Source organism: Trachypithecus francoisi, unplaced genomic scaffold (assembly GCF_009764315.1).
Source record: "Trachypithecus francoisi isolate TF-2019V2 unplaced genomic scaffold, Tfra_2.0 Lachesis_group13, whole genome shotgun sequence".
Lineage (NCBI taxonomy): Eukaryota > Metazoa > Chordata > Mammalia > Primates > Cercopithecidae > Trachypithecus > Trachypithecus francoisi.
The window spans coordinates 10,102,809-10,246,987 of record NW_022681458.1 but is presented as its reverse complement, the minus strand read 5'-3'; the positions used below and the strand labels follow the sequence as shown (position 1 = coordinate 10,246,987).

At 42.6% G+C, this 144,179-nt stretch overlaps 1 protein-coding gene and 1 non-coding gene across 5 annotated transcripts; both read left to right on the top strand.

The window, feature by feature from the left end:
- The first annotated feature begins 26,424 nt into the window (after positions 1-26,424).
- On the top strand, positions 26,425-135,334 carry CAB39 (calcium binding protein 39). Of its 4 annotated transcripts, none has more exons than XM_033229889.1 (9): positions 26,425-26,814; positions 71,957-72,113; positions 104,422-104,586; positions 107,058-107,176; positions 112,548-112,716; positions 124,546-124,605; positions 128,296-128,361; positions 132,029-132,172; positions 132,788-135,334. In XM_033229889.1, the coding sequence occupies exons 2-9, from the start codon at positions 72,000-72,002 to the stop codon at positions 132,974-132,976; spliced, it is 1,026 nt and encodes a 341-aa protein (XP_033085780.1). In that variant the 5' UTR covers positions 26,425-26,814; positions 71,957-71,999; the 3' UTR covers positions 132,977-135,334. The 4 variants fall into 4 exon arrangements, with proteins under 4 accessions (XP_033085780.1, XP_033085783.1, XP_033085781.1 ...); XM_033229890.1 differs by lacking the exon at positions 26,425-26,814 and adding an exon at positions 27,132-27,386; XM_033229891.1 differs by lacking the exons at positions 26,425-26,814; positions 71,957-72,113 and adding exons at positions 81,399-81,412; positions 85,373-85,386 and having other exon boundaries at positions 132,788-135,112.
- Positions 63,482-63,588, top strand: LOC117095576. Its single transcript, XR_004442093.1, has one exon. It is a non-coding gene; the product is annotated as a U6 spliceosomal RNA (small nuclear RNA).
- Positions 135,335-144,179: the final 8,845 nt, after the last annotated feature.

The window sequence follows — 144,179 nt, the reverse complement described above, 5'->3', positions numbered from 1 at the left end:
CCAAGCCTGAGAAAAGGGTAAAGTGATCCAGCCTCACAGATGACTTAGCCAGGAGCAAAGAGGACATTCAGAAGAAGATATAAATATTCCTTAGCCTCAGAGAAGCAGAGACCTGAAAGAATTGATAACTCAGGAATCTTGACTATTGTAAACTTGGAAGTTGTACATGTAAAACGTTTTCTTTTTCCATTGGAAAGATAGAGACTGTCATTTGGTGCAAATCTCTCTACTGATTTTTAAAGAAAGAAAGGAATACTGTCTAGGAAAGAATGCCTAGATTTATCTTGGGGCTTAGAATCCAGCCTCTTCCCCTCTTACTTTCCTCCTCCCCGCTTCCACCACAGGTGATTGGTTCCATTTTAATTGCACCCATTTGAATTTCACAAAACGTATTAAAATTTTGTTAGGGCATGAATATCTGGGTATGTGTACTTGAGTTTAATATTTGAAGGCTTAATTTGCTTTTTGAAATGCTTATTATAAAAGTATTTTGTTACTTAATGAAGTGAAGTAATTTTTAAAAGTAAAATCAAGGTCCAATCTGTATTGATCTGGAGAAGTTCTGCTGTATATCAAATGTTTATGATTTTGCAGGTCCCAATTACAAGAATCAGAAGGGCATCAAAAACAAAAAGATAAAAAATGTTATGCAGAGATGGTGTAAGTAGTGACTCAGGGTATTCATTATTTTATGGGAAAGGAATTATTAATAAATTACTTCGGGGTAGAATGGCCAATTTTATGTCACTTTTATGACAAAATAAATCAAATGTGCAAATGCTCAGTTTTGTATGTATTCAGCATATGCTTGTTTATGTGTGGCCAATTCTGCTAAGTATAAAGTCCCATGAGAGTTTTATTCAGCAAATACAAATAATACAAAAATGCAGAACTAATTTTTTGGTCCCAAGATAGTTTGGCAAATAGCCAAATGTTTATAAATATTTTTTGTGACATAATTTGTCCTACGATGTAATCAAGATGTCTTTAGAGATAATATTTGTTAAAGTAGTCAGTGATAGAACTTAGCCCATTTATGCCTAGTGTTCCATTATTGGAAAGCTAAGTATGTGGGAGTTATTTGTATCCTACTGCTCAAGGTCATCACCAAGGTCTGATTGCAAAAATTTTAAAAATTGCAACCTCAGGCAAAAATGGGTGAATCTGAAATGCCAGTTACAAATTGGGCTGTTTCCACCCCTGCCTCCACCCTCCAAACTTTGCCTGTTCCACTAACCTGGGCGGGTGGCAGGTGAGGTGTCAGGCTGCTGGCATCTCTTCGAGGGTGGAACACTACCCCGACCATGGGCATCCACCCCGATAAAAGCAATTCCAACATTAAAATAATAAAAAATAAATAAAAATAAAATTAAGGAAATTGGGCTGTGGGGGTTGATTGTTTGTTTGTTTGTTTGTTTTGATGGAGTCCCCCTCTATTGCCCAGGCTGGAGTGCAGTGGTGGGATCTTGGCTCACTGCAGCCTCTGCCTCCCAGGTAGCTGGTTCAACCACTTGAACCTGTGAGGTTCAAGTGATTGTCCTGCCTCAGCCTCCCATGTAGCTGGGATTACAGGTGCCCGTCATCATGCCTCACTAATTTTTTTAGTTTTAGTAGAGACAGGTTTCTCCATGTTGGCCAGGCTGGTCTCGAACTCCTGACCTCAAGTGATCCGCCCCACTTCAGCCTCCCAAAGTGCTGGGATTATAGGTGTGAGCCACTGCACCCAGCCTGGGTTGTTTTAATGTAATTTTTATTTCTTTTCTTTTCTTTGTTTTTGTTTTTTTGTTTTTTGAAACAGAGTCTTGCTCTGTCACCCAGGCTGGAGTGCAGTGGCACGATCTTGGTTCACTGCAATCCCCGCCTCCCAGGTTCCAGCAATTCTCCTGCCTCGGCCTCCCAAGAAGATGGGATTACAGGCATGTGACACTGTGCCCAATTAATTTTTGAATTTTTAGTAGAGACGAGGTTTCACCATGTTGGCCAGGTTGGTCTCAAACTCCTGGCCTCAAGTGATCCACCTGCCTTGGCCTCCCAAAGCACTGGAATCACAGGCATGAGCCACCACACCTGGCCTGTTTCAGTATAAATTTAATTAGAAACATTCCATGGTGATAGAGTTAATTTGCTTGGTAATTTTACCCAGGGGCATGCAAATGATTGTTGAATTCAATAGGATTTTATGTCATTAGAGGTATCTCATCCACCAATAATGTAGCCTTGTGCTTTGGGGTGTGGGGTGGTTTGTGGTATAAACACTGTAAAATAGGCCTGGGCCACTGAACGCAAATAGTCAACTCAGATATGCAGACTACAGACACATTTAATAAATGTTACATTGTTGGTACTTTACACATTGTGAAAGTAATATTTGTCTCTTTTAATCTGTCATTTGTTTGTTCCATAGTCAGTCTCTATCCTTGGACTGAGTCCAGAAATGGCCAGAAATGTATTTTAATGATCCTGGAGGTGGCTAGTAGCATGTGCTGTGGGTGTGGAATTGCTATGACTGGATGCACCGGGGTCTGCAGAAGCTGCACCAAGATTGTGACTGTACACAGAGATCTTCAGCCTGAAAGAAATCAAGTTTCAGTTTGATGACTCTGATCTGGGCCATCTCCAACACACTTTATGTACCTTATGTACTGTGATGTACTGTTCCTCAGACACTGTGGCAATCTTCTGCATTGGTCCTAAAATAGCTGGAGATATCACAGCTCCTTCTTGGGAGCCCTGCTGGCAAATGGAGGCCAGTTGCCAAGCCCATCAGCTGCATCGTAGCTGCACCGGTCCAGGCATGGTCACCCAGACCATGCCTGGACCAGAAAGAGCCCATCTTCTGCATCACTCCAGGAGCAGCTGGACAATTCCCTCTGGAAGCAGTGGGACCAAACCAAGTCGTTGGCAGCTTCCCCGCGCTCTCTTCCACTGTTGCAGAATCTTGAGAAGGCTGGCTTCCAGCCACGGCTGCTGCTTGAGTGTACGGGTCTGGTGCCTCCATCCCATTTCCTGCATGGCTCTGACCCCTGGATCCTTCTTATTCGAGAAGGTGAGCCAGTGGACACGCTGGCAGAGGTCACTGGTCGTCCTTCACTGGGGGGTCAGGTGTGTCTGTATTGGTGTTGGTCCCACCTGGCAGACTCAGCCCACTTTTCTTTCTTTTTTTTTTTAATCAGTAGATGAACAGGGCAGAAGATGCCAGGTTAATAGGGCTCTACCTCTTCTTGACTTCCTGACCAGCCCAGCCAGCAGGCACTGCCTGGGGCTCCCCCACATCTACACAGCATACCCACTCATACACACCCACACATTCACCTGTGTGCACCTCTCCCCAACACACATACTCACCAGTTAAATGGGCAAATCACAGAAGGGAACCACAGCACATTCCTCTGCTTAATAGATGCTCCTTTCCTATTCCCCTCCCAACCATCAAGAATGACATCATCCACCAGGAATCCAAACTCAATCCTCTGCCCTAAGACCTAGGGCAGAAAGAATCTGGCTACCTGTGGAACTGTGAGTTACTGTAATGCTTGTCACATCAGATTACAGGATGTCAGGGAGTCTTCTGAACTCAGGGACACACCAGTATGGACAGACAGCACAGATGAGTCCCTGCTTCTAGGGTGCCCCTTTGGTGCCAAGAGCATACCCACAGAGGTCCTTGACTGCTCCTTGTAACCCTTGCTGGACACCCCACTGCTCCTGGCCCCTCTCACTGGAAGCCTTTGGTTTCGTCCTCCCTTAGGTGGTTGGACACAGAGCTTCATCCAGCTTCTTGCAACCAACGCTATCCTAGGTAGGTGTCCTTCATCCAGATTATACCAGAAGCACAGCTAAATGGTTATGTTCTTCTTTCGAAGTGCAGGTCTTCCATCCAGAACAATCTGGAAGATACTCACTATGGGAGTTAGCTGGTATTTGATCACACTCACCAGGGACTGATGTCTTCGTAAAGAAGGAAAACAGGGAACTCATGTTAAAACAGGACTGCCCAGAATCAGGCAGGGGCCAGCAAGACAAGAGAAGTCCGGAAGAGGAACTAGGATCCGCCTGTGTTTCATATCCATGCAAATCCCATGTGAATACTTTTAGTCATCCAACATGCACCCCTACTTTTTCTTGCCAAGGCCCAGATTTTGTCTTGGTGGCCCTAATCACAGTCATCACTAGAGACCTTCACTCACTTCTGATCATTTTCAACTCACAGAGCCAGCTCAGAGGAGCTGGTGTCCTGACTCATGGTTCTTTCCTGCACCCTGTCTTTAGCACACACGGGGACTAGTGCCTCACCCATCCTTTGCCCAATATACATATTCAAAATACATGAGGTTGGGGCTGGGTGCAGTGGCTCATGCCTATAATCCCAGCACTTTGGGAAGTCGAGGTGGGCAGATCATTTGAGGCCAGGAGTTCGAGACCAGCCTGGCCAACAGGGTGAAACCCCATCTCTACTAAAAATACAAAAAAGTAGCCAGGTGTAGTGGCACACACCTATAGTCCCAGCTACTCAGGAGGCTGAGGCACAAGAATCACTTAAACTGGGGAGGCGGAGGTTGCAGCGAGCTGAGATCACACCACTGCATTCCAGCCTGGACGACGGAGAGATACTGTCTTGAAAATAGACAAACAAAAAAACAAAAAACAACAACAAAATATGTGAGGTTGACTTGGCGAGGTATCTACAGTCAAGTAGCAAACCTTTATAGTGCCAGGAAGAATCACCCTTCTGTAGTCACCATAAATACTCAACAATGTACTTTTCCATCATGGCCTTGTCAACGGGCCTCCTCAAAATAGAAGGAATACACTTTGGACCCCAAAGTGAGCAAAAAATTCCCAGGAAACCAAGGACCTGCTCTCTTTTGCCCTCTTCCAAGCCTACCCTAACCCAGCTCACCCATGCCTGCTGACTTGGGAACCTCTCAGCCATGCATATGGGGCCATGATATTGCTAGAGGACTTTTATTCTTCTGCTTATTTTTCAAAGACCAGTCCTGTTCAAAGTCAATCCCCAGAACATGAATTACATAAAAGTAGGCTTTAAGGCTTAGAAAGATGAAACTTGGCATCAGAGGTCCCTGAGGGATGGCCACTGCAGCTTGACACCACTTTGAGCCAGGAAAACTTAGTCTTGGCCACTTAGATTAGGCACTTAACTTTGAATGACTGGAGTTTTCAAACAACCAGGTTCTAGGCAACCACTTGGTTAAAACCTTGTTACACAAGCCCAAATAACAGGAGTCAGCCAAGCCACCTTGACTTGAAAAAGATCCTCCATCCTGAAACAGTTATCGCTGAGCTCTCTTAAAACTCACCAACATAACAAGATACCAGCTGCAAGCCAATGCCTACCACAGCGGTTCCTAGACAAGGTCCCACATCCATTCTGCAGGGATTCCAAAAGTGCAGAGAATGGTGGGGGGGGGCTAGCTCTGCCATTTTGACCCCTCCAGCATGTTCCTTGGGGAAAAGGTCAGAATATGGGTGTGTATTCTGCCATGACATCAATGTAGAGGGACCCAGATGTCAGGTCTTCTGGCAAGACATGCTGAGGTCAAGGTCAGGCCTAGGAAGACAATGAAGGCTCCTTTACTCATTTCTGATGCCAGAGCCTCTGAAAAACTGGACTCTGTAATACTCTTGGTCCCTTGAAATGCTGGTGTTACAGATGACATAAACAAGAAAATTCACTCCGTTTCTTGTACCAGAGCGCCACTTCCAGCCATCAGAGCCCTGTTCATCAAGGTTGAGTCCTAACTCCATGGGTTACCCACTGGCCACAGTATGCATCCCAATTCTGGAGACATAGTACGAAGCCTAATGTATGTCAATCCATCGCTCTATCCCCCATCTTTGTTAAAAGTGTGGCCGGACGCAGTGGTTCACACATGTAATCCCAGCACTTTGGTATGCCGAGGTGGGTAGATCACTTGAGGTCAGGAGTTCTAGACCAGTCTGGCCAACATGGTAAAGCCCTGCTTCTACAAAAATGCAAAAATTAACCCTGTGCGGTGGCAGGCACCTGCAGTGCCAGCTACTTAGGAGGCTGAGGCAGGACAACAGGAGAATCACGTGAACCCGGGGGGCAGAGGTTGCAGTGAACTGAGATTGAGCCACTGCACTCCAGCCTGGGCAACAGAGTGAGACTTCACCTCAAAAAAAAGAAAAAAAAACAGTAAGTGGGCCAGTCCTCAGAGGCATCCTACCATTGCTATACTTACTGAATAATTTTAACATCACCCCTGGCTACATGCCATACAGTCAGCATAACTCATTCTCCTATCTTGCTTCTGATGAGTTTTTCTACTTTGTTTTTTTTTTTTTTTTTTTTTTTTTTTTGAGACAGAGTCTCACTCTGTCACCCAGGCTGGAGTGCAGTGGCATGGTCTTGGTTCACTGCAACCTCCACTTCCCAAGTTCAAGCGATTTCCATGCCTCAGCCTCCGAGTAACTGGGATTACAGGCATGCACCACCACGCCTGGCTAATTTTTGTATTTTTAGTAGAGGTGGGATTTCACCGTGTTGCCCAGACTGGTCTTGAACTCCTGGCCTCAAGTGCTCCGCCTGCCTCGGCCTCCCAAAGTGCTGGGATTACAGGTGTGAGCCACTGTGCCCGGCTTACTTTGTTATTCTTTACATGGCCCAGAACACACTTTGTGCAGTAAGTACAGATTCTCAAGCACCATGAATTACCTCCTCAGTACAGGCACTAGGCAAGGCCTGGGAACACCACAGAGAATACCCAAAGTCCCTAGGAATTCTCAGGGGCTCCCTGGTTATCACTAGCCCTGAGGACCTCACCACTGACAGGCTTGCTTTATCAAGCTAAAGCAGGTATCTGACACATCAGAAGAAAATCAACTATGGACCATGGAGCCTCAGGCAGCAAAAGAGATGATTACAGAATGGAGACACCATCTGGGTCTCCTCACCCTTCTTGTCACATGTCCTTGCTGAAATCAGGAAGTCCACCTTTCAATTCCTGTGAAGTTGCAGAAATGGCAAGTCCTGTCACTTGCTGCCTTCAAACACCCTGACTACACACTCAATCTGGTGGAGCCATCACTGCCTGCCCTGCTCCCCCACCAAGAGGGGGAATGAGATGAGGGCAGATTGGTTAAAAATGTGCACACCTTTTATTTTTTTGGCCTCCCCTCTCCCCAGATTGTAGGATTTCCCCTTGGAAGTTTTTTTTTTTTTTTTCCAGACAGAGTTTCGCTCCTGTTGCCCAGGCTGGAGTGCAATGGCATGATCTCGGCTCACTGCAACCTCTGCCTCCCAGATTCGAGTGATTCTCCTGCCTCAGCCTCGCAAGTAGCTGAGATTACAGGTGTGCGCCACCACGCCGGGCTAATTTTGTATTTTTAGTAGAGACCGGATTTCATCATGTTGGTGAGGCTGGTCTCAAATTTCTGACCTCAGGTGATCCACCTGTTTCGATCTCCCAAAGTGCTGGGATTACAGGCGTGAGCCACCATGTCCAGTCTCCCCTTGGCACTTTTAACTTCCAGGCTTACCCTTGGCCTTCATACTGGTCACTGAGCCAGCTCCAAGACCTGAGTGGCACCTGCTCCAGTGCAGCTCTGCCTTGGCCTGGCTTCTGCCCAATGCCTGTCCATGGTGGGACCTAAGCTTCCTGGATATTATTTCCTCTTTCTTATAAAGACATACCTGGGTGTGTTTACCACTGTCGCAGCTCAGAAGCATCTCAGACCAATTCCTTTCTCTTTCACTCAAGACAGAATGTGGGAGTTCCCCTCCACAGCTGCACCACTGCCTAAGGTGTCTAGGGCCACACTTCCTTCTCTGAACTTGCTCATAACTGAGATGTTGAAAGGGTGGCTGTCCACAGGGGTGAGCCACAGGAGGACTGCAAAGAGGCTCAGTACAGATGGTTGTCACTCCAGCAGGACAGTTAGGGGCAATATGCTGGCTGCCCTTATGGGAGTTCGTCGCTGGCACTGTGACAGACGAAATTCACTTGATGATTAAGGAGATGGTTTTATTCAAGCTAGTGCCACGAGGAGAATGCTCATTAATGAGGAACCTCTCAAAGAAAAGGAAGGGGGCCTGGGGTTTTACAGAGGAAGGTAAAAGAGGGAGGCATCGGCCAGGCGCCGTGGCTCACGCCTGTAATCCCAACACTTTGGGAGGCTGAGGCGGGCGGATCACCTAAGGTCAGGAGTTCGAAACTAGCCTGGCCAACATGGTAAAATCTCATCTCTACTAAAAATAGAAAAAAAATTAGCGGGGCATGGTGGTGCATGCCTATAATCCCAGCTACTGGGGAGGCTGAGGCAGGAGAATCACTTGAACCCAGGAGGCAGAGTTTGCAGTGAGCTGAGATCATGCCACTGCACTCCAGCCTGCATGACAGAGCGAGACTCCGTCTCAAAAAAAAAAAAAAAAAAAAAAAAAGAGAGAGGGAGGCATCCCGGAGTCTATGGGAGTCACGAGGCAGGACGAAGACTGGTCTTTTGGAAGAAGTTGTGAGGGCAGTGTGGCCTTTTGTGGTCATCTGGTTTGCCATTTCTGAAACACAAAAAGGTAGAGCCATTTCTTAATCACCACTGCTGAGTTAGCACACGGCTCAGATAAAGTTCAATACTGGCCGGGCATGGTGCCTCACGCCTGTAATCCCAGCACTTTGGGAGGCCAAGGCGGGTACATCACTTGAGGTCAAGAGTTCAAAGACCAGCCTGGCCAACATGGTGAAATCCCATCTCTACTAAAAAAATACGAAAATTAGCCGGGTGTGGTGGCAGGTGCCTGTAATCCCAGCTACTTAGGAGGCTGAAGCAGGAGAATCACTTGAACCCGTGAGGCAGAGGCTGCAGTGAGCTACGATCATAAGATTGTGCCAGTGTACTCCAGCCTGGGCAGCAGACTGAGATTCTGTCTCAAAAAAAAGAAAAAAGTTCAGTATTGTCAGTCCCAGCTCTTGTTCAAGATGAATATTCCTCATCACTGAAGAATTCAGACTGAAGAATGCAGGCACCACCTGAGTGGGGTGAAGCAGGGCCCTCTTGCATTCTTGTTGGTGCTGTTCCTGTGAAACCAGTTCAACCATCTGTTAAGAGGTGAGTTGTTTTAGGGTCCAGGAGAACAGGCATCTTTTTATTTCATTATTATACTTAAATTCTATGGTACATGTGCACAATGTGCAAGTTTGTTACATAGGTATACATGTGCCATGTTGGTTTGCTGCACCCATCAACTCATCATTTACATTATGTATTTCTCCTAATGCTATCCCTCCCCTAGCCCCCCTCCCCACAGACATCTTGAAAGAGGGATGTCTAAGCATGGTGAAATCCTGTCTCTACTAAAACTACAAAAATTAGCCAGGTGTGGTGGTAGGCGACTGTAGTCCCAGCTACTCGGGAGGCTGAGGCAGGAGAATTGTTTGAACCCAGGAGGCAGAGGCTACAGTGGGCTGAGATCATGCCACTGTACTCCAGCCTGGATGACACAGCAAGACTCCATCTCAAAAAATAATAATAATAATAATAATTAAAAATACATGTATATATAGATATATATATATAGGGATGTCTAAAATAATGAAATAATAATATAAAAGTTATATTAAAGTAAAAGCCAGTAGTTGAATCTGAGAATTAGTTGGGTCAGTGAATTCCAAGAGGTCAGCAGAAGAAAATCTTCCAGCACCAGTTTTTGAATTTCTTGAAGCTGTCAACGTTCTTGTGATATTGTCCACAATCTTGGCACCTGTCATACCAGGGCATACATGGTCTGAGCATTTTGCTGGGTTTCCTTAGTGGACCAGGCAGCAGCCTGTCCAGGGAGAATTCCTGCCTGTGCATGGCATGCTGAGGGGCTGAGTCTTTCAAGGTTTATGCCAAATTACTAAGCCTCAGCTTGTAGAACTCCTTCAGATTCTGGGAGAAAAGGCCAGCCGCAAGGCAACCCACAGTCCTGAAAAGGATTTGGGCAGTCAGGTGTAAATTCTTGGTGATGCCAATTCAGGCTTGAGGAAGAAAAAATGGTGAAAGTTAGTTTGGTGGACTGTAGTCAGATATTGAAGAAAACTGGAGAAATTGAAAACTTGGTAAGGACTGACAATTTGGGCAAGGCAACAGGATCTAATCAAATTTAAAGGTGGGTTCCCAAACTGGTTTTTCTATGAGGAGTAGGGGAAGGCAGCCAATTAAATCTCATCAGACAAGACAGAGTTTGCATAGTCATCAGCTACCTGCAGTGTGTAAAGAGGTCCAAGAAGAGTCAAAGGCAATGCATAGGGCTGGAGTCTGATAACCGGAAGGGTGTGCTATATATTGAAACATAAAATTTCTCATTTTAGACACCTGTCTTTTGACAACGATAATCTCAAAGAAATATTTTTCATCATCACAAAATAAGGCTGGCCTTATTAGATTTAGTCTCACTATTTACACAGGAGCAGCAAGAACGGTAATTTAACAGATAGGCCTCCTTAAACTTGCTTTGCTGGAAGCTTTAATAAGTTATCTCAGATTGGACATTTGAAAGCCTCTTGAAACTAGAAAGCCACACCAAGAACTTGCCATCCAAATTACTTCTGGTACCTACAAATCTGAGCAAATTCCTCTCTTCTCAAGGACCCCTCAATATCCTACCGTTCACAGGCTTTCAAGGAAGTGACCTTCCTAACTTACCTGTAAGGCTGACAACTCCATAAGCCAGAGGGCTGGCAAGCATTGGCTCCATAAAGTCAATCCTAGTTACTTTAACATGTCAGGCAATTTCTGATTAAATGAACATTGTTCTCAAACACGATATTTCAGGCAAAGTTTTGGGGGCATAATCAATGTTTCCAATTATGTCCTGTTAATAAGGAAGGCAGATTCTCATTGAACCTACGCAAATAATCATATTGCCATAAAATTAGGGGGAGCGGGGAGGGATAGCATTAGGAGATATACCTAATGTAAATGACGAGCAGCACACCAACATGGCACATGTATACATATGTAACAAACCTGCACATTGAGCACATGTACCCTAGAACTTAAAGTATAATAATAATAATAATAATAATAATAATAAAGAATACTCAATGCGAGTTTCTGAATTTTGGAGAGGTCAGGGAGGGAGAATAAGATATTTAAAAATGGTTTGTTTCTGGTTACCAAAGTCGACCAAACTTATGAGTCATAGAGAGCTTAAGAGAAAAGAGAAGGGGGTTCCTTACATATGTAGAAAATAGAACATTAAAACCACATCGAAAACATTGCAAACAAAACCCACCATCATTCCTTATCAGTTCATTTAGTCTTAGGTAATAAATTCTTGTTCCACTGGATTTTGAGTTAGTCATCTCATGAACTAACCAGCGTCTCAACTAGAGTTCTAGAAATCCTGACTCAGTCCACTCGTGTGCTCTCAAAGCTGTTTGAATGATGCCACCAGAAGCTTGCACTTAAAGTCCCTTGCATAGTCCTTTACTACATGTCTCCGACAGTCCTTGTTTGTTGACGATGAAGCAGTGTGGTCTGCAGCTGATTACAAGAGCTTTCAGGGAAGCATCAGAGTAAAATAAAAAACCCTATCCGTAGATGACAAAATAAAATGGCTGTGCTTAGGCTGGGCGCGGTGGCTCACGCCTGTAATCCCAACACTTTGGGAGGCTGAGGAGGGCAGATCACAAGATCAGGAGTTCGAGACCAGCCTGGCCAACATGGTGAAACCCTATCTCTACTAAAAATGTGAAAATTAGCCAGGCACGGTGGTGCACGCCTGTAATCCCAGCTAGTCAGGAGGCTAAGGCACAAGAATCACTTGAACCCAGGAGGTGGAGGTTGCAGTGTGCTGAGGTTGCACCACTGTACTCCAGTCTGGGTGACAGAGTGAGACTCTGTCTGGAAGGAAGGAAGGAAGGAAGGAAGGAAGGAAGGAAGGAAGGGAAGAAAAGAAGGAAGGAAGGAAAAAAAAGAAAACTGCTGGTATAGGAGATGCTATATTCAAATTAAACAAGTTATGGCGCTGGGTGCAGTGTCTTAAGCCTGTAATCCCAGCACTTTGGGAGTCTGAGGTGGGAGGACTGCTTGAGTCCAGGAGTTCAGGACCAGACTGGGCAACATAGTAAATCCCTGTCTCTACAAAAAATACAAAAATTAGCTGGGTGTGGTGGTGCTCACCTATAGTTCCAGCTACTTGGGAGGCTGAGGTAGGAGGATTGCTTGAACCCGGGAAGCAGAGGTTGCAGTGAGCTGAGATCAAGCCACTACACTCCAGGCTGGGTGACAGAGCAAGACCCTGTCTCAAAAATGTAAAAATAAATAAAAATTTAAAAAACCAACAAATTACATAAGTTATGATTGAGTTATCACCTTAAGAGATAGCTGAAATTATGACTGATAACAATATTCTGTGGTTGTCTAACAGCAGATAAAGCAGCACCAAGAAACATATCATGGACAATAAAGGCATTGATGGATCTCTAGGCATTTTCCACATAGCACACAATTCCTGAAATATCTGTATTTAATAACAGTTTGCGATACAAATTTAACCTGGACAAGACTAAGTATTTCTTCTGATTTGAGGACTCTTTCCATGCAACTCATCAATAATATATCAAATAAACCTAATTATTTCTAGCACTTCTCTTTTTACAAGGAGAAAAAAAAAATCATTTGCGGTCTTTTTCTCTGGGAAATCTCAAAGATAGTTTTGGGTGTAGAAGATAATATTTAGGATTAATTTAGGGAAGGGAAAATATTAAAAGTTATCAGGAGACTTTAACACCTCATTAAGGTAGGATCATGAGTTACTGTGAAACAATTCTTGACTACTTAAAGTGACAACAAAAATTTTTAAAAATAAACATCGGAGGTAGCACGATTATAAAGAATCTTACTTTTTCCTAAGTGAGAAAACTTTGCTGTCTTAAATAATCAAGGATACCAGCCTGACTAACATGGTGCAACCCCGTCTCTATTAAAAATACAGTATTAGCCAAGCGTGGTGGTACGTGCCTGTAATCCCAGCTAGTTGGGAGACCGAGGCAGAATTGCTTGAACCCAGGAGGTGGAGGTTGCAGTGAGCTGAGACCATGCCACTGCACTCCAGCCTGGGCGACAGAGCAAGACTCTGTCTCAAAAAATAATAATAAAAAAACAAGGACATCTTAAAGTCAACATAAACCAGAGAAGGTTCTTCTGGTAAAACACAGAATCTTTGTTCCCAAGCAAACTACACAGAAGGTGAAGAATACTCTTTCACAGTCTTGTATTCATTTCCTTTTGCTGTGCCAACACATTACCACACACTTAATGGGTTAAAATAACACACATTCTTGTCTTACAGTTCTGGAGATCAGAAGTCGCAAATCAGTCTCACTGGACTAAAAGTTAAGGCGTCAGCAAAACTGGTTCCTTCTGGAGTCTTTAGGAAGAGAACTCATTTCCTTGCCTTTTTCAGCTTCTAGGGCTCCTTTCATTCCGGGCTCAGGGCCCCTCCTCTATCTCAAAGCCAGCAGCAGAGGGTCTTCCGATCTCTTTCCCACCATGTCCCTTCCCACATCGCCTGTTCCTCATTCTGACTCTCCTGCCTCCTCCTTATAAGCACTGTTCTGATTACACTGAGCCCACCAGAGGAACCTGGATAATTTCCCCACCTCAAGGATCTTAATCACATCTGCAAAGGTCCCTTTACCACCTGAGGTCACATATTCACAGGTTCCAGGGGTTAGGATGTGGACATCTTGGGGGTGGAGGAGGGGCATTGTTCAGTCTACCACATACTACTTAATAAGGACAGACCAATACTTTTCTCATTTTAACAGAGAAAAATTCTAGTTTTGTATCAGTATATTTGATAGTAAAACTCTTTTTAAAAATCTTATAAATAAGTCCATCAAATCTTAATAAGCTTTGACCATGACAAAACTCTTTTCTAGAACCTTCTGTAGCTTTCCGATGTAGGTGTTTATAGCTATAAACTTTCCTCTTAGTATTGTCTTTGCTGTATCCCTTAAGTTTTTTTTTTTTGAGACGGAGTCTTGCTCTGTCGCCGGGGCTGGAGTGCAGTGGCCGGATCTCAGCTCACTGCAAGCTCCGCCTCCCGGGTTCACGCCATTCTCCTGCCTCAGCCTCCCGAGTAGCTGGGACTACAGACGCCCGCCACCTCGCCCGGCTAGTTTTTTGTATTTTTTAGTAGAGACAGGGTTTCACAGTGTTCGCCAGGATGGTCTCCATCTCCTGACCTCGTGATCCGCCCGTCTCGGCCTCCCAAAGTGCTGGGATTACAGGCTTGAGCCACCGCGCCCGGCCTCCTTAAGTTTTTTATATTGTGTTTCCATTTTCATTTGTTTCAATAAATTTTTCACTTTCCTTCTGAATTGCTTCATTGACCCACTGGTCACTCAGTAGCATACTGTTTAATTTTCCTGTATTTGTATAGTTTCCAAAATTCCTATTATTATTGATTTCTAGTTTTATTTCATTATGGTCAGAGAAGGTAACTTGACATTATTTCAATTTTTTAATTTTTTTTCTTTTTTTTTTTCTGAGATAGAGTCTTGCTCTGTCACCCAGGCTGGAGTGCAGTGGCACAATCTCAGCCCACTGTAACCTCCACCTCCCAGGTTCAAGTGATTCTCCTGCCTCAGCCTCCCTTGTAGCTGGGACTACAGGCATGCACCACCTCGCCCAGCTAATTTTTGTATTTTTAGTAGAGGCAGGTTTTCACCATGTTGACCAGGCTGGTCTTGAACTTCTGACCTCAAGTGATCTGCCTGCCTCAGCCTCCCAAAGTGCTGGGATTACAGGCATGAGCCACCACGCCCGGCCTCCTTCAGCACTTTAAATATGTCATTCCACTCTCTCCTGGCCTGTAAAGAAGACTTGGAAGTCGGCTGCCAGGCATATTGGAGCTCCGTTGTATATTATTTGTCTTTTTTCTGTTGGTGCTTTTGGGATCGTTTCTTTATCCTTGACCTTTGGGAGTTTTATTATTAAATGTTTTGAGGTAGTCTTATTCGGGTTAAATCTGCTTGGTGTTCCATAACCATCTTGTACTGGAATATTGATATCTTTCTCTACATTTGAGAAGTTCTCTGTTATCATCCCTTTCAATAAACCTTCCATTTTTAACTGTCTCTCTACCTCCTCTTTAAGGCCAATAACTCTTAGATTTGTCCTTTGTCATTATTTTCTAGATCCTGTAGGCATCCTTCATTTTTTTTTTTTTTTTTTGAGGTGGAGTTTTTGCTCTTGTTGCCCAGGCTGGAGTGCAGTGGTGTGATCTCGGTTCATTGCAACTTCTGCCTCCCGGGTTCAAGTGATTCTCCAGCCTCAGCCTTCCAAGTAGCTGGGATTACAGGCATGCACCACCACGCCTGGCTAATTTTTTTTTGTTGGTATTTTTAGTAGAGACGGGGTTTCTCCATGTTGGTCAGGCTGATCTCCAATTCCTGACCTCAGGTGATCCACCCACCTTAGCTTCCCAAAGTGCTGGGTTTACAGGCGTGACCCACTGCGTCCAGCCAGCATGCTTCATTCTTTTTAATTCTTTTTCTTTTGTCTCCTCTACTTTCAATTCACCTGTCTTCAAGCTCACTAATTCTTTCTTCTGCTTGATCAATTCTGCTGGTAGGAGACTCTGATGTATCCTTCAGCATGTCAGTTGTGTTTTTCAACTCCAGAATTTCTGCTTGATTCTTTTTGATGATTGCAATCTCTTTGTTAAATTTATCTGATAGTACTCTGAATTCCTTCTCTGCGTTATCTTGAATTTTATTGAGTTTCCTCAAAATAGCTATTTTGAATTGTCTGTCTGAAAGTTCCCATATCTCTGTCTCTCCAGGACTGGCCCCTGGTGTCTTATTTAGTTCGTTTGATGAGATGTTTTCCTGGATGGCCTTGATGCTTATTGATATTTTCTGGTTTCTGGGCATTGAAGAGTTAGATATTTATTGCAGTCTTTGCAGTCTGGGTTTGTTTGTACCCATCCCTTTTGGGAAAATTTCCAGGTATTTGAAGGGACTTGGGTGTTGTAATCTAAGTTTTTGGTCACTGTTACCGTGTCTGTATCAGGGGCACCCCAAACCCAGCAATGCTACAACTCATGTAGACTCATAGAGGTACCGCCTTGGTGGTCTTGGATAGATCTGGAAGAATTATCTGAATTACTAGGCAGAGAATCTTGTTCTCTTCCTTTTCTTTCTCCCTTTCTTTCTTTCTCCTTTTTTTTTTTTTTTTCTTCCAGATGGAGTCTCACTCTGTTGCCCAGGCTGGAGTACAGTGGGGTGATCTCGGCTCACCGCAACCTCTACCTCCTGGGTTCAAGCGATTCTCAGGCCTCAGCCTCCCAAGTAGCTGGGATTACAAGCAAGAGCCACCAGGCCAGGCTAATTTGTGTATGTTTTGTAGAGATAGGGTTTTGCTATGTTGCCCAGGCTGGTCTTGAACTCCTGGGCTCAAGTGATCCTCTCTCCTCAGACTCCCAAAGTGCTGGGATCACAGGTGTGAGCCACTGTGCTGGGCCCCTTTACTTTCTTTCAAACAGAGCCTCTTTCTCTCTCTGCTTGGAACTGGGGGAGGGATGACACAAAGCACCACTGTGGCCACCACCTCTGGCACTGTGCTGGGTCAGACCTGAAGCCTGCACAGCACTGGGTCATGCCCAAGACTCACAGTAACCATTGCCTGGCTACCACCTACGTTCCCTCAAGGCCCTAGGGTTCTACAATCATCAGGTGGTAAAATAGCCAGGCACATGTCCTTCCCTTGAGGGTAGCGAGATCCCCCTGGTCCCAAAGAGGTCCAGAGAGGCCATCCGGGAGGCAGGGCCTGAAGTAGGAAATCTTAGGAGTCTATCTGATGCTCTATTCCACCGTGGCCCACAGTAAGTACTGCCTGGCCACTGCCAATGTTCATTCAAGGCCCAATGGCTCTTCAATCAGCTTAGCATGAATGCTGCCAGGCTTAGGACTCACATTTCAGGGCAGTGGACTCCCCTCCAGTCCAGGGCAGGTCCAGAAATGCCATCCAAGAACCATGGCCTGGAATCAGGGACCCTAAGAGCCTGTTTGATGCTCTGCTCCCCTGAGGCTGAGCTGACACCTAAGTTGCCAGACAAAGTCCCCTTTACTCTTCCCTCTCCTTTCCTCAAGCAGATGGTTCTCTCCCCATAGCCACCACAGCTGGAAATGCAAAATCCCACAATCACTGTTCTCTCCCTCACCCAAGAGTACAGATTCTCTTTGTGCCCCATGGTTGCTGCCAGGAGATGGGAGATGGGGATATCAGCAATTCAAGACTGTCTTTCCTATCCTCTTCAGTGTCTCTTTCAGTGATATGAAGTTAAAACCAGGTACTATGATCGATCTCTTGCTTGATTTTTGGTTCTCAGGAAGGTGCTTTTTTGTGGGGATAGTTGCTCAATTTGGTGTTTCTGCAGGGAGGACGATCACTGGAAGCTTTTTTTTTTTTTTGAGATGTCTTGCTCTGTCTTCAGGCTGGAGTGCAGTGGCACGATCTCAGCTCACTGCAACATCCGTCTCTGGAGTTCAAGCGATTCTCCTGCCTCAGCTTCCTGAGTAGCTGGGACCACAGGTGCCCACCACACCCAACTAGTTTTTGTATTTTTCATAGAGACAAGGCTTCACTATGTTGGCCTGGATGGTCTCGATCTTCTGACCTCATGATCCTCCCATCTTGGCCTCCCAAAGTGCTGGGATTACGGGCATGAGCCACCGCGCCTGGCCTGGTTTTCTTTTTTTCCTTTCTTTATTTTTTTTAGATGAAGTTTCACTCTTGTTGCCCAGGCTGGAGTAAAATGGCGTGATCTCAGCTCACTGCAATCTCTGGCTCCTGGATTCAAGTGATTCTTCTGCCTCAGCATCCCAAGTAGCTGGGATTACAAGCACATGCCACCACACATGGCTAATTTTGTATTTTTAGTAGAGATGGGGTTTCACCATGTTGATCAGGCTGGTCTCAAACTCCTGACCTCAGGTGATCCACCTGCCTCAGCCTCCCAAAGTGCGGGGATTGCAGGCGTGAGCCACTGTGCCTGGCAAAGCCTGGTTTTCATCCTTGACTTCTTCTTTTTTTTTTTTCTTTGAGAAGGAGTCTCACTCTGTTGTCCAGGCTGGAGTGCAATGGTGTGATCTTGGCTCACCGCAACCTCTGCCTCCTGGGTTCAACCGATTCACCTGCCTCAGCCTCCCAAGTATGACAGGTGTGTGCCACCACACCCAGCAAATTTTTGTATTTTTAGTAGAGACGGGGTTTCACCATGTTGGTTGGCCATGTTGGTCTCGAACTCCTGACCTCACATCCTAGACTTTTACATCCATCAGAACACCAAGTACTTACCTCCTAAATTTTTTTTTTCTAATGGATTCACTTTTACCTATGCCCATTGCTGCAATCCTAGCTCAGGCCCTCATTACCCCTTCCCAAAATGAGAACAGCTCCCTGCTGGTCTCACAGTCTTCAGTCTGGCCTTCCTCTCAGTCACAGCACACACCAGGATCAGAGTGGTGTTTCCAAATCTATAGTACACATTTGAGTGTGTCACTCAATGGCTTAAAGTTTCAATGCCCACCTACCTAACCCACTCCCACTATCTTCATGTTGAAACCCAAGCTCCTTAATATGGATGATATGGCTCTTCAAGACTGGCCCTTTGCTTATTGCTCCAACTTTATCGGTGCCAATTCCCTTCCTCAAACTCTAAGCTCTATATAATTAACTACTCATATAAAGTTCCCTAAGTTCACCATGCTTTTGGTGTTATTTGCATGATTTTCCTTGAACATTTACCCCCATCTTCACTTGTCTAAATCTTATTCATGTTTCCTATCTCACTCTTTTGTAGTTGCTTATTTTCTTGTGTGTCTTTCCTGGACTATAAACTCACTGAGAGCAAGGACCACATACTGTTCAATGTCTCATTCTCACTGTTTGTGCTCAGTAATTATTTACTCTCAATAAGTATTTCTTGAATAAACAAAGTTTCATTGAGATTTACAGCAGGTTTGGTGAGTCTGAGGGTGTGGGTAGGGTAGGACGATGGGAAGAGGAAGAGATAACTACAGTTCACGCTTCGAAGGTAGAGTCCTTCTGGCGCAGTATCCAGGGTGGGGCTAAACAAGTGGTTTTTGAAGTGGAGTGGAAGTGAAGGTCACTGAGGCAGAGAATACAAGGGAACTATGACCCCATAGATGGCATGAGTGGCACTTGTGTTGCCCAGGAGAAGTCAGGTCAGGCACCAGGTGGGGAGGGGAGGGAAGCTGTGAGTCAGCCTCCAAAGTCCTTTCATAGATGATCTGATCAAGGCAGGGAGGTGCCTTCATCCTACCTCCAAGTTGCAGGGGGAGAGGAAGGGAAATGAAAGTGATGGAAGGTTCACAGAGAGCCAGCATTGACTCAAGGAGAATCATGGCACTGCCTTATAACCCTGAGATCTGTGGGCCCTCATTAGAGAATGAAGGGCCTCTGTTCAAAAGGGTTTCATGATGAACAGGTGGGAGAATTTTCTAGAAAGTGGTTGTGCCTACAGAGAAGTATTTTAATAGAAAGGTCTTCCCAATAGAAGGGTTTAGAAGATGTCTCCCAGTGTACATTCAAGTGGCCAAATGGCATGATTCCTTCCAGTTTGGTTTCGGAGTTTGTTACAAACCCGTGTATCAGGAATGTCTACTGTCTTGCTGCTACAATTCTCAGCTGTTTCTCCCAGTTAAGGCATTAATGTGGAATCTTACTGTGACCCTTTAAGCAAAGCAATTGAAAGCCTGTATAATGGGATTATCCATCCCAGTGCACTTTTTTTTCTATGGGAAATTGGGTCCACACTTGTTTTTGTGGAGTGTCAGGACAGTAAAAGCCTCTCTTTGGGACTGCAGTTACAAAGAATTCTCATCTTAAAAATTAAAAAAAAGTCCTAATGAACAAAATTTCAAAATTCGACATCACTTGCAGTCTCATGTGTGAGGGCTGGTCACCTTCCTTCCACCCTTCCTCGGTTAGCAAAGAGAAACCGAGGGACATCAGCAAACTTGCACCTCCTCACTTCCAGAGCGGTAAGATGTTTCCTCAGCTGATCTCTCTCTGAGTCCAGCCCCACAGCCCCTGTGGGCCTCCTTCTCAGCGAGAACGGCTGGTTTTTCTAACAGCGTCCAATATGCTTGAGATAAACTGTGCTTGGTTGGGATGGACTTTAAACACGCTGACATTTTCCTTATATTTCATATTTTGTAGTTAGCTTTTCCATCTATCTGCCTATCTAGGTTCATGAGCAAGGTTAGTCTAGTTTTCTTTTTTGTGTGGGTGTTGCATTTATTGAGGTTTTGGTATCATGCCAATAATCAGAATAACATCAGTATCTGGCAGGGTGCGGTGGCTCACTCCCGTAATCCCAGCACTTTGGGAGGCCGAGGTGGGTGGATCACCTGAGGTCAGGAGTTTGAGATCAGCCTGGCCAACATGGTGAAACCCTGTCTCTACTAAAGATACAAAAATTAGCCTGGCGTGGTGGCGGGTGCCTGTAATTCCAGCTACTTGGGAGGCTGAGGGAGGAGAATCGCTCGAACCTGAGAGGCAGAGGTTGCAGTGAGCTGAGATCGCACCACTGCACTCCAGCCTGGGTGACAGACTCCATTTCAAACAAACAAACAAAAAATCAGTATCTTCCTCCACTCCTCCCCATCTCAGCTTGTTAAAAATGCAGCATCAGGGGTCCACTCCAGACCACTAAAACCACTATCTACATTTCTGCAAGATCCCCTGGAGATGCACATTATAAATTCACATAGTTCGAGAAGTTGCTCCAGGCCTTATCATTCCTGAAAACCACTCCTTCCATAATCTCAGGAGCAAGCGACCTGGCTCTCCAACCAGCACGTTCTTCTTTCCAGCTCACTCCCTTACTGTGCTGATTCCAACCAGCCATTGATCCTGCCACTTCTCCATGGGCATCTCTCCTCCCACTGCCCACAACCCCTCCTCACTACCTTCTGGACAGGTTTGGATTCAACAGTCCACCATAATTATTACTTCCTTATGGTACCTTCACCTTCCTTTCCCCTGTCTCCCTCCATGGAATTATCTAGTAAAAACAACTCTGGTGGAATCGAATTCCCCACCTTCCCAGCAAAATGTGGCTGCTGAAACATGGAACAACCCTGCCAACTGGTCCTTTACACCTGCTCCTTTCCCCTGGAACTTCCAACACCGCCTCCCTCTCTGCACTGAGCGAATGAATGACTTCTTCCTGTTTCCCTGAGGAAATCGAAGCCCTCGGAAGGGACTATCCACAAGTTCCAGGAACCTCATCCACCTGGCTCCCTGCCTCTGCCCACATTCTGCCTGCCCTCCTGGTACCGTGACCTCACCTGCCTTGCTCCTATTCAAGGCCAGACCTTCCAGTGCACTCTGCATCTTTCCCTTCTCACTCACTCAGGGACAGCTCTCCAGAAAACAGCCCCCAACCCTCATCATCCCATTTTCCCTCACAACTGAATCGTTCCACCGGCATTTAAGAAACAAAACTTCGTGAAAATGTTCTCTACACCAGTGGTCTCTCTTTCTAGAGCCCCCATTCTTTCTAGGGACTCCCCTCCCCTCCCCTCCTGCTTTTGAGATGGAGTTTCGCTCTTGTTGCCCAGGCTGGAGTGCAATGGCGCAATCTTGGCTCACTGCAACCTCCATCTCCCGGGTTCAAGTGATTCTCCTGCCTCAGCTTCCCAAGTAGCTGGGATGACAGGCATGTGCCACCACACATGGCTAATTTTGTATTTTTAGTAGAGACAGGTTTCTCCATGTTGGTCAGACCAGTCTCAAACTCCTGACCTCAGGTGATCTGCCCACCTCAGCCTCCCAAAGTGCTGGGATTAGAGGCATTTGCTACTGTGCCCGGCGATTTTTTTTCTTCTTTTTTTAGAGAGTTTAAGCAATTCTCCTGCCTCAGCCTACCGAGTAGCTGGGATTACAGGTGCACACCACCACGCCCGGCTAATTTTGTATTTTGAGTAGGTTTCTCCATGTTGGTCAGACTGGCCTTGAACTCCTGACCTCAGGTGATCCGCCTGCCTCGGCTTCTCAAAGTGCTGGGATTACAGGCATAAGCCACCGTGCCTGGCCTTTTTTTTTTCCAGACAGAGTTTCACTCTTGTTGCCCAGGCTGGAGTGCAATGGCACAATCTCGGCTCACTGCAACCTCCACCTCCCAGGTTCAAGTGATTCTCCTGCCTCAGCCTCCCAGGTAGCTGGGATTACAGGCATGGGCTACCACGCCTGGCTAATTTTTTTATTTAGCAGAGACGGGGTTTCACTATGTTGGTCAGGTTGGTCTCAAACTCCTGACCTCAGGTGATCCACCCATCTCGGCCTCCCAAAGTGTTGGGAATACAGGCGTGAGCCACCGTGCCTGACTAGTCTCATTCTTTCTAAAGACTACTCCAATCAGGCCTTGCCGCTTACCTCGCCACCAAAACAGCTCTTACCAAGGAATGGCCTCTGAGTGGCCTTGGTGGAGCTGAGACCAATGACCAATAATAACTTTACTTAACTATAAGCCACATTTGGCAGCAGAGAGATCCAGCATCCCCACTGAAAGGTGTCCCTTATCTCCCAGATGATGATTTTTTTTACTCATTTCCTTTCTTTCTCTTCTCTTTTCTTTCTCCCCCTCCTTTTCTTTCTTTCTTTTTTTCTCTTTCTTTTCCTTCTCTTTCTCTCTTTCCTTTTTTTTTTTTTTTTTTTTTAAACATAGTCTTGCTGTGTCACCCAGGCTGGAGTGCAGTGGTGTGATCTCAGCTCACTGAAACCGCCACCTCCCAGGTTCAAGTGATTCTCCTGCCTCACCTTCCTGAATAACTGGGATTACAGCCGTGCAACACCACGCCCCACTAATTTTTGTATTTTTAGTAGAGATGGGGTTTCACATTGGCCAGACTAGTCTTGACCTCCTGGCCTCAAGTGATCCGCCTGCCTCTGCTTCTCAAGGTGCCGGGATTATAGGCATGAGCCACCGCACCTGGCCATATTTTCCTGGATCTCTTCCTACCACACTGGCTCCTCCCTCTCAGGAACTGGTTCCTTATCATTCCATGACTTGTCATTGTCGGGGGACTGGGCTTAGTAATAACACTCACATCCTAAAAGATCTGAGTCCAGAGGTTTTGCCTACTCTGAGAACTACCTAAATTCTATCTCTTGTCAAGACTTCTCCCCTGAACTTTTTTTTGTTTGTTTTTAAGCTGAGTCTCGCTCTGTCACCCAAGCTGGAGTGCAGTGGTGCGATCTCAGCTCACTGCAACCTCTGCCTCCCAGGTTCAAGCAATTCTCCTGCCTCAGTCTCCGGAGTAGCTAGGACCACAAACGCAAGCCGCCGCACCCGGCTAATTTTTGTATTTTTATTAGAGACGGTACAGACGAGGTTTCACCATGTTGGTCAGGCTGGTCTCCAACTCCTGACTTCGTGATCCGCCCGCCTTGGCCTCCCAAAGTGCTAGGATTACAGGCGTGAGCCACCGCGCCCGGCCTTCTCCTCTGAACTCTTAAGTCCAACTTCCAACTTGGATGTCCAACAGGCAGCTCAAACTTTATATGTCCCTAAATAAATTCCCAAGTTCCTCCTTTCACATATGTTTCTGCTTAAATTTTCCCTATATCACCAAATTGTATTTTCCAGTTGCTTGAGAAAAAAGAAAACTAGAAATCAGGAAAATCCTTTTAGCTTTACCCTTTATTTATTTATTTATTTTCTTGAGTCAGGGTCTCACCCTGTGGCCCAGGCTGGAGTGACAGGGGCACAGTCACAGCTCACTGTAGCCTCGCCTCTCCAGGCTTAAGTGATCCTCCCACCTCAGCCTCTGGAGTAGCTGAGACTATAGGCCTATGCCACCATGCCTGGCTAATTTTTTTTTTTTTTCTAGAGACAGGAGTCTATGTTGCCCAGACTGGTCTTCAACTCCTTGCCTCAAGTGATCCTTCCGCCTCTGTCTCCCAAAGTGTTGGCATTACAGGTGTGAGCCACCTTTTATTATTATTCTTATTATTGAGACGGAGTACCACTCTATTGCCCAGTCTGGAGTGCAGTGGCACGATCTTGGCTCACTGCAATTGCCCCTCACTGCAACCTTTGCCTCCCTTCGCCCCCGGGGTTCAAGCGATTCTCCCGTCTCAGCCTCCTAAGTAGCTGGGATTATAGGTGCCAGCCACCACGCCTGGCTAATTTTTGTGTTTTTAACAGAGACAGGGTTTCACCATGTTGAGCATGCTGATCTCTAACTCCTGACCTCAAATGATCCTCCCACCTCGGCCTCCCAAAGTGGAATTACAGGCGTGAGCCTCCTTTTAAATGTGTCTAGAGGTGACCATTTTACTCTTCTACTGCCACCACCCTGGACCGAGCCTTTTTTTTTTTTTTTTGAGACGGAGTCTTGCTGTCACCCAGGCTGGAGTGCAGTGGCGCGATCTCGGCTCACTGCAAGCTCTGCCTCCAGGGTTTACGCCATTCTCCTGCCTCAGCCTCCTGAGTAGCTGGGACTACAGGTGCCCGCCACCTCCCCCCGCTAATTTTTTTTTTGGATTTTAGTAGAGACGGTGTTTCACCGTGTTAGCCAGGATGGTCTCTATCTCCTGACCTCGTGATCCGCCCGTCTCAGCCTCCCAAAGTGCTGGGATTACAGTCGTGAACCACTGCGCCCCGCCGGGAGTCTCCTTCTATGTATTAAGCTGGAGTGCAGTGGGCGATCTTGGCTCACTGCAACCTCTGCTTCCCGGGTTCAAGCACTTCTCCAGCCTCAGCCTCCCAAGTAGCTGGGGTTATTTTTGTATTTTTAGTAGAGACAGGTTTCACCATACTGGTCAGGCTGGTCTCGAACTCCTGACCTCAGGTGATCCACCCACCTTGGCCTTCCAAAGCGCTGGGATTGCTGGCGTGAGCCACCACACCTGGCTGAACCGAGCCTTATCTTTTGGCTGGCTGATTTCAGCAGCCTTCTCACTGGTCCCCCTGCTGAAACCCTCAGGGTTTTCAGTCTGGTCCTCATACCACAACCACAGGGATCCTTCTGAAATGTCAGTCCATGTCCTTTCTTTGCTCCCTTCAAATTGCTTCCCATCGCCTTGAGAGTAAAAACAGGAAGTCCTAACTTTGGTTGGTAGGACCGCACTCCTTCCTTATCTCCTGTCCTCTCTGGGGCCTGGAGCCAGCACATTCTCGCCTCAGGGCCTTAGTCCTGCTATTCCCTCTGCCTTTCCATGCAGAAAGCTCCCAGGCTCTCTCTCTCCAGGAAGCCGCTCCCTGAAGGAGCGCTGTAAATAACAACACCCTGCTTTCTCTCCCCTCCTCACCCAGTGGTGTTTTTAACTGTCCGGTATTTTTTTGCTGCCTTTTTGGAGACAGTCTCGCTGCAATGGCGCCGTCTCCGCGCACTGCAACCTTCGCCTCTCGGGTTCAAGCGATTCTCCTGCCTCAGCCTCCCAAGTACCTGGGATTACAGACACCCGTCACCACGTCCGGCTAATTTTTTTTTGTACTTTTAGTAGAGACAGGGTTTCACCGTGTTGCCCAGACTGGTCTTGAACTCCTGACCTCGTGATCCGCCCACCTCGGCCTCGCAAAGTGTTGGGATTACAGGCCTGAACCACCGCGCCTGGCCTAACTGTCCGGTATTATAAATACCTGTAGGTTTATTAGTCAATTTGTCAACTGTTTGCGCTAGGGGCAGGGACTGTTTCGCTCACTGCCCCATCCCCTGGCGTACAGGAGGCGCTAAAAAAATAGTTCATTAAACATTAAAAATTAGTTCATTACACATTAAAAATAAAGAAACAAAAATACACACATGGCATTTGTATGTGCCAGGCTTGTCAGAGCTTTGCAATGCACTGTCCCCTTCATCCTCAGAAGCCCGTGGCTGGTACCACTATATTATTATATACTTCTTTTTTTTCTAACATGTGAGGAAATCCAGGCACAGGGACGTGAAACAGCCCATAGATAGCAAATGGTGGAGCAGGATGTAACTCCAGGTTGCTGATTTAAATAGGAATGTTCCCATTAATCTGGAACGTTCCGGCACTTTCTATGCTGTGTGCCTCTGGATGCTAAAATGATCTGCTCCTCGCAAGCAAGAAAGAATCGGTCTGCACAAAGCGGGATCCGGGCCTTTCGCAGAATTAACCCTGAAGAGTTGACGAAGTGGTCGTTCAAAGGGGGCGTGCGATTCCCGCGGGAAGAGCGCTCCGGCGGAGGAGAAGGGGCTGAGCCCCGCCTTGAAAGCTGCGGCGGAGGAAGAGGAACTGCGGGAGTTGGCTTGTGCTTTTCTCTTCGGCCCCTCCCGTTCAGGCCTCGCGCCAACTCGCGGCGCCCTGAGTCCGCCAGCCGCTCGGGGGCGCCCAAGGCGGAAGGGGGCGTTGCGGCGCCGCCCGACGCCGCGTCCTCGGAGGCTGCGCAGTGCGCACGTCAAAGCCGGGCTCGGGCCGCGAGTGGGGCGAGGGGATCGGGGAGCGGCGCGGCCTGGGAGACACAGAACCTTCAGGCGCCGGGGCGGGGGCATAGGCGAAGACTAAGGCGGCGCCGGGCCCCACAGCAGCAGCAGCAACCCGAGTGAACGCAGCAGCGCGGCGGCAGCCGCGGGAGCCCCTGGGCCGCCGTCCGCCCGCGCAGCCGCCGCCGCCGCCGCCGCGGGAGCCAGTCGCCGGGAGCAGGAGCGGACGGAAGACAACGGAGGGACCGAGCGTCCGAGCCACGCCGCGGGGACCGAACGAGCAGCCCGAGGCGGCGGCGGCCGAGGACGGCGACGGCGACGACGCGGAGGCAGAGAAGGGAACGCCCGGCCCAGCCCCGTAAGTGACCCCCGACCCAGCCCTGCTCGTGGTGCGGACGGCTGCCCGGCTTCCGCCTGCCCCGCCGGGCCCTCACCGGCCCCGGGTTTGCCTCCATTTTCTTGAGTGGCGGCGGCCCCGGCCCAGCTGGGCCCCGGAGCCCGCGGGAGCAGCCGGGCCCGGCCTGCCCTCTCCTCCCAGCTCGGCCCCAGCCCTCGCTGAGACGCTCCCTTCGCCTTCGCCGGCGTGGGGCGCCCGGGGGCCTGCGGTCCAGGCGCTCCTGCCGTCCCCTCCGTGGTTCTCAGGCGGGGCTGGCGGCGCGGGGTGGTCCGAGCCGGAGTCGGGAGGGCGGGGAAGTGCGGGCCGGGTCAACTGTCACCGGCTGCACCCGGGCTCCGGCGCCTCGCTCCCGCCCCTGGTAAACTTCCTGTTGTCGGGAGGCAGATACCAGCGTTGTGATCAATTCAGGAAAACGCTTAACTGATTTCTGGTTAGGAATTGTGCGGTCGGAGCGTTCTCGAGTTCAGTGGAACCAGCCGGAGCGCAGACTGCGTGCAGGCGCCGTAGTCGACCCGCGCCGGAGGGATTCAAAGGTGAAGCGGGCCCCGGTCCCCTCCCCCGAGGAGCTTAGGCTCTGGTGTGGGAGATAAGACGAGTACACAAATAACTGCGATACCGGGAAGGAGGTGATAAGTCCTGGGGAAAGAACGACGAAGTGCTGGAAGGGCACCCGGAAAAACCGAACCGATCACTTCTGCCTAGCAGAAACCTGGAAGGCTTCCTGGGCGGGGGGTGCTGAGCAGAGTCTCGAAGGCCTGATGGGATTTAGGAGAGGAGGGTTGCAGAAGAAATGTGTGGAAGGGGCAGCAAAAACGAGAAGACAAAGCCTAGAAATCATGGATAATTCCGTTTGTTGGCGTGGTGCAGAGGGCGGGGGCTATTGGGCTAAAGAGGTATTTTGGGGCCAGATCCTTGAATGCTGTAGAGGAGCTATTTGAGCAGCATTCTAAGAGAAACTTAGAGCTCATTTCTCAGTGACTCATGAGCCCGGAAATGTAGGCTAGGGGATATTAAAGGCGCTCTTGTGAAAGAAGAGAGAAGGAGGCCCAGTCAGGAGTTGACATTCTGTGCCATGAATATAATGCAGTTTCAGATCGATTTTGACAGCTTCCCAGATATTCAAGTAAATCCATGCCCAAGCTAAGCAAAGTACCTTTGCAGAAAGCTTCATTAGATGTCAGGCTCTTAAGAGGTAATGAAAAGGTGTATATAAAATAAGCCCATCTCCACACAGAAGGTGTTTCTGGTTGTGCGTTCGCTAAAATGCATAAAAACTTCTTGCACTTTGTATTAGGCGTCTGTACTTTGGAATTACTAAGCTAAACCTACCTTCTTTGAGGTGGCATTTGTGTAAAGTAACAAATTGACGATTTTTTTAAAAGTTACAATATTCTGTAGAAAACCGGATGTAGACCTTTTTGTAGAAAGGTAAAACTTTGTTTTTATTTTAATTTTATTGCGAGATCTTTATAGTAGAGCCAGAAGTGAAAGTGTTTAGCTTTATTTTGTAGTTTCTTCAAATTGCTAGGAAGTAATTAGCAGCTGTATTTGAAATCTAAAATATACAATCTGTGAAAGCAGCTTAGGGCCTAAGTTTTGTAAGCATGCACTTGTTTACGAGTGAATGCCACCTTTTTGCAGTTTAAAAATTTTCTGCATTTCAAAATAATACATGATCTTTGTCAAAGCTTGCAAAATTCAGGGAGTACTAGAAAATCTTTATAACATTTTCTATAATCTTAACCACTTAGATTTGGTTGCTGTTAACATTTTCGCGTATTTCCTTTCCAGTCTTTTTCTGTGTATTTTTTTCTCAGCATAATGAAATATATTGTATGCGTATGTATACACACACATATCCCTAAGCTTTTCTTATCATTAAATATCTTTATATAAAAAATTTTTACTCAACAATGGAAATCTTTTAAGCGTGTTATGTTTTCCTGACAAAGTTGTATTATTTACCTCAGATGAAATGCAGTAGTTAGGCTTAATAACTACTAGTGTGGACAGAACTTTTTCTAAAAGCTTCTTGCTTGAAGTACATTTATTACTTTCTCTGTAAGACTTGGATCCTCTTGCTTGTTGAATAAAGTTTTTATTGGCAGGATGTGTGCTGTCATGAGGTATGGAAGAGGAAGAAAGCACACAGATCTCTGCTATAGGAGTGAATGGACTTCTAAAGGGATGCTGTCAAAAGATTACGATCATGGCTGGTATACCATCCCCCACAGACGGCGATGCAGTATCCCTTCCCACCCCCCACTTCGCTCCTGAAAAATAGTCTCTACACTAGGGCCATCCATATAGGGTAACTATTTTTTGACCATGATATCACGAAGATTCAGGCTGAATATCAGCATAGCATATTTCATGAAATGGTTTGTTACTATAACAAATGGGTGGTATTTGCTTTCTTGGTTTTGGTTTTTGAGACAGGTTCTCTGTTGCTCAGGCTGAAGTGCAGTGGTGCGAACACGGCTCACTGCAACCTCAACCTCCTAGGCTCAAGCCATCTTCCAACTTCAGCCTCCCGTAGATGGGACCACAGGCTTGTACCATCACATCCGGCTAATTTTTGTATTTTTATAGAGACCGGATCTTGACATGTTGCCCAGACTGGTCTTGAACTGCTGGGCTCGAGTAATCCTGCCTTGTCCTCCCAAAGTGCAGGGATTACGGGTGTGAGCTTCCAAGCCCGCCTGAATATTTGTATTTTAATTTCAAGGCAGCTTACTTCCCTTCATTAGCATTTTCTACTTCAGGTTCTTGTATTAAGTCAGTTTTTTCCCATGTAGTTTACATTCTAAGGTATATTAATAAGACTCTGTTTCTGTTTCATCACGTATAAAGTGAGATGCTGAGTAAGGCTATGTACGTTTCCTAAAGTTAATATAGAAAAACTGCTAATAAAGTCCAGTGTAAGTATGGGGTTTGGTAACTTGATTTTTTTTGAATATTTGTATATTGCAAATATGTATGCCACACAGGGTCTTTATTATCTTGGAATATTTACTAAAGTTTTCTGTTTTGATCAACTTTTGTGGGATTATAGATTTCTTTAGTTACTGCCATACTTTCCCAAGAGCCTTTTTTCCAGATTGATGACTAATCACTCACAGTTTTGCCATCTGCCATGAAAATACACAAATCCAACTTCCCCAACCCCACCCCCCCAAAATAAAATTGAATAGTAGGACGGAATTTCTTTTTAGGTATTGTCTTTTGGTTACCTTTCTGGCATTGTTTCTATTCCAGCTCTATTTTATTTTTTAATTTAAAAAATGTTTTAATTAAAAGAGATGGGATCTTGTTCTGTTGCCCAGGCTGGTCTTGAACTCCTGGTCTTATGCTGTCCTCCTGCCCCAGCCTCCCAAAGCACTGGGATTGTAGGCATGAGCCACCACACTGACCTCCAGCCCTACTTTTAAAGTTCAGGGCGAGGGGTGTAGCTCACTCCTATAATCCCAATGCTTTGGGAGGCCAAGGTGGGAGGATTGCTTGAGCCCAAGAGTTGGAGGCTGACCTGAGCAACATAGCAAGACCCCATATCTACAAAAATAAAAAAATTAGCTGGGCATGGTGGTGTGTGTGCCTGTTGTCTTAGCTACTGAAGAGGCTGAGGCAGGAGGGATTGCCTGAGTCTGGGAATTTGCAGCCTCAGTGAACTATGATCACGGCATTCCAGCGTGGGTGACAGAGTGATACCCCATCTCAAAAAACATATATATAAAATAAAAATAATAAAAATAAAAATTCATTTTCCTCTTTTTCATTGCTCCTTTTAATTGGGCATTTGGTTTTATGAATGTCTTTACATGTTACAGAAATGGGACTGTGGAAGGTGGATTAATATGGATAACAGAAAACCTTTGATAGACTTTTTTTTACACACTTTGTTGTGTGATAAAATTGTGTGAAAAAAGACCAAATCTCTGAATCTCTGGGTTAAATTACTTGTGACTTGTTATTACTGAGGTGTAAAGGTCTGACATTATGAAGTCAAGTAATCTAAAATTGCGTAGCAATTTGTTCATCAATATCTTTTGGCCATTGTCAGAAGACTTGCATTAGAGCCTTCTTTAATTACAGAAGGAATTGAACCGTGTGAGAGTTCTTACATTATGTGCTCTTACTGACTCTCCGACCAGATCCCAACCACTTTTTAAAAAATTCTCCTGCAAGGGAGTCTTGCATTGAGAAGGAGAAACTGTCCTCAACTCCCCTAATCTCTACAGTCCAGAATATGGGGGTAGAGTAAGGTGAAGCAAATATTTCTGCCATCACCATTTGTAGAGTAGACAGGTCTGTGAATAAAATGATCAGTGTTCTTTCTGCCTCTGTTTCTCAGGCCCTCCAAGGGTTATGAGAAGAGTTACTGTGGGCCTAGGTGGCAGATCATAGACTGGTGGTGATGAAATCAGGTTAACAGCTTGTTGCCATCTGCATTTTTGGCGGGTGGGGTGCATTGTAGTCCTTCGTTGTGCCATTTCTGTTTCACTGAGCTTCCTGGTCCCACAGTGCTTTTAACTTTTAAAACAGAAGGGGTGAGGGACAGCAGAATTGTGGTTTATAGCAGCTGTGATGTCAAGCCTGCAGAGGAAGGGAGAATGGCATGCAGAGAATTGCAAGAGGTCATTCGGGTGTGAAGTGGCTCCAAAGGAGGGAGGTAAATCCTGCCTTGGCCATTTATGTTGACCATATCCAGTGCATGCCTATTTGTATGATCTTTAATAGCTTTTGTCTTGGTACTCAGAATATAGTGTTTTAAGTTATAGATTGTGTTTGCTTGTTCGTGTGTGTGTGTTCATATGCATATTTTCAAAGATGGAGAAAATCTAGCCATTATTTAGTGGCAGTTTGGTTTTATATGGTAATTATTCTTTGGGAGCATTATCTAGCAAAAATTGTTGAGGACCAAGAAAGTACGATACTGTTAAAAAAATCACACACTTTATTTTGGTAATATGTTTGAGAAACAGAATATACATTGTGTAGCTTTATCTTAATTAAGTTCCTACTTTGACCTTGTCTAATGAACTTGCTCTTTACAGGGTACCGACTGTTAACGTGTTAGTCACTGTTGTCTCCTTTCACAGTAGATTATATGTCAGCTGTATTGAGACACTAGGAAGAAATACTTGAACAGGTTTCTGTTTACATGTCTGTAGTTAAGGCCCACTCTTAGATTTATAGAATTTGGAGAGGCAGTGTTAGCTAGTGGTTAAAAGCACAGGTGCAGCCAGACTGCCTAGATTTTGAACCCTCATTCCTCTGCTGTGGGCTCTATAACCTTAAGTTCCTTCTGTCTAGCTTGAATTCCTTGGACGGTAATAATAGACAATATCTGAGAGGGTTGTAGGACAATTAATTGAGTTGCTACATCTGATGTGCTGCCGTATATCAGATGCCTAGACATAAGTTGTGTGATGCCGAGGGTAGGCTTTTCCAGGTGGGAGAAACTTTAGAACTTCAGAGACAACCTGGGCAGAATGGTTCTTTCTGCAGGTGGGAACACTGAGGCCCACCATAACTAGAGCAGAGTTTGGTTCACTTTGAGCGGTAACAGGTGTAGCTTTCTGCAAAGTGAAGTCTCTTTCCTAGGGTTGTATGGCTTATTAGCCACAGGACTGAATCTGGAGCCTGATTTTCTTCATTCTTTGTCCAGTTTACTTGAATTAAGTATCATACTTTATGCAGTAGTATCTCCTTTTGAATCTTTTTACTAACATTTACAAAGGTTGTATTCAAAATATATTAAATGCTCTTTGTCATATAATTCTTTTTTAAGGTTTAATATACTAATATTCATAATATTTGTGATGTAGCTGGCAAGTCATTTGGGAGGGGTGTATGAAGTTCAAAGTTGAAATAGGCGAAGAATCAAGGGAAATTGACAAAAATTAGTTAGCTTGGGGGAACAAATTACCATTTAGGTCCACTAAATGTTGGGCAAACCTCTTAGGTAGTATTGTCCCCAACATCATTATTGATGGGAAACCAAAGTGAGGGGTTTGTCCAGGATAACACAGACATTGCACAGTTGAGCCAGAGTTTGAACTCAGGTCTGCCTTACTTCCAAATATGTGCTGCCTGAAATAGGGTATGACTCCCTCATATGAAATCATTTTATTTTCCTTGCTGAGCAGTTTTGAATTAGTATTTTAGAATGAAGGTTTATAAATAGATCCTAATTTGGATTTTAATAGATTTCCAAGCAGTAACCACATGTTATAATCTAAAAGAGATGGTTTATTACAAATGCTTTAGTTGTATAGTCATAATTTGATTAGGGGCTTATAGTTTAGTTAGGCCAGTAGATAGTATTTAATTTCCACATTATTCTTGTAGAGAAGATGGGAGGCCTGTGTTACAGTGGGAAACACAGAAGCCTGGGAATCAAAAGCTGTGGACTGGGTCCTGACTCCGTGACTAATTATGTTGTCACTCTAGTCAAGTAACTCCATCTCTCTGGGCTTCAGTCATCCCATTATTACACCAGGGGTCCCAGATTGAAAACCCCTCATGTTCTCTTGCCCTTATTTTCAGTGATTTGTATGTAGGCTTCTGACTTGCCTTTTTCTCCTGCACTGGTTCCCTGCCCTTTTGCTGGTGGTCTTAGAGTCTGTCTGAGTACTTTATGGCATGTGACTGTGCTTTAACCTTTTTTCTCCCATTTGGTCAGATGCCTAGTGTTATTTCATAGTACTGAAGTTCTCTGCTTAGGGTAAAGAGAGTAACATCAAAATGTGTATTTTCAAATTTTCTACCTTTGTGCTTATGAATAAGTAGTTAAGAACTAAATGTTTTATGTTTGTAAAGTACAATCTTAGTAAGTCAGGCTATTTATTAACAAATCCTCAAGCCTCACATCAGTTTCGTTGTCACAACTGTTGTAAAGTTCTGCGAGCTGTTTGTTTTAGGGGAAGGAAAGATGTTAACCAAAGGCAATGAGAGTGGGAAAGAAAGGACCAAAAATGTAGAATCAAATTTGGGAATGTAAAGAACATGCTTTGGCTGTAGTTGGTATTAATCCCCTACCTATGTAAAGGTGGCATCCTGGCTTAGATCACAGGGTTCTTTGCAGCTCGGGATTCTGTCACTGGTAAGACATAAAGGTGATATTCACCACCCATTAGCATTCATAACTCCTGAAATGTCTGTTATTAATTTGGTCCACAAGTAGTTTGTTTTTTTTCTCAGGACGGAGTCTCACTCTGTTGCCCAGGCTGGAGTACAATGGCGCGATCTCAGCTCACTGCAGCCTCCGCCTCCCAGGTTCAAGTGATTCTCCCACCTCAATTTCCCGAGTAGCTGGGATTGCAGGTGTGTGCCACCATGCACGGCTAATTTTAGATGGGGTGTCATCATCTTGGCCAGGCTGGTCTCGAACTCCTGACGTTGTGATCCGCCCACCTCCGCCTCCCAAAGTGCTGGGATTACAGGCATGAGCCACCACACCAGGCTTAAGCAGTTTTTAATGCCCCTTGTGCTAGGTAGTGTTCTAAAGACCGGGCCTCAAGGAGCTCTCGGTAAACAAGTTTTTTCCTGCTTTGATGGCATATGATCAGCCAGCCAGTTCATTTACTTTTGAATTCTATAGCAGGGAGACAGAAACTCAGGCCATTGATGTGACCCAGGTAGATACTCTTTTGACTTCCATCTCTCCTAGTTACAGTATGGTTTCATCGCTGTTCAGCATTGGTGAGTTACAGGTTTTTCATATGTATGTAAGTTTCATGTCTCTAGATTGTAATTTATTTGAATAGAGGTTTTTTGTTTTTTACCTTTTAAAATTTATCTTCTCTCCCCTTTTCCCCACCTCATGTTTTCAGAGTATACTAATACGTTCTTTCTATAAATACTAAATGATACAGCTATGTAGTAGTATGATAAAACTTTTTTTTTTTTTTTTTTTTGGGAAGGATTCTTGCTCTGTCGCCCAGGCTCGAGTGCAGTGGCGCGATCTCTGCTCACTGCAACCTCCACCTCCCGAGTTCACGTCATTCTCCTGCCTCAGTCTCCCGAATAGCTGGGACTACAGGCACCCACCACCACACCCGGCTAATTTTTTTGTATTTTTAGTAGAGACGGGGTTTCACCGTGTTAGCCAGGATAGAGTATGAGAAAACTTTTGCAGTCAGCATGGTGGCTCATGCCTGTAATCCCAGCACTTTGGGAGGCCAAGGTGGGCAGATCACTTAAGGTCAGGAGTTCAAGACCTGCCTGGCCAACATGGCGAAACCCTGTCTCTACTAAAAATACAAAAATTAGCTGGGCATGGTGTCAGGTGCCTGTAATCCCAGCTACTTAGAAGGCTGAGGCAGGAGAATTGCTTGAGCCCTGGGGGTGGAGGTTGCAGTGAGCCAAGATCCTGCCACTGCACTCCAGCCTGAGCAACAAGGAAACTCCATCTCAAGAAAAAAGAAAAAGAAAACTTGCTTAGCAGAGATGAAATACTTAACCAAAATACAGTTTTTTTGTGTTTATCTTTTTATTTCAGCTATATTTGTGCTTATTTGAAAGTGATTTACATACTATGATAATTGGAGGATCCCCTTTTCCCAGATAAGTTCCACATAAAGCCGTGTTTCCCAAATTGTGTTTTGTAGAATGCCAGTCTTATGAGAGATTGTTTATAGGAGAGCTTCCAGGGTGAGATTTTAACTTGGGAAAACACTGGGTTAAACGTAGTTAAATAGATTTTTCTTTTTGATGGTGATTGTGTTACTGTTTTTCTGCAGAGCTTGTCAGAGTTTTTAGTAGTGTGTATTGGCAAGTTGAGAAATACTGCACATTATATTTCCTTCCTTCAAGTGTATTTGGTCGAAAGAACACCCCCTCCCCCCAGGAAATACCCACAAACATCTTGAAGAAAGGTTCTACTGGAACACAGTTTGAGAAACCCTCTTATTTGCATATTTATTAGTATGGCATTCAAAGCATTTACTTGCTAATTGGGATGATAATTTTTTATCAGTTGAAATTCAACTAAGATTGTAGTGGCTTTCCAAGCTTTTTTTTTTTTTATTTCAGCCTGCAGTGAGAAATTATGTTTTTGATCATAATTAGTGACCCAAGACATATACACACACTGTCAAAACTGAAAAAGAAATTTCATGAAACAGTACTTAGGTCTTACTACATATAATGCATTCTGATATTTTCTGTTTTATTTCTTAATGCTTTTTATGAACTACGAAAATAATTCAGCATTGAGAGACACTACAAGGTTACATGAATTTATAAACTTATGTTAGAGTGAGAATATACAATACAAACTTTCATTTTTCTATTTAAAAAATATGTTCTGTAGAGATGGGATCTCACTATATTGCCGAGGCTGGCCTTAAACTCCTGGGCTGAAGCGATCCTCCTGCACCAGCATCCCAGAATGCTGGGATTACAGGCATGAGCCACCTTGCCCAGCCCCAAACTGTTGTATAAGTGAGAAAACTAAAGCTCAGTGTAGAAATGAGGTGGGAGGGGCTCTGGCCATTCTGGATTTAAATCCTGGTTGTGTATTGTTGGGCAGGGTGTTTAATGCCTGTTTTTCCTCAGCTTTCTCATTTGTAACAGAGCAATAATAGAACCTATACATAAAGTAGCTGTGAGGATTCAGTAAGAATGCCATGCATAGTGTGTCTGCTAGTGTGCTCTAAGTGCCCAGTACATTTTAGCTTTTATGACGGTTGAAGTCTCAAATTCTTTCTGCTGTACTATACGTACTTTGAAAAATATTTTAAGACTGTGGAAGTGTTTAAGTAACCTCCAAGTAAAGCTAGACTCTTGATCTCTAGTTGGATGTATCATTTGTTGTGATCTCAGCCCTCTGAAATAGTAAGTTTTAAAAATAGCGAAAAGGAGCCACTTAAAGTTGTTTTGTATCAGTTGCAAGTGGACTCTCGGTTGCCCAGCTTTATACTATATGATTGTGTAGTTTTAAAACTACTCTTTTTTAACGTTCTTAATTTTCAGTTTTGTTAAAAGAATGAATACTTCAGCGGCTATTCAAGCCTTTTTTTTTTATTCTTTATAAACTTGTAATTCAATACAAATATATTGATACCTGTAACCTATTCATTTAGCTTGTAGTTTTAATTCATTAAAATTTTAAAAAGTTACTGTTTCCTATTTTATCCACGTGTCTGCAGGTTTGGTGAGTTTGCCCATTCTCAGTGTATTATATTGCCTTTGCGGGTTTAGTTTTGTGACCTGACCTAAGAAAAGGGACATTTACAGGGGATTTACAATAGTTGGAGCCTGATTTCCCATTATCTTTTTTTTTTTTTTTTTTCCTTTCTGGTTTAGACGCTTTATTTTCATTTCTCTGCTTTGGGCTTCCTGAACCCACCCCATTTAAATTTTAAGGTTGAACCTCCCCCAAAAACAGGAAGACAAGCAAGTCTCTGATTCAACATTCTTGGGGGAGTAAGTTTTACTCTCCAAAGCCACATCACAGAAATCCTGCTGCCCCTTCTGCAGCAGGTGTGTCGTCATCTGTACGTTCCTGCAGTGTGTTGTCTTTGTGTTGATCCTCCAGTTGTCTCACCTCCCAGACCCTTCTCCTCCTCTTAGTGCCCCACCCCACACTGTCCTTGGAGAGCCGCACTGTCACCGGGACACGCAGAACCCCCTGCCTGCTGACTGGGCTGTGGTTGGGTCTAGCCACTGGAAGCCCTGGGCAGGAGATTAGAGGGTAGGAGGAAAAAGAACTCAGCGTATGTCTTGGCCTGCCCTGTCCGTGCCCTCGTGGCATTGTTTGGCCAGGGGTTCCCATTATCTTAAACATAGCTCGCTACTTCGTTTATTAATGGCACTACTGAGGCGTTTGAGTTTTCTAGCCATGGATTGTTTCTCAGTTTGTTTCTTTTATCCTCCAGTTTGTCTTCAGTGTGACCTGAAGTTGCTGAAATAAGAGGTTCCAATCAGCACCACCGCCACATACCAATTCAGTATGAAAATAGCATAAAGAGGGCCTGGTGGTGCGGCTCACACCTGTAATTCCAGCACTTTGGGAGGCTGACGTGGGTGGATCCCTTGGAGCTTTAAGGAGTTTGAGACCATCCTGGGCAAAATGGTGAAACCCTGTCTCTACTAAAAATACAAAAATGAGCTGAGTGTGGTGACGCACACCTGTAATCCCAGCTACTTGGGAGGCTGAGGCATGAGAATCGCTTGAACCTGGGAGGTGGAGGTTGCAGTGAGCCGAGGTTGCACCATTGCACTCCAGCCTGGGTGACAGAACGAGACTGTCTCCAAAAAAAGAAAAAGAAAATAGCACAAAGGCATACAGATTCTCTGCTTGTGTGAACAGGAGGAATGTGATAAAAAGAATAAATAATTGCTAACATAGCACATGTATGTTAGCTGCTGATAAATTGTTTAAGACCTCTGTGAATAGTTTACCTCGTTTAATCTTGTAATAGCCCTTTTTAATATCAAATTTTGTCCTCATACTTTTGGGTGAGTAATGGAGAAAAGCAAGCAAATTATGTAATTGTATTGAAGTTATACATGTAGAAAGGGGTCCTAGATTTGAAACCCAGGTCACAGAGCTTGAACTTGCAACCTACCATGCTGCCTCTACCACAGGATACTGGAATGTAGCATCATCCTGGAACGTAGGACATTTCTGATACAGAAACAGATGAGATCAAGTCTTCTGGTCAGGATGTTTGATGTCTCAGGACACAGAGAACTTTCATTTCTCATGACTGAGTTGCTGTCAATGATCTTTGATGAGTTGTGATAAAATGGAGCCATGCAAGAAAATTAGGAAAGTTAAAAGTACGATTTTTCCATAAAAGGAAATGATGGAATCTACAAATCATGAGACTGCACTTGATATTGATTGCCAGACAGAGTCCGAGCTATGTGTTGATTTCTAGAAGCTACCATCCATTTATTAACTATTTCCTTTTTTAGTAGGATTCTATTAAATGTCTTAGATAAGGATGGGGCAGGATAGGATTGCTGAAAGAATGCATGGTTCTTCCATATTTGAGATTATCTGAAAATATTAAATCGTACAGTTTAAATTGGAATATTTTTCTAGGACTTAAAGTCATTTTGATGGTTTTGCTTTTTAATTTAATATTTTTTTTAGACAGAGTCTCTCTCTGTTACTTGGGCTGGAATGCAGTGGCAGGATCTTGGCTCACTGCAACCTCTGCCTCCTGGATTCAAGTGATTCTCGTGCCTCAGCCTCCTGAGTAGCTGGGATTACAGGTGGCCAGGCTGGTCTTGAACTCCTGGCCTCAAGTGAGCTGCCCACCTTGGACTCCCAAAGTGCTGGGATTACAGGCATGAGCCACTGCGCCTGCCTTCATTTTGATGTCTTTATAGGATCCTTTTACTTGTGTTCATTATAGCTATCTAATATGCTTTGGGGGAGTCTCATATGGCACATTAGTCACAGGTATGGTGACCTGCATCCCTATGCCTTAACCTTCCCATGTAGGCAGGAAGGAACTAGGAACTGTTAGTATCTTCCTGTATGTAAACACAGCAAAGTAAATACTTTCTGTTTTTATATTGTTAAAATCATCCATTTCTGTTCTTGAAGATCGTTGCTAACCTATTCGTTTACTCAAAAGCTAGTCTTGGTCTTGTTCACATAGTGATTGGAAACTGAGTTGATGGAAAGAGGGCAACCCTTCCCCACAGAAGCTGAAAGGGAGGGGCAGGGAATGTTTTTTCTTTTTTAGTCTTACAGAAGGTCCCCAACTTTTTAAACATAGTGAAAGGAAGACAGAAGGAATCAGTGTGCTTAGCATACGAGATTGTATGCTGATGCCCTTTGGTGTTTGAAAAGGTCAAAAGACTGTCTTTTATGGAGGCTTTTGTTATTGTTGAGAAGAGGAAGGAATAATAAATACAGAGAGGGAAGAGGAACAAGACAGGAGTATATCCAGAAGAAAGTGACCAAGTAACCATAGACACTGGGTCTAAATTTGTGTGTCATGCACAACTTTGAAAGAGCTAATAATGAAGGTGGAACCGATTGCCTTTCAGAATTGTCTTAAGAAGTAGAGCACTTGAATAGATTGTTAACCATATGTAAATATTTAAATATATATAAATTGGAAGAGGGCAACCCTTCCTCATGGAAGCTAAAAGGGAGGGGCGGGGGATATTTTAAATGTATGTAAGTATTTAAATATGTATGTATTTAAGAAGTAGAGCACTTGGATAGATTGTTAACCATATGTGTGTGTGTGCATGTGTGTGAGTATATATATATTTTTTTCTTTTTTCTTTTCTTTCTTTTTTTTTTTTTTTTTTTTTTTTTTGCGACAGTGTCTCGCTCTATCACCCAGGCTGGAGTCCAGTGGCACAGTCTTGGCTCACTGTAGCCTCAACCTGGGCTTGAGTGATCCTCCTACCTCAGCCTCCTGAGTGACTGGGACTACAGGTGTGCACCATCATGCCCAGATAATTTTTTTGTATTTTTTGTAGAGATGGGGTTTCACTACGTTGCCCAGGCTGGTCTAGAACTGGGCTCCAGTGATCCATTTGCCTTGGCCTCCCTAAGTGGCCAAGTGCTGGGATTACAGGTGTAAGCCACTGTGCCTGGCCTTAACTTATGGAATATATTAAATATATATTTAAAGGTTATGGCCTCCCAACCAGATAGGGGAAGGAGTACTCCAGACCCAGTTAGCATAGAAATTATATACTCTCATATAAATGATATACCTAACATATATACCCATGTAGAAATTATATGTTCTCTTTAAAAGTTTCAAAAAACATAAACTAGATTTATTCTAGATCCTAGAATACCAAAAGATACCAAATTAATGTTACAAAACTAGCCTAGGCCAGGTGCGGTGGCTCATGCCTGGAATCCCAGCACTTTGGGAGGCTGAGGCAGGAAGATCACCTGAGGCCAGGAGTTCAAGACCAGCCTAGCCAACATGGTGACTGAACTGTTTAGTACAGTCTCTACTAAAAATGCAAAAGTTAGCTAGGTGTGGTGGCATGCGCCTATGGCCCCAGCTGCTTGGGGGCTGAGACAGGAGAATTGCTTGAACCTGGCGGGCGAGGTTGCAGTGAGCCGAGATCACACCACTGCACTCCAGCCTGGGTGACAGAACGAGACATCGTCTCAAAAAGTAAAAATAAATAAAAACTAGCCTAAACTCTTAAAAACCTAATCAAATATAAAATATAAGAACAACAACCTGATAAGACATTACAAAGGACAAAAATTGTATTCCAGTTTATCTTTTTTTTTTTTCTGCTCACTGCAGCTCTTCCACCCAAGCTCAGGTGATTCTCCAGCCTCAGTCTCCCAAGTAGCCGGGATTACAGGGGTGAGCCACCACCCCCAGCTAATTTTTGTAGAAATGGTGTTTTGCCATGTTGAAAGTGCTGGGATTACAGGCGTGAGCCACCACACCCTGCCCCAATTTATCTTTTATATGTGTTTTTGAGACAGGGTTTTGCTTTATCACCCATTCTGGAATGCAGTGGCGCAGTCATAGAGTTTACTGTAGCCCCGAACTCCTAGGCCTAAGCAGTCCTCCTGCCTTGGCCTCCTGAGTAGCTAGGACTACAGGCATGTGCCACCACACCCAGCTATAATTTTTTAAACTTTCTGTGGAGACGGGAATCTCATTTTGTCTCCTAGATTGGTCTCGAACTCCTGGGCTCAAGCAATCCTCTTGCCTTGGCCTCCCAAAGTTCTAGAATGACAAGCATGAACCATTGCACCTGGCCCCAGTTTCAGTTACAGAAACCATGAACTTTCTGAGTAAAACACCAGCAAAACTAATTAAATATGAAATTGTTAAAGAAGACAAAACCTGGTATTTACTGTGTGCCCAGTAAGTGTTTTAAGCACTAACGTGATCTCAGTTAATCCCTGCAGCTTGAAGAAAGAGATTACTATGCTTATTTTACACATTATGAAATATAGGCCAAAAGGTTAAATAGTCTGCCCAAAAATAAGTTGCAAATAAGCCACAGAGCCTGATTTTGAACCTTGAGAGGTTTGCACCAGCTAGTATTTAACCTCTGGCTATATCGTCCCAATATGTGCCAGGATAGCAATGTTAAACAGGTCTTGTTTTATGAACTCTTGAAATCAGAAAACAAAACAAGGATGCCCAGTAACACTGATGTTTGATAATATCTTGGCCAGTGCAAGAATACATCGAATAAAAGACTTAACTGTTGGAAAAAATGGTGGAATATAGCAGTATTTGCAGATGGTCGCAATTTTAAACCTGGGAAAACCAAGAGAATCAAATCAGGAGTTAAAAATAAGAGTTTAGTGCCTGGCGTGGTGGCTCATGCCTGTAATCCCAGCACTTTGGGAGGCCGAGGCGGGTGTATCACCTGAGGTCAGGAGTTCGAGACCATCCTGGCTAACGTAGTGAAACCCCGTTTCCACTAAAAATACAAAAAATTAGCCGGGTGTGATGGCGTGTGCCTGTAATCCAAGCTATTCAGGAGGCTGAGGCAGGAGAATGGCTTGAACCCAGGAGGTGGAGGTTGCAGTGAGCCGAGATCTCCAACATGGGCAACAAGAGCAAAACTGTCTAAAAAAGAAAAAGAAAAGTTTAGTAAGATGGTTTTATAACACATAAAGATATTTAATAATTGGTACCATTTGGTTATGAAAAATCTTGACCAAAAACCTCATTCATTATAGCAATAAAAAATTAAATGCCCAAGGTGAGGGAATCTATAAATATTTGAGATTTTTACAAGAAAAGTATAAATTTAATTAAGTGAAAAAAGACTTAAATAAGAACAAATGAGAATTTTTTTCCAAGTTGAGTCGATGTAGTATTGGCCAGATAATACTGTCAGTTTTTTAAGAAGTTGGCTTACGAAACACAGTAAAAGATACGTACGAGCCTACTACATAAGCAGCATCACACATTAGTGGAGAAAAATAAAGGATTATTTAGAAAAAATTTTTTCTTATAATTTTTGAGGCAGAATCTTGCTCTGTCACCCAGGCTAGAGTTTCAGTGGCACGATCACGGTTCACTTCAGCCTCTTACCTCCTGGGCTCAAGTGATCTCCCACCTCAGCCTCCCGAGTAGCTGGGACTACAGGTGCACACCACCACACCCGGTTAATTTTTGTAGTTTTTGCAGGTTTTACCATGTTGCCCAGGCCAGAGCAAAACATTTTTAAATGTTTGGTTATTTTTTGGGAAAATCAATTGTGATAATTAAGGTACCCTTTATATGAAAATATATCAAATGGGAGAATGTATAGAAACCATACATTAGAAGAAAACTTTTTTTTGTTTGAGACCAAGTCTTGCTCTTGACCCCCAGGCTGGAATGCAGTGGCGTGAGACCAAGTCTTGCTCTTGACCTCCAGGCTGGAGTGCAGTGGGGTGATCTCAGCTCACTGCAGCCTCCGCTTCCCAGGTTCAAGTGATCTTCTGCCTCAGCCTCCCGAGTAGCTGGGATTACAGGCACCCGCCACCACCCCGGGCTAATTTTTGTATTTTTAGTAAAGACGGGGTTTCGCCATGTTGGTCATGCTGGTCTTGAACTCCTGACTTCAGGTGATCCACCGGCCTCAACCTCCCAAAGTGCTGGGATTACAGGCGTGAGCTCCTGGCCAAGAAAACTTATGTGAATATCAATTGGAGGAAGAAGCAGGCTTATTTTCATTGCTGTCGAGTGACAGAAGAAAAGAACTAAGAAAAATGCGTGAAAAAAATTTGTGCGATGATGGCCAAAGTGTTTACATTTACCTCAGTATAGTAAAAGCTTATATAAATTGGTAACTGTCATTTATTAGTAAGCTCCTTTTATGTTTCAAATGCTGCCCTAGGCATTTTATTCGTGTTAAAATTTCATAACTAATTGAGATACAGAAGGTCAGTGTTTTACCCCCAGATTTTGGTTCACACCGCTACTAAACAGCAGAGCTGGGATTTAAACTGGGGTCTGATAAGAGATGGTCTTAATCCTTAAAGCATGCTGCCTTTCAAGCAAGTTAAAAGCTAAAACACTGGACAAGTGAACAGCCAGGTCAGATAGTAGCTAAATAAAGTAAATGTAAATAAAACAATGGGCGGTGCTATTAGAGATTTTAACAAGTAGTAATGCTTAATGCAGGTAGGGTTGCATTGAGATGCATAAGGCAAGATGATCTCATATACTGCTTGTAGGGCCTTTCTGGGCAAGAGTTTGGTCCAGGATATAGCCAGCTTGTTAAGATACTCATGTAAACCAGGAAAAAATAAAATTCCTTTTTCATCTTACTACAAGTGATCTTCAGTGTCTTAAAAAACCTAGCTGTTTTATTGATGATGGTGGTGGTTGCTTAACTCTGAATATACTGAAAACTATTGGATTTTATGCTTTAGACCATCCTGGCTAACACGGTGAAACCCCGTCTCTACTAAAAATACGAAAAAAAAATCTAGCCGGGCGAGGTGGCGGGCGCCTATAGTCCCAGCTACTCAGGAGGCTGAGGCAGGAGAATGGCGTAAACCTGGGAGGCGGAGCTTGCAGTGAGCTGAGATCCGGCCACTGCACTCCAGCCTGGGAGAGAGAGCGAGACTCCGTCTCAAAAAAAAAAAAAAGAGAAGAAAGATCTGACCCCTGCCCTTAGAGGTAGCCCTTTGTATTAATTGGAACTCTCGTGTTTCTTCCAACAAAACAGGGATTTAGTAAAATTTTATTTTGGGGAAAAGGAAGGAGGTGCATCTGGGTCTCAAAAGCTGGAACCAAGAATACAGGCACCTTTAAGACTGTCCATTTCCTACTGCATTTCCTTGCTTATTCGCCCCATGATCTCTGTGCAGACTAGATTTTTCCACCTGATAGAAAATCTGGCCACCTGCATTTCTTAAGTATGTATCATGAAACTTCAGCCCTTGGATAGACTGGACTTCCTGTTTGGTGTCTAGCTCGCCCCACCCTAACCTCTTGGTTAGGTTGTTGAGGCCAGCAGGGGTGTGGTCATGTAAGGCCTTAGTACCACCCACTGGAGCTATGTGAGTGGTATGTGTGAGTGGGCGAGTTGCCAGAAATAAATGGTGCTGGGGGTGATACAGAATGACCCTGTGACCTTTCTGAGGATTGGTGGAGTCTGTCGTCTTCCCCTCCCATTTGTTTAGGTGTCCAGAATCAAATTCCGTAGACTTCTTGGTTATTTGACCCAGACCACGTCTTCATTCCTGTTATTTTGCCCTTTATCTCTCATGTTAGTCTTAAAGGTAGACTCTGTTTTAGGGCTTTTGGCCGCAGGTATCATGAAGGCCTGAGGGAGTCTAAAGGGCTGGCCCACAGGATCCCAGAGGCATTCCACCCTGACTGAGGAGCCACTGCACTTATAGTCACTCAACTGCGGAGGGAGGAAATGGAATATGTGACCCACCCAGGTGGAACACTCTTCTGCATTATTAGTCTTCTGGTCTAAACCACCAATATTTGGCAGCGGTGGTGGGGTTGTGTTTTCTGTTGAATCATAGGAAAGCATCAAGTGACCAATACTTGTTGATTGGGTAGCATTTGGTTTATCTCATCGGCCTGTTTTCCATTTACATTGTGCTCTTTGCTGGTCACCTCCCCTGATACCCTTGGAATTCTTGTTGTTTTCCTTAATTTCCTTAAAGAGTTTGGAGTAGAATGTGGAATCGCAGTTTACAAGTAGAGCTCAGCCATTATTTTATTTATTTTTTTATTTTTGAGAGAGAGTTGTTGCTGTGTCACCCAGGCTGGAGTGCAGTGGTGCAATCTCGGCTCACTGCAACCTCTGCCTCCTGGGTTCAAGCAGTTCTTCTGCCTCAGCTTCCTGAGCAGCTGGGATTACAGGCACGCGCCACCACACCTGGCTAATTTTTGTATTTTTAGTAGAGATGGGGTTTCACCATGTTAGCCAGGCTGGTCTTCAACTCCTGGCTTCAAGTGATCCACCCGCCTTGGCCTCCCCAAGTGCTGGGATTATAGGCATGAGCCACTGCTCCCAGCTCAGCCAATATTTTAATTTATGAATGGTTTGTATACCTGGTTAAAAATTAATTTTTTGGGGGGTGGGGTGGGGGGAACAGAGTCTCCTTCTGTCACCCAGGCTGGAGTGCAGTGGTGCAGTCACAGCTCACTGCAGCCTTGACTTTGCCAGCTCAAGCAGTCCCCCTACCCCAGGCTCCCAAGTAACTGGAACCGTAGGTGCACACCACCACACTCAGCTAATTTTTAAACTTTTTTGTAGAGACTAGGTCTCACTGTGGTGCCCAGGCTGGTCTTGAACTCCTGTGCTCAACCAGTCCACCTGCCTCAGCCTCCCAAAGTGCTGAGATTATAGGCATGAGCTACTGTGTCCAACAATAAAAAAAAATTTTTCTATAAAGACCATTTAGACTTTAATATCTATAATGGCTTGCATGTAATAGGGGCTTGAAAAGTGTGGTGAAGAAACTTGGAAGTATTTTTATTCATCTTTACTTACCAGAAAGGAGAACAACAGGAACTAAGCAGTTACTACACACTGCACAGGGGCTCTTCCAGAGATGGAAGAGTTACGGCGACCATCTCTCACGTTCCAGTGGGCTGGTTTGCTGTTACTGATGGATAGAATGTATTTGACTCTCAAGAAAAATGGTGGAAGTTTCCTCTTTTGCTGCACATTGTACATATTGATGGCTTTAACACATTTTCTCTGTTTGACTTAATGTAGTCATCTCTTCCCAGACAGGATGTCCCTGTCACATTGTTAGCTATTTCTACCACAGTGAGAATATTGACATGCTAGATCTTAACAGTATTTAACAAATTTATTGTGGTGGTAAGGTTAAAAGCTACACCCTCATGCTAAAATTAGATTTTTTCATGTTCTTTGCCTGCCATTTTAGGGAAATGGAGAAAATTAGGAACATGTTTCCTTCTCTCGTTTTTTTCTTTTTTTTTTTCCTCTTTCTCCCTTCTGTCTCATCTTCCACTTCACCCGAAGGAATTAGATAAAAAGCAATGGAAAAGTAAAGAGAGATGAAATTATTCTCAGGGCAAGGTTAGTATCAAATGCATGTCTTTTACACTAGCTGGATGAAGCCTACACATTTGGCTTCAAAGTTTGAGTAGCCAGAACAAAGAAAGAGCGAGCAAATCCAAGACAGTTGATGAGGGAAAAAGAAAGCCAACCACTTAGGTAGAAGCGTAATTTTCTGTAATTGAGACCCTGTGGATCCTTTATTAATGCGAGCTCTGGGTCCTTAATATACTTCTCAAATCTCAGCCAGGAGGAGGGGAAGAAGGGGAGTCAAAAAAATCTCAATAATTTGACATTGCCCAAATCTCAACAGTGTCTGTAAAAATGAAGTACCTGAGTTCAAGTGTAAGGTATCTTAGTACAAGACATAAAAGACATAGTATTAGGCCAGAGTGCAGTTTTATTAAATCATTTTTCTGATGCTCTGGAGCTGTGGAAGTGGCCCGCTATAATTATTCATGCTGCCTACCTTTTAATTAAAATTGAGTACCAGAGAGGTCCAAGGTTAGTGTCTGGTAGCTGCTCTGGCTTTAACAGTTGGCTCAAATAGCAACCAACACTAGTATCTGCCTTTCAAAACTTAACCAGGACTTGATTTCAAATCTAGTTACGTAAGTTGACTTGGAGACCAGGTTAGTGTTTTCCTTAGAAACTGGTTATGCACCCAACTTGCAGACATTTTTGATAGACACTGTTTTAAAGTAATTTTTAGAAAAAATTTTTAAATTGATGACACTGAAACCCAGTATATAAAACTGGTAAGAGTGAGGTGTTTGGATTGAAGAGGAGATAGACCCTTACCTGCTCCAGATCTTAGAATAAGGCTTAAAAGCCACTGTCAGAATCATGGCTGCTGTCATTTTAGTTTGACAAGACTTCAGTGCCTGGATCGCTGTTCTCCCACTGTTGTGGAACAAGTTCACCCTGTCTCCCCACTACCCTCTTAGGACACCTGCAGAAAATCTAATTTTAAACAATATAACTTCCTTTTCAAGCCACTATGAGTCTGACAGATTGGCAATATGGTTAACAATGACCCCAGCATTTGGGGGGAGAGAAAAATCCAGAGGATAGATTTTTGAGGCCTGCACGGAAATGATCATCTCTGTCTGTTAGAGGTTACAGAGTGCTGTCACAAATATTTTGTTTAGTCCTCACGTTGACTTACGTTAGTAATATTCTTCTGCTGAAATAGTAAAAGAAAAATGAAATCCCATTTTTGTAGAGGAAAATAAGTTTTTAATGTAAGTAAATGTATCCATTGTAGCTCTTCCTGAATGGTTTTAGGCCTCTCACTAAAACTTAAATTTTTATGTTCCCTTGGATATGAGATGCTTTTGTTGTGCATTTTAGATACTGCTTTGAGATTAAAAAGCAAGTTTTTCAGTTTGACTATATTATGATGTCAACACTTACCTGGAAAGCACCACTCCATAAAGTGTGGAAATGTTCTTGGAGCAATAAAAAAAAGGTATGTGGTTATTCTGTAAACAGCACTTGGGTTTTTCACCTTCTGCCTGCCTTTTCACTTCATTACCCACCAGAGCTTGACGAAATTACAAAGTCATTTTTCTTGCCTTATCATACTTCAGACTGTTGCATAAAGTCTTCCAGTCAAACATTTTCTGACCCTTATCCAAATTTTTCATTCTCCGCAATGCAGTTCAAGAAACATCTCCGCTGAAGTCTGGGACCTTCAGCACACAGTGCTCTGTCTGTGCATATTAATCTTCCATGGATTTAAGTCTTCTGTATTTGTGCCTTTCTCCCCAGCTGTATTCTAAGTCCTGGAACACCTAGCGAGTATGTACCACTTAGTATGTACCACTTATCATTCGTGCCATTTAGTTCTCATCTTTTGGTTTATGAGCTGAGTTTAGACTGTATGATTGGGAACTTTTTTCCTCCAAAAACACAAGCAAGAACTTTTATATTTGATCATGCCAATCAGTTGGCAAATGAGGTTTGGTTACTTGCTCTGAAGTTAAGTGTTGTTTAGCCTCATCATCTCATCAGGATCAAGACTTCATTTGCCAGTTAGTGTGTTGATGTGGAGAAGTGGAGTGGAAAGAATATGTTGATTGGTTAGGAAAATTCTCAACAGAAATTATCCTTGGGTAGAATGTTCTATGTGATCTTCTACAGGGCTGTGTACTTGTGCATTCTGTAACCCTAAATGCTGCTGCTGGAAAAAGTCTGTTTACACTAAATACCACCATACGGCAGCCTTTGAGCAGTTTAAAAAGAAACCTTCCAATCTCCTACTATGGTGGTTCAGCTCAGGCTGGTTTTGTGGCATGTTTGTGTTTTTGTGGGCATTTGGCCAGAACAGAAATAGCAATGCTTAGACCTTGAAGGAGAGTGATTTTCCAGGTTTATATCTGATGCTGTAGAAATAAGTTTAAGGTTATAAATTTTGCAAATAAAACTTTTTTCCGAAATAGTTATTCATTGGAATGACTAAAAGGAAAAACTAAAAACCATTTCACCACTCTCAGGTATGACTTTTTAGAACCATAGCATTTCTAATCTTCCTTAATTCTTTGACACAAAAATCATTTTATGGAAGGCCTTTTTCTCATACTTGAACTTTCAAGTTTTCTCATTTGTTTAGGTATTCTTTTAAAGGAGTTATCTTTATAAAAGAGCAGGATTCGCTATTTACTTTTTTTATTTACCGAAACATGGGTGAGGCTGTGATGTTTGCCTATGATCATATGGACTATGTTTACACAGCCTTGTAGCAAGTGAGAGTAAATTTAACCAGAAGGAAAATAGGTATTTTAAAAATGTAGACATTGATTAACCATTTGTATTTTAAAATACAGTACTTATTTGTGTAGAAATAGCTGAAGTTCCCGTTTTCTGAAACTAGTTCTTTTTTTTTTTTTTTTTTTTTTTTGAGACAGAGTCTCGCTCTGTCACCCAGGCTGGAGTGCAGTGGCCAGATCTCAGCTCACTGCAAGCTCCGCCTCCCGGGTTCACGCCATTCTCCTGCCTCAGCCTCCCGAGTAGCTGGGACTACAGGCGCCGCCACCTCGCCCGGCTAGTTTTTTGTATTTTTTTTTTTTAGTAGAGACGGGGTTTCACCGTGTTAGCCAGGGTGGTCTCGATCTCCTGACCTCGTGATCCGCCCGTCTCGGCCTCCCAAAGTGCTGGGATTACAGGCTTGAGCCACCGCGCCTGGCCTCTGAAACTAGTTCTAAAAATATGATAATGTAACTCTTAATTTCTTAGGGTATCTGTGACTAAATCATTGTAAGTAAAACTAAAGATGGTAGATCTATATTGATAAAAGACCTTTAACATATTCATAGAAATCAGTCATGTATTACAGATGTTTCTAAATAATGCTTTGTAATATGAAACTATAATTTGAAGTCTTTTTTTTTTTTTTTTTTTGAGATGGAGTTTAGCTCTGTTGCCCAGGCTGGAGTGGAACAGCGCGATCTCTGCTCACCACAACCTCTGCCTCCCAGGTTCAAGCAATTCTCCTGCCTCAGCCTCCCCAGTAGCTGGGATTACAGGCATGCGCCACCACACCCGGCTAACTTTATATTTTTAGTAGAGACAGGGTTTCTGCATGTTGGTCAGGCTGGTCTTGAACTCCCGACCTCAGGTGATCCTCCCACCTTGACCTCCCAAAATGCTGGGATTACAGGTATGAGCCCCCACATCCAGCCTCTAATTTGATGTCTTAAATCATGATAAAGTCTTTGTGCTTTTTCATAATTTGAGAAGTTGAGCATTGTGAATATGATTGCTATCATTAGTATAAAAGAGCTATTCAAATTGATTTTAAATCTTCTACTAACTGCAGGTTCAATCTTATCAGTGAGTTATAAAATCACCTTAGTGGGTTATGACTAGCATTTACAAGGAAGGGAAGGAGTAGGGAGCTAGGATAGAACAAAGTAGAATAAAGAATGTCAGTATAATTTTACATAGTAAGTATAAGTGCTATTTGGTGGCTCTTGTTTTCTTTGTATGAATATATGTCCATCATGGGTCATGAGGTCAAAGAAGTCTGTATGCCACCAGTGATACTATAATGCAGTTAGTTGGCCTGGTGGCCTCGTGGTTATTTAATGACTGTACACAACATACAGATTGATGAGAGGCTTTATTGGAAAACTCCAGTACTGTCTTCCCTGACCTATTCATACTTTTAATAGGAAGTAAAGGAAAACTTGTGCGACTTGCTAATCAGATTTGTAGTTGACAGGAATCTGGTAGGGGAAGCTAATGTATACTGGATAACAGCATTAAGATCCAGGAAAAAAAATTTAAGTGCCATACTACATACTGAGTCTAAATCAGAAGGAATTAAATGGGAATGATTGTTCAATCCTGCTGGCATGTCCCAAAATGCAGTAATACAGCGGACCCCAACCTTTTTAGCACGAGGGACAGTTTCGTGGAAGACAGTTTTTCCATGGACTAGGGCTGGTGGGGTGTGCAGGGTGGGGGATGGTTTCAGGATAAAACTATGCCACCTCAGATCATCAGGCATTAGGTTCTCATAAGGTGCGGACAACCTAGATCCCTCGAATGTGCAGTTCACAATAGGGTTCACACTCCTATGAGATCCAATGCTGCTGCTGATCTGACAGTGGCAGAGCTCAGGCAGTAATGCTGTCTCACCCACTGCTCACCTCCTGGTGCTACTAGCAGTCCACTAGACCCGTACCAGTCCGCAGTTCAGGGGTTGGGGACCTCTGCAGTAGTATACAATGGATGAAGGTGGGGCTTCCTATGCAACGTGTACAAAAGACTTGGGTCAATTAAATTGCTCAGTAGAATGTTTTAGTTGTGTGGTGTGACTGTTAAAACTTAACATAATTTAAGATCACATTTATGAGATATATGGAAAGGTAGTCTTGCCTTGTTAGCTAACATATGGGGAGTATGGGATCCAGTTTGGAGCACCACACTCTGAGAGGAGCAGTGATAAATAGGAATATCTGGAGAATAATTCAGATGGTCCCCTGATTGAGTTAATTCCCCCAAGGTTTATCTCCCTCTGTAACAAAACCACAGCTGGACAAATTTTATGGGAATTTGGTTTGCTGACTGTGCTAATGGTGGTGCAGATTCAATGTGAATATGTGGTTCTCGTTCCCAGACAGCTCACAGGATAGTTTTGAGATGGTCATTTACATATTAACATGTCTTATTAGACTGTTGAAAATGCTTTCAGCTCTTTCTTCATGACATCTCTTTCATTTTATCCCAATTCTGGATGCCACCATGCTTAAGACACAAGGATACAGGTCTACTTCAGACTATTCCTACCTGATACCCATGGAAATGGTTGCTCAGATTTGATATTTTGTCAGTTTACTTCTATATTTGCCTCTGGCTTGGCTTGGACTGGGATAAGGTCTAGGAGTGGAAATTTATCTTTTTTCTTAAAAGATGGAGTCTCATTTTTTGCCCAGGCTGGTCTCTAATTCCTAGCCTCAAGCAGTCCTCCTGCCTCAGTCTCCCGAGTAGCTGGGATTACAGGCGTCCATGCCCAACTCTAGGAATGGGAATTTGATCACATCATGAGTTGGAATCTAATTCTAAAAGGTATGTGTATACATTCAGTTCTTAAAATATCCTCAAATCATAAGGCTATAATTTTGAACAATATATCAAATTTAAATAAGTTTGTGTAATGTTATACTTATTCAACATGTATTTAGATATACTTACCATGTAAAGAATATGTTTTGCCTCCCCCAAATTAACTTAATTAGCTGCTGGCTAAGTGGAGAAAAGTCACAAATTCTTACAGTGGATTTCTTGATTTACTTTTTTGTCTATAACTAAGCAGTGCCATAATGAAAGCAGCCATCCTTTCTCAAACTGGATAGTATAGTGAGATTCATTAAATGAGACTCTACTAGAATGGCTTATTTCAGAAAGATACCATTGCTTGACCATAAATGTTTGATATCTATAAATATGAAATTTTGGATTCATATTCAGGATGTAGTTCCAAACCTAGTAGGAAATCCAAAATTTCTAAATAAAAAGATTTACAGGTAAATCTTATAAGAAAATAAAAACTTCTTACAAAGGACGCATACTCATCCTTTTTTATGGCTGCATAATATTCCATGGTGTATATGTGCCACATTTTCTTAATCCAGTCTGTCACAGATGGACATTTGGGTTGATTCTAAGTCTTTGCTATTGTGAATAGTGCCACAATAAACATACGTGTGCATGTGTCTTTGTAGTAGAATAATTTATAATCCTTTGGGTATATACCCAGTAGTGGGATGGCTGGGTCATATGGTACATCTAGATCTAGATCCTTGAGGAATCACCATACTGTTTTCCATAATGGTTGAACTAGTTTACAATCCCACCAACAGTGTAAAAGTGTTCCTATTTCTCCACACCCTCTCCAGCACCTGTTGTTTCCTGACTTTTTAATGATTGCCATTCTAACTGGTGTGAGATGGTATCTCATTGTGGTTTTGATTTGCATTTCTCTGATGACCAGTGATGATGAGCATTTTTTCATGTGTCTGTTGGCTGTATGAATGTCTTCTTTTGAGAAATGTCTGTTCATATCCTTTGCCCACTTTTTGATGGGGTTGTTTTTTTCTTGTAAATTTGTTTGAGTTCTTTGTAGATTCTGGATATTAGCCCTTTGTCAGATGAGTAGCATGGATGCAGCTGGAAACCATCATTCTTAGCAAACTATCACAAGAACAGAAAACCAAACACCGCATGTTCTCACTCATAGGTGGGAAGTGAACAATGACATCACTTGGACTCGGGAAGGGGAACATCACACATCGGGGCCTATCATGGGGAGGGGGGAGGGATTGCTTTGGGAGTTATACCTGATATAAATGACGAATTGATGGATGCTGACGAGTTGATGGGTGCAGCACACCAACATGGCACAAGTATACGTATGTAACAAACCTGCACGTTATGCACATGTACCCTAGAACTTAAAGTATTAAAAAAAAAAAAAATTAAAAAAAAAAGAAATCGGAAAAAAAAAATAAAAACTTCTTATATTAAGTGACAAAGTTGAAATGCAAACGGCAAACTAGGAGAATATATTTGAAAAAATATATATATAAACAGCCAAAGGGATAATGTTCATAATTATTCAATATCCTACAAGTCAATAAGAAAAGGATTCCAAGTTGGGCAATAGAGATGTACGATTTCAGTAAGAAAATAGAAATGGAGGTATGTTCATTGTCATTAATGATTGGCAATTCAAATTAAAGAATTGATCAGCGGGGTGGAAAGAAGAGGAAGTCAAGAAGACAGCATTTTTAATCTGGCAAATCGAAAAGGTTAATCGGTCCTAGGGTTGATTAGCTGGCAAAGAAATGGCTGCCATCATGGACTTTTGATGACTGTGTAAACTGGCCTAAGTTTTTGGTATGAGTTAAGAATCTTTGTGTTTTGACTCTCAGACTGCTGCTGCCTTATCTGAGTCACTCAATCTTCCTTGGCTGCATTTTACTCTCATATCTGGTATACATAACTGCACAGAACATTGTGTGGTCTCTGTGGCCGGGTTAGCCCTTTGTTTAGCTAGTCCTTATGAATAGCTTTCTAAGGTGGGCAGGACGAGTCTAATTACCTCAAGCTTTATAACGATGAGGAAACTGGCATTTGAGCTCAGTGACTGTCCTGGGTCTGGTTAGTAGAGAGGAAGACAAGGAGTTGCAGTTTCTTTCCCTTCTCTCACTCTATAGGACTTCCACAGACAACTAGGCTGGCACTCTAAGATAAAGTAAGGCTGGCTACCTCTGCACAGAAAGGAAGGAACAGATAGAGTAACTCATTAAAAATAAGACCCCCAAAGACGAATGTTTTTGCTGAAATAGTTACAAAGCAATCTGTCCTTTGGAAAAATGCTGTGATGACCCCCTACTGACTCTAGGAAGAGTTGTGTTGGTCTCACAGTTTCAAGTGTGAAGAAAATATGTATTTACTTTTATAATTAATCTAAAGGACATTATTAAAGATAGTTTTGTGTGGAGTTATTGATAAAAATATTGAAAGTTTTGCCAAGCTACATTAATATAGAAAATTTAAACATAGGAATGTAGACCTTAATTTTTAAACTGGTTTTTATTTGTGATGTTATTAAGCTACTTTAGAACTTGATATTTAGTCACAACTAGAAGAAACTCATTTAGAAGAGTATTCGCTTTGATGGCAGCTTGTTTCAGTACTGAACAAACTGCCTTTCTTGTAAACAACAAAAGACATGTGAAAACTGCTAATTAGGGCCAGTATTAAGTTAGGGCAAAAAATAAATATTAATATAAAAAAGAAACCTTTTGTCTGCAAAAATCAGGTAAGTATGTGTATGTGTGTGTATATATATGGTTATTAGAACTTAGAAGAATAAAGTCACAGAGCTCTGCTACGATACTTTTTTTTTTTTTTTTTTGAGGCAGAGTCTCGCTTTATCACCCAGGCTGGAGTGCAATGGCACGATCTCAGCTCACTGCAAACTTCGCCTCCTGGGTTCAAGTGATTCTCCTGCCTCAGCCTTCCTAGTAGCTGGGATTACAGGCATCTGCCACCATGCCCGGCTAATTTTTTAATTTTTAGTAGAAACGGGGTTCACCATTTTGACCAGGCTGATCTGGAACTCCTGACCTCAAGTGATCCACCTGCCTTAGCCTCCCAAAGTGCTGGGATTACAGGCGTGAGCCGCAGTGCCCAGCCCCATGATACATTCTTAACTTCGAAGAACTACTTAGTTGTGGTCAGTTTGGTTAAAACACTTCCAGCCGTATTATATATACTTTTTCTGTTTTGGAGACAGAGTCTTACTGTGTCGCCCAGGCTGGAGTGCAGTGGCATGATCTCGGCTCACTGCAACCTCCACCTCCCAGGTTCAAGCAATCCTCCTGCAGCCTCCTGAGTAACTGGGACTACAAGCACGCACTACCATGCCTGGCTAATTTTTGTATCTTTAGTAGAGATGGGGTTTCACCATGTTGGCCAGGTTGGTCTTGATCTTTTGACCTTGTGATCTGCTCGCCTCAGCCTTCCACAGTGCTGGAATTACAGGCGTGAGCCACCACGCCTGGCCTCCATCCATATTTTGAAGTATATTCTATAACTGTGTTTAGATGTTACAGTGGATGTTTATACATGTCCTACCTTGTTCCAGAAAGAATTTAAGGGAGCTTGTACCAGTCTGTTGTATATATCATAACTTTGGTTTTTGAAATCTGTAACAACTGCATGGTACACTGAAATCACCACAGTAAAATTTGATAATAGTAGTATGAGTCTCTCAGTAAGTATTTGAGGTTTAACATGAAGTTCCTGTTTGTAAAATTAACACATAGCTTTCTGCAAGAGATGTTGCTACTTTGTAAAATGACTTTTCTCTAAAAAATGAGCTACTAAAGCAAAGCCCTCTGTTTTCTCTAAGCAAATATATTTTGTTGCTCCAATGAAGAATGAACCTTACCGTTACAGCATATTTCTTAAACATTCATAATTTGACATTTCTCGTTTACTATAAAGGAAATTTTAAAGGATTAACAGAAAGCCTTTTTTAAGAGGAATGTAAGTATTTTTAAACAATACATTCACTGAGCCCATTTCATTAAGTACTCATTCTGTAATTCATTCATTCATTAAAGATAGGTTAGCATAAGAATTATTTAATACTTTAGATTACCAAAATGGAATTAATGGTCTACTTGACGTATGTAATAGGTATATCTAGCTTTAGGATCATGGAGAATGTTCTGCTAACAATGGTCTACCTTTACCCTTGCTTCTCTATTCTGGAAAGGTTAAAAAAATTTGAACTCTTTGAAAAATATTTTTAAGTGTTCTGAGAAAAATGTAGACATGTGCCTAAAGGAACCTTGTTTTAGTTAAGATGCTATTTTCCCAAAGGACGATGAGTATGTAGAGAAGCTCATGGTCCTCAGAGCTATGCTTGCACTCCGGAGACTTGGTTGGGACTGGAAGGTACTCTCTATGCAGCATATATCTGAGATTTAATAGAAAAGGAACTTTATCAATGATTATTTTATAGAATAGGAAGTTTAATGGAAAAGGAACTTTATCAATGATGAGCAATAATCCTCTTAAAAGCAGATGAAGCTGGGGTATGGGCCAAGCTTTTTAAAATTTTTTTCCTTTTTCTTCTTCTGTTTTTTTTTTTTTTTTGGCGGGGAGTGGTGGTGGTGGTGGGACAGAGTTTCACTCTTGTTGCACAAGCTGGAGTGCAGTGGTGCCATCTCCGCTCACTGCAACCTCCTGAGTTCAAGCGATTCTCCTGCCCCAGCCTTCAGAGTAGCTGGGACTACAGGCGCATGCCAGCATATCTGGCTAATTTTTGTATTTTCAGTAGAGACAGGGTTTCACCATGTTGGCCAAGATATTCTCGATCTCCTGACCTTGTGATCCCCCCACTTCGGCCTCCCCCAAAGTGCTGGGATTACAGGCATGAGCCACAGCGCCAGGCCAAGATCTTAAAAAAAAAATTTTTTTTCTTAAGGATAGGAGCATTCAGGGGTACCCTTTTCATATTTATTGACTCATAATCTTAGAAATTGCCCTTTGCCTATTTGGTTGGGATTTAACAAAATCACTCAGCAAACATTTATTTGTGATTACTGTTTAAAATTATATTTTTATGTTTTACCTTTTTTTGGTAATACTTATGTGTAAGATGACGGAACAAGTATGTACAAAAAGTAGAATCTGGAATCAGAAGACTTACCTTGAATCCTGACACCTACATTCAGTGTGTAATGTCACGGCCAGCCTTTTATGTGACTTTAAAGGTATACAGCAATTAGTTACCATGGAAGCTAGAGAAAGGGTGCAGGGTGGTTTCATGGATGGAAAGTGTTCGCAGACATTGGGTTAGGGAGTACACATCACAGTATATAACATGCCTTAGGCAGTTACTCATTCCAGTTTAACACTGATAAAAACAGTCAATCCAAAAAAGCTGTGACGCTGCATGGCAGGATGGCTCTATAAATAGTGTTGCACTCTTAGGAACCCAGATCAGCCCTTTAAATATTCCGTCTTGGGTATTACATGAAGCCATCACACTTTAGTCACAGTATTGCCAGGTTTATATTCATGGCATAAACAATATTCAGGCAGACAAATTAGAGCTGCTCAGCAAAGGTATGAGTCCAGCTTTGGGGTAGCAATAGAGAAATTATAGGCACTTCGCTAGATTTCCTGCTCACTTACCCTCCAAGAGCATCTTGGTTCTGGCCTCTAACTCCTTTCTGCATGGGTTTCAGGTGAAATTTTTCTAGTTAACTCTTGGTTATTTATGTATCATTTCTGTGGGATTTTTTTTTTTTTTTTGGTTGGTGTGATTTTTGTTTTGAGAAATATTATTCAGTCCCACTCTGCAAATGTATCTGGGGTCTTATGCAAAGCACCATGCCAAATGTTATAAGAATATAAAATGACTGTTAATATACAACTTTGCTATCAAGAGGCTTCCAGATTAGTTGGGAGTGATACATACATAACATAATAACACATTATAATCAAGATTTTTAAAATCTTACAGGTATAAGGAGGGTCTTACACTTTTACTGTGGAGATTTTTATGCAGAAGCTGGTGTTTGAAAGTGGTCTAGAGGCCTGGCGTGGTAGCTCATGCCTATAATCCCAGCACTTTGGGGAGGCTGAGGCAGGTGCAGGAGAATCACTTAAATCTGAGAGGTAGAAGTTGCAGTGAGCCAAGATCACATCACTGCACTCCAGCCTGGGCAACAGAGTGAGACTCTGTCTCAAAAAGAAAAAGAAAAAAGTGGTCTAGATATGGGCAGCATTTTGACAAGTAGAGGAGTGAGGGCATTTCTGAGGAGGGATTACCCACGTTGGCGTTGCTGTAGTTTCCAAAAATTACTTCACGGAGAGAAGGGGAGAGGAGCACTATGAACCACTTGTTGATGGCATTGCCAGTGGAACTGTTTATAGATATTCTTCCTCTTACCTGCCGTCAACAAGGTGAGTTTAATTGAATTGCAGTGGGCAAAATGAAAACACATGTAGATTGGAACAGTTAAGTAAGAAAGCTTTGAGACCCTGTAGAAGGAAAAGGTAGTGTTTATGTCTGAAACATGGATTACAGTGGTCGTTTTGTAGTTAGGCATAAATCTAACTTTGAACTTCTTGGCAAATAAGGGGGAAAATTAACGCATAATACAATGGATGATACAGTTTACCTTCCAGTGATTTGAGACATAGCAGTTCTTCAAATAGAAACTTTTGCCTTAATACTATTTTTTAAATTATGAAATATGTAAGTATATACATATAGGCTGTAGTATAATGAATTTCCAGCGTCAACAGTTAATACTTCGCTAGCTGTTTCATCTCTCCCCCACTTTGTTCTCTGAGAGAGGTGGAACTAAAGTTTTTTAAAGGAAATCCCAAATCACTCATACTTCCACATGTATGTCTAACTGATAAGGATATTTTTTACATACATACTATGTTTCATCATAATACCTAACAAAATTAACAGTAATTCCTTAATTGTCGTACCCAGTGTATAATTTCCCTGATTGCCAACGTATCTTTTTTTCAGTTGGTTTATTTAAATCAGGATCCAGGGAGGGCCTATGCATTGTATTTGACTATATGAGGCTCTTACTATTTAAGTCTCTGCTGTCTTTTTTTTTTTTTTTTTTCCTTTTTCTCATGTTGTTTGCTTTTTTGGAGAAACCTAACATCTGTCTTGTGAAGTGTCCCATTTTCTGGGTTTAATTTACTGCTTCCCTGTGGTGATGTTAAACTTGTTCCTTCCTCTTGTTGCCTGTAGACTGACCGCTAGATCTAGAAGCTTGATTTGATTCAGAATTGTAGTTGGGCTGGGGTGGGAAGGGAGAATCAGGTTTTGATAGATGATGCTTTGTACTTCCCATTGTGTCATATCATGAGTCACACTGGTGTGTGGTTGTCCTAATAGATCAGTGTTGTCCATGTACTTAGCCTGTGTATCCTCTATGAAATTCCCCATCAGCCTTTCACCTAATGGTTAAGGCCATTGGTGATTGTTGCCTAGTTCCATTATTTCATCAAGAATTACAAAATGGGCTTGGTGCGGTGGCTCACGCCTGTAATCCCAGCACTTTGGGAGGCCAAGGTAGGTCGATCACTTGAGGCCAGGAGTTCGAGACCAGCCTGGCCAGCATGGCAAAACCCCGTCTCTACTAAAAATACAAAAATTAGCTGGGCATAGTGACACACACTTGTAGTCCCAGCTACGTAGGGAGGCTGAGACACAAGAATCATTTCAACCTGAGAGGCAGAGTTTGCAGTGAACTGAGATCATGCTACTGTGCTCCAGCCTGGGCAATAGAGTGAGACTGTTTCCAAAAAGAAAGGAAAAAAATATATAGATAGATAGATAGATAACAAAATGGTAATTTTTTTCTTTCCATACTTACTAGTTATGAATCTCCTATAAAGAACTTTCCCGTGTCATCTATTTGGTTATCCTGAAATGTAGTCTGTACAGAAAAAGGCAGGATAAATGTGCATCCCCCCTCTTTTTTTTGAGTATTGCATTGTTGCCTTCACAACCTCCAAGGTAACCGATGAAAATTATTTTTAGTATTATTATAATTGTAATGGGCCTTAATGTTTTACATGTATTCTTATATATACATGTTACTATTAAATATACAATATCTTAATGTATGTAAATTCTTGATTTCCATGTTAATGCATTGTAATAATTATTTTTTTATGCTCAAATTCTACCATCTTAGGCCTTTGCAGCGCTTTTCAACTTAGCTCCTGTGCCTTTTTTAGCATGACCTCATAAGTACAGTATTTGCTCTCTGGAGTAACATATCCCTGGCTCATCTTGAGTATTTCCTACTCTTTCATGAAATCTTGGTTTCTTTTAGTAGGAAATGATCACGTGCTGATATTTTAAAAATACACTTTTTATATTTAGAAGAAAAATATGCACATTGTGAATGCTTAACCTTAAGAAAAATATAAATATCAAGTCATGTTCTCACTACCCGTTATTAACCTTTGATATTTTTTCTCTTAGCATATCACTCTGCTTATATAGATAAAGATGGAATTATATGTATGCAAACTTATATTCAAAGTGTTTTCACTTAAGAGGAGTTGTAGACTTTTTTATATCAATAGAAATCCTCAGAAGCATTGATTTTAAATTACTTCTGAATGCTCAGTTCTATTTGCTGAGAATTGTGGTTGGTTTTCCTTTTCCTACTATTAAATAACTATTCAGTGGCCATCTTTGTATATACGTCTTAAAGAAGTCATAGATTATGAGGATACACTCGTAGAAGTGTAATTGCGGCCTTAGAAACATTTTTAAGGTTACTGATACATATGATTATATTGATTATAGTATGAAAGATACTGGACAACCTGACAGACACTGCATAAGAGTTGGTAAAAACCTGCTTTGAAGTCCCAGCCTTTTCGCTTTACTAGCTAGCTTCATGATACTTGAACAAACTAGCCAATAATTTTAAGACTTAGTTTACTCATCTGTAGAACAGAAATAATAGAACTTCTTGTAGGAATGAACGGATGGAGAATCCCACGGTTACTTTCAGGATCAAAATAAATAATAGTTCATTCTACAAATACTCTACAAATATGTGCCTGCTGTGGTTTCAATGTTGTTTGTTTCCATCAAAACTTACACTGAGGCTTGGTCCCTAATGTGGCAGTGTTGGGAGGAGATATCTTTAAGAGGTGATTAGGTCATTAAGAGGAATTAATGCCTTTCTCCCATGATTGAGTTCTCACTGTTTTGGGACTGGATTAGTTAATGCCAAAGCAGGTTTTAGTAAAGTGAGGCCACCTCTGCTGTTTGGTCTCTTCACATATGTCCACCTCCTCTTCTCCACCATGTTAAGATATAGCACAAAACCCTCACCAGAAGCTGACCAGATGCTGCCACCTGATCTTGTACCTCTCAGCCTCTAGAATTGTGAGCTAAATAAATCTCTTTCCTTTATAAATTACCCCAAATTTCAACTGCTTCTTAAAGCTATTCTCGATTTATTTTAATGGAACCTAAGTTACCACATCTTTTATTTATTTATTTTTTTACTTCTCCATATGTAGTTCTCAATTTCATTTTTATTTAAAATTTTTTAGTTATCACAACTTAGTTGCAGCTAAGAAAGGCTTGCTTCCCATTCATCCAAAAGCTGAATCAAGACTTTTAGATGTAGGCTTAAATAGAACAATAAGGTCATTCATTTTATTCCATTTTATATTGCTATCCAGTTTATATAATAGATATGCAGATACAGTTGCTAAGCACTTTTTAATTCTTATACCATATTGTGAAGTAGCTATTACTTTTCCCATTTTAGAGATAAGGAAAAGGGGGCTTAGAAATGTCTAAGTCAGTTGAGGCATAACAAAGTCAGGATTTGAACCCAGGCTATCTTTAAAGCACGTGTAATTAACTACTGTACTTTAAATAATTTAAATACTTTACTACCAGTAACTTTAAATACTGTACTACCAGATAGATAAGTCTAGCACCTAACACAGTATCTGTAAATAGTTACTGTTTTAACTAAGTAACTGGAAGCAGGGGATTAAGTCTTAGAGCCAGCTGTCTAAAAAAGAATGTGTTCATGCATGTACTGCATTTCACACTCCATGACTGCTTAGGAACCTTAATAATCCTTGTAGGCAACTATCTTATGGTGTGTGGGGTTTTTTCTTTGTGCTTTTTGTATTTGACCACGAAGTTCGTGAGTCAGATCTAACACATATGTTAGTGTAGAGTCTTGTGAGCTCAGCTGTCTAGGAGTGTGTTGTCATTCAGCAGCTTTTCATTATTGTCTCTAAACACATACGCCCACATCCATACACACCAGAATGTTGTCTTGAGAGCAGGCACTCTTGATGCCTTAAGTTTGTGGCATATAGTAATTACACAGTACTGGAGTGAATGAATGTTCTACTGACTGGCTTATGGACCTTTTGAGTTCTTTTCAGTATTTGTCAATACACAGGTAAATAGGAGTGTGTCACATAACCCAAAAGCAGTCAGATCTCCAAAGATGGGCAGTACCTAACAGGCCTAACTTTCCTAATGGTGTGGGCTTTTATTTTCTTAATGGGTATCCTGAATATTCTCTAGCACTTTCTTGGGACGTTGCTTTGTACTCTTGAAAATATTCTTGAGAATATTAATGTAATAGAGCAGTGATTTGATGTCTTTGTTCTTTGTAAGATAGAAGTGGCCATTTCTAGTGTCATCTGGTCTCCATCTGTTTTGGAAAAGAGAGTAGACTTCAGTACCAAAAACCCCCACAAATACAAAGCAAGTAATAAAAAGGAGAATATATATCAAACTACTAATAATGACTGTCTCTTACAGGCTTTTCAGGTGACTTTCACTTTCTACTTTAATCCTGTAATGTTTGAATTTTGCATAATGAGCAGTATAACCATTTTTTAAAAGCTAGAATTTTAACTCTCTGTGATGGACTTAAATGCAGGAGTAGATGGAAAGACTTTCATATTCTGACCCCCTCCCCCCCCACACACACACCCCCAACCTCAAAGGATATGGAAACTAGCAGAAGGATTTGCTTATGTGCTTTTAAAAAGCAATGCCTTTTTAAAATTGATGATTTCAGTGCTCGCTTTGGTGGCACATACCCTAAAATTGGAATGATACAGAGAAGATTAGCATGGCCCCTGCACAAGGATGACACACAAACTTGTGAAACGTTACATATTTACCAAAAAAAAAAAAAAGATTTCAGTGCTCAGTAAATGTCCCAAGCATAGACAACCAGATCTCCCGCAACATCTCTGTCTCAGTCCATTTGTGCTGCTGTAACAAAATACATGAGTCTGGGTAATTTGTAAAGAACAGAAATTTATTTCTCACAGTTCTGAAGGCTAAGTCCAAGATCAAGGGGCTGGCATTCGGAGTCTGAGGAGGGCTGCATCTCACATGACGAAAGGCGAAAGGTCAAAATAGGGACAAGTGCCATGTCTTCACAATGACAGAAGAGAGCAATCCACTCCTGTAAGCCCTCGTTATAGTGACAGGAGGGCAGAGTCCTCATGACCTAAACACCTCCCATTAGTTGCCACTTGCCAACACTTGCATTGGGAATTAAATTTCCAACCCATGAATTTTGAGGTATATTCAGACCATAGTATCCCCTAGAGGTGACAGTGACCCCACTGACAACTCCTGACCTTTGTGGAGAATGGCGAGAGTCTACCCTTGATGTCTGTAAAGATAGATTTAGAAAACAGAATTGACTGAAATCATGAACTGAATATACATGGAAGAGTTGAGTAGAGTTTGCTATGACAACCAAGTTTAGTGATGGGGTGAACAATGGATCTATTCACTCTGAAGGGGAACATTGAAAAAGAAGAAGGACTTAGATGAGATTTGGAGGACAGCAGTTGGAAAGGTAGGCCATTGGTCTGGTCGGAAATGGATTTCAGATTGTTGAAACCATAGATGAGATCACCCAGAGAGAATATCAGGTAAGGTGACAGCCAAGAGTGGAACCTTAAAGGACATCAACATTGGAGTAGAGATGAGTCATTGAATTAAATGCAGAAAGGAAAATAAATAAATGGTTGGATGGATGGATGCATGCATGCAGGAAAGGAAAGGAAAGGGCATCGGGAGAGAGAAGAAAACAATTAGCGGAGAGCAGTGCATGAATGCAAAAGGGGGAAGCTAAATGTCCATGCGGATTCAGCTTGCAGTGTCATAAGTGTTCATTTTATGTGAAAGTAATATGTTAACAGTCCCCCACACCACCACTTTGGGATTCAAGCATATACCAATAATTACCATCAGAAGGAAGCCTATCCCCATAGTAGGTATGGATTGCCACAGCCCACTTTAGAATCCTGTCAGTGTCCGGCTTTGTCCCAGTCACATTAATAATTTTGGCTTAGCCCACAGAATCCTGCTGAGGTTTATTATAAACCATTTTTTGGCCGGGCGCGGTGGCTTACGCCTGTTATTCCAGCACTTTGGGAGGCCGAGGTAGGTGGATCACGACGTCAGGAGTTCTAGACCAGCCTGGCCAACATGGTGAAAACCCGTCTCTACTAAAAATACAAAAATTAGCCAGGCATGGTGGCACGAGCCTCTTGTCCCAGCTCCTGGGGAGACTGAGGCAGAATTGCTTGAACCCAGTAGGTGGAGGTTATAGTGAGCCAAGATTGTGCCGCTGCACTCCATCCTGGGCAACAGAGCAAGACTCCATCTCAAAACAAAATTTAATGGACAAGAGGATTGTATTTGAAAGCCAAATGAATTTTTTAATTAAAAATCTGTTTCTGTTCATTTTCTTCGTGAACTTCAGTTATGTCCAAAACATAGTTAAGGCTGTTTTAAAGCAATATTAAGAAAAACATAGAACATACAGAAAAGTTAACTAACAATGAAAACCCGCACACCCACCAACCATCTAAATTTTAAAATTGCAATTTTACCATATTTGCAAATTTGATACTCTGGCTTAGAAGTCATTTGGGGAGCAGGAAGGACTTCAGTGTGTCTGGACCTCTAGGATCAAGGCTAGAGGCTGTGCTGTGAGTTGCAGATAGGTAAAACCTAGAGGGCCATGGTAAGGAATTTGGATTTTATTTATTTTTAAATTTTTTTCCCATAGGTTATTGGGATACAGGTAGTATTTGGTTACATAAGTTCTTTTTTTCTTTTTTTTTTTTTTTGAGACGGAGTCTCGCTCTGTCACCCGGGCTGGAGTGCAGTGGCAGGATCTCAGCTCACTGCAAGCTCCGCCTCCCGGGTTTACGCCATTCTCCTGCCTCAGCCTCCCGAGTAGCTGGGACTACAGGTGCCCGCTACCTTGCCCGGCTAGTTTTTTTTTTGTATTTTTTTTTAGTAGAGACGGGGTTTCACAGTGTTAGCCAGGATGGTCTCGATCTCCTGACCTCATGACCCGCCCATCTCGGCCTCCCAAAGTGCTGGGATTACAGGCTTGAGCCACCGCGCCCGGCCGGTTATGTAAGTTCTTTAGTGGTTTGTGAGGTTTTGGTGCACCCATCATCCAAGCAGTATAGACTGTACCATATTTGTAGTCGTCGTCATCTTCCTCTTCCTCTTCCTTTTCCCTTTCCTCTTCTTCCCCTTTCCCTCCTTCTTCCCCTTCCCCTCCTTCCCCTTTTCCTCTTCCTTCCCCTTCCCCTTTTCCTCTTCCTTCCCCTTCCCCTTTTCCTCTTCCTTCCCCTTCCCCTCCTCCTCCCCCTTCCCCTCCTCCTCCCTCCCCCCTCCTCCTTTCCCTCCTCATCCCTGTTCCCCTCCTCATCCCTGTTCCCCTTCCCCTTCCCCTCCTCCTCCTTCCCCTCCTCCTCCTCCCCCTCCCTCTCATTCCCCTCCCCCTCTTCCCCCTCCCCCTCCTTCCCCTCCCCCTCCTCCCCCTCCCCTCATTCCCCTCCCCCTCCTTCCCCTCCCCCTCCCCCTCCTTCCCCTCCCCCTCCTCCCCCTCCTCCCCCTCCCCTTCCTCCCCCTCCCCCTCCTTCCCTCCCCCTCCTCCCCCTCCCCCTCCTCCCCCTCCCCCTCCTCCCCCTCCTCCCCCCCTCCCCCTCCCCCTCCTCCCCCTCCCCCTCCTTCCCCCCTCCTTCCCCTCCTCCTCCCCCCCTCCCCCTCCCCCTCCTCCCCCCCCTCCTTCCCCTCCCCCTCCTTCCCCTCCCCCTCCTTCCCCTCCCCCTCCCCCTCCTTCCCCCTCCTCCTCCTTCACTTTACCCTCCTTCCACTCCTTCTCCTTCGCTTTCCCCCCTTCTCCTTCCCCTCCTCCTCCTCTTCTTCTCACTCTGTTGCTCAGGCTGGAGTGCAGTGGCATGATCTCAGCTCACTGCAACCTACGCCTCCCAGGTTCAAGCAGTCCTCCTGCCTCAGTCCCCCTAGTAGCTGGGATTACAGGCATGCGCCGCCATGCCCTGCTAATTTTTGTATTTTTAGTAGAGATGGGGTTTTGCCATGTTGGCCAGGCTGGTCTCAAACTCCTGACCTCCAGTGACCCACCTGCCTTGGCCTCCCAAAATGGTGGGATTACAGGCGTGAACCGCCGCACCCGGCCTATTCGTAGTCCCCAAAGTCCATTGTATCATTCTTAATGCCTTTGCGTTGTCAAAGCTTAGCTCCCACATATCAGTGAGAACATGTTTGGTTTTCCATTCTTGAGTTACTTCACTTAGAATAATAGTCTCCAGTCTCATCCAGATTGCTGCAAATGCTGTTAATTCATTCCTTTTTATGGCTTAGTAGTCCATCATATATATATAAACATACACATACACATGCACACCCCACAGTTTCTTCATCCATTCGTTGATTGATGGGCATTTGGATTGGTTCCATGATTTTCCTCTGGGTAGATGCCCAGTAGTGGGATTGCTGGATTAAGTGGTAGTTCTACTTTTAGTTCTTTAAGGAATCTCCACATTCTTTTCCATAGTGGCTGTACTAGTTTACATTCCCACCAGGATTGTAGAGGTGTTCTCTGATTACCACATCCATGCCAACATGTATTTGTTTATTGATTTTTTGATTATGGCCATTCTTGCAGGAGTGAGGTGGTATCGTATTGTGGTTTTGGTTTGCATTTCCCTTATCATTAGTGATGCTGAGCATTTTTTCATATATTCATTGGCCATTTGTATATCTTCTTTTGAGAATTGTCCATTTATGTCCTTAGCCCACTTTTTGATGGGATTGTTTATTTTTTTCTTACTGATTTGTTTGAGTTTGTTGTAGATTCTGGGTATTAGTCCTTTGTCATATGTATATTGTGAAGATTTTCTCCCACTCTGTGGGTTGTCTATTTACTCTGCTAACTGTTCTTTTGCCATGCGAAAGCACTTTAAGCCCCAGCTATTTATCTTTGCTTTTATTACTTTTGCTTTTGGGTTTTTGGTCATGGAATTTGGATTTTATTCTAAGGGCAGTGAAAAATTATTGAAGATCTTAACCAGTGGGTTCGTGTTATTCACTTAAATTCCTCCGAATATGTATAAAAGGAAATATTGCTGATGATAAAGGGGAGATGAGAAAGGTAGGTGGATTGTTATGGTGAAATGTATCTTTAAACTGCTGGAACCCTTCTCAAACCATTGCTACTTCCAACTTGGGCATCTCCATACTCTAGGGATTGTCAGTTTCAAAACTCAGACATGTGCCCATGTGCTTCACATCCTTCAAGGTCACAGAACACTCCAAATGGCTTGATGGTGGACCAGGCCCTTTGGAAGGCAGCATCCCCCCCCGGCCGGGATAAAGCAGTACCAACTGGAGTCCACTCTTAAAGGTGCCTTTGCTATCACTTGAGCATTGTCTGAAGGTCACACATGATCCTGTGAAGGAATTAACTCCTGTGTTGCTTAACAACTGGGATGGATTCTGAGAAATGCATCAGGCAGTTTTGTCGTTGTGCAGATGTCATAGAGTGTACAGTACTTACACAAACCTAGATAGTATAGTCAACTACCTAGTAATCTATGTGATGTAGCCTGTTGCTCCTAGGCTGTAAACCTGTACAGCATGTTACTGTATTGAATACAGTAGGTATTTGTAGCACAAAGCACTAAGTGATAGGAACTTCTAAGCTCCATTGTAATCTTATGGGACCACTGTCATGTAATGCAGTCAATCATTGATGGAAACCTCATCAGGCAGCCACATGACTTTGTCAGATATTTAAGCTTGATACTTAGCAAACCTGAACATAAGAAACAATAACTTTTGGGGAGTGTTATTTCCTTGTTTTTGCCTACCAAAATCTTGGGTAATTATATTAAGAGTTGATGAGCCTAAGGACATACATGATTTTTGAGAATTATTACACTCATACTTTAAAGAGGATAGTTTTTAACTGTATTATTTATTTATTTATTTATTTTTGAGATGGAGTTTCGCTCTGTCACCCAGGCTGGAGTGCAGTGGCGTGATCTCAACTCACTGCAACCTCCCGCTCCCGGTTCAAGCGATTCTCCTGTCTCAGCCTCGTAAGTAGCTGGGATTACAGGCGCACGCCACCACGCCCAGCTGATTTTTGTGTTTTTAGTAGAGATGGGGTTTCACTATGGTTCGTCAGGGTGGTCTTGAACTCCTGACCTCATGATCTGCTGGCCTCATCCTCCCAAAGTGCTGGGATTACAGGCGTGAACCACCACGCCCGACCTTTAACTGTATTTTTAAAACTAAATCATGAAAAATGATTTATTTACCAATGTGTTTGGATCCTACTGAGGAATGTCACTTCTTGTTTTGGGTAGTTGTTACTGTGTTTCTTTTCCTTCTTATTTAAATTTAAGTCAGGGTCTTACTCTGTTAGTCAGGCTGGAGAGCAGTGGTACAGTCACCACCTCTTAGGCTCAAGTGATGCTCCAACCTCAGCCTTCCAGTTAGCTGGGTGGGCTCACACGTGTGCACCACCATGTCCAGCTAATTTTTAAATTTTTTGTAGAGACAGAGTCTAGCTATGTTGCCTAGGCTGGTCTCGAACTCCTGACCTCAAGCAGTCCCCCCACCTCAGACTCCCAAGGTGTTGAGATTACAGATGCGAGCCACCTCACCTGGCCTATATTTCTGTAGAATACAGTCTTACTTGTTCATATGTTCTGTAAAATCTTAGCTGCCTGGTATATAAATTAACAGAAATAATTGTGTCGTGCCTCCCCTTGCCCACACAGAAGTATTTTATATATGTGTTCTTTTTGGTGGCTGTACTCTTTCTGCTATAACCAACTTTTGGTGGTTAGGACTTGTAAACCTCTGTTACCCTGGAAAGTCACATATTTCACCATTGAGCCAGAGTTGAAAATATCTCTGTTGCATAGCACCGTAACACTTCCTGCAAAATACCATTTAAACATTCCCACCCTCCACATCACTGCTATTATTTGCAGAGTTACAGATAGGAAAGATAATATTTTCAGAGGACATATTGTGAGTGTGATACACTGTTTATGGAGAAGTAACCTGCATGCCCCCACCTCCATGCCCACTCCCCTGCCCAAAGGAAAAAGTAATGATCCAGGAAAAGGAAAAGAATGACCCAGGCTTTCTGTCCCGTCTAGCTTGTAGAGCAATCATATGACAGCTAGTTGAGAGTGACTCCCCTAACATCAGTTCAAACTTTTAGGCATAGAAAAGTTATTTAGAAGTGGACTTAAACATCCTTGGATTTTGTGGCTGGGCATGGTGGCTCACACCTGTAATCCCAGCACTTTGGGAGGCCAAGGTGGATGGATCCCTTGAGGCCAGGAGTTGAGACCAGCGTAGCCAACATGGTGAAAGCCCATCTCTACTAAAAATACAAAAATTAGCTGGGTTGGTGGCTCACACCTATAGTCCCAGCTACTTGGGAGGCTAACACTGAAGCCCAAAAATCGCTTGAACCTGGGAGATGGAGGTTACAGTGAGCCAAGATTGTGCTACTGTACTCCAACCTGGGTGACACAGCGAGACTCTCAAAAAAAAAATTCTCGGATATTTAAGAACCTATGACAAAGGACATGCATTAAACTGTTTCTCTTTGGTTAATGAAAATGTGGTTTTAATTTGATCAAAAAAGGATTTACAAGGTGACAGAAGGTGAGATAGGCAATATTTGAGGTTAGAGATGAGTCGGAACAGTTCACCTCAGAACATGCTGAGAAATAACGTACTTGTTTATGATTTAGTTGTAGGTTTGACATTAGCATTCCTTTGCATGTTTTAAACATTCTTTATAAACAAATATGTAAGTCACTCTATTTCAAACTTAAGGGAAAAGCACTCAAGTTTGTTCATCAAATGAAATACTAGGCAAAGCTCAAAAGAAGTGTTATACTATGCAATGGATGTGTTTTTGTGTTTATATAGAAGGAAAACCGTAGGGTTGGGGTATCTGAGAGCCACCTTTTCTTATTTGGGTGTGTGTGGAGAGCACCTTGGGCAGTTAAATATAGGATTTTGAAACTTAGAAAACCACTGATCTAAATGATCCATAAAGTTTTTCTAAAAATGTCATCTTTTGGTGTCTGATACGAGACTGTTTAGTGTCTGTGAGTTTAACTTCTGGGTTTTTTTTACTGAAAAATGGTAACTTCCAACATGTTCCCCAGTCACTTCCATTGTTTGTCTTGTTAACTTTGTTTCTTCATAGTGCCTTCTTGGAATAGTTTCATGTCCTCCTTTTGGATGATGTAATACTGTGGTTTATGTGGTTGAAATGTTGTTTTCTACTACACCCCCAAAATTAAGAACTTCTAGAAGTTCATCATCCCCGGGGTTTTATCCAGCGAGTTCTTTCATAGGAGATGGTCAAATCCAGGCAAATACATGTTGACAACTGTCACATAGGGGATTAGAAGATTTAATGGGAGAGTTTTTCCCCCATCCAGGCTTCCCTCTAGCTCTGAGACCCTGTGACTGCCGAGGAAGTGTGTGCCATATTCGGGGCAACCCACTGGGTGCTTAGGAGGAGCAGCATGAACACCGGGAAGAGAGCATCTGGAGAGACCTAGATAGTAGGCTGTTGCTAGTGCTGTTTGGCTAAACACACTACCTAAGTTTTTGCCTCAGTTGCCTCAGCTGTAAAATAGATTATCATTTTGATGTACAGTGTGGTGATTAAGGATACTTTGGATCAAGACAGATCTGAGCTTGTTCAACCACTTAGTACCTTGAGCCTGACTCTCAACCTTGCTAAACTTCACCAGTAAACAGGAGCAGGAGATTGTTGGAAAGGGTTTCATGAAATGATGAATTCTAGTGCTCAGCATCAGGCCTGGCAGTAACAGTTGCCCTGTGAGTGGGAGCTGCTGCTCTCTACCTCAGTAGCATCAGGCAGCATGTTCATCCCCATTTGGGTGGTTAGGAGAGCAGTTGATTTGAAGGAAAGACAAACAAAGTGTTTTGAAAAATACAGTGTTCTGTAATTCTAAGACGTCTGTGTATTATCATTTCTTGCATATATTTTTGGATTTCCCTGTTCCTACTGATTTTGAAAGTTATGTAAAATGACTTTCCTAAACATGGGTTTTCTTCCCAGATTAGGATTTAGAAAGTCTGTCTTCCATTGATCCCAGTGTTTGCTCACATGAACCTTGTGCTGTGTTCTAGGTAGCACAGGTGGAGTGCAGCGGAGGCCGCTGCCGCTGCCGTCATGCCGTTCCCATTCGGGAAGTCTCACAAATCTCCAGCAGACATTGTGAAGAATCTGAAGGAGAGCATGGCTGTTCTGGAAAAGCAAGACATTTCTGATAAAAAAGCAGAAAAGGTATGGATTTGGCTTTATTTATATTTGAAATCTCTTAATTAGCAAATGCAAGGCACCTTACGTGAGATCAGTAAGTCCCAATTTGGGTTTATTTTGGATTTTAAAAATAACATCGAAAAGCAGCATATCCTGCTGTTGCAGCGTACTAAAATTCTGTACTTTCATCTAACAAATAGATTTCTAACTGTTCTCTCAGGTTTTCAAGTTTATTTAAATTGTGTTTATTTCATTCTTGAAGTGTTTGATTCTTATTATTACTAATTATTTTTGTAGAGACAGGGTTGTGCTGTGTTGCCCAGGCTAGTCTCAGATGCCTAGCTTCAAGCGATCTTTCCACCTCTGCCTCCCAAAGTGCTAGAATTACAGTTACCAGTTATCTGCTTGGTTGGTTTGTTTGTAAAAGTTGTAGAGCAAGAACAGAAGGAAGTAAAGTACACTTGAAAGGCCAAGCAGGCAACTTGAGAGATATAAGTGCCACAGTTACCTGATTCTTGAAATCAGTGGTTCCCCCACAATCTTCCTGGGAGGACACCACTCCTGGTTTTCTTCCTATGTTTACTGTATCCGTGCCAAGTGCCTTCAGCTTCCCAGTCACCACAGTCCAAAACCCAGCTTTCATCCCACTTGTGTCTTGCCCTCTCTTCCCTAAAACAGAATTGTTCACTAAATCTTGTTCAACTCCCTAAATTGTTTATGAATCAATTCTGACTTCCATTCCTTCTAGAAGAAGATGTTCATACTCTTTGTGATTTTAGCAGTAGCCTTCTTACTACACTTTCTAAAAATCATCTCTGCTTTACATCTTCAGTGTAGATTCTTCTTGTAACACGCAGGACCTTTGTGATCTGGTCTTTGTTTCTCTGAGTAAATTGTAGAGGTTTAGTGTCACTTAGCCAAAATGCTTGAGATCAGAAGTGTTTCAGAGTTTGGATTTTTTTTTGTTTTTAAGGAATATTTGCATGTACATAATGAGATCTTGGGGATGGGACCCATGTCTAAGTATGAAATTCATTTATGTTTTATATACACCTTATATACATAGACTGAAGGTAATTTTGTACAGTATTTAAAATTTGCATTAAATAAAGTTTTTGTAAATTGAAGTATCAAAAGGCACAGATGTTGCTCTCTCAGCCACCAGTGTCACAGTCTGTGGTTCTGTGGCATCATCATCATTCCTGACTCTGAATTTATATGCTACCGATAAGCAGCCATTTTCTTACACTTATTCACATGTAAGTACTTAACAGTAAAAAATGTGACATACCATTAATAATACCAGGCTGGAGTGCGATGGTACTGAAACTAAGGTGGTACCTTAGTTCAGGGTAACTAAGCAGCATAGTTGTTGTATCACTTGTATCTGTTCTAACCTATTAGATAGAATGTCATAATCATTATTTGATTTGGGATTTCTGTTATAAGGATTATACCGCAGTGTAGAATGGATGCTTTCAGGTGAATTTGAGGAGTATACAACTAATTATTCCTGCTTCTAAATGGTCCTAGCTTCGGTACCTATGAGCTGTCATTTCTGTTCTGTCTGTATTTTCCTTTATTGCTTATTATTACCTTTTGGTATGTGCTGCTGGCTGATCTTAAGCTTACCCAGCTTCCTTTCATTTTCTCATTCTGTTCAATGTTTCTAATGCCCTTTGGACTAGGAAACTAGATTAATTGAAACAATTTATAATAAGAATATAGATTCTAAGAGAACTTCCTTGGGTAAGGTAAGTGATACTGTTTTTTTGTTTTTTCTTTTTTGTTGTTGTTGTTTTCTGAGATGGAGTCTCGCTCTGTCCGGCCAGGCTGGAGTGTAATGGCACGATCTCAACTCACTGCAACCTCTACCTCCGGGTTCAAGCAATTCTCCTGTCTCAGCCTCCAGAGTAGCTGGGGACTACAGGTGCCTGCCACCATGTCCAGCTAATTTTTGTAGTTTTAGTAGAGACGGGGTTTCACAATATTGGTCAGGCTGGTCTCGAACTCCTCATCTCAGGTGTTCCACCCGCCTCAGCCTCCCAAAGTGCTGGGTTTACAGGCGTGAACCACCGTGCCCTGCTGGTAAGTGGTATTGTAAGCACAGGATTCAAATACATTTCTCATTTTATTGGTCAATGGGATATAAAAATATGAAAAGTTTAGTTCCAGAAACTAGAAACAAAGTGACCTCAAGAGGTTAGAGGGGACTTTTGACTGAACCACATTAACATCTACTCACTCAGAGGGTAATAGCACATAACTTGGCCTCCCTCTCATGGCTGGACATCATCAACTTCAGGAAGCACTCAGCAGTCCTGATAGCCTACGGGCTTTGCACAAGGTGGAGGCAGCTACAGCCAGCAGAGAGCAGAGGTGTTACCCATGACTAGGCTCTAGAGGCAGTCGGGAGAGAGCAGACCCCACAGAGTAGACATGATACATGTCTGCTGGAACTGCCCTCAGTGCCTATTCCTTAATCCTTATCCTAAAACTGCAAATTGATGAAAGGGTAATGTGTATGTCCTGTAAATTTAAAATGGTTCATCTTTTGTCTGTGGCTAAATATGTTGTCTACTCATTACATTCGTTCTATTCATCAGAATCATACTGAACACCTACTAAATGCTGGGTCAGATTTTAGTCACTGGGGATATAATACTCAATAAGATGGACAAGGTCTCTGCTCTTTCGTAGCTTCCGTTCTAATTAAGGAAAGCTGGACAGTAAATAAGTAAACATAACTGAATAAGAATTTCAGTTGGCAGCAAGTGCCACAAAAGCAATCGAATGTATTGATGTGATGATAGAGACATTTCTTAAACTTTTGGGTCTCAGGACCCCCTTTACACTCTTAAATTATTGAAGACCGAAAAGTGATTCGTGTAAGTATAGGTGTGTTATCTATTGATGCTATGCTATTATAAATTAAAACTGAAAAACTTAAAAATATTTATTAATACATTTAAAAGTAATAAGCTCATTATAAGTTATAATAGTATATTTTTATGAAAAAGAACCATACTGTCCAAAACAAAAAAATTCAGTGAGAAGTGTTGTTTTAAGTTTTGAAAATCTCAGTGTCTGGCTTAATAGAAAACAGCTGGATTATGTTAGCTACATTTGTAGTCAAACTGCTCAAACATTATTTTGCTTTAAGCATATAAAGAAAATGTATACCTAAAGTTGGGCTTGGTGGCTCACACCTGTAATTTAAACACCCTGGGAGGCCGAGGTGGGTGATCACTTGAGGCCAGGAGTTCAAGACCAGCCTGGCCAACATGGCAAAACCTTGTCTCTACTAGAAATACAAAAATTAGCTAGGCACGGTGACACACGCCTGTAGTCCCAGCTACTCAAGAGCCTGAGGCACAGGAACCTCTTAAACCTGGGAGGCAAAGGTTGCAGTGAGCCGAGATGGTGCCACTGCACTCCAGCCTGGATGACAAGTGCGGTTCTGTCTCAAAAAAAGAAAAGAAAAAGAAAACCTGGTCTCATAGCTGTGTAGTTAGAAAAAAGAGCAGTATTTTAATAGCCTTTCAAATACTGTAACATATTTAAGACCACACAATAGGTGGTTTCTTGATTGGTTACAGAACATTAAACTATATGAATGAAATTTTTATACTCTGTACTTTGAAATAAACTTACCAGTACATGATTTTATAACATGTTTTGGTCATTTAGAAAGTACAGATGGTGGCTGGGCATGGTGGCTCATACCTGTAATCCCAGCACTTTGGGAGGCCGAGTTGAGTGGATCACTGGAGTTCAGGAGTTCAAGACTAGCATGATCAACATAGTGAAACCCCATCTCTACTAAAAATACAAAAATTAGCCGGGCATGGTGGCGTGCTCCTATAGTCCCAGCTGCTCAGGAGGCTGAGGCAGAAGCATTGCTTGAATGGGGGAAGCAGAGGTTGCAGGGAGCCAAGAGCGTGTCACTGTACTCCAGCCTGGGTGACAGAGTAAGACTCTGTCTCAAAAAAAAAAAAAAAAGAAAGTGCAAATGGTCCCCCACTTAAGATTTTTCGACTTTACAATGTTGCAAAATAGGTGTACATTCAGTAGAAACCATACTTTGAGTACCCATACAACCATTCTGTTTTTCACTTTCATAACAATATTCAATAAATTACATGAGCTATTCCACACTTTATTATAAAATAGGCTTTGTGTAAGAGGACTTTGTCCAATGATAGGCTGTTGTGTTCCGAGCACATTTTAGGTAAGCCATGCTAAGCTGTGATATTCTGTGAATTGGGTGTGTAGTACATGCACTTTTGACTTAACAATATTTTCAACTTTTGATGGGTATATCTGCATGTAGCTCCATCATCGGTTTATGAGGAGCATCTGTGTTAGATCACTGACATAATACAGATCTCCCAGATGTTGACACATTATACAGATTATTAAGATTATTATTAAGATTAACATTTTTAAATAACACCACTGATCTAGCCGGGCGTGGTGGCTCATGCCTGTAATCCCAGCACTTTGGGAGGCTGAGGCGGGCGGATCACGAGGTCAGGAGATTGAGACCATCCTGGCTCACACAGTGAAACCCTGTCTCTACTAAAAATCAGCCGGGCGTGGTGGCGGGCGCCTGTAGTCCCAGCTACTCGGGAGGCTGAGGCAGGAGAATGGCATGAACCCGGGAGGTGGAGCTTGTAGTGAGCCAAGATCTTGCCACTGTACTCCAGCCTGGGCGACAAAGTGAGACTGTCTCCAAAAAAAAAAAAAAAAAAAAACCACTGATCTCATTAGAAGAGTCTTGAATATTGGGATGTGGTCAAGCTTATGCATGATCTATTCAAATTTCAGAATTCAGATTTGGGAACAAATACAGTTCGTTGTTTTCCTTGAAATGACGGGTTCATTTTAGAGAAAATATCTGCCAAATAATTCAAGTCTGAATAATTTGTCTTTCTTCCAATAATAAAAGCAGTTAGTTGAACTTATAGCTGAAATAATCACACAAGGACTTTTCTTTAAGATAACCAGTCATTCTATAAGGAGCCAAAAGTACTTTATATGTACATCCCATTTGTTAACAAGTGTTAAAAATATTGTATGTATATTCAAAGGTCAAGATTTAATAAAATTAATTTTTTACTGCTCCATGAGCATTCTTGGACTTTTTTTTCATTTCTTTCTTGAGACGGAGTCTCGCTCTGTCGCCAGGCTGGAGTGCCGTGGTGCAATCTTGGCTCACTGCAACCGCCACCTCCTGGGTTCAAGAGATTCTGCTGCCTCAGCCTCCAAAGTAGGTGGGATTACAGGCGTGCACCACCATATTCAGCTAGTTTTTTTTTTTTTGTATTTTTAGTAGAGACAGGGTCTCACCATGTTAGCCAGGATGGTCTCAATCTCCTGACCTGGTGATCCACCCACCTCAGCCTCCCACTGGACTGACATTTTTTTAACTGAGTGCACGGTGATGAAGACTGCAATAACTGCCATTATAGTTTGGTGTCATTGCCTTGGTTCATGCCAAGGTGTCAGCACCATCAGTATAAATAGCGATACAGAGGGAGGAAGCGCATGTCTTATATGAAAACAGCCTTGACCTTACAGACCCTTTGAAAGGGTCTTGAGGACATCAAGCGTCCACACTTTGAAAGGTCCTATGATAGTTAAAAGACTGTGTTTGAGAGTGGTTGCAGGTAGGGAGAATGTCCTAATTTAGGTTAAGTTATGTAGGGAAAGTCTTGTTGAGAAGGTGACATTGAAAATGAGTCTTCAATTATAGAAGGCAAGTTTAGTCTTTGATGGAATCCATATCATCTGCTTGACTAAATGAGTGATTTTCAACCAGGGGCAATTTTGCCCTGAAGGGGACACTTGTAATATCAGGAGACATTACAAGTTGTAACACTAGGGGAATACTGCTACTGACATCTACTTAGTACAGGCTAGAGATGCTGCTAAACATGGAATGAGTAGCTCCCCACAACAAAGGGTTATCCAGCCAAAAATGTTAACAGTGCCAAGATTGAGAACTCCTGCCCTAAACCAGCATTGAACAAGAATCGACTTTTCACTATTAGGATAAACAAAACAAAGACAAACATTTGAATTTATTAAAAATAAATTTTAGTTCAAAGGAAGGAGGCATTTCTGAAGAGCAATCCATGCAAATTACTTATGCTGAAATAGCTTAGGAAGGAAAAACCCTGGGATTTCCAGTTCACTTTCTTATCAGGATTCAAAAGAAGTAGCAACTAATGCAAATGACGAAGAGGGTACCGAGACCTGAAAACACTGGAAAGGTGAAAATTGAATCACTAAATTGAAAACAGTGAAAAACAACTGATGTCGTACTGAAAATCTGATGACTTTAAACCCAGGTGCTTGCGACTTGTTCAGCGTTGTTCTGGAAATTCTAATCAATGCATAAAGACGTGGTTTAGAAATAAAGAATATACCTATTGCAGATAAAGAGGGAAAATTAGTGTAGAGATATTTATAAACATTTACAAAATACAAGATAATGGGAAAATGAGAGTTTATTAGGAGAGAGAGAGAGAGGCTAGGAAGTGCTACAGTCTTTAAAACAACCAGATCTTGCATGAACTCACAGCGAGAACTCTGTCATTACCATGGGGAGGGCACCAAGCCATTCATGAGGGATCCACCTCCATGATCCAGACACCTCCCACCAGGCCCTACCTCCAGCACTAGGGTTATGTGTTTTCTTGGGACAGGGTCTCACTCTGTCACTTAGACTGGAGTGCAGTGGCACAATCATAGCTTACTGCAGCCTCCACCTCCCAGGCTCAGTCAATCCTCAGCCTGCCAAGTAGCTGGGACTACAAGCATGTGCTACCATGTTTGGCAAATTTTTCTATTTTTTGTAGAGACTGAGTCTCACAATGTTGCTCAGGCTAGCCTTGAACTCCTGGGCTTAAGCTTCACCCAAATTGGCCTCCCAAATTGCTGGGATTGCAGGTGTGAGCTGCCATGCCTGGCCTGGGGGTTACATTTCAGCATGAGATCTGGAGGGGACGGATACCCCAATCATATCACCAACCATATCTAGAAAATGTAATTTTACAAAAAAGTAGCTCTTTCACTATAGCAGCAAAAAAAAAAAAAAAAAAAAAGTATAAGATGTCCAGGAACATTTTCATCAGGAAATACTCTGAACCTGTATGAAGAAAGCTCAAGGACGTTGTTCATAGGTACAAGAATTACCTGGTCTGGTATCAGATGTAAATATGGAATATAGTTAAAATGCCATTTCTTCCCAAATCATGCTTAAAGCAATTCTATTCAGATCACAATCATTTTGAAACTTTACAAATACAAGTTCTACTCTGTTTTGAAGCAGAATGCATACTTCAAAACCCGTTCCACTCACATTCTTCACGCTCATCATTAGCAGAACTGTCCTTTGAGTTTTTCAGGTCAAAATCTTAAGGGTCACCCATGACTACTTTCTCACTCCCCAGATCTATCCATTTTATCTGGGAAAAAAAAAAAGGTCCAGAATCTAATCCCTTCTCCCCATTTTCCTTGTTCCCCCTGAGCTGTCCTTTTCTTTGCCGTGGATTACTGTAGTGTCCTGCTCACTGTCTCACTGGTCTCCCTTGGTTTCCCTACAGCCACAGTGATTCTTTCAAAACATTAGTCAAATAATATATTCCTTAGAGTAAAAGTCAAAGTCCTAACAGGGGCCTAAAATAAGTTCTGCAGGCAAATCTTGTAAGGCCTATTTTTATCAATCTCGTGAGCTAAGAATGGTTTTCACATTTACAGAGTTGGTTAAAAAAGCAAAGTATATGAGGCAGAGACCTTATATGGCCTGCAAAGCCTAAAATATTTACTGTCTGTTCCTTTACAGAAGAATAAATGCCAACTCCTGCCCTGAACAGTGAGGCCCGTGACCTTTAGTGATCTTGTCTCCTAATACTCTTCACCACATTGGTCTCCTTTCCTCATGCACTCCAGTCATACTCCTCCCTGTTGTAGACCTTTGCATTTGGCTTTTTCCTTTGCCTGGAAGGTTCTTTGCCTAGCGCTCTATTTGGCTTACCTCCTCTCTTTTTCAAGTCTTTGCTCAAGTGCCATTTTCCACCCAGCCCTCTATTCAAAATGCAGCCCTACCCTATGGCATTCCTCTTCCCCCTTATCTTGCTCTGTTTTCCTGTGCACTATACTTATATGCTTACTGTTTTACCCATGTTAGACCGTCAGCCTTTCAAAGATAGAGCTCAACAAATAGTTGTGTTTGTTGAAAATGGAATAAAAAACAGGGTTACTAATAACACAAAACACGTCATCTCGTTCTCTTCTGAATTCTTAATCTTATCTGAATTAGTTAAAACAAATATTGCTAAGACTATTATAACAGTTTATATATTGAATTTGTGACTGAGGAGAGAGTACCATAGGTAGGTATGTTCTCTCTGGATTCTGTAATGTTGGCCAACTACTGTATTATATTTCTTTTCAGTGCTACTGCCCACGGAAGTAGTAAGATAAATGTCCTTTCTCAAGAGATCTTTCCTGGTGGTCCTGATATTGTCCATATAGGTTTATATTCATCATCTTCCCTGTAGTTAAGGATGATCCGGGGACATTTTTCCCGATTAGATAAATAAACATACCTAATGGATGTGATAATTGAATCACTGTGAGCTTGTTGGCAGGGTTTTGGTGATCTATAAGATAACAGTTCTCAAGTGTAAGCCGACATTCATTGTGACTAACTTATGTGAAGAGAATTAAAGGGTTTAATTAGCCAAGTTTGTGAAAGACAAAAATTGGAGGAGAATAGCACATTCTATGGGTGACTGAATTAAGCACCAAAAAAGGGTTAATGGTTAGAGGGAATGGTTGATATTAAACAGTATAAATACAAGTATGACTCTATACTCTTTGTAAAAAAACAAAAAAAACAAAAAAAAACAGACCATGCATCAAAAAGAAAATAGAATCATTAAAAACACTTGATTAATTTAAAAGAAGGCAGAAAAAAGATGAAGGGAATTAAATAACAGTTGGGGTATAGAAAACAAATAGGAAGATGATAGACTCAGATGTACTGTATCAGTAATCACATTACATATAAATGGTCTGAATAACCCATTTAAAAAACAACAATTGTCAGATTGGGTGAAGGAATCCCTACTATATGGTGCCTATTAAAAAATGTACAGCTAGCAACTTAAATAGGTTAAAAGAAGAATGGAAAAAGATAAACTTTGTTAACACTCATCAAAGGAAAGCTGGAGTGGCTCTACTAATAGCAGACAAAATAGACTTCAGAGCGAAGAATATTACCAGGGTAAAGAAAGTCATTTTATGATAAAGTAGGGGTGAAATGTTCCAACAGATATAATAACTCTAAACATTTATGCACTTAATAACAGAGTTTCAAATTAAAGCAAAATAAAACCTGATAGAACTGCAAGAAATAGTCAAATACACAATTAATAGTTGGAGATTTCAGTACCCCACTATCAATAATTGATAAAACAAGCAGAAAATCAGCAAGGATTTTCTAGGTAGACTAGAATGATACTGTCAACCAACTTGACCTGATTGACATTTATAGAACACTCAACTGTGGAACACACCTACACATTCTTTTGAAGTTCACATGGAAGATCTACCAAGGTAGACCATATTCTGGGTCAAATAAAAAGGTCTTAGTATATTTTAAAGGATAAAATTACACAATGGATGTTCCAAGACTGCAATAGAATTAAAATCCTTGGAAAATCCCAAAATATTTAGGAGCTAAATATCATTCTTCTAGATAACTCATGGATCAAAGAAGATACTAGAAAGTAGTTTGAGGCTAGACATGGTGGCTCATGCCTGTAATCCTAGCACTTTGGGAGACTGAGGCAGGCAAATCACTTGAGCTCAGGAGTTAAGAGACCAGCCTGGTCAACATGGCAAAACTCTGTCTCTACTAAAAATAAAAAATAAAATAAAATAAAAGTTGGGCATGGTAGTGTGCACCTGTAGTCCCAGCTACTCGGGAGGCTGAGGTGGAAGGATCGCTTGAGCCCAGGGGTGGAGGCTGCAGTGAACTGAGATCACACCACTGCACTCCAGCCTGGTTGACAGAGTGAGACCCTGTCTCAAAAAAAAGAAGGTAGTTGGAGTGGAATAAAAGCAAAAAAAATATCAGAATTAGTGGGATGCTGCTAAGCTTTACTCAGGGAAATTTCTAGCACTAAATATCTATGTTAAAATATATTTAAAAAGAAGAAATGTCTGAGTTTCTACCCTAAAAACTAGAAAAAGAAGAGCAAATTAAATACAAAGTAAGCAGGAGAAAGGAAATAGCTATCAAAACAAATCAGTTAAATAGAAAAAGAAATTAAAAGATCAATAAAATTGATAAACTCTAGCTAAGACTGACCAGGAGGAAGAAAACACAAATTCCCATTATCTCGAGGGAGAGATTCTTATAGTGACATTACCACAGATTGTACAAGTTAATAGGGAATATGTGAATAACTTCATGCCGTTAAACTCAACAGCTTAGATGAAATGGACAAACTCCAAAGACACAAAGTGCCAAAGCTAACTCAAGAAAAAATAGATAATCTGATAACCCTATGTAGTTAATACCCTTCCTTATCACAGTGAAAACTCTAGGCCCAGATGGCATCGTTAGAGATTTCTACCAAATGTTTAAGGAAGAAATAATACAATTTCTATGTAAACCTTTCCAGAAAAGTTAAGAGAGATCATTCTTAACTCATTCTATGAGGTCAGAATTATAATATCGCCAAATCAGACAAAGGTACTACAATAAAATAAAACCCACAGACTAATATGTCTCACAAACATATATGCAGAATTTCTCTGTTTTAGCAAATTGAATAATAGGCCAAGTGAGGTTTATTCCTAGAATGCAGAGCTGGTATAACATTACAAAGTTAATCAATATAATTCACTATATTGAAAAAGTACACGTCAGTTGATGAAAAGGGGGAAAAAACCAGCATCTATTCCTGATTTAAAAAAAAAAATCTCAGCAAACTAGAAATAGAGGAAGGGAACTTTCTCAGCCGATAAAGGGCATCTGCAAAAATCCTACAGCTAGCATTATACATATGGTGAAAGGTTAAATCATGTTATCTCTGAGATCAAGAAGACAACAGGGATATCTAGTTTCACCACAGCTATTCAACTTTGTACTTGGAGGTTCTAGAGCCTATGCAATCAGACAAGAAAACTAAATTAAAGGCATTCAGATTGGAAAGAAAGCAGTAAAACTTGTAATTTGTAAATGACATGATCATCTACATAGAAAAACTGAAGGAATCTACAAAACTAGTAGACTAGTAAGTGAGTTTAGCAGGTCACAGGTTATAAGATCGGTACACAAAAATCAGTTTTATTTCTGTATAGTAGCAATAAACAGTCCAAAATTGAAAGTTAAAAATAGTTTGTATTCGAGAGTATTAGGTGTAATTGGGAAAAAAGAATAGAAAAAAAGAAAAAGAAAAAAACTAGCATTTAGAATAGCATCAAAAAATATGAAATGCTAAATACCTTTTAGAATAGCATGAAAAACATGAAATAGGGATAAATCTGACGAAGTGAAAGAGTTGTACACTGAAACCTGCAAGATACTAAGACAAATTGACCCAAATAAGCGGGAGATACATGTTGTTCATGGGTCGAAAAACTCGGTATTGTTAAAATGTCACTTCTCTCCAGATGTATCTAGAGATTCTGTGCAATTCCAGCAGGATTTTTAAATCAAAGAGTTTGTTCTAAAATTTGAATTGAAGTGCAAAAGACCTGGAGTAATCAAAGTAACTAATTAAAACAATGTTGGAGGGCTCACACTGTCTGATTTCAAGACTTAAAAAGCTACAGTTGTTAAAACAGTGTGGTGTCAGTGCATAGATAGACAAATGTATTAGTGGAACAGATTGCAGAGTGCAGAAATAGACCTACACATATGTGGAGCATTAATTTTTGACAAAGGCATAAATGCAGTTGTGCAGAAAGAAGGTGGTTGTTTAGCAGTTGTTGCTGAAACTATTTAGTAGGGCAGAAAGATAGGACTCAGACCTCATACCATATTTAAAAATTAAGTCAAAATGGATCACATAGGCAAATGTAAGACCTAAAATTGTAAAGTTGCCAGAAGAAAATCTATGTGACCTTGGGTTAGGCAGATAATTTTTGGATGTTATGCCAAAGCACAATTCATTTAAAAAGTTGATAAATTGGAGTTCATAAGAATTAAAACCTGCTCTTCAGAAGACACTGTTAGAAGAATGAAAAAGACAAACCACAAACTGGAAAAAAGTCTGCAAAGCATTTATCTGATAAAAAACTAGATCTAGAATATATGAAGAATTTTCAGCATTTAACAGTAAGAAACAATCCAGTTAAGAGTGGGCAAGATATTCATATATGCATTTCACCAAAGGAGATAGGCAGATGTCAAATAAGCCCTTGAAAAGATGTTAATCATTAGGAAATTGCGTAGTAAAACCATAAGGAGGTTCCACTACACAGCTGTTAGAGTGGCTAAAATGGAAAATATTGACTGTACCAAATGTTGGCGAGGATACAGAGCAGTTGGAACTGCTGGTAGGAATATAAGATGGTAGAACCACTTTGGAAAATAGTTTGGCTGTGTGTGGTGGGGAGGGGCAAAGTCTCACTCTGTTGCCCAGGCTGGAGTGCAGTGGCGCAATGTTGGCTCACTGCAAGCTCCACCTCCCTGGTTCACACCATTCTCCTGCCTCAGCCTCCCAAGTAGCTGGGACTGCAGGTTCCCACTAGCACACCTGGCTAATTTTTTTGTATTTTTTAGTAGAGATGGGGTTTCACCGTGTTAGCCAGGATGGTCTCGATCTCCTGACCCCATGATCTGCCCGCCTCGGCCTCCCAAAGTACTGGGATTACAGGCATGAGACCCCGCACCTGGCCTAGTTTGGCAGCTTTTTAAACCAAACTCGAACCAACTGTATGATCTAGCCATTTAAATATTTACCCAAGAGAACAAGAAATGTATGTTCGTGAAAATACTTTTGCCTAAATGTTCATAGCGGCCTTATCTGTAAATAGCTCAGATGTGTGGATAAACCAATTGTAGTACATCCATGTAACAGAATACTACTCAGCAATTTAAAAAACAAAAACAAAAAATCTATTGCTGTACACAACAGCATGGTTGAATCTCACAGTGATTATGTTGAGCAAAAGAAGCCAGACTATAAAGAGCATGCAGTATATGATTCTATTTGCACAAAACTCTAGAAAACAAAGCTAATCCATAATTACAGAAAGCAGATCAAAGGTTGCTTTAGAGTTGTTAAAGATATGTAGGGGAAGGGTGGCGGGGTAGAGAGAGGGGACCACAAAGGGGCATAAAGAAGCTTTTGGTGGTTTCGGTTTTGGTGGTTAAGGATATGTTCACTATTTTGATGGTTTTGTGGGTGTGTATATATATGTGTGTGTTACATTAGGTACTTTAAATATGTGGTGTTCATTGTATGTCATTTATAACTCAATGGTGAATAAGAAAAGACTGTTCATGTACCAACTGGGGCAGATGTGGCTTAGAAACCATAAAGCACCCAGAAAGGCCATTGGAAGGCTAGATTGCAATACTTGAAATACACTCTTGAAATTCAGTGATTATCTTCTACTCTGTGTGGGCAAGTCCACACTTGAGGATGTTAGAGAAACTGCAGTGTGCCGAGAGAAGGGTGACCAGGCCGACATAGAAATTCAAAACTCTACTCTGAGGAACAGTTAAATGACCTGAAGATATGAGGTGCAGCCTAGGGAGAAGATTTGAGCAGAGTAGTGTTGTAGGGTGGAGTAGCTCTTAGTAAAATGTATTTGGGAGACCATATAGTGTAACAAAAGGATTAGAACTGATTTTGGCAGGAGATAGAATTCAGACCCGTGAGTGGAAATAAAACAGGAGGTCTAACTTTGTCTTGATATTAGGAAAAACAGCAAGTGGAAGTTGAGTTTTTCAGAAGATAGCAAGTTTTTTTGTTTCTGGAGAGGTATTGACATGGGCTAGGTGACCACTTAGTTAAGTGTTCTAGAAGGAATTCAAGCTTTGCACCTTTGACACATCCTTACATCGATATACCGCCATACTTTGCAAGGCGTCTTTGTGTAGAGTCCCCCATCTTATTTTAAAATAAAATTGATTCTGGTTTCTCGTGATCCAGATGAAGAAAGCTGTTGTTTACTAGGCTCATTACTTTGACTCATTATATTTGAGTCAAAGACAGAATTCACACCTAGCTCTGCCAAATCCGTGGTAAAATTATGCCTTTTTCCACTTTATTCATTATATCCCTGGGCTTTTTCCATTCATTTCTTGTGATCTCATAGACAAAATGATAAATATAACATTTGAGTGTTTATTCCTTTATTTGTTGTATGTTGGTATTTGTATTTGTTTTATATGGTACACAGTTACCACATTAAGAATTATGTATGATACAAATAGATTAGTCTCTTAGGAGACTAATTCTTTTTAAAGAATTCATACAAAACGTATTTTCTTATATTTTAAAAAAGCGGTTAATCTTACCATCTTTTTGGGAGGCCGAGATGGGCGGATCACGAGGTCAGGAGATCGAGACCATCCTGGCTAACACGGTGAAACCCCGTCTCTACTAAAAACTACAAAAAACTAGCTGGGCGAGGTGGCGGGCGCCTGTAGTCCCAGCTACTCGGGAGGCTGAGGCAGGAGAATGGCGTAAACCTGGGAGGCGGAGCTTGCAGTGAGCTGAGATCCGGCCACTGCACTCCAGCCTGGGCGACAGAGCGAGACTCCGTCTCAAAAAAAAAAAAAAAAAAAAAAATCTTACCATCTTTATTTTTAGGTAACTAGGGGACAGGGGTGGGGTGGGACTTAGTCTTTCACTGCCAACAACCAAACAGATTTAGTGTGTATGATGACTATTGACACACTCTTTGCCCACCACATGCTGTATAAAGGAGGTATGGCTGCCTTGCTTAGCTTATAGGTGGTTCCCTTCCTCATGATGAATGCTTGTGTTCACAGGATTGAATAGCTATATTCACTTATTTCATGAGAGGAGTAAGTTTGCTGACATATTTTAAGAGGGGGAAAGGGAGTAGCCTCTTCATAGCATGGCCATTTAACAGTGACTCATGGTTACTAAACTTGTTTACAGTAATCTTGGACACCAGAAGGTTATTAATAGACTTTTCTTAGTCCGTGATCATTCAGCTTAAGAATACGCAGACATTTTCTTTAGTAAAGAGGTTGGGGTGGGGGGAGGTAGAAAGCATTTATCACTGGAATTAATGTGATAATAGAATTGTTCTTATTATCAAATACTTGGCACCAACAGGTATCTGTCAGTTCACTTTTAGATTCCATTTCACATCTTGGTCTTTATTTACTTTGATACAGAACTTTCTTTTTTCAACAAGGTCATTTAATCTCTTCTTTTAGAATGAATTGATATTTCAGGCAGTAAATATAAATGGGTAAATATTTAGAGGGCGCTTGTTTAAAATGATTCTTTTGCTAAAGATTGGGTTTAAAGAAACTCAAAAAAAAAATTAAGCCTCGCCCTTCCCCCCAAATCTGAGCTCTTTGAGGCTTTTCTTTTTTTTTTTTTTGAGACATACTCTAGCTCTGTTGCAAGGCTGGAGTGCAGTGGTGCGATCTCGGCTCATTGCAGCCTCCACCTCCTGGGTTCAAGTGATTCTCCTGCCTCAGCCTCCTGAGTAGCTGGGATTACAGGCATGCGTTGCCATGCCCAGCTAATTTTTGTGTTTTTAGTAGAGACGGGGTTTCACCGTGTTGGCCAGGATGGTATTGATCTCCTGACCTGGTGATCCCCCCACCTCGGCCTCCCAAAGTACTGGGATTATAGGCATGAGCCACCACACCTGGCCTCTTTGAGGCATTTCTTAATAATAACTAGTTTTATGTAAGTTAGAATCAATTCAGTTATGTAAACTAATGAACACAGGCATGGAAAATTTTGCTAAACAGATTCCTTCAAAATTCTTTCTAAAAAGATGACTTAACAGTAGTGTGCATCGGAATTAACGTTTCCCTCATGCATGGAGGCCTTTGTTGTCGTCTGCTGTCTTTACTTGCATCAGTATCTGTTGCAAGAGATCCCCAGTTTGATTGAATCCACAGACATTTTAGTGCTTCTCTGTGTGGGCAGATAGGCATCGGAGTCAAACCTTGTCCCCGTTCTTAAAGAGTATATTATCTAGTAGAGGAAATACACATGTAAGTAATATAGAGGGACTTGGGGGTGCAGATAAAATTCTGTGGGAACCAAGAGGATAAAGCAGTTCCTACATCTGAGACAGATACAGAGATGACAGGTTTGAAGTGACATTTAAGCTGGTTTTTAAGGTTTTTGGCAGGCAAAGTGTAAACGGGAACAGAATTTGAAACAACCTAAACTATGGCATGTTCAGAAAACAGCAACAAGTTCAGTGTGACTTTAAGAGGTGGAGATACAGAGGAATGGTAGGAAGTAAGACTAGAGAAACAAGCTTTGGTGGAATGAAAAGGGCCTTATAGACAACCTAAGGGTATCCTGACGGGGAGTGCAAGAGGTCTTACACTGTGGAAGTCTTATGTTGCCTTGCTTTGTTTTATTTTGAAATTAATCAATTCACAGGAAGTTGCAGAAATGAGTACAGAAGAACCCGTGTACCTCTCACCATATCCCCAGTGGTAACCCCTCACATAACTATATACAGTATCAAAACCAGAACATTGACATTGGTATAATCCACAGGGCTTGTTCAGATTTCACCAGTTTTACAATTTGTGTGGATGTGCATATAGCTGTATGCAATTGCATCACACTTTTGTAGCCAGCATTAAGACTTATGATATAGAACTGTTTCATCAGCATCTCTATTGCTACCCCTTTATAGCCAGACCCATCCCCCCATTCCTAACCCCTGCTGTCAACCACTAATCTGCTGTCCAAATCTATACATTTTATTACTTCAAGAATGTTAAATAAATAGAATCATATAGTGTGTATACTTTTGAGATGGGCTTTCTTCCACTCAGCATCATTCCCATGAGATCCACACAAGTGGTTATGAGTGTCACTAGTTCATTGCTCTGGAGAAACAAGTAGGTCATGGTTCCAGGTGCTCTTTCTCTCCCTTCACCCCCCCTCCCTTTTTTTTTTTTTTCTTTTGAGATGGAGTCTCGCTCTGTCACCCAGGCTGGAGTGCAGTGGCACAATCTCAGCTCGCTGCAAGCTCTGCCTCCCAGGTTCATGCCATTCTCCTGTCTCAGCCTCCCGAGTAGCTGGGACTACAGGCGCCCGCCACCATGCCCACCTAAGTTTTTGTACTTTTAGTTGAGACGGGGTTTCACTGTATTAGCCACGATGGTCTTGATCTCCTGACCTTGTGATCCGCCTGCCTTGGCCTCTCAAAGTGCTGGGATTGCAGGCGTGAGTCACCGCGCCCGGCTCTTCATCCACTTTTTTAGTATTACTTTATTCTAACTAGTATATTGGAATTCTACATTGGGTAGTAGGGAAGTATATATGAGTGTGTGCAAGAAAGATCTTTGTTTCCTTCATAGAGTCTAATTTATTTCTGTATCTATACGAAGTCATGTTCTAATGATATATGTTCATTCCCCAAAAAAGCAGAAAATACAAGACTATAAAGAAAAAATAAAGTTTATCCTTAACTCAGTGCCACGTGAAATGACTACTGTTAACTTGGTGGGGATTCTCATTCATATTCTAGGTTGCTGTCTCCCTCTCTCTGGGGCAGATAAGTAAATGAGTATGGGATCATGCTACTCTGTAACCTGTTGGTTTTTTTGTTTTGTTTTGTTTTGTTTTTTGTTTTTTAATTTTAAATTTTAACATCCTTTCATGTTCATATAGATCTCAATTTTTTTTTTTTTTTTAATACGGAGCCTTGCTCTGTCACCCATCCTGGAGTGCAGCGGCATAATCTCAGCTCACTGCAACTTCTGCCTCCAAGGTTCAAGCATTCTTGTGCCTCAGCCTCCCAAGTAGCTGGGATTACAGGTACCTGGCTGATTTTCATATTTTTAGTAGAGATGGAGTTTCACCATGTAGGCCAGGCTGGTCTTGAACTCCTGACCTCAAGTGATCCACCACCTTGACCTCCCAAAGTGCTGGGATTACAGGTGTGAGCCACTGCACCTGGCCCTCAATTATTTTTAAAGCCTTCCATTTCATGGGTACATCATGATTAAACTAGTTCAGTGGGATAACTTCTGATTCTTTGCTGTTGTAAGTAATACTGCATGTACTTACCTTTGTGTACTTGTCTGTTTCCATAGGGTAAATTCCTGAAAGTGTAATTCACAGGAAGTTGCAGAAATGAGTCAGAGACCTTGCACCTTTTAAAGCTCTTCAGTAACATTTTGCCAAATTGCCGTCCAGTAAAGTTGTACCAATTTATTTTCCTACCAGCAGTGTATCTAAAAGCCTTTGCCTCTGATAAGAAGGAAGAATATTTTATCATTTTAAGATTATTATTATTACTATGAAATGGAATCTTTTGTGAGGTTTTTAATGTCTGACTTAGCCATTTCTATACTTCAGCATGTTACTGTGTTTGTCTTTAAGTGTGCTTTCTATATTGAGGTTAGTCTTGCTACTAACTACTAAAAATTGGGGACAGTGAAGAGGGTAGCCTAGTCTTGTATCTCACCAGGTACAGTCCTGTCCCTTCATCTGGGAGTAGCCTTCTTGTCACCTTGTTTCCTAACATAAGGCCAGTTTGGATCTACTGAGAGCTTGGGTCCAGAGGAGGAGTGTTGGTAAGGGCTGTTGAGTACTTCAGGGACGTGGCATAGAAGCACTGATGGGTATGTGAGCTGTCCTCTCCAAGTCTTCTGAAGTTGTACTTCTGTATCACTACTTTTTATCAGCAGCTGCCTCTAGTGACAGTAAAATAGTGCACTGATAGGTACTGTGGGAATACTGAATTTAAGTCAAGAGAGTTCGTACGAAACCCACTGAGCTTTTGGTGATCTCTAAAAAGGCCATTTGTACTAATGTTTCGATTACTAATTGCTTTTTTTCCCATCCTGTTCTATTTTTCAATGGGAAAACAGGCAGTGAAAAATCTCATAGCGTTAGTGCTACTTGAAGAGGTTATTATGGACTCTATCCTTAAAAATTTAAAGTCCTGTTACACGTTATTTAACAGGGATACATTCCAAAAAATTGCATCATTAAGTGATTTCTTCCAGCCTCTTGCTCCTGGGCTACAAATCTGTATAGCATGTTACTATATATACTGAATACTGTAGGCAGTTGGAACACAATGGCAAATATTTGTTTGTCTAAACATAGAAAAGGTACAGCAAAAATATGGTATTATATCTATGGGACCACAGTTGTCTGTGTGGTCTGCTGTTGACCAAGACGTTATGCAGCATGTGACTATAGTTAACTATGTCCTCACCCTGGGAGGGAAAGGAGTTTAGTTTATGATACTGTTACTAGCGAGGTGCGCATTAGGTGTGAACTTTGGGATATTGGTTACTACTGAAGTTGATCCTAACACTTAAATATTTTAATTTTTAAAATGTATTAAATGTAATTAAAGATGAAGTTGTTATCATTTGGTCATATGTGGAAGTCAGGCTCCATAGTTTAGAATTAATATGCCTGGCCCCATCGGACATAGGGACTTCACCTCTCAACTCATAGCCTTGATCTGAGAAGCTGTGCCAAGCCCCAGACTCTTTCCTCTGTGCTGTGCTCTTTTGGCGCCTCCACACTGCCACCACTTACGGCAGCTCTGTACAGCCACACAGGATGAAGCACTTCTCAGAAGCCACAAGGAAACAACTAAGAACTGAAACAAAACTCTGTACCTCCCTCCCAGAGGAGTCAGCAGTAAGGGATGATCCACATCTCTTTCTAGGCAAGTGAATGGGCTTGTTGTAAAGGGGGGCTTTTCTCTCACGTCTTTCTTCTTGACCATGATCTATAAAACAGTTGGCTGCTTTTAATAAAGCAGTCTGCCCATGAAAAGTAATATGAGGCTAAGTGGTCTATAGAAATGTAGCATCCATGTCTTGTTCAACTGAGGAAACTTCACCATGTTCAACTGAGGAAACTTCCCAGACAGTTCAGTCAGTTAACAAAATCATCAAATCATTCCATGTGTAAATTGCCATCATAAGTGCTTTCCAAAGCCCTTGAATGTGTTAGGGAGATGAGAGGTACGTGAGAGATTATAGCACTACAAGGTCAGCAACCGAAATAAGGTCACAGCTGCTGTAGGCATCAGAGGAGGAGAGAGTCATGCGAGGGAGCAGAGTCTTCCTGGATGCAGGAGCTCTTAGAGTGGAGAGAAGGAGGGTGAGCATTCAGGCTTTTATGTTAGCTTGAGTAGAGACAGAGATGTCCAGGGTGAGAGAAGGAATGTAGATGACAGGGCAAAAGAGAATTGAAGAGACCTTTATTTGGAATTTGAGATCTTAAAGAAATGGAATGGGTCTCAGGGATCTTCTGGTCCAGTTCCTTTAATTATTGGATGGTCCAGTAAGACCCAACAGGTTTCCATGAGGCCACACACTGGCACAATTGCACAGGGGTACATGAGTCAAAGCTAACCTCCTTTTTGTTTGGAAGCCCTTTCTGTAGTGCATAGAGAGAGCCATCAGCCTTGGAACTAAGTAGGATGCCCCTTACCTGTGAAGAAAAGGCAAAAAGATTATTGATGAACTTACCAGACTTACAAAATGGTTTAGAAGGGTACCTTTCACCCAGCCTCCCTAAATGTTAACATCTTTTATAACCACAGTGATCAAAATCCAAAAAATAACATTGGTATAATAATATTAACTAATGCACAGGCCTTCTTCAAGTTTCATCAGTTGTCCTACTAATGTCCTTTTTCTGAACCAAAATCTAATTCAGGATCACACATTACATTTAAAGAGTCGTAACATCTCCCTAGGTCTCCTTTAATCTGAAATAGTTCCTCAGTCTTTCTTATGACTTTTATGACCTTGGTACTTCTGAGAAATACTAGTCAGCTATTTTGTAGAATGTCCCTTGATTTAGGTTTGGCTGATGTTTCTTCATGATTCACTGTCGATTATGCCTTCGGAAGAATACCACAGAAGTGAAGTACCCTTTTCATTGTATGGTTTCGGGAGGCAGTGATGTCAATAGTCTCATTACTGATGATGTTCAGTAACATCATTTGGTTAAGGTGGTGTCTACTGGAAAATTACTGTTTTTCCTTTTGTCATTAATAAGTATCTTGGAGCCGGGCGTAGTGGCTCATTCCTGTAATCCCAACACTTTCAGAGGCTGAGGTGGGCTGATAACTCGAGCTCAGGAGTTTGAGACCAGCCTGACCAACATGGTGAGAGCCCATTGCTACAGAAAATTTAAAACTTGGCCAGACGTGGTGGTGCGTACCTGTAGTCCCAGTAACTCAGGAGGCTGAGGCGGGAGGATCACTTGAGCCTGGGAGGTTAAGGCTGCAGTGAGACATAATTGCACCACTGCATTCCGCCTGGGCAACAGAGCTGGGCCTGATCTCAAAAAAAAAAAAAAAAAAAAGTATCTTGGGGGAACTGAGCATCTCTTTTGAGTTTCTCAAGTGATTCTGAGTGTGTTGACAAATTCGAGATAGGATGCAGAAATAAATCAAGATGAAGTGAAGAAGTTGAGAATGTTTTAATTAGAAAGTCTTATGGTAATATAGGAGGAGTGAAGCTAGATGTTCAGATAAAGGAGTAAAGAGAGACTAATAGCTCTTGAGGAAAGTGGAGCCGTCTTGAAATATGTGCTGCTGGGAGGTACTGGTCGGAAGTCAGGCTGGTTTAAAGGATTGTTTCTGAGCTGCTTTGAAGTCAAATGGCATGGTGTATTGGTGAACCGAATGTGCACAAGTTCCATCACTTTTTCTACAGTGCTCAGAAATTTGGGAGCTCAAGTAGAGAAAGTTTTGAATAAAGCACATTTAAGATTGTGTAGGGGAGCCAAGAGACCTTGAACTGCTAGCATGAGTGGCACTGAAATGTGCAGGCTTGGCAAGATGGGGAATGTGGTCATTAAGGGGTCAGTGGATTAGGTGACATGATGATTCAGCAGCTTGAAAAGAATACAGTGTTTGGAGGAGCTGTACGTGTGAATACCTTACTCAGTAGGTGTGAGGGGACAGACGGGGAGGTGGGAGATGCTAGAAGGACGTGGTTAGAAGGGCAGAGAACATACTGACATAATGCCTGCAGGCCAGAGATGGGGTCCTAGGCATAGTCCCTAATGCGAGCTCCTATGAGGGGAACCAAGTCAAAACTAAACAAGAACAACCAAGGTTTTGTGTTGTTTGTTTTGGTTTGGTTTGGTTTTTTGTTTTGTTTTGTTTTCTTGAAACACAGTCTCGCTGTCACCCAGGCTGGAGTGCAATGGCTCAATCTCGGCTCACTCTGACTCTGAGGTTCAAGATATAAGATATTCAGCCTCCCAAGTAGCTGGGGCTACAGGCGCACACCGCTGCACCCACCTAATTTTTGTATTTTTTAGTAGAGACAGGGTTTTGCCAAGTTGGCCAGGTTGGTCTCGAACTCCTGACCTCAGGTGATCTGCCCACCTCAGCCTCTCAAAGTGCTGGGATTACAGACCTGAGCCACCACGCCTGGCCACAACCAAGTTTTATTTGTTCTGTGTGTGGCATCTTCAGTTGGTAAATACTTGCTGAATTGCCTTCTCTTGTGAAACACTTACTAAAATTTTCTGATCATCTTTTGGTAGTATTTGGATATATTTTTCAAGCTTTTTGTTTAATCAGCTTATAATTGTCCTGGTTATTTGGTTATTTGTTAGAAATAAATCTTTAAAATGTTGGAAGGGGGATGTCTCGTGTGGAGGGCTGAAAAAAGAAATGGAAGAAGAAATCAATCAGTGAGTACCAACATAATGATCATTTTGATCTATATAATTTATCTCATCTTTTTTTTTCTTTTTTAAATAAAAGTAGAAGGTGAATTATAAGAAAAAATACTCAGACAAGTCTGAAATGGAGCAAGTGAAAATACTCTTCTTACTCCACCCCACAGGTAGACGACCATACTGAGTTTGGTGTGTATTCTTCCAAAGTATTTTCTCTGTGAGACCATAGGGAGTTACGTTGTAAATGAGCACAAGGCAAATCACAACCCAATTTACCTTTGAAAACCCCTTAATTGGGCCGGGCGCGGTGGCTCATGCCTGTAATCCCAGCACTTTGGGAGGCCGAGGCGGGCGGATCACAAGATCAGGAGATCAAGACCATGGTGAAACCCCATCTCTACTAAAAATACAAAAAATTAGCCGGGCACGGTGGCAGGCGCCTGTAGTCCGAGCTACTCAGGAGGCTGAGGCAGGAGAATGGCGGGAACCCGGGAGGTGGAGCTTGCAGTGAGCCGAGATCGCGCCACTGCACTCCAGCCTGGGGGACAGAGCAAGACTCTGTCTCAAAAAAGAAAACCCCTTAATTGTCCATACAGAGCAGTAAACAGTGTGGGCGTAGTGTTACTCAAGATTTCCAACACCGTGTTTTCTCCAGCATTGAAACAGGTTGCTCTCTTTTTTTGAGATGGAGTCTCACTCTGTCACCCAGGCTGGAGTGCAGTGGCGCGATCTCAGCTCACTGCAAGCTCTGCCTCCCGGGTTCATGCCATTCTCCTGTCTTAGCCTCTTGAGTTGCTGGGACTACAGGCGCCCACCTCCATGCCCGGCTAATTTTTTGTATTTTTTTCTTTTTTTCTTTTTTTTAGTAGAGACGGGGTTTCACCGTGTTAGCCAGGATGGTCTACATCTCCTGACCTCGTGATCCCCCCTACCTCGGCCTCCCAAAGTGTTGGGATTACAGGCATGAGCCACCGTGCCTGGCCCAGACTGCTCTTTCTTTAGTGGAGCACCAGATGCGGTAGTTGGCTTTCACGGGGCTCAGCTTGGGGACATGTCCACACTATGAACTGTGCGTGCACACTGAGACCCAAGCTCAGGGCATATGCTCATTAAGTGAAATGGCCAGCATTGAATCACTCCGCTAGTCTCTTTCCTTGCTCACTGCTGTAACTCTTTGTTAGGAAGACATCTGCTTGTAATTCTTTAGCTGGCTTCCTTCCTTTGAACTGCTGTTATTTTTTCACATCTCAGGTGATTTATTTCTTTGTCCGTTCTTAGAGGGAAGTCTGTTCTTGTCCAGTTTTTTTTGTTGTTTGTTTGTTTGTTTGTTTTGAGACAGGGTCTTGCTCTCGCTCTGCCATCCAGGCAGTGGATGGAGTGCAATAGCACCATCTGGGCTCAGTGCAACCTCTGCACCACTCCCCACCCCCACCCCCCAGGCTCAATCTATCCTCCCACCTCAGCCTCCCAAGTAGCTGGGACCATAGGCATGCACCACCATGCCTGGCGAATTTTTTGTATTTTTAGTAGAGATAGGGTCTCACCATGTTTTCCAGGCTGGTCTCGCACTCCGGAGCTCAAGCCATCCACCTGCCTTGGCCTCCCAAAGTGCTGGGATTACAGGCATGAGCCACTGTGGTCTGCCTCAATTCAACATTTTTAAGGAATCCCTTGACTTTATGGTATGATAACATCACATTTCTCTACATCCAGTTGTAATCTGGATTTTATAACCCTGTTATCAGGAATGCTGATGTTCAGCCATTCATCAATAATGTCTGAAGCATTTTAAGCAACAGCAGTGTCTTAATCATATTTATGTTATGAAAAGATAATTCTAGGTGTGATGTGGAGAATGCATCCCCATTAGGCCCCCTACAATCCACAGAAACCAGTCAGTACATGATGTATTAATGTAGGCAAGCATTATGGGGAACTTTGATTTGTGTGGTGATGATAGACAGGGGGATAAGTGGATGGATTTGGGAGTCGGTGATGAGCTAGATACTGGGGCAAGGTGAAGAAGAGGGGAGAGTCGAAGATGACTCCTGAGTTTCTGAAGTGTAATAACATCATCAGTGGTATCGTTACATGAAACAGGGAACAAGGGGGGATATCAGGCACTAGGGCGAGATCTTGAGTTCTATTTTAGATGTATTCAATTTGAGCTACCTTGAGACATTACAAGTGGAGACATTTTGAGAAGACTGCCCAGTGGTACTGATAAGGCCTGAGAGAAAACAACTGGATTAGAGATAGGAATCTATGAGGCATCTGCATTTAACTGTTAATTAAAGCAGTGGGTGTGGATGAGATCACTTAAGAGTCTAGGGAATAAGAAGAGGAAGCCCTAGTACCCTGCCTTGAGGGATTCCGTGTTTAAATGGCCTCGCCAAGGTGAATGAGGCAAAAAGGAGACAGAGGAGGAGCAACCAGAGAGTTAGGAGGGAAAATAAGGATGTTGGTGAGTCACAGAGGACGGGAAGAATGATTTTCAGAGGAGGGTGTAATCAGCAGTTCCGAATCCTGTGGAAAGTTCGGGTGTAATTGTTGGGAATGAAGTTTTTGGTGTCAAGGGAAAAAAAAAAAAAAAAGAAGGCGGGAACAAATAATCTCTCAACAAGGAGAGCTTTACTTTCTGCAGAAAGGGTGCTACTCAGTAGTTGTCTGGCCACGAGAGCACACCGAACAAAGTAGACAGAGTTACTTATAACCTGACGTATTTACCCTACTGCTGTGTCCAGTTTCCTTTGGCTGGGATAGGACCTCACATTTTACACTTTATCCTATTGGCTATTAGTTTAAAACTTTCTTAATTAGGTAAGGGGAACAGAACAAAGAAAAGGAAGTTGCCCAGGGCTAGTTATGGAAGCATCTCCAAATAAGGAATGGCATGCACTGTGGGCTCCAGTGTGCCTAGTTCTGTCCAGGCATGCTGGAGCAGGCTAGGAGAGCTGATTTGGAATACATACACACACACACACACCACACACACACAAAGAGTGGATAGCAATCTTATAGTAAGAAATTGTGACTTCATAATCTTTGAAGAAGAGCTTTCCCATTTCTCACAGTAATAAAGACACAAAATTGTATTTAATGACATGCAGGTCAGTGATTAGCCAAAAGGATTGGGCTGAAGAGTGAGTAAGAAAAAAAGACTTGGACTATAGTAGATACAGGCAAATGTTTTGAGAGGTTTCATTATGAGGTGCTGGGCAGAGGCAGGGGGGCGGGGGGGCGATTGTGGAATCTAAGGAGGACCTATTTGATTTTGTCAAGTGGAGTCTTAATCAGGTTTAAAACGGATAGGAAGAAATTAGGTGAGGGGAGATTGACTCTATGAGGAGAAGATGAGGTAACAGGCAGGGTGAGTTCCTAAGAAGGCATGGGGGTGGGGAGATCCAAAAGCAGGTGAAGATTAATGTAGGTGGCAGGTGCAGTATCAGCTGGTGAGGGAATTCCTTCTGAAAGGGAATGGGGCTTTATACACAGTCCACAATGCCATTCAACTCAGAAATACAATATATAGCTTTCTCTTTTTTTTTTTTTAAGACAGGATCTCGCTCTGTCACCCAGACTGGAGTGCAGTGGTGCAATCATAGCTCACTGCAGCCTCAACCTCCTGACCTCAGCCTCAGCCTCAGCCTCATGAGTAGCTGAGACTATAGGTGCATGCCACCACATACTCAGCTAACTAACTTTTGTTGGTTTTTTTTTTTTTTTTTTTTTTTGAGACAGAGTCTTGCTCTGTGGCCCGGGCTGGAGTGCAGTGGCCGGATCTCAGCTCACTGCAAACTCCGCCTCCCGGGTTCACGCCATTCTCCTGCCTCAGCCTCCCAAGTAGCTGGGACTACAGGCGCCCGCCACCTCGCCCGGCTAGTTTTTTGTGTTTTTTAGTAGAGATGGGGTTTCACCATGTTAGCCAGGATGGTCTCGATCTCCTGACCTCGTGATCCGCCCGCCTTGGCCTCCCAAAGTGCTGGGATTACAGGCTTGAGCCACCGCACCCGGCCTTGTTTTTTTTTTTTTTAAGACAGGATCTCGCTCTGTCACCCAGACTGGAGTGCAGTGGTGCAATCATAGCTCACTGCAGCCTCAACCTCCTGACCTCAGCCTCAGCCTCAGCCTCATGAGTAGCTGAGACTATAGGTGCATGCCACCACATACTCAGCTAACTAACTTTTGTTGGGTTTTTTTTTTTTTTTTTTTTTTTGAGACAGAGTCTTGCTCTGTGGCCCGGGCTGGAGTGCAGTGGCCGGATCTCAGCTCACTGCAAACTCCGCCTCCCGGGTTCACGCCATTCTCCTGCCTCAGCCTCCCAAGTAGCTGGGACTACAGGCGCCCGCCACCTCGCCCGGCTAGTTTTTTGTGTTTTTTAGTAGAGATGGGGTTTCACCATGTTAGCCAGGATGGTCTCGATCTCCTGACCTCGTGATCCGCCCGCCTTGGCCTCCCAAAGTGCTGGGATTACAGGCTTGAGCCACCGCACCCGGCCTTGTTTTTTTTTTTTTTTAAGAGATGGAGTCTCACCATGTTGCCCAGGCTGGTCTCAAACTCCTGGGCTCAGGTGATCCACCTGCTGCAGCCTCCCAGAGTGCTGGGATCACAGGCGTGAGCCACCACACCCAGCCATAAATGGCTTTCTAATTGTGTTCCTGCCTCTCTCCTTCCTTCCTTATTTTTTTGGGGGGATGGGGCATAGGGGGGAAGAGCTTTATTGAGATATAACTTACATGCCATATAGTTCACCCATTTGAAGGGTACAATTCACTGGTTTTTCGTTTATTCACAAGTATGTGTAACCATAACCACAAGTCAATTTTAGGTCATTTTGTCACCTCACAAACCTGTACCCTTTAGTTATTCACCTCCCTTCTTTCTTATTCATCTTTTGCTGTCAGAATAGAATATGGTCTGAATTCATATTTAAAAATCATACAATGATTTCAAAGAAAAGTATAAACTGAGGTACATGAAGAATTGTTAAGAGCTTTAAAACTTTGATCTAACCAGAGAAGCAAAGGAGGCTGAGGCCTCCTACTTAGGGTCACTGGCGTAGAATCAATAGATAATGCATTCACAAAACCTATTAGGTATCAGATTCTTCCTGTCAAAGAGAATTATCTGAAGAATAGAGATAATAAAATGGAGTGGAAAACGCAATGCATGCAGATAGACTGTAAGAGAACACCTACTATTGCTAAATGATTTTTCTCTTGGCCCGGAAAAATTACATTCTGGGTTACTGAATTTGAGATTTCCAAGGCATTCCCGAGAGTGAAGTAGTAACAGCAGGCTGGAAAAGGTAGACTCGGCTTAGCATTGATACTGAGTATGGTTTCATAATGGGATTGTTAGGAGGATGACTTACAAGCATTTAGAAAAGAATGTCGTAGTCAGTAGGTATTAGTGTAGGCATAGTAAAAAGGTCAGACCAAATAACTTCATTTTCTTATGGTCAGGAAATAGGGAAGAAATAGTATAATTTAATTTTATCAAGGTATTTGACAGAAAAAACCTTTTGAATGTAACTTGGAAATAGTTGCATATATACATGACTGAGCAACCCTGCCCCAAGATCTGTAGTAGATCATTACTGAAAGGAGCATGATGATTCAGAGACACGATGGGCTCTATTCATGCATCATTCCTTTCCAGCATTTTGGTCAATGATTGAGGCAGGTCATGGGAGACATACATATGAGATTTTCAAATGATACAAGTGTGAGAGCGGGTAGCTAATACATTGGATGTCCATCAGAATCCAGAGTTACAGCCATAATCTTGAATGATGGGCTGATGAGATTAAATTAAATAGAAAAGTTAAAGTCTTCATTGCAGTGTAATTCACCCCAGTTTAAGAATAACATTTGGAAAGACCTGTCTTTATCAAGCAGTACCTGTGAAAACCAAAGACGTTTTGTTCACTGTAAGCTCTCTCTGAGTCAATTATACAATATAATTGCAAAAATTCTTAAAAAGTAGCCTTGGGCTGCACTAACATTTGTAATGGAGGAGTAGTGGTCTGGTGTCTTCTGCATTGTACCGTTCTGGATAGGGCTGAATGTTAGCTCTGCCTTTCTTAGGAGGTTAATCAAAGAACCTGAGGGGAGGTTTTCTGGAGAAGATGACAATTTAGGGAACCTAGGCAGGCTGCCCTCAAGAGATTTATGTGGAAGAGAAGTTAAAATATTGCCTGATCTGCAGTATAAACCCAAGGCCAGCAGACAGTGTAATGAAGCAATGTTTGTCTCATAGATTTGTCTAACAGATATCTGATTCTGAATTCTGCTAATCCTGCATTACTGGACACTGGAAGTATTTGTCATGTGATTTGGTAGGAAGGTTAGAAGGTTACATAACTGAGTACCATGAGGCTATATGATCCTCTAAGTACTGTTGAACGCTGAGATTTTGTGAATCTGTGCAAAGTAATCTCCTTGAAGTATATTTCTGATCATAAATGCTTCAGTTTATATAAGTTTTTATAGCCTTTATGTTATGTCTCTTTAATACTCTACTTGGGTCTCCTTTGTAGGTTTATTAACCATAAATCTTTTATTTTGTTTTTGGGTTTTTTTTTTTTTTTTAGCTGGTGCTTTAGGGCTTATAGTATATACCTTTAACTTACTATAGTCTATCTTCAGGAAATATACTGCCTCAGTTGTTATAAGAACCTGACAACAGTATACCTATATACCTCCATTACACCTCTTTGAGCTATTGTTGCCATTTTTGTTCTGCATATACATAACCCCAGATACATTGTTATTTTTGCTTTAAAGAGCCAGTTCTCGCTGGATGCGGTGACTCTCGCCTGTAATCCCAGCACTTTGGGAGGCCAAGTCAGGTGGATCACAAGGGCATGAGATTGAGACCATCCTGGCCAACGTGGTGATACCCCATCTCTACTAAAAATACAAAAATTAGCTGGGCATGGTGGCATGTGCCTGTAGTCCCAGCTACTCAGGAGGCTAAGGCAGGACAATTGGCTGAACCTGAGAGGCGGAGGTTGCAATGAGGTGAGATTGCGCCACTGTACTCCAGCCTGGGTGACAGAGCAAGACTCCAATTCAAAAAGAAAAAAAGCTAATTCTCTTTTAAATAAAAGGGAATTTTTTGTTTAATATTTACTCACATTACTATCTTCATTGCTTTTCATTCTTTTGTGAAGAACCATTTTTCTTCAGCCAGTAGAACTTCCTTAAATATTTCACAAAGTACAAGTCTCTGGTGATGAAATATTTCTAGTTTTCTGTGTCTCAAAAACTCTTTATTCTACCTTTGTTTTTGAAAGATATTTTTGCTGGGGCATAAAATTTTAGGGTGACAATTTGGTTGTGTTTTTCAGTATTTTAACAGTGTTCCTCCACTATGTTTTGACGTGCATCATTCCTGTCAAGAAGTCTGTTGTCATTCTTTGATTCTTTGTCCGTAATACTTTTTCCCTCTGGCTACTTTTAAGATTCTTTCTTTAGCACTGAATTTAAGCAGTTTGATTATTCTATGCCTTGGTATTGTCTTCCTGTTTCTCATGCTTGGGATTTTTTAATGTTTTGGCTCTGTGGAATTCAGTTTTCATTAAATTTGGAAAACATTCATCCATTATGTTTTCAAATATTTTATCTGCCCTTCCACCTCCTTTGAGGGCTGCAGTTACATGTCTGTAAGATTGCTTAAAGTTATCCCCTAGCTCACTAATGAGATGTCCCTTTTTTCCCCTAAGTTTCATTTTAGATAGATTTTAGGCTCTCTCTTTGTGTTTACTAACCTATTATCTACTGTCTAATCTGCTGTTAATCCCATCTGGTATAATTTTTGTCTTAGACCTTGTAGTTTTATTTCTAAGTGTTTCATTCAGGTGTTTTTTATGCCTTTCATTCCTCTACTTACCATGGTACATTTTTCTTAAATATATTGAATACAGTTATAGTAACTATTTTAATGTCCTTGTTGAGTAATTCTGCCGTCTGTGCCATTTCCACAGCTGTTTCTGTTGATTAGTTATTATTAGTCATGTTTTCCGATTTTGGTCCTTTCCAGGATTTCTGTTAAGCTTTGTTGGGCAGGACCAGATCAGAGTTTGGCCTAGGATTAATTTTGTATGCCTACTGAGGCAAAATCCCCTGAGTACTTTGCTTGATGACTAGTGAATATGAGGTTTTCCATTAGGCTGGTAGGAAACAAAAGCTATTTCCAGCCCCATGTGAGCTCCAAGGTTCTGGTTCCTAGCCTTGGCTACTTTCCTTACCCACATGTGGTTATCAGTACTCGGTTGAAGACAGGAGTGGGCTCTGCAGGGCTCTGCGATGCTCTGTCTGGGCAGCTCTCTCCTCTCGGCCCTGTAAACTCTGGTCTTCTTGGCCTCCCTGGGTTGCCAGCTCTGCCCATGGAGACCACCACCTCTTCTGGCTGGCTTCCCCCTCCGTGTGCTGTGGCCTAGCAAAAAGGTAGGGTAATTATGAAGTTCCCCTCATTTGTTTTCCTTCTTTCAGGGATCACTGTCCTGTACTGCCTGAAGTCCAGTGTTTAAAAGTCATTGTTTTGGCCAGGCATGGTGGCTCACACCTGTAATCCCAGCACAAGTTGGGCAGATCACTTGAGCCCAGGAGTTTGAGACCAGCCTGAGCAAGATGGCAAAACCCCATCTCTACTAAAAATACAAAAATTGGCCTGGCATGGTGGCACACACCTGTGGTCGCAGTTACTCAGGAGGCTAAGGCAGGAGGATTGCGTAAATCCAGGAAGTTGAGACTGCAGTGAGCTGTGATCACACCACTGCACTCCAGGCCTGGGTGACAGCACGAGACCCTGTCTCTAAAAAAGAAAAAAAGTTGTTTTTATTAGTCTTTTTCATGGGAAAAGGTAAATCTGGCCCTCCTCTCTCTTGAGCAGAAGTAGAAGCTCTTTAGTGACTTTTTAATCTATCACTAACACCTGAGCTTTGCACTCAGCCGTTTTCTGCTCTCTCCCTTATTTCCTTCACACCTTTTCTGTGATAGGACTTGTACTTTGCCTTCTCCCTCATCCCTAGCTCATGCCATTCCTTATTCTCCATACTTGCTTGACAGAATCTCTTCATTCTTGGGGATCAGCCCAGTTGCCTCTTTGGTGATGTTTCCCTCCCACTTGAGGAAGTGAACCTCTTCCCTGTTTTGTTTCTGCCATACATAAACATGGTTTTCAGTGTGTGGGTGTCTGTTGTGCACATGCTGGCTCCTGTGGAGTGTGCCTGTTGGTTCCCATGTGCACGCACACGTAACGCCCAGCTCCTGAGGGTGAGGATGGAGCTTGCCCACTTTGCTTCTTGTTCATAGGTCCATGGGTCTGTAATATAGAGAGGTGATTTGACAATTTTGATGTTATATGTTTGTTAAAATGAATTGTTTTTTCTCCTCTTCCCCAACTCCTCTCTCTAAAATTAGGCTACAGAAGAAGTTTCCAAAAATCTGGTTGCCATGAAAGAAATTCTGTATGGCACAAACGAAAAAGAGCCCCAGACAGAAGCAGTAGCTCAACTTGCTCAAGAACTCTATAATAGTGGGCTCCTTAGCACCCTGGTAGCTGATTTACAGCTCATTGACTTTGAGGTAAGAAATCAATTTCTTATTTTTAAAAAACAGTACCCTGCACATAATTCTTTTCCGTACGTTCTCTCTTTTGGAACATTGTAAGATTATTCTTGGGCTCTTGGCTCAGGGTTACTGATCTCTGTCAACATGCCTGGGCTGCCTACCTGATTAGCAGAGCAAAGGCAGGAAGCTAGGGGTGTTTCAGGCTTGGGACAGGATTCTTCCGTGTTTCATCACATTGAACATGTAGTTCTTAGATGCTCATTATGCCCTTTCATTTAGGTTGTTTTAAAAAACAGCTGCTCATTAGAGCACTGTAGCACTGTAGTGCTCTAATAATTCACTGGCCCTTGACTTTCAAAGAATAAACAATCTAAAGACAACTATAGAATGTTAGAATTTCAGAGGAAAATACAATCTTTTTTTTTTTTTTTTTTTTTTTGAGGCGGAGTCTCACTCTGTCGCCCGGGCTGGAGTGCAGTGGCCGGATCTCAGCTCACTGCAAGCTCCGCCTCCCGGGTTCACGCCATTCTCCTGCCTCAGCCTCCCGAGTAGCTGGGACTACAGGCGCCCGCCACCTCGCCCGGCTAGTTTTTTGTATTTTTAGTAGAGACGGGGTTTCACTGTGTTAGCCAGGATGGTCTCGATCTCCTGACCTCGTGATCCGCCCGTCTCGGCCTCCCAAAGTGCTGGGATTACAGGCTTGAGCCACCGCGCCCGGCGGGAAAATACAATCTTAGAGAACCATCCAGTTATGTCTCTTTGTTACCTGTTAATTCATTACGGCCAGAGACCATATGTGTTTTGTTTGCTTAGCACTGCTTTTAAATTTTAAATTAGTATAACATTTAAGTGACAGGACATTTATAAACAGTCTGAATTTCTGGCTTGTCTTGAAAATTTTGATTCTAGCAATATTGGGTATATAGTCTTACTTGACCCTTCAGCTAGAGCACAGTTAACATCACAGGGCATCCACACCTGGGTTTGCTTCTCCTGTCTCAGGCCCATTTGCATCTCCTGCCCAGCCCTGGTAGGCATTTGACATTGTTGCCCAAGTTAATACAGTTGGATCATGCTATGTTAAATATTTAGTGAATTTAACAGTGAGAATAATGATCCTGGAGACCATCTGAACAGTCGCGATGCATATATGGTAATGAAGCTAATGAGGCGCCGTGGCTCTTTGTCATCAGTGTGCTTTGTTTTAAGCCCCAGTGGTTGTCAGCCTGAATGAGTGGATGTCTGTACAGGTGCTTGAAAGACAGGTACATGTTGCAGAGGAGAAAATGACAGACATATAGTCAGATTAAATTTTGGAAAAGGATGAGAGGGTATGGTTCATGAGTTGAGTATAATACTGATAATAAAGTAAAATTTTATTTCTGTCCTACTGTAGAGCAGATAGAACTGCAATGTTTCCATTTTATAGCTGATTTCATCTGTTTTTAATAATGTATCAAATTCCAACAGTAACAATTTTTATTGCCTCTGCAAAGTTGGCAATGTAGTGGAACATCTAGGTTCCTTCTCCTTTGTCGGCCTCCACCTGACCTGGACACTGAATTTAATATTTATGTGGAACTTTAAAGACATCAGCTTAAAAGAAAATTGTGCCCTTATGGCTGGTTCTTAAAGAAAGGCTGGTTCTTAGAGGTTGCCTTTACTGCTCCTGAGCTAGTGCGGGGCCCAGGATTCTCTCTGTTTGTGCTTTAGGTGTATCCTGGAAAGCCAGCATTTCACTCACTCTCCTATGGGCTTGTTAGCCTTATAACAAGTGACTCCAAATGCTACTTGGAGTCCAGTTCTCCATTTGTTGATTTCTTGTGCAGCTTTCTGATTGTAAGATTCAGTGGAAGGATCCGTCTGTTTTGTACAGTAGTGTAATGAAGTTCTGATCTCTGAACTACTGTATCATGTGATTCTTAGTACCTTCATTATTAATCTATATAAAGTCTTCCCTAAATAGGCCTCATTTAATTGGAAGATAGGTCTACTTTCCATTAAAGCCCAGTTTCATACAGAATTCTTCCATTTTTAATATGGCGGCAGAGTATATTTTCCTCTCCTTCCATCACTATAAAAGGAAAGCACATATAGTGTTCCCAATGTAAGCATCTTATTTGAAGCTGCTTGTTCCATTTGGGTGGAATTCAGATCCCTTAGATTGTTAACATATTGCAGGGTTTTGTTTCTCATATCAGAGTCAGCATGATCCTGAGACTCAGAAATCACTGAAATTATATGTGGAATATAGTCAACCCATTGTTGTTTTTGTCAACACATCGTTCATGTTAAAAATAGTACACTAGTAAACTTAGAATATAGAATTACAAATGAAGAGATAATTTAATGTCTATGAATGTGTTAAAGTCAGATACTCAGTCGTAACAATAAGTACAATGGCCTTATTCGAGTTCATTTGGGAGGGTGAATGGGCATTTTGATGTTTAGTCAGGAAAATATGTTAATGATTGTATTCCTAATAGGGCAAAAAAGACGTGGCTCAAATTTTCAACAATATTCTCAGAAGACAAATTGGTACAAGAACTCCTACTGTTGAATACATCTGCACCCAACAGAATATTTTGTTCATGTTATTGAAAGGGTATGTACAATGTAATAAAATTTGTATTCTCAGTTGAACATAAAGGAAAGGTTGCCTTGGGAAAAAAACAGAATGCTGAATGTGGGAGGCATTTTCTCTGTAGTTAAGATTATTTTTTCATAGATTTTGAACACCTCTCCCTCGAAATTCAACTTGTGAGCGAAATTGAATTTGAAAATGCCCTACAGGTGGGAGTTTAAAATTAGGTGAATTCTGAGCCTTTAAATTCACAAATCCAGCATGACTGAAGGAAAAAATAGTAATTCTCTGTGGTCTTATTTCTGTTCTCTAGGACTTAAAAAAGTTGGATTTACGGCGAGATAATATGCACGCCATAAGGCAGTAAAAACTGCCTCTTAAATGGAGCATGGATTATCTACAGCTTTACTTTTTTGAGTCAGCAAAGTACATGTTTATGAAGTAGTGCCCTTTGATTTTTACCTCTCTGTGTCCACTTACTAATCCATATAATTTGGTATTTCACAGCGCATCTTCCTGAAATTACTACTGGTCTAAGCAGACATTAATGTTTGGGGGTAGTCTTGTCAGTTTAAAAGCAAAAAAAAAAAAAAGCCTAAAAACCGAACCATAGAACCAAATGCCCTTCTCCCTCCTCCCTGAGCCTCATTGACTGGCAAGGTAATGTCCTGCTGTTTCACACGAGAGTTGTGTGCCAGCCCCGGGTATGGTGTGCATCTGTTTGTCCAGCTTTGGTGGTGGTCTGTTCTATTAAGTTAGTGAGCAGGCATGTTCCTGGCATGGCTGTCGGTGTGAATCAGCTTGCTCTACTCCTCCTGGCTTTATAGCTTGCCTCAGTCTGATTCACATCTCTGCGGTTTAACACTTCCCCCAAGTTCAAACTTGTTTAGACAAAGTGTGAGTCAGTGCCTGTGTTGCACGCCAGCATTCTGTTTCCCTCTTTCTATTTCTAACCATCTGTGTTACTTCTTCAGATTTTGGGATACAGAACTTTTGGCATCTGATTTTTTGTTGTATCAATTCAGAGTTGTATGTATAAACTGCAGTGAGTAGTGTGAAATTTTGGTGATCTTAGAGCAGCCTTTAGGTGCCTTTGTGTGTTTTTAAAGCCCGTATTTCCTTTTCCATAGAAACCAAGGATTATTAAAATCAATACATTAGTTAACTCTGCTGACATTTTTCATTTCAGAGTAATCAGAGGCATGATATGAATATTGTTAAATGGCCTGTAAAGAAAGACTTTTGAGATACAATTTATAGTTTAGAGCTCTCACCTGTGCTGGCCAGAGCAGACACTTCCAGCCAGGAAGTACCATGGAGAATGCAACTGGTGGATCTACCAGAAGCCCCTGTCCACCTCCTTTGTTGTGAAAAATGTACATACAGCACTTACCAGTTCCTACCCTAAACCCAGCTTCAACAGTTATGAAAGTTCTGTCATTCTTGTTCCTGTAGTCCTTGCCCCCTTTTTCCTCTGACACATGACATCACCTCAGTATGCATCCCTAGTACACAGTACAAAACACAGTATAACACAGTTACGATACCATTTGCCAACCTAATGTCTAATGCCCGATTTGGAGATTTCCTCAATTTTCACAAAAATGGCATTTTACAGTTAGTTTATTTCATATTACTTGCAGGCCAAACATGGTGGCTCACGCCTGTAATATCAGCATTTGGGAGGCCAAGGCAGGTGGATCACTTGAGTCCAAGAATTTGAGACCAGCCTGAGCAACATGGTGAAACCTCACCTCTACTAAAAATACAAAAATTAGCCTGGTGTGGTGGCGCACACCTGTAATCCCAGCTACTGGGGAGGCTGAGGCACAAGAATAGCTTGAACCCAGGAGGTGGAGGTTGCGGTGAGCCGAGATTGCACCACTGCGCTTTAGCCTGGGTGACAGAGCAAGACTTGGTCTCCAAAAAAAAAAAAAAGTTCCAAACAAGGTCCACAAACTGAATTTGGTTAATGTTAACTCTGAGCTCTCTTTTAATCTGTAGTAGTTAATATTATGCCATTTCTTTGTTGAAGTCTGGATTGTTGGTTTTGTAGAAAAATCATGTATTTTAGACTTGGCATTCCTGTTGCTTCTGTAACATGTTCCACTATCCACTATTGATTTAAGTGGTAGATAGTTAGATCTGGCTTTTTTTAGATTAGATTCAGATTAACTTTGAGGGGGACGGAAGTTCATGGATGGTGCTATGTGCTTCATATTGGGTGGCACTGGTTATCCCACTTCTGGTGATGTTGGGATTGACCAGTGGATGCAGGTGTTCTCAGTCTGTAATCTGTCCATTACAGAATTCTCATTGACCTTTCGCCTCCTGGTTTTAGTTTCCATTGAGAATCATCGCCTAGATTCAGAATGGCAGTTTCCTGATTCTGTTACTTCTTCTTCATATAATTAAATTGTTTTTATAAAGAAGAACCCTTCCTCCTTGATGACTTAGTTATCCCAAAATAGTCTCATTTTTTAGTATAATCAGGTATTATTTTTTAGTATAATCAGTTAGTGACCTGGCCACTTCCTTAGATAAGTATTGAGTTGTTTTAAGGATCATTATACACTCAAGTTTTTGTCTTTTTAAAAATTACATTTGATATGTCTCAATCGATTCCAGTCATTACTTTCTTGTGTCCAAATTGCCCCATCTTTGGCCCTTGGGAACTCCTTCAAGTTGGCTTCTGTGTTCTTTTGGCAAGACCCCATCAGTCTGTGATAGCTTCCTTGCTTTCTGGCGTAGGATGACCATCTTGCTCGTTTTTGTACAAGTCCTGCCAGACCTGGAAACAGCCATTTCTTCAAGGAACACTGTGAACTGCATTTTAAGATTTTTGTACCTTTGTTGATTAATTTAAACTGCTTCCATACAGTGTGATTATCTTCTTAGGCTGTAAGTACTTCTATGGTAGATGTTTATTTGGGGGGCCATGTTGCTAATATTAGCATGCATTTGAAGTCTTATTGCTGGTGTTAGACTACATTTGGAGGCGATTTTTTTTACTGGCAATTTACATGTTAATATGCTGTTCACTCTAGTGCTCACAGGTTATGCGGCATAACTGTTTGCCTTGTACTTGTTTATGGTTTAATCATTTAGACAAGCTTGACAAGCCTCCATCAAAACCTGCTCAACTTGTTGTACCAAACTGTCTTACCCTTGTCCTTCCTGCCTACTGAAGTTCAGCAAAGATGAATTGTATGATCAGCCATTTTGTGAGCAGATATTTCCATCAAGTAAGAGCCGGTCAGCATTCTAGCTGCATGCCTCCACTGATGCCAAGGAGTGTGGTTTTATCTTGTTGAGGATCTGTGATGTGTAAGAGGACACCACTACTAGATAACAAATGAGTACTGCAGGATTTCAGAGGATAAAATGTGGTTTGAGTTAATAAGGCAAGGACTGATAAAAGGATAGGACTTAAGATGGGAGTTCCTAGTAGTTTAGAATTTACATAGGCAGAAAAGAGAGAGAAGGCATCCTGATGGCATATGACTGGGAACAAAGGTTATAGGGGCAGGAATGAACATAACATGATTGGCAGCAGTAAGGAGAGAATTTGAAAGTTGTATGGCAGGGTGGGAGGTGACATTGTGATATAACAGGAGATCTAATGAGGGGAAGACTGGACAGCTAAGTCCAGAAGTTTGTGTTTATTTGATTAGCTAGAAGAAATAATTTTAAGCTCCCAAGCTGGAAATGCTGTTGATACACTTGTGTGTTGGGTAGATTTATTATGACAGAGCTTGAAGAAAGATGCTGGCTAGGAAGTATTTGCAATTGTCTGAGTATGAATTAATGTAGCAGTGGGAATGGATAAAAGGAAATGAAACTAAGATAATCAGAGAAATAGTTTTTAAAGCCTTTGAAGGCTTTCAAAGCCTAATGTTGAAAGTGGAAGATTTGGAGTAAAGAAGGAAAGGTTTAGAACTGGGCTGTCCAATATGGTAGCTACTAACCACATGTAATTAATTGAAATTAAATAATATTTACGATTCAACCCCACAGTCACACTACACAAATTTCAGGTGGTCAGTAGCTGTATATGGCCAATCTCTCCATAATGAAACAGCACAGATACAGAACATGGAAATTTCTGTTAAACCTGGTTTAGAACTGGGTGACTGAAACAAAATAATGATGCCAAATTACAGAAATGAGGAAGCAGGCGGGATGGGGGTGATTTTATGGAGGGGGATGAGATTTGATTTGAGATACATTGAGTTTATGGTAGCCCTTTTACGGAAGTTGTCCAGAGGCAACAGGAAGTGCCTAATTCAGGAGTAGACATGGAGGTGGGGTTAGTAGTCGTAGTGGGAGCCATGAGATTGTATGGGCTTTCATTAGCAGGTTGTAGGCTACAGGTAAAGGCCTCAGCCAGGCAAGAAATAGGAACAGTCAGAGAGATAGAAAGGAGAGAACCGTGAAATGTTTTATTTTGGTTTGGTTTTTTACAGCCTGTCAGGACACTTGAGTAGAAGACTGTATTTAACCAAGAGGGAATCTTTGCTGGCCCGTTATTTATTTCGCTAGTGTGTTGGGAAATGGAATATGACTACAAGAAACTAGAGGAGAATGTGAGGTGGAAAGAAAGCCAGTGCATGCAGCTTGAGAGGAAGTAGAAGAGAACGATGTGTTTGAGGGGGCGGAAGAGGCCAGTCAGAGGGCTTGTGCACATCCGAAGGGGAAATGCCTCTTGCTTGGCTGAGAGGTGTCTCTAATGGCAGGGAAGGAAAAGCCAGAGACATGGGGATGAGCATAGGGAAGGCTCTGTGCGGAGAGCTGACAAGGGGGAGCCACCTGCTCCTTTGCCCCTGGGCTCTCTGAAGGAGACACTTTGTGAAGTCCTCAGGAGGAGGCTTATCAGCTTGATAGTGTTTACATGTAGCTGAGAGTCTATAAGTACTATCTTGAGTATTGAATTAAAACAACAAGGTAGAAATTCTATATATTTCTAGACCTATTTAGAGACTCTGAATTTGGGGAAATACTTTGTCTTCTGTGTTTTGATTTAGCTTTTGGTTTTTCCGAATGTCAAGAGCACCATCTGTAAAAGCTAACCCCTGTGTAGAGTTATGGTATGACCCGAAATACTTCTCTTGAAATCTTTCAGCTTAAATAATGAACCTTGAGTCACACAGTCACTCGTATGGCTGTTTTTCTTTGGTTGAAGGTGGTCATCACCAACTAGTGTGTGTTTGCACTCTGGAGTTAGTTTACCCGAGCACATGCTCTACAGAAACACCTTCTGTAATCTGCGATGCTCATTTAGTTAGGATACATGTCTGAAAACTTTCTGCCCTAAAAGTTTGAACTGTTCAGTGTTGGAGTTTTGAAAGAGCAATCATGTTTGGTTTTTTTGTTTGGTTTTTTGTTTTTGCAGGTATGAATCTCCAGAAATAGCTCTAAATTGTGGAATAATGTTAAGAGAATGCATCAGACATGAACCACTTGCAAAAATCATTTTGTGGTCGGAACAGTTTTATGATTTCTTCAGATATGTCGAAATGTCAACATTTGACATAGCTTCAGATGCATTTGCCACATTCAAGGTAACATAAAAACTGTAGAATTCTAAATATGCTTGAAAGACAGATTAACAGGTGTGCTGTTTTTCTAAACCTTCGTTGCCCTCCTAAATCTACACGTGGCTGCCCTCTAGTGGGAAGAGAAAGATACATTTTATATGTATCTGTGTGATAGAGGTATGTGCAGTAAAGTCACAGCTTTAAAAGGGTGGAAAAGTTAGATTCTAAAATATATCTAAAAGACAAAAGTCCTGTGTGGTCAACATTTTACTTTGCTGTTAAATTATAATTAAGTATGATACAGTGTACAGCATATGTAACAACCAGGTTTTCTCCTGTGTTGAAACATTGTGTAGCAGTTTCTTTGGTTAAGCACCAGATGAAGTAGTTGGCTTCTGTTCAGGTTTCTGTTAATTTGGAATATACACTTCATGAAATATTAGGAGCACATTCAGGACAGAGATACATTGTAGATAGGCCCGAGGAAACAGTGGATTCACCTCTCCCACCTCCTGCTCACACTGTATCATGTCTATTAAATGTAGTGTGTGGACAGAATCACCTACGCTATTCAAATCATAATGTATCTTCCCTGCTCCCCCATCTGCCTTTCCTCCCTTGGTGTATATTTGTATAAATTAAATACACGCATGATGTGATAGCACTGTACAACGTGTAGATTCTTGTTTTGAGTTACAAGGTTCTGTGCTGTTTACAATCTATGAATAAAGCAGGAGTCTTTTACAATGAGAGCAAGCCTTTGTAGATTACATTCCCTTATATAAGTTGCCTAACCTTATGAGTAAATATTTAGAGCTATTTTAATATAAACCAGTACTTGCCAGGCGCAGTGGGTCATGCCTGTAATCCCAGCACTTTAAGAGGCTGAGGTGGGGGGATCACCTGAGGTCAGGAGTTCGAGACCAGTCTGACCAACATGGAGAAACCCCATCTCTACTAAAAATACAAAATTAGCCGGGCGTGGTATCGCATGTCTATAATCCCAGCTACTTGGGAGGCTGAGGCAGGAGAATCGCTTGAAACCGGGAAGCAGAGGTTGTGGTGAGCCAAGAATCACGCCATTGCACTCCTGCCTGAGCAACAACAGTGAAACTCCATCTCAAAAACAACAACAAAAAAAATACATATATGTGTGTGTGTGTATATATGTATATATATATACACCAAAGAATACATACACACACACACACACCAGTATTTAGCATACTGATATGCAGACAACCATGCTCAGAAACCATGAACACTATCACAGTGAGAAGTGGCCACCTTTCTTGGAGGGTTCAGTTTCATGATTTTGAAGAGCCCCTGAAATAAAGAGAACACACTTGGGTCTCTGGGTGAAATAATGTCCCACCTCAGTGAATGAATGCCCTAAAGATAGAATGAAACCTGGGGACCTGATCATTAGGGTTTTACCTTGAATGAGAATCAGGTCATAGTATGAGAGGCCCCCAGGGATTTATTGAATGAGAATCAGGTCATAGCGTGAGAGGCCCCCAGGAATTTATTTCCCAAAACTCTTAAAAGAGGGAGTCAAAAGCCTCAGGTGAGGCCCCAGATACTTGTATGTAATTCTACAAAGCAAAACAAAATGAATTTGAGATTATAACATAGAGTGGTCAATATGATCTCTTAGGTGACACCACAGTTGGTGGGCTAGGACTCATGCTTATAATGCATCAGTGGAAGGTTATGCCTCATTCAGAAGCAGCAGACCCACCACGAAGGGCAGTGTAGCAGCACCATGTGTCAAGGAGAGATACCCCTGTGTGGAAGGACAGCCAGGAGCCTGAGGGTGGCAGCACTCTGGGCACATGAAAGCGAGGGAAGAGGATTGAGCAGCAGTGGTCGAGGAGAATGCAGCAAGACGCCTGACCCTGTCAGGATGTGAATGACATGCTTCTGGCACAGATGGCAAAGGTGGCTCAGAGGTGAGAGAGATGTGCTGACTACGTGCTGGAAATGGGATTTGCAGTGAGTCTTGTCTGGCCTGGCTGATAATTTCATTTCAGTTAGGGCTACTTCTTTTGATAATTCTTACCAAGGAGAAAATGGCAGTGAGGGATCACTATGGGTAAAGCAGCCCTCTCAGGTCATGGTGGCCAGAGAGGGAGACTGGACAGCCAGGCAGGTCACCCCTACTTGATAAAGAGGAAGCTTCATAAAACAAGGTAGTGTCTTAAGGGTGAGCTCTGGAAGAGAGAGCACTGGGGAGCCGGCCTGGACTGTGCATCTCAGGTGCTCTTGATTGCATGGAAAGGAAGGAGCTGAGAGGAGAGGCCCCCAAAAAGAGAGTTCTCCAAGAAACAAAATTAAGCAGAGTCTACAGCCAACACAACACGTGAAAGACAGGACAGACCTCCCATTGTAATCTCAGGGTGGCTAAACTAGCAGACAGGTGAAAGTCACCTTCCTACTCCTCCCTGAAAGAAACTCCAGTCAGGGAAGAAAGGAAGACCAGCAGGAACAGCCTCACAGCTGTACACCAGAGGCGCTGACAAGGAGGGATGCGGAGCTGCTCCTCTTCTGCCTTGCTGCTAGTCTGCTCTTTGCAGAGAATATTTTTATAATGGAAAAGGAGAATAGATCTATGGTTCATGCTTTCCTTTGAGAATGTGGCAAGAGTGCACTCCCGGAAAACATGCTCTATACACGAAAATTTCCAAACACATGTGGCTCATCCATAGCTCTGGAACAGGTGCTGAGTCTTAAAAGGAAATTAAAACTGCTCTAGGCCAGGCACGGTGGCTCACACCTGTAATGCCAGCACTTTGGGAGGCTGAGGTGGGCGGATCACCTGAGGTCAGGAGTTCAAAACCAGCCTGGCCAACATGATGAAACCCCATCTCTACTAAAAATACAAAAATTAGTTGTGGTGGTGTGTGCCTATAGTCTCAGCTAGTCAGGAGGCTGAGGCATAAGAATCCCTTGAGCCCGGGAGGCAGAGGTTGCAGTGAGCCAAGATCACGCCACTGCATTCCACCCTGAGCGACAGATCACTCCGTTAAAAAAAAAAAAAAATGCTCTAAATATGTCCAGAAATCATAGCTTGAATAAATGGATACTCGGTAAACCAGATGGCCAAATATTTGTTAATTTTTTTTTTCTTTTTTGAGGAATTAAGGAGATGGGGAGGGGCATTAGAAAGCCAAAAATATGTTTCCAATGTTCTAGAATAAAACAAGGTAGCTTCCCCAAACTGCGCCTGTATAACATTCTAGAAAGTATTTCTAAAGAGATGGTTTCTGCCACTCAAAACCGCACAACTACATGGAAACTGAACAACCTGCTCCTGAATGACTGCTGGGTAAATAACGAAATGAAGGCAGAAATAAAGATGTTCTTTGAAACCAATGAGAACAAAGACACAACGTACCAGAATCTCTGGGACACATTTAAAGCAGTGTGTAGAGGGAAATTTATAGCACTAAATGCCCACAAGAGAAAGCAGGAAAGATCTAAAATTGACACTGTAACATCACAATTAAAAGAACTAAAGAAGCAAGAGCAAACACATTCAAAAGCTAGCAGAAGGCAAGAAATAACTAAGATCACAGCAGAACTGAAGGAGATAGAGACACAGAAAACCCTTCAAAAAATTAGTGAATCCAGGAGCTGGTTTTTTGAAAAGATCAACAAAATGGATAGACCGCTAGCAAGACTAATAAAGAAGAAAAGAGAGAAGAATCAAACACAATAAAAAATGATAAAGGGGAGATCACCACTGATCGCACAGAAATACAAACTACTATCAGAGAATACTATAAACACTTCTACACAAATAAACTAGAAAATCTAGAAGAAATGGATAAATTCCTGGACACATACACTCTCCCAAGACTAAACCGGGAAGAAGTTGAATCCCTGAATAGACCGATAACAGGCTCTGAAATTGAGGCAATAATTAATAGCCTATCAACCAAAAAAGTTCAGGACCAGACGGATTCACAGCCGAATTTTACCAGAGGTACAAAGAGGAGCTGATACCGTTCCTGCTGAAACTGTCCTATCAGTAGAAAAAGAGGGAATCTTCCCTAACTCATTTTATGAGGCCACCTGATACCAAAGCCTGGTAGAGACACAACAAAAAAAGAGAATTTTAGACCAATATCCCTCATGAACATTGATACAAAAATTCTCAATGAAATACTGGCAAACTGAATCCAGCAGCACATCAAAAAGCTTATCCACCAAGATCGAGTTGGCTTCATCCCTGGGATGCAAGGCTGGTTCAACATACGCAAATCAATAAACGTAATCCATCACGTAAACAGAACCAAAGACAAAAAACATGATTATCTCAATAGATGCAGAAAAGACCTTTGACAAAATTCAACAGCCTTTCATGTTAAAAACTCTCAATAAACTAGGTATTGATGGAATGTATCTCAAAATAATAAGAGCTATTTATGACAAACCCACAGCCAGTATCATACTGAATGGGCAAAAACTGGAAGCATTTCCTTTGAAAAGTGGCACAAGACAGGGATGCCCTCTCTCACCACTCCTATTCAACATAGTGTTGGAAGTTCTGGCTAGGGCAATCAGGCAAGAGAAAGAAAGAAAGGATATTCAGTTAGGAAAAGAGGAAGTCAAATTGTCCCTGTTTGCAGATGACATATTTAGAAAACCCCATCATCACAGCCCAAAATTTCCTTAAGCTGATAAGCAACTTCATCAGAGTCTCAGGATACAAAATCAATGTGCAGAAATCACAAGCATTCTTCTACACCAGTGACAGACAAACAGCCAATGGAACTCCCATTCACAATTGCTACAAAGAGAATAAAATACCTAAGAATTCAGCTTAAAGGGATGTGAAGGACATCTTTAAGGAGAACTGCTTAAACCACTGCTCAGTGAAATACAAGAGGACACAAAGGGAAGAACATTCCATGCTCATGGATAGGAAAAGTCAATATCATGAAAATGGCCATACTGCCCAAGGTAATTTATCGATTCACTGCCATCCCCATGAAGCTGCCAATGACTTTCTTCACAGAATTGGAAAAAACTACTTTAAAGTTCATATGGAACCAAAAAAGAGCCTGCATTGCCAAGACAATTCTAAGCCCAAAGAACAAAGTTGGAGGCATCATGCTACCTGACTTCAAACTATACTACAAGGCTGCAGTAACCGAAACAGCATGGCACTGATACCAAAACAGAGATATAGACCAATGGAACAGAGCAGAGGCCTCAAATAATACCACACACCTACAACCATCTGATCTTTGACAAACCTGACAAAAACAAGAAATGGGGGAAAGGATTCACTGTTTAATAAATGGTGTTGGGAAAACTGGCCACCCTTGTGTAGAAAGCAGAAACTGGATCACTTCCTTACACTTCATACAAAAATTAATTCAAGGTGGATAAAAGACTTAAATGTTAGACCTAAAACCATAAAAACCCTAGAAGACAACCTAGGCAATACCATTCAGGACATAGGCATGGGCAAGGACTTCATGACTAAAACACCAAAAGCAATGGCAACAAAAGCCAAAATAGACAAATAGGATCTAATTAAAGTAAAGGGCTGCTACACAGGAAAAGAAACTACCATCAGAGTGAACAGGCAACCTACAGAATGGGAGAAAATGTTTGCAATCTATCCATTTGACAAAAGGCTAATATCCAGAATCTGCAAAGAACTTAAACACATTTACAAGAAAAAAATCAAACAATCCCATCAAAAAGTGGGCAAATGATATGAAGAGACACTTTTCAAAAGAAGACATTTATGCAGCCAACAGACACATGAAAAAATGCTCATCTCTGGTCGTCAGAGAAATGCAAACCAAAACCACAGTGAGATGCCATCTTACACCAGTTAGAAAGGCAGTCATTAAAAAGTCAGGAAACGACAGGTGCTGAAGAGGATGTGGCGAAATAGGAACACTTTTACACTGTTGGTGGGAGTGTAAACTAGTTCAGCCGTTGTGGAAGACAGTGTGGCGATTCCTCAAGGCTCTAGAAATAGAAGTACCATTTGACCCAGTGATCCCATTACTGTTTATTATATCCCATTAATGTTTATTGCACAGTGTCTGTGCAATAAACATTAACTGTTATAATCCCTTGGTATATACCCAAGGGATTATAAATCATGCTACTATAAAGATACATGCACACGTATGTTTATTGTGGCACTATTCACAATAGCAAAGACTTGGAACCAACCCAAATGTCCATCAATGATAGACTGGATTAAGAAAATGTGGCACATATACACCATGGAATACTATGCAGCCATAAAAAAGGATGCATTCGTGTCCTTTGTAGTGACATGGATAAAGCTTGAAACCATCATTCTGAGCAAACTATCGCAAGGACAGAAAACCAAACACCACATGGTCTCACTCACGGGTGCAAATTGAACAATGAGAACCCTTGGACACAGGGCGAGGAACATCACACACCAAGGCCTGTCGTGGGGTGGGGCATTAGGAGAAATACCTAATGTAAATGATGAGTTAATGGGTGCAGCAAACCAACATGACACATGTATACATATGTAACAAACCTGTGAGTTGTGCACATGTACCCTAGAACTTAAAGTATAAAAAAAAAGATGGCTTCTGAGCATTTTGGAAACTGTACCCACGGCCATCGTGGATTCACTAAGAGGAAGTTCAGTCATATTGATCTCATAGGTACTGGTGGATTGGGGGAGTAAAAGGGCGTGGCTGCCTGGGTTCACACCAGCTCTGCTGCTGATTTAACCTCCAATCTCTTCATCTGTTCAGATGCAGGTAATAACATGACCACATCAGTTGTTATGCCTTCACACAGCATCTGTGCAATAAACATTAGCTGTTAGAATTACTCCTTCATCACAATAAAGGATATGCTAGATGTTTTATAATTCTACAAATCTGTTTTCATGGAAACAGTAAAAAAGCTGAGCTAGATGGAGTTTCAGTATAGTGATTTACAACCAGTTGTATGTTATATCCATACACTACTGGCAAGTAAATTGCCGTCACCCTGCAGAGAAACTTCTAGTGAATTTCCACAGTGCTTTCCCCACCCAGCTGAACGTTTTTATTAGTGACTGAAATAAAGGGTGACAAGGCATACTTATCAAATGTGTAGATGTTAGCCATGAAGGTAAGGACAGCAGATAAGAGAGGATCCCAAAACTTAGAAAGGTCAGAGAGACCAGAATATAGCAGGATGAAGTTAAATGCAGATAACTGAGGTCTTCCACTTAACTGTACAAAATATGGGATGGAGGAATACAATAGTTAATATGAATGAGATACTCAGTATAATAATTACTAGAATGTAGATAATTTCATATAATACTCAACCCTAGGAAGGAAGTGTTATTACTGACTTTACAGATGAGGAAAGTGAAGCCTAGAGATTTTGACTGAAATCAGACAATAAATGGGGAAGTCAGACTTTGGACCCAGGCAGGCAGGCTACCAGAGCCCACTTTGAGTAAACAATTTTGAATACTTCCAATACAATTAAGCAGTATGATAATGCGTCCCCCAGAGCTCCATGTGACCAGGTAGTATGTAACCTAAGGAGCTAACTGATAGTCTTACTCCGATATGAGCTTGTCAGGTAACAACACATAAATGTGTTCCATTCTAGGCGCTACACTTTAAAAGGCACATAGACAAATAGATGACTTTCAGAAGACAGTAGATGGTGAGGGGGACTCAGAACCCTGTCATTCGAGGAGTGGTTAAAGGAACTGGACGTATTTAGCCTGGAGAAGAGAAGACTCGGTAGGGACCTGCCATGAGAGCACTACTTGTATTTGAAGTGGGGTCCCATAGGAAATGGACAAAACATGCATCTGTCAGCTCTGATGGTTCCTGGAAAGTACTTGGGGATAGGTCTGACCCTAGCACAGGAAGAGCTTTCTCACTGTAAGAGCTCCAGAGGTGAACCACACAACTGGGAGAATTGAGTTCCTTGTCCTTAGACATAATCAAACATCAAGTAGGAAATGGGGCCAAATGGTTTGCCAAGATGAATGTGAAAATAAGCCCCCTGGGTTAGCAGGATTTCTTCAAGGATCCCAGGGCTGTCTTAGTCACATGATGTTTCAGCCCAAACTCAAGCTTTTGGGAAGCTTTTAAATTCAGCCCACCCTAAAAGTTGGCTGCTCAGTCTGCTGGACTTGGGAAATGATCCCTAGTCTTTCTTCCATTATACAAGGGCCTGGCATAGACTGGAATTCAGATAGATGGAAGATCAGGAATCCTTTTATTCTCACCTCTACTGACTGACCTTGCAACTCTGCTGTTCTGGGGTCACATGCACCCTAAACTTTGCAGGTCTGCATGCCCTTTGCCCATTATGTTCTATTCTTTTGGTCTACACACAGCCCCTCCCACCCACACTCACACCAGTTTGAGCTGTCCAAAGTTTTTGGCTGCAGTCACTAGGCTAAGGTTCCTTCTCATCTCTCGGTAGATCGAGGCACTGCTGATTGTCCTCATCTCCTCCTTTTCCCAGCTTAGTATTCACCTTTTTCTCTGTGCTGGCTCTTAACAGTTGCTCTTTTCCTACTAGTGTTTTACACCCCTCCCCAACCCCCTCCTCAGGCCTTTGAATGACCCTTTATAGCAAAGGGTTTTCATCCTGTTATGTACTGGGTCCAACTCCTCCTTGGGCAGACTCTGAGTGCCCCTTTCAATCTCTCCTACCCCAAAGCCATTGAGATTTGATTTCTGGTTGGCAGCAGTTTCCTGAGTTTCCAGATGATAACACATAGAATCTCCCCTACATGGGAAGATGTTAGAGGTCCCCCTTTGCATGGCCCATGTGTGAGCCTCTGGCTCCTTTTGAGATACCTTGCAGAGTGAATACTCGCTTCACTCAGACCTTCGGTAAAAATGGCTTGTGCAACATGTTAACACCTAGAGGGCCTTTGCTTTATAGAGGAGATACTGTCTTCCTACCTGTTCCTAAGAATCCAACCCCAGTTGAGAGCCAGTGTCTCTCAGGACCCTCCTGCTTCGCATTCTCTTCATTATGTTACGACAGAACAGTGAGCAGCAGGTTCATTCTGCTGTACTTCCTCACACTGGCCTCCAGAATGATTTAGTCGCAAAAAGGTAGAAGCAACACTGTCTGACAGGGATCCTGACACAAGAATTCCTAAGTTAATATACTCATTTGTTATTCACCAAGATTGTCAGTGCCTGCTCTGTGTCAGGCACTTAGGTTAATGTTATGTTACGTTACGGTACGGTACGTTACGGTACGTTACGTTATGTTGTTATTATTTGAAATGAAAGTTTCACTGTTGTTGCCCAGGCTGGAGTGCAGTGGTGTGATTTCGGCTCACTGCAGCTTCTGCCTCCTGGGTTCAAGCGATTTTCCTGCCTCAGCCTCCTGAGTAGCTGGGATTACAGGCATGCACCACCACACCCAGCTAAGTTTTTGTATTTAGTAGAGATGGGATTTCACCATGTTAGGCTGATCTCGAACTCCTGACCTCAGGTGATCCACCCACCTCAGCCAGGCGCACTATTCTTTAGGTGTGGGAGATTCAGCAGTGAACCCTACAGACAGGCATTGCCTTGTGGCACCTCCACAAGCAGGACTCCAGCCATAAACACACCACAATAGCATGTTAAATGGTGCTGTCTGTACTTGATTCATTCTCCTCATGTTCCTCTCTCCTTTGCATCTGTGACCCCATGGACCACAGTAGGAAGATAATAGAAATTCTCTTACCACTTTTATCTTCTCCTTCACCTGGAGGGGAAACATTTTAACACTTCTTGCCAAACTCAAGGGTACTCAGAATAAACTCCATGTTTTCTAATATGTCCTGTTGAATCCTCAAGGAGGATTTGGGAAAAATTGGGTAGGTCCTTCCTGGGCATCCCTGTGATAGTCAGGAAAGACAACACATACCCTATCCAGCAGTTTGAACAACTGTAAGTCTTTGGGATGGGGTTAGAAACCTTCTCAAAAGCATACTTTGAAGATTGCTGAATGTGATGTTTTTCCAGACATGTTCCCTGATTTTATTGGTTCATTCATTGATTTATTAAATATTAAGCTCTTACTATGCGCTGGGCACTGCATAGGTGCTGGAGATTCAAAGATTAATAAAAACAGACGTGATCCTGGTATTTATGGAACTTACAGTGTAGTATAAGAGAGACTTGAATCAAATAATCCCACAAACCACCGTAAAGTCACAGCTATGTCCGGTGCTTTCGTGCTGGTGACCAATCAAGAGGCATCGAGGGCCGAAGGATGAACAGTAGGTAACCAGGCAGTGGGGAAAGCCTGTACAGAGGCCCTTTCGGGAAGGACTTTCACAGAAAATAGGTGACAAAAGAGCTCCCTGTGGAGTCCGGGACCTGACATCTGGAGTGAGCTATGGCACTTCCCTCGTTTGCTTGACCACCGGGCATTTCTTAAAAGCATTTCTCACGTGAACCCAGGAAGCGGAGCTTGCAGTGAGCCGAGATCCGGCCACTGCACTCCAGCCCGGGCGACAGAGCGAGACTCCGTCTCAAAAAAAAAAAGCATTTCTCAGAACCAATGTTTCATTTCAACATACTTCAGGAAACACTAGTTCTTTGTAGTAACTTGGGCAACCTTCAAACATAAACAGGAATGAAAACTAGGAAAGTTAGTTGGGAGAAAGGCGATGATTAACACTATCTGTAGCAGTGGTATGAAGGACCTTGATCCATTAGTTTACCAGCTACTAGCCAGGCCTTCCTGCTGTCACTTGTTCCCATTCTCTTTCCCACCCAGTGAGACCAAGGCTAGTCCTTTGCTAACATCTAGGTCCTGGAAGGCAGGGATCATATCTTTTTGTCTTTGAAGCCCTAGCACCTAGAATTTTACCTGGCACATAGTAAATATTTCTGAATGATTGTTCCTTGGGAAAGCTGTAGAGTGAGGCATAGGGTTCTATTTCATGGTAATACAAAATCAGACTGGAGGTTCACAGTCATTGTTAATTCTACCTTATCATGCCAACATTCTGCTTACCTAAAACACATTCTGCCTCTAAAAAATTTGCATTAGCTATGAACCTGAATGTGATTGAATTTAGGAGGAAGAAAATAGAGCCTCTAATCCTTTTTCTAATAGAAGACATTTCCTCTTTCTCCACTAGGAGTGCTAAGTGGGCGTGGAATTGTTTGATACTTTACCACTACTGTTAGCTTTGTTTTTTGTTTGTTTTTAAATAACCAGCCCACTTGGGGAGTGTTAACTTTAATTTAACTACAATTCCTTATTCTTTTTCTTTAGCTTATATTTCCATTGCCTTTATCACTTTTTCCTTCTAAGAGCTATAGATCCATGACTCATCATAATCACTAAAATTACAGTTCCAAATAATTAAAGATTTTATTTTGCTCTTTTTTTTTTTTTTTTTTTTTTTGAGACGGAGTCTCGCTCTGTCGCCCAGGCTGGAGTGCAGTGGCCGGATCTCAGCTCACTGCAAGCTCGGTCTCCCGGGTTTACACCATTCTCCTGCCTCAGCCTCCCGAGTAGCTGGGACTACAGGTGCCCGCCACCTCGCCCAGCTAGTTTTTTGTATTTTTTAGTAGAGACGGGGTTTCACCGTGTTCGCCAGGATGGTCTCGATCTCCTGACCTCGTGATCCGCTCGTCTCGGCCTCCCAAAGTGCTGGGATTACAGGCTTGAGCCACCGCGCCCGGCCTATTTTGCTCTTATAGAATCAATGTTTTTAATACAATTCATGCTGAAATGTTAAGTATGGTGATTTTTAACAACAGTTTTTATTAGGTAAAATGGTGTGGAATGTTTTAGGATTCTCTTTCTTGAAAACTTGGAAAACTAAAAAATTTTTTTTTCTTTTTTTAGGATTTACTTACAAGACATAAATTGCTCAGTGCAGAATTTTTGGAACAGCATTATGATAGAGTAAGTATATGAAATATTATTTTTAAATAATAAATTGTAACTTGTTACCAGAAAGACTTAAATTAGGTTTTTGTACTAGAATATTTATTTTGCATATGTAATGTTTATAAATGGTACTGTAGTTATTTCTCTTCATAAACAGCTTGTAGAATGTTACTTGGTCAGAAGTAGATATTTTTGATTGACATACTGCCCTTTGAAGCTTTTATTGCTTTAAAAGGAAAAGAAAGCATTTTGCTGCTAAAATGATAGTAAAGATAGTGGGAACATTATCTGACTTTTTAACTTTTCCTTCCTTTTCCATCAGTTGCCCCACATTTCTGCTGCATACAAATAGAGAGAAAGGGAGGCAGCAGCTGATAGGATGAGAGCAGCACTGGCCAGAGGGGACGGGAGCCCGGCTCTGCTCCTGCTCTACTGCTCACTCCTTTGTGGCCATGGCCAAGGCAGTTAACCGCTTGGGGACTTAGAAGTCCGTCCTTATTGTAAAATGAGGACATTGGACTAGCTTGTCGGTAAGGTCCCTTCCAGCACTGAGTCAATGTCAGATGTTCCTGGTAATAGTATCCCCCAGAGATTTGTCAATGCTTTCCAGAGTGCTTGATAGCTTGATTTCCCTAGACCCCCACAACTGCCTCTGGGGCTGCCGTGTGAAATGATGTCTTCCACCACTGCCAGTTCTGCCAGCCTTGGGAGGATCTTCTGCAATACCCACAAGCGCTGTTGTGATGTACTGGTTTAACTACACATCGCCGAAGATTCTGATAGGTGCCCTTAGAGAGGTTGGAAGAATGACAGTCCACTTAAAATTCCTATCTATCCTGCAAGATTTGGTTTAGATTTTAATTTTTCTACTACTCATTTAAATTTTTGAAATCCTAAGTATTATTAATACTTCATTATTCACTTTGCTGTTCAAATACGTTATGAGATTCTTAGAGGCAAAAATCTATGCTTTCTCATTCTTTTGTGTTTTTTTTTTTCCTGTCTTTTCCCCCTGCCCTCCACTCCCAGTAAGAACATAACACAACACTGATCACACAAGTCCTTCATAAGTAGCCTCATAAATGGCTTAAAAATTGCTGGTCCTTTATTTTTATTTCAGCTCATGTATATTTTGATATGGGTGTGTTTCTTCTTGTATGTTCATTGCTTTAAAATGGCAGCCCTGTCATCATCAGGGTGTTTTTACAGTAGACAGAAGCATGGACTTGAGCCTTGGACTGCCTGGATTCTGGCTTCAAGTCTCAGCCCTACCATGGGCTAGTAAGACTTCAGCAACTGCCTTCATGAACGCTCTGTGCCTTCAGGGTCTTCCACCCTGAAGAAGGTTCTTCATAGTACCTGTCTACTGGGATCATCATGAGGATTAGATAAGAATGCATATGTGACATGCATGGCATAGTGCCTGGAACACAGGAAGCATTTAGTAAAGGTTAGCTCATTTATCATCACCACAAAGATTTTTCAACATAGTAGTAATTTAAGGCCTACCAGAGACACAGACCAGCTAATTTCCAAGACATTTGCTACAGTGAAATCTATTTAATCTTGCAGTAAAATAGCTTCCTACATGTTGTTAATAGATGGCATCAGTTAGCAGGATTTTAGAAAAATGTATGTGAGGCAATTAATCAATATATAGAAAGCAATCGGATCTTACAGAGGGAGAAACCGTGGGGGATGTGGGTAATTTAAAGCCACAGGTGAGGTTATTACACCAAAATGCATGCTCTAAATTCTGGTACAATTTGGCTCTGAGCTTTCTAATAACCAAAGTGTAGAAAGAAAGAAAAGCAATTAAAAGATGACAGTATTTGTAGAGTAAAATATATGCTGGCTGCTCAAAAGAAACATAGCTTTCCTAGCACTGGGACCTGAAACAGATTTCTCTCCTTGGCATTCTTAAAGGGGAGTCAAGTTACAGTGTCATGTAGTGGACTGTCATTGCCATGGCATTGCAGTAAAAAAAATACTCAACTCCAATGCAGTTCCCTGAAAGCAAGTCTTTGAGGAACCCAGAAGTGGGTGGGAGGACAGGTATCTAGATTTGTTACTTATCCTTTGTCTGTCCTAATTCAGAGGAAAAAAACTAACATAATCTGAACGAAACAGGGGCCACATATATACTCTTCAGGCAGTTCTCCATGAAAAATTTCTTGGAACCAAGCTTATCCAAAGATGCAGCAGAAAATCAACTTGCATTTTCTATCAAGAACTTGAGATATGTCTATTGTGTTACTGATTAAAAGCAGGTCCAGTTGTTTTGGTCATCAGTTTGATCATCATTTGAGAAGGTAGAGTTAACAGATTTTTCTGAAAAGAGAGAAATCTAACTCAAATACTTACTGAATAGATGGCCAGCTCACCTCTGCCAAGAGGTAGGCAAAAGAAATAATGTATAATTCTGTGTTAGCTCTAAACCAAGAAGGCCAGAAAGCACATTTTTGAGGCTTTGTAAGCCATGTGGTCTCTGTTGACTCTCCTGTCTGTTGTTCTGTGAAAGCAGCTGCAAATAATACATAAACTTTTCAGTGGATTCATGTTCAGTAAACAAATGAGGATGGACGTGTTCCAGAAAAACTTTCCACAAACAGGCAGCAGGCCATAGTTTGCTATCTCCTGCTCCAGACCACAGGTGTATGGCTAATAAGGACCCATCATAAAGCATGGACACCAGACACCTGTCTCTTGGACAGATGACAAAGCAGGCATCCCCTGGCACTCGCCACGACCAAAGGAAAGTCTCAGGAAAGCACCAAGATCCAACAGTCATACTAATGCTGCAGACTTTTAGAATGTTTTAAACCTATATGTGGTTTGAACAGACAGGCAAAAAATAAAATCTTAAAGCTAGCTGGCCTTGTCTACTGTGTTTTTTGAAGGATAGCCTTGGCCCCCGAGTTCCCGTCATTTTGGTTTTCTAACTCTCTGCTTTAATGGGCTTCTAGCCCTCACCATTCCAGCAGTGCCACTCTTGCCAGTGACCGCTGTTTTGGAGATCTAGTGGACCTGTCAGTTCTTAAATTTGCGGCATTTTGTTCTCCCCAGGGCTTCATTCATGCTATGCCCTTCCTTTTTTATCTGCCCGGAATCTGTTCTCCCCTCCATTTCTGAGTAGAATCCCTCCCATCTGCCGGGTCTGAGCCTAAGCCCCACCTTCAGTATTGCCCTGGTTAACACAGTGCTGAATTTCTCCTCCCTTAATTTCTATTCTGAATTATTTTCTCTCTTTGCCTGATACATTGAAAGAGCAGGTAACTTTTCTCTTCATGGTTGTGCTTTAAACAAATTGAGTTCTTGTTTATATAAAATACAAGTTTTTCAATCTGACATCAAGATATGAGAGCAGACTCAACAAGCAGAAGTGTGAGGGGTAAGGAAGTTAGGTTTTGTGCATAGGGATCTTGGGGTGACAGAGAGGCCTGGATTTCAGCTCTCTCTGTGGGCCTGGCTGGAACTGGGAAGGGGCTCAGTACCAGAAGCCCTCTTCATGGAGGGGATTGGTGGGATCACCTGAGGGTCTTAGAGCAAACATGTCAGAGGAAGACATGAAAGAGAATGGCAGGGAAGCCAGGGCAGCCGTTGGCCTTCATGGTGTGAGAAGTGTGTCCTTAAGCTAATTTACAATGTTACCTACCCGTCTTTTTTTTTCTTGCAATAACCCTGATACATGTTTTCTTATCTTAGTTTTTCAGTGAATATGAGAAGCTACTTCATTCAGAAAATTATGTGACAAAAAGACAGTCACTGAAGGTATGACATACTATTTTGTATAGCTTATTTCTCTGCACCTTGTGTTTGAAATGTGGATGTGGGGAAAGGGACTTGTGCAGGATGGGTCATAGACCTTTGGGGGAAATAAATACCTTTGCCGAGGGCCAAGATTTTTGCGGAAAGGAATGGAGTTGGACAGTGATCCATGTGGAGCACCTTCCAGCTTCTGAGTAAGGTGGAGACACGGAAAGGGAATAAACGGGAGTTTGAAGAAGACTTCATCTCCTAGCAGTGCCTTCTTTGAGATTTTGGGCCGTTGTCATACCAGCTAGATGAAGGCACCCAGGTGCTGCCTGGGCCGTGGCCTGGGTGTCACAGGCAGGTAGGTGTGTGAGGATGGAGGGAGGCGATGTGTGTGTGAGGCTGTGGACCACAGACAGGCTTGGCTGCTTTGTGTCAAAACAGGATATCCTTTGCAAGTTTAGAATGTTAAATTTAAGATTTAAACTCTAGAACAAGGCTTGGCAAACTACAACCCATGGGCTAAATCCAGCCTGGAATAAAGACATGCTTATTTATTTACATATTGTCCGTGGCTATTTTGAGCTTCAGCAGCAGAATTAAATAGATGCCCTAGAGACCCTATGGCCTGCAAAGTCTAAAATACTCACTGTTTGGCCCTTGATAGTTTGCTGACCCCTGCTGAAGAAAATTCTTACAGCAGTTACTAAGTGCATACCCTCCATTCTGTCAGTAAGCAATCCCAACAGGAAGTAGAAAAGAAATCACAAAGGATTTGAGGGGAAAAATCATAATTCCATTCAGTTTTTTGCCAGGTCCATTTAAAATTTGACTTTGCCCAGAGTTCTTCCCCTCATAGGTGTCTGGACCAATAATGACCAAGACTCCATCCAGTCATCCCCTTCCTACCGTGGGGAAATCTCCCTTGAAGACCTTATCTTTCTGTGGAAAGACTAAAGGACACCAAGCGCATCTGGAATACTTTGTGTCCTTTGATAGGAACACTCCAGCATCCTCATTTTCAATCAGCACTTTCTTTCAGACCAGCATATTCCTTCTTTCCGTGTAAGGCTGTAATTCCTACAGCAGGGCATCCATGACAGCCACAGCTGGGGAACGGGCACCGTCCAGCCAGGCCCCTTGCTTTCCATTCATTGCTGTTGCTTGGGCCCAGCCATCCTCTTCATCTAGTGTTAGGGATCCCTAATGATTCTTTTCCCCGCCTCCCCTGGCTAGAGGATCATTTGCTATCCTTTCATCTTTGGGGGGTTAGACAGAACTTCTTGGCAGCTGTGGGAGGAGTTTCTCTTCCCTGGACATCAGTGTGTGAGAGAGTGGAGGTTCCTGGGGCCTCTCCTTCTCTGTGATTCTCAAAAGGGCTGAAGTGTACTACTCTTGCCAGCAGTTACACAGATGCACACAGTTCACTGGAGTCAGTATCTTCTAAGGCCACAAAGGCCAGACAGGATAGCCTAGGTTAGTAGCTTCTAGGGCCATTGTGGGAGGAAGCGGGGGTGTTGGGGAGGTTATTGGCAAATCCATAAACTTTGACCAAATGTTGGATTCCTGGGCTGTTTGGATAAGTAAGGAGAACGGCCTTCAAGACCCTTCTGCCATTCAGAATTACCAACATGAAAGGCTGAGACCGCCATTTCCAAGCCCCTAGGAATGGATGTAAAAGCAAGTTGCTGGTTCCTGCAGTTGATGTTAGCGGTGGGCCTGTGAGTGCCCCATGAACACATGGAGCAATTTCAGCAGCAGCCGTAGTTTAAGGATGGATTTTAATTTATACTCTCTTTTTTGTAGCCACGTTGGCATTTATTTATTCCCATATTTATGTTGCCAGCAAATTTATATTCCCTATGCAAGACTCCCAAGTTTTTTAGTAAAGAATTACATCTTTGGGCTGAGTATGGTAGCTCATGCCTGTAATCCCAGCACTTTGGGAGGCCGAGGCAGGTAGGTGGATGGAGGTCAGGAGTTCGAGACCAGCCTGGCCAACATGGTGAAACCCTGTCTCTACTAAAAATACCCCCAAAAATTAATTAGCCAGTTGTGGTGGCACAAGCCTGTATTCCCAGCTACTTGAGAGACTGAGGCACGAGAATCACTTGAGCTCGGGAGGTGGAGGTTGCAGTGAGCCAAGATTGTGCCACTGTGCTCCAGCCTGCGTGACAGAGTGAGACTATCTCAAAAAATAAAAGAATTACATGTTTGAAGTCATCTTCCTTCAGATTTTCCTTGGTTTCTGTGATAGAAAAAGAACACAAAAACTATAAATCACATAATACTGATTTTTCAGTCTTTGTAAGAGTAGATGCTGGTTGCTTCTCACCGTAAGAATAGATTTTGTGATTCACGTTGATATGAAACCTAATCTTTTGAGTTCTTCCTATGAGTTCCTTATAAAGCCTAAGTAAAATAGATTTGTTTTCTTGCACATCAGCTTATTTTTTATTTAATATAATGACAAGTTACTTATCCAGAGATCAGTTATCTGGAAACTTCAAGTATCTAGAACATAGCCAGAAACACAGAAAGGAAGCAACAAAAGCGATTAAAGCAAAGACTCAGCGGTGCTGTTCACACCTTTTCTTCCCTAGCCCTCACTCACTCACATCTCTGCAAATGCAGGCCTGATGTGTGTTTTGCACATACTGACGCTCGTTTCTCACTGCACTCTCCTGAGATAGAGGCACTGTTGCCCACCCTCATTATACAGATGATGGAACCGAGGCACAGAGGAGTTCAATAAAATGTGCCCAAGATTACAGAGCTCACAAGAAGTAGGGAGCCAGGATTGGAACCCAGGCAGGCTGGCTCCAGGGACCAAGCTCTTCACTGATCTGCCTCTGCCCACAAGGACCACAGCTTGGGCAGCCCCACTGCTGGCTCTGCACACTCAGCCTTGGCCAGGTGGTTGGCATGTTGATAGCCTGAAGAAGTGACTGCTGGTTTTAGGAAAGAGTAAGCAATGACAGTTTAAAAGTTGTGAGTTTACATGATACAACCAACTTTCCAGAAATTAGTAAACCCTGAAGTAAACAGATGATTTTTAGCATAATTGATATAACTAGTGATGATGAGGGTCGGTAAGAAAACCCTGGATTATATTCAGGAGACTTAAGAAGGAGCAGAAAAATACTCACTTGTGTAAACCTTTCTGAATTAGCTGTGATAAAATGGTACCTGTGGCATGTGCAGGGTACACGTATGGAAAACTTGAGACACAAAACCCTTTATCCTGGAAAGTCCTGCTAAATAAAATTTAAAAATAGTTATTTTAAATTAAGCTAAGGTTTGTGGTTAACAGGAATAATCAATAACTTTTGACCATTTTCTGATTAGTTTCTTTTTAGCGAGCTAACACAAATGCACGCTTAAAAAGGAGGCTCTGAGAGTCTCCAACTCAGGGCCAAGGGGACATCTTGAACATCCTCTGCAAAGAGCAGCGTCAGGCCTCCTGTAGATTTCATCTCCTCAGGGAAAGGTAGGAAGGCATTCAGGTGGCAGAGAGAAGGCCCTTGATAGCTTTTAGTTTGTAATTCAGTTCAGTTCTTCAGTCTTTTGAGTGCCTACTAATATGCTATACTTGATGATTATGAAATAAGTTATTTTTTTAAACGTTGATTTTTCCTTAAATTTTAATAACAATGTAAGAGTAATTGTTTAAATGTCTTCTCAGCTTCTCGGTGAACTACTACTAGATAGACACAACTTCACAATTATGACAAAATACATCAGTAAACCTGAGAACCTCAAATTAATGATGAACCTGCTGCGAGACAAAAGTCGCAACATCCAGTTTGAGGCCTTTCACGTTTTTAAGGTAGAGTACTAGAACCATCAATGATACTGTCCACTGGAATTGATCGTCTTCTTTCATTTGCAAATGATGGGAATTATTAGCCTCACTTTGGTAATCCAGGTGACTTAATTAAATTCAGTCACTTTTCATATTTGTGTGCTATGACTTTTAAACAGAAAGGTAGACCTGGAAACAGGGATTACTATTTGGATTTGGGAACAAGAAAGTTTATTTATAGAGGAGTGTCATTTATCCTTGGCCTAGAAGATTATTAACTGCAAAACAAAAGCATTTCTTAATGCTTTCTGTGGAGGTGTCATTCTTAAAATCCAGTCTGACCTCTTGTGCTGAGAAATAATTTCTGCCCATTTTATTCTAAAATCAGAGTCTGTATTTAATAGTAAACACTGTGTTGCAGGGCTGGCAGAATGAGTTTATCAGTCGTATTTGTGTTAAAACATGTAATTATTTCTCTAAATTGTAAAATAAGGCCTTCTAAAGCAAAACCTAATGACCCTGACTTCAGCGCCACCCCAGGAGAGCATAGCTTTGTGCTTTTCTGCGCTGTGGCTGCAGCTCAGGTGTGGCTGCGTTTTCTTCTTTCTCTGTGCCTCATGTGCATTTCTCTCCATGCAGGTGTTTGTAGCCAATCCTAACAAGACACAGCCCATCCTAGACATCCTCCTCAAGAACCAGACCAAACTCATAGAGTTCCTCAGCAAGTTTCAGAATGACAGGACGGAGGATGAGCAGTTTAACGATGAGAAGACCTATTTAGTTAAACAGATCAGGGATTTGAAGAGACCAGCTCAGCAAGAAGCTTAATCTCCAATAAACATCTATGTTAAATCCAAATTCAGCGTTTGCTGTTAGCTATTCAGCATCAGGCACTCTTACTGATTCGTGAGGAACATTACTGCTAATCTGCTGTTAAGTGAACGGTTTTTCATTTTACCCTTTTGTTTTTCAGTCCAGGTTGGAGATCGTAGCTGCTGCTGCTTGCACACTAGGGCACATGTGGGCTTTCTCTTGATCTTTGTGTCATTTCAGAATTCAAAGTACTATGGGAGTTCTGAACATGGCTGGGTTCATGAAGGCAAATGTATGAATGAGAGTGTGGTTTAGGAAAGAGGGCATTGATACCAGATTAGACCTATGTGTTTGCACCCATCTTTGTTGGCGATCGGAGTGCAGTGTGGCAAGTGCATACCTGGCATCCCTGCGTCAGATCGTACACCTTCGCTGAAGGAAAATGACGCAGAGCTTTATCTGAAATCAGAGGGGAACTGTATCCAAAATGGGAGTTTGGGGGCAGATAAAGTTGACATGCGAATAAATTGATACTGAAACTTAGCAACTTCTCAAAAGTGTAAAGAAGCCTCGTAAGATCATAAGGAAAATGTATATATGCTTTTCACAGCTTTCTAGAATTTTTTGACATTTGATTTTCTTGAGACTTGTAAACCTGGATATGTTGAAGGGTATTTGTTAATTTTACTTTTCGAAGATATTTTAAAAAGTAGAGCTAGCAATGACACCTTGCATTTCATTTCAATACTGCTTACAGGTTTCTTTTGTATATAATTCTTAGAATGCTCATTTCTTTTAAATGGTTTAATTTGTACAGCAGAGGAATGTTATTGTAGTAGTATGTAACTATTACCTAATACTGAGTTTTTGCAGAAAAACAATGAATGCTCATATGTAATTGAAATACTTCAGATCACATGAAAATGCTGATTTAACATTTAAGTATCACAGCATTAAAAGAAAAAAAAAGTAAACCAATCCTTTGTATTCAGTTACCTAATGGGGTGCCATCAGTAAGCTGCGATACAGCCCTGGAGCTCAGTCAGCCACACCTTCCTGCATCCTATTGGCCTTATTCATTTAAAATGAGTTAATGAATCCGCCAGATCTGTGAATGATAGAGATTATGCTAAATTAATGCTGATTCTTCGTGTGTGTGGGAAACCTCTGTAGAGCACCTTTTCTTTCTTAGACTAAGTAATCCAGTACAATAGTTGTGAACTGAATAATTAAAACTTTGGCTTCTCTTAGGAAAAGAAGACTTCCTAGTCATAGGTGTCCTATGGGGAAATTTATTTTTTTTATGTCCTGTTCCTTAATGCTGCAAATTATCAGTATTTATCAAGTAACTGATTTTGCACCACTTTTTTGTTACTGTGACCACGGCAGAACAATGTCTTCTAGACTATATCTATGTAAAGTTATTAGAATGGTATCTGTTCATTTTAGTGATATGAAGATCACAACTAACAACTTACAAATCAGAGTTTGCCAGTTCAAATTCAGCATGGCTGCAGCTGAAGAAATTGATATGATTATTCTTTGCTAGCCTCTCTTACTAATGGAATTATATATTGGCCAGTAAAATGGGCCTCCCAATTGCTGTTTCAGCAGGTTTTAAAACCTTCAAGAACATCAGTTAGGAAAACAGCTCCAGAAAATAGATATATTTTATTTTTATTAAAATGGCAGTCTGCATCATAATTGGCGTTTCCTGAGACTGTCTTTACCAGAATCTGTGTGAAATAAGGCAATCTAGTCTCCTCGAAAAGAAAATCTCTTAGACGTTTAGGAAGGCAGACTTGGCCGTGATGTGGTGTCCTGGCTTTTGTGGTATAGTGCTGTGTGTATGGAGTTAGTGTAAAAACATGGATTACACCAAGTGGAAGAAATGTCTTCTTGCCAAGCTCGTTCTTAGAACTTACACAATAAAACAGTTTCCACTTTGGCAATGATGTTGTAGCCTTTTAGGTGGAAGACAGTGAGGGGGTGCAGTGTGTCGGAGACAACATTAATGTGTTACTCTTGCATCGGAATCTGAAGGTAGTTCAGACTTCTTGGGTTTTGTTTTTAAGCAAAACAATGTGAAAACATTTAAGGTTGAAATGTTGCATTTGAAGTTATGATCATTTAATATATTCATATTACCAAGACTGTTATACTGGAAGTGGTTTCTTTTTGTGTTATAAAGGTTTAATTTTACATAAGGCAGTTACTTAATGTGATTTTTAACCCTTAAAAAAGTGGAGATGTATACATTTGTTAACAATGCCATGAAAGCATTTTCTTTCTCCTAAGGAAAAGTGAATTTCTTATCAGAATATCTGGCTGGCCCTGTAATTTAAATTAAAATAAAATTTTGGAGAAACAGCATTGTCTGTCTTTATGATGTATTGTAGACATTGCATTTGTGTTACTGTGAACAGCTTCATCAGGAGACACACAAGCCCGAATTTTGTCACCAACTGAAAGCGGAGGGACAGTTAACACCCATTCCTGTCTGCCTTTTTCCCTGTTCAGGGGCTTCACTCCGCCGCCCCCGCCCCCCAACCACCTTCGTGCTCATGTTTTCCTTACCCTTCCTGAGTAAAATTATACCTTTTAATGGCACCGTTCTTAGACCCTAACGTTTTGAGGAGTAGATCCTCTCTCTTTGCTTCTGTGTCCCGCTGTTATCAACACTGCAAGGCTAAACTAGAACACTCAGCCCGGAGTATTCACAGGTTACTGATGTGAAATGATCATGAAGGCGAGGGGACCATGGAAGCAGGAACAAGAACTCTGGCACTGTAAAGAATGTCCCTCGTCTGTCTTCCAGGGTGGCTCGTAATCCGTAGTGCACAACCCTGCCCTTGACTTTAGCCCCTGTCGGTAAATGAAATCTTTATTCTGTGGAGTGAAGGCAAGGGACATGCTCTTGCCAAAAACACTTCATCCAAGTAACAGTATCCTATTTGTTATATCTGCCAAGTAGTTCAGTCTACTTGCATGTTATAGTTCCCCAAAGGTGACAAGGGCCCGTTAAGATATAACTGATTTGTTTTTCTAAGACCACCAGAGCGAGCACAAAAGAACCAGCGAGTAGGCAAGGCTAAAAGCAAAACTGCAAATTTATTCTTTGGTCATCTAGCTCCAGAGAAAAAGGTATGGGGGTGAAGTCTGTTGGCCTCCAGCAAAGGAGGCCGAGAGAGTCACCCAGTGGAGCTCTCGGGCAGAGTTCCTAATGCAGTCCCGACAAAGGTAGGGGCTGAGGAAGCCCGCCCCGTGCATCTGCCGGGAGTGGCTTTTCTAGGAGTGGAAGGGCAATAGGCGGGGCACGGACGTGTCAGGGGAGGGGGGAGGAAGGCGCCGCAGGTGCCACCAGGTAAATCTTGATCTCTTCGGATTGACATCACCTGGCGCATGCCTGGTTGGTCTGCACCTTCCCGGGCGCCAGCTGCATCCTCGCGCACACGGGGAAAAGTTGGTGATGAAAAACCCGGAAATGCACCATCTTGCCTCCGTTCGTCAAAACATTCCAACCTTTTATTGGTAATAGTGATAAGGGGTGCCGTGGCCTGTCTGGCTACTTCCTGCTGTTAAGGGGCGTCGTCGAGGTCGGGGCCCATGGTTGGCATTTGGACGTACGGATGAAGAATAAAATAAGGCACAGTATTAGTATAGGAATGAGGAATGGAAGCATTTGTTGGAATAGGGGCAAAACCCAGAAGGAAGGTCCCAGCAAGGTTGAGGAGTATGAGATAGTTAAGAAAATTTAGTAAGTTTGAGGCAAGTGGGGGAAAGCCAAACTGATTTCCACTGATTGCTTTCGGTAGGGGCCCTTTTTAGCTGGGAATGAGGAACGAGTGCGCAGAGTAGTTGTTGGCCAGGCAGCAATGAAGGAGTGGAGTTTTTTTGTGGAGTGGATGGCTTTCCACTTACTCCTACTACAGAGATATTGGATGGAAGGCTAGGTCCAGAGAAGGACGGCAAAACAGAATAGGTAGCCTCGCTGTTGATTAAAAAATTGTCTTACCCGCTACCAGGAGAGTTACCCGCGGCTCGGCGAGGGTGATGGGGGTCCCCGAGTCTCGGCACCTTCAGTTGCCGTCGTCGTCCAGATGTAGGAGCTGGAAGGAGCTCCCAGGATCCTGGGAAAGGGGGTCACGTAGAGACGCAGCACCTGTTCTCAGGGTGGGGCAATCAGACTTCCAGTGTCCTCCCTGCTGGCAAGCAGGGCAGGGGGCTGCTGGTGGACGAGGGTTAGGACATTCACTGGCCCAATGTCCTGATGCCTTGCACTTATAGCAAGGCTACGTTGGGGCTCGGGGACCTTGCGGACACCTGTTGGCATAGTGTCCTGCCTTGCCACACTTATAGCAGGCTCCTTTCGTAGCCTTGGAGTCTGCGGAGTGTGTGCTCTCTGGTCTGGGGTTACAACTGGGCTGTAAAGCCGCTGCTAGGAGCTGTAACTTCTGTTTAAGGCGAGCTTGCCGTCTCCTCTCTGGAGTTACAGACCTTAAAGGCTAATTTAACCAGGTCTTGTATTGGTGCCTGAGGACCATCCTCTACCTTTTGAAGTTTCTTACGAATGTCAGAAGCTGATTGAGAAATGAAATAAGACGCCAAAATGGTGGCCCCTGTGGGGGAGGCCGGATCTAACCGGGTATACTGGGTTAGAACCTCAGTCAGTTTAGGGTGGAGGTTAGGATAACCTGGAGGTCATGCCAAGTTAAGTCATAGGCCTGACAAAGGTATCTAAATTCCTTTATGTAGATGGTGGGATTAGCTGAGAAATCGCCTAAACGCTTCTCAATTTTGAAAAGATCGGCCAATGAAAAAGGGACATGTACTCTGACTACCCCCTCTGCCCCAACCACCTCTCACAAAGGTGCTAACACTGTAGGAGGGTGTGGGCAGAGATAGGGGACTCAAGACAGCCAGTTGGGGGCCCCGAAGGAGGCACGGGACCGAGTGGATTACTAGTAGATAAGGAGGAGGAAGGAGGAGTCTGGGCAGGAAGGGAGGGGTTGGAGAGAGTGGGGAGAGAAGGAGGAGTATAGGGCAGGTCGGGACGAGAGCATAAGGCCCAAAGCCTTGTACGTAATTAATTTCGGACCACTTGCCTAGCCGCTGGCAGAAATTGCTGAGGTCGATCACGCCACAGTGGAAAGGAAAATTAACCGCTTCCTCCTAAGGTCTTGTTCAAGCTGTAAGGTTTTTTAAATTGGCTAGGAGGCACCCTAAGGGGGTGCTCTTTGGAAATTTGGACTGGGGGTTTCCCGTTTGTTTCCTCTTTACTTATACAATGGACACAATGGAAATGGAAATGGATCCCTGCCTGGCTTCAAAGCGTCTTTGGAACCAGCAGAGACAAACTGGAGGCTCTTGAAGCCAAAATGGAGATTACCTTCAGGCGGACGTCTCCGTCCTGAATGGGTCTCCCGAGCCACCTGGTGGCTCCAATGGACCTCGGACCTGCGCAGAATTTCTGGCCGAGGGAGGTAAAGAGGAGACAAGGGCACTTACCCCAGAAAGGCCGTGAGAGTGAGAGAAGCGGGTCTCAGGTCCTGGTCCGTCTGCCGCGTGGGAGCAGGAGGAGGAGGAGGAGGCTCCCCAGACCCTGGGGGCCCTGAGGAGGGGTCTCCTCCCGGGTTCGGCACCAACTGATTTGTTTTTCTAAGACCACCAGAGCGAGCACAAAAGAACCAGCGAGTAAGGCAAGGCTAAAAGCAAAACTGCAAATTTATTCTTTGGTCATCTAGCTCCAGAGAAAAAGGTATGGGGGTGAAGTCTGTTGGCCTCCAGCAAAGGAGGCCGAGAGAGTCACCCAGTGGAGCTCTCGGGCAGAGTTCCTAATGCAGTCCCGACAAAGGTAGGGGCTGAGGAAGCCCGCCCCGTGCATCTGCCGGGAGTGGCTTTTCTAGGAGTGGAAGGGCAATAGGCGGGGCACGGACGTGTCAGGGGAGGGGGGAGGAAGGCGCCGCAGGTGCCACCAGGTAAATCTTGATCTCTTCGGATTGACATCACCTGGCGCATGCCTGGTTGGTCTGCACCTTCCCGGGCGCCAGCTGCATCCTCGCGCACACGGGGAAAAGTTGGTGATGAAAAACCCGGAAATGCACCATCTTGCCTCCGTTCGTCAAAACAATAACTTGTGACTTGGCCGCTTCCAAGGATCACCAGGCTGAGGACTGGATTCATGCTTCAGCTCAAATTCCACTTCCTACCACAATCACCAATCAAATGCCCTCCTCCCCTTGCCAAAAAAAGCCCCAGAACATTGCGCTTCAGGCAGTTCAGGAGTAGTGCAGTTCTCACCCAGCCTTCCTAGTTAGGCTCCAGCAAGATCCTGATCAGGGAGTTCTCTGAGGCTGCAGTCAGTATCCAATACCTTGTTCATGCTGGAGGCTAGAGCCACTCGAAGTCATGAAGAAAGTCCACCTGCCGATGTGCCGAAGTTGTCCTTTACGGGAAGAGCGGGCGGCCCAGGACACACCGCCCTTCAGGTGCTCTGGGATGTGTCAGGGATATTCTCCCTGGCCATGGCTGTGTCCTCATTGACCGTCTCGTTTCCAGAAGACATGAAGGACGGTAAGATTCTCCCCACTCGGCAATCTCAGTCCTGCAGAAAGTCCCACTGGAGCTTTTCACTACTAATACCGTCCGCTTTCACCCGTTGACAGTCCGCTTGCGGTCAACCAACACACCTCTGCCACCAAGCACTGAAGACCCAAGAAGTGCCTAATAAGGACCTTAAGCTTTCCAACCTCCAGGAATCCTGCCGCCAGCATTCACACTGACTGAAGAGGATGGTGGTGGTTGCACAAGGCTGTGTCACTGCACAGCTGTATTAGGGCTTCATGCTGTGTGTGCCCTTACAGTGTACCTTGCTCATGTCTGAGAACTGGCAGCCAAGTGCCCGTCCCCACTGTGGCTGGCAGGTGGGGCAGGTTCCACCTGATGGCCCGTCCACCTGGAGCTAAATCTCCAAGGACGGTGACCCCCCCTGGTTGCTATGCAGAGGACTTCATCCTTTGCAAATTGTTAAAACTTTTTTTATTTTTTCTAGGTAGCACTTCAGTAGTAAGACCTCAGAGATTTCTGGAAAAGATTGACTTTTTTTTTTTTTTTTTTTTGAGACGGAGTCTCGCTCTGTCGCCCATGCTGGAGTGCAGTGGCCAGATCTCAGCTCACTGCAAGCTCCGCCTTCCGGGTTCACGCCATTCTCCTGCCTCAGCCTCCCGAGTAGCTGGGACTACAGGCGCCCGCCACCTCGCCCGGCTAGTTTTTTGTATTTCAGTAGAGACGGGGTTTCACCGTGTTAACCAGGATGGTCTCCATCTCCTGACCTCGTGATCCGCCTGTCTCGGCCTCCCAAAGTGCTGGGATTACAGGCTTCAGCCACCGCGCCCGGCCAAGATTGACATTTTTTCAACATTCTACACAAGATTGACAGGTTTTACAGATGAGCTTTAGCTCATAAGAGCCCCTTTCCCTTGGTAATAATTTATTATCACTTAAATCTTGGTGTTCCGTGGAAACAGCATGGTCTAGCTCTAAGTTTGGTAGCTGAGTCTTGTTTCCTTGAAATACAATGGGCGTGCAAAGGCAGGAAAGAGCTGCAGGCCAGCTGGAGAGGCTTCTGCCCAGAGGACGTTTCCAGGCAAGACTGCACCACTGGTGACTCCCTCCTTCCCCATGGGCTGCAGCTTGACCTCAAGTCCTCTCTAGCCTAACCCAGTCCCAGGGAACAAATACCCCTCCCCAGACACACTGCTTACACACATTCATGGGGACCTTTGCATATAACCCCATCATCTTAACAAAGTCCTCACCTGTTGGAGAAAAAGGAAGTGAGGGTCCCTCTGCACCAAGTCCCCTCCTAATCCAAGGAGCACCTTTTCACGATTAGCTGAATCTCTGTGTGGTCCTGGGCTCAATCTAAGACATCGAGGACCTGCTGGTTTCTGGGATCTCACTCCTTTGAAGATCCAGGGCATGAGGTAGGGTTGGGTGCCAACCTGAACACTAAGAGTGCCCTGTCCGGGCCCCACACCCTGTCCTTGACACCCGCTTCTGCTTATTATGAATACCTGTGAGCCTGCCTCGGCGCTCTCCTCTGGCCCCAAATAAAGGAGTGACTGTCCCCAGAAGCAGCCCTTAGCTGATGAAGATGACAATGGCTGGTGGATAAATATCCCAGTGTCCTTGGCCCTCAGCTGGGACAGCTGCACTCCTGCCTTTCAGAGCCCGCAGCAGGGCTGAGCGCTGACGCCCACTGCATTAACCAACTTGTTAGAAACCTTTCGTCAGATTATTTCCATCCCCGGCTCACATCCCACTCTGTAGTGTCTCCTGGGATCGTGTCCCAAATAATAACCAACATTGGAACCCTTATCTGAGGGTGTGCTTCCAGGGTAACCCAAACTAAGACATGCTCGTTTTGTTTCTTCTAACTCACAGCCATGCCGTGGTCAGCCAGGTAAGAGGCCTCTCTTCTGAAAGAGGAGGCCAGTGGGACAGCAAACAGGGCTGCCTGTCCTTCTGGAAGCATCCTTCTTGTCTGTCGCCTCAATATTTAAGAGAGGCTGGTCCCCAAGTATGCATCAAAGCCTGACACCAGGTAGGGAGAAGCCCAGCTCAGCAGAGCCACTCTTGACCACAGCTCCTCCTGCCTAAAGAAGCTGTTCTGAGACCCTCGCCATAGGCTTGCTGTTCCCCAGTCAGCCAATGGCCCTGACTCGTATCCTTTCAAAAGCAGCCGGATAAGACACACCATCTGCTCCCAGATAGTTCTTCATGGTCATAAACATGCTAGCAAAACTGGAAAACTCCAGATTTTCTCACGTTTTGGCCCCTTAAAAAAAAAAAAAAAAAAAAAAAGACTTCAAAGGTATAGTCTAGCCCAAGAGAATGATTGCACAATTGGGAACTGGTGCCAGAATTTTAGGAAACGTCCTGGTTGAGATAAGAATTTGGATGGGGACCGTGGAGAGAGGGCTAGGGTCTGTGTGGAGGCAGAGCCCACCCAATGGTGCTGAGGCAGCTCAAAGACACCTGAAGCGGCCCCTCTGCCTTGCGGGGTCCCCTTCAGCTCTGCCTGTAGTCAACTTGCTTTCATTTTTTTAAAAGTCCACTGGGTGGCAGTAGAGCTCCTTGTTTTTAGCAGGCACTGAGCTAGCTGGAGGGAATGGAGCATTCCTAGGGCAAATCTGGGCAACAGAGACCCTGGGATGTCGTGAACCCACCTGCCCTGAGCTTCCTGGACGCCGTTTTGAGCAAAAAGGCAGGGATAGTCTAAGGGGGTTATGAAAAGAATGACAGAGGCCGGGCGCAGTGGTTCAAGCCTGTAATCCCAGCACTTTGGGAGGGCCAGGCGGGCATATCACCTGAGATCGGGAGTTCAAGACCAGCCTGACCAACATGGAGAAACCCCGTCTCTACTAAAAATACAAAAAATTATCCGGGCGTGGTGGCGCATGCCTGTAATCCCAGCTACACGGGAGGCTGAGGCAGGAGATACGCTTAAAACTGGGAGGCGGAGGTTGCAGTGAGCCGGGATTGCACCTTTGCACTCCAGCCTGGGAAACAAAAGTGAAACTTCATCTCAAAAAAAAAAGAAAGAAAAGAAGAAAAGAGTGACACAGGGCGGGACAGATGTGTGAGAGTAACATGTGAAAGGTAGAGTTTAGGTGGTAGGTATACGGTTGTTTTGGTTGCTAATAAACTTCAGTTTTTGGAAGAGTTTTAGATTTACAGAAAACGTTGCAAAGATGACACAGAAAGAGCCCATATACTCTGCACCCCATCTTCCCTGTTATTAACATCTCACATGACTGTGATATATTTGTTAAAATTAAGGAACCAATGTGGATACACTATTATTAGGTAAAGTCCATACTTTATTCTGAGCTCCTTATGTTTTCCCTGATGTCCTTTTCCTGTTCCCAGATCCCATCCAGGATCCTGTGTTCTATTTAGTTGAGAGTTTCTCAGACTTTGGTTTTTGCTGACAGTTTTCAAAAGTACTGGTCAGGTATTTGTGGAATCTCCCTCCACTGGGATTTGTCTGCTGTTTTTCTCATGATTAGGATGAGATTATGGGGTTTGGGAGGAAGACCATACAGATAAAGTGCTTTTTTTTTTTTTTTTTTTTTGAGATGGGGCCTCACTCTGTCACCAAGCCTGCAGTGCAGTGGTGTGATCTCAGCGCACTGCAACCTCCGCCTCCCGGGCTCAAGCAATCCTCCCAGCTCACCCTCTTGACTAGCTGGGACCACAGACACATGCCACCACTCCAGGCTTATTTGTACTTTTGGTAGAGACAGGATTTCGCCATGTTGCCCAGGCTGGTCTCAAACTCTTGAGCTCAAGCGATCCACCCGCCTCAGTTTCCCAAAGTGCTGGGATTACAGGCGTGAGCCACCGCACCCAGCCTAAAGTGCTGTTTTCATCACGTCATATCAAGGGTACACGCTATGGACATGACTTCTCCCTGTTGATGTTGACCTTGATCGCCCGACTGAGGTTGTGTTGGTCAGGTTTCTCCACAAGTGCTTTTTATTTTCCCTCTTTCAGTTCTGTAAGGAAGGAAGTCACTCTATGCAGCCCACACCTACCAAGTAGGGAGGTATCCTCCACCTTCCTGAGAATGGAGTATCTACATAAATTATTTACAATTTTTCTGCATGAAGATTTGCTCTTTTCCATTATATTTTTTTTCCTGTATGCTTGAAATGTTTCATAATGAAAAGGTGGGAAAAAATGGCTGGGGTGGGGGCGATGATATACACCCTGCACATGCTACCAAGTACAAGGGCACGGGGGTTTCAGGGCCATCTGGGGATGCAGCAGCACAAGCGGCACCTTCTCCAGAATTCACTTCCCAACTGTTATGGTTTGACTATGTCCTCACCCAAATCTCATCTTGAATTGTAGCTCCCATAATTCCCACTTGTTGTGGGAGAGACCCAATGGGGGGTAATTGAATCATGAGGGTGGGTCTTTCCCATGCTATTCTCCTGGTAGTGAGTAAGTCTCACAAGATCTGATGGTTTTATAAAAGGGAGTTACAAGTTCTCTCTTGTCTGCCACCACGTAAGATGTGCCTTTCGCCTTTGGCCATGATTGAGGCCTCCCCAGCCATGTGGATCTGTGAGTCCACTAAATCTCTTTTCCTTTATAAATTACCCAGTCTCAGGTATGTCTTTATGAGCAGCATGAGAACAGACTAATA

Excerpts from the sequence above, each read along its gene's own strand:
- CAB39 (XM_033229889.1), top strand. The coding sequence starts at position 72,000 with ATGCCGTTCCCATTCGGGAAGTCTCACAAATCTCCAGCAGACATTGTG. Across the intron at positions 107,177-112,547 it reads TTGTTCATGTTATTGAAAGG|GTATGAATCTCCAGAAATAG; the intron begins GTATGTACAATG and ends TTGTTTTTGCAG. Across the intron at positions 132,173-132,787 it reads AGGCCTTTCACGTTTTTAAG|GTGTTTGTAGCCAATCCTAA; the intron begins GTAGAGTACTAG and ends CTCTCCATGCAG.